At 50.6% G+C, this 142,147-nt stretch overlaps 1 protein-coding gene across 2 annotated transcripts; it reads left to right on the plus strand.

Moving 5' to 3' along the window:
• Positions 1-1,316: 1,316 nt before the first annotated feature.
• On the plus strand, positions 1,317-96,535 carry PHF2 (PHD finger protein 2). Of its 2 annotated transcripts, none has more exons than XM_069476249.1 (22): positions 1,317-1,605; positions 51,953-52,038; positions 58,093-58,207; positions 67,787-67,947; positions 70,779-70,920; positions 71,425-71,611; positions 72,421-72,583; positions 73,847-73,934; positions 74,435-74,541; positions 76,012-76,103; positions 77,432-77,521; positions 78,091-78,459; positions 79,741-79,860; positions 80,333-80,451; positions 82,482-82,660; positions 82,771-82,841; positions 83,763-83,923; positions 89,931-90,208; positions 91,974-92,069; positions 92,620-92,729; positions 93,562-93,940; positions 94,517-96,535. In XM_069476249.1, the coding sequence occupies exons 1-22, from the start codon at positions 1,508-1,510 to the stop codon at positions 94,603-94,605; spliced, it is 3,300 nt and encodes a 1,099-aa protein (XP_069332350.1). In that variant the 5' UTR covers positions 1,317-1,507; the 3' UTR covers positions 94,606-96,535. The 2 variants fall into 2 exon arrangements, with proteins under 2 accessions (XP_069332350.1, XP_069332349.1); XM_069476248.1 differs by having other exon boundaries at positions 1,483-1,605; positions 83,760-83,923; positions 94,517-95,242.
• Positions 96,536-142,147: the final 45,612 nt, after the last annotated feature.

Here is a 142,147-nt window from a genome sequence, read left to right on the forward strand (position 1 = left end):
GCAAATGGCCCCTTGGCAGCTGCTGAAGGGGGTGGGGGTGAGGGGAGGCGGACAGTGAGGGAGGGAGCGCAGGTCACGCCCTGGGGCTTCTAACTACCAATGTGGCCCCTGCCCAGCACCAATGCCCAAAGGATACAGCAGCTGGGGAGGGGGCAGAGGAGGGCCTCCGATAGTGCCCTGAGAAAAGATCCCTTGAGCACACCTTGGGCTTCTCCTCTCTACTGGGGGCTCAGCGCCTGGGATACAGAGGCCAGGTCTCTGGACTGTCCTCCCTACCCCTTAGGTCATGGGCCTGGGGGGCTCTAATTGGGGTCCTTGGGTGGCTCAAATGCCAGGTAGCTCTCTCTTTACAGAGCAGACCCACCCATGCCAGCGCACTCTAGGCCCTGGTTTTTGTCCTCCTCTGAGGGCTGAGCATCGGGGAAGTCCACGGGATCCTGTGAAGGACAGCAGGCGTGCCCAGCCAGGACTGAAAGGAAAGGAGAAGTTGCATCCAAGCCAGAAACTCAGTGGGGGAACACGGGACGGAAGGGAGGCCAGAGCCCGTGAGGCCAAGAAGGAGGAGGAATACCGCAGGACCCTGGCGGGTCAGAAGAAAGTTAGGGAGGGCCAACTAATTGCTTCTCTGCTTTGCGAACTAGGAAGGACAAGCTACGGGCTCTCATCCTGCACCCCGGGGGTCCCCCCAGCCCACCTTCTCCCCCGGGGCTCCGCCCACCTTCCACCTCTGGGCCCCCTAGTCTACCTTCTCCCCCAGCCCACCTTCAACCTCGGGGTTCCTCTGCCCGCCTTCCCCAAGGTCTCCCCAGCCCACCTTCTCTCCTGCGAACCCCTCGGCTCGCCTTCTCTCCTGGCGGGTTCTCCCAGCCGATCTTCTCTACCTTGAGGTTACCCCGACCCACCTTCTCCCCCGACGGGTTCCTCCCGTCCGCCTTCTTCCCCGGGGGGTCCCAGACCTTCTCTCCTGGAGGGTCCCCCAATCCACCTCCCCCGGCTGCGTCCCTGGTCCGCCTTCTCCCCCGGCGGTGTCCCCCAACCCACCTTCTCCCCCGGCAGGGTCCCCCAGCCCGCCTTCCAGGCGGCGGGAGCGGCGGCCCAGGCCGGCGGGCGGAGGCGGCGCCACCCGGGGCGCTGACGTAGAGGCCGCTCGGCGGCCGGGGGTCCCTTCGGTGGGGCCGAGGCTCCCCGCCCGCCGCCCCCGCGTCCATTCCCTTTTGTGTCCCGCGCGCGGCCCGTCCCCCGCGCACACTCGCGCCCTGCGCCCCGCGGGCCGGCGGGCGGCTCCCGGCGCGGCCCCTCCAGCCAGCGCGCCCGGCATTGTGTGGACGCGCCCGGCCGGGAGCGCGCGCGGGGGCTGTCGTGCGCCCCCGTCTCCGTCCCCTCCCGGCCGCGGCGCCGCCTGCGCCCCGCCGCCTCCGCCGCCCCCGCCCCGGCCCGGCCCCCGGCCCGGCCCGGCCCGACCCGGGCAGCGCAGCGGCGGGGCCGAGCGGCGGCGCGGCGCAGCAACATGGCGACGGTGCCGGTGTACTGCGTCTGCCGGCTCCCCTACGACGTTACCCGCTTCATGATCGAGTGCGACGCCTGCAAGGACTGGTTCCACGGCAGGTGAGCGCGCGGTGGCCGCCCGGCCCGGCCCGGCCAGGCCACCGCGCCCGGCCGCGTCCCACGCCCCGGCTGCGCGCCCGCAGGCCCAGCTCAGGGACGGGCCGCCGCCGCATTCCGAGCGCTCGGGTCGGGCTGGGCCAGGCTGCGCGCCCTTTTGTGCCCAGGGCGGGGGCGCCAGGCATGGGGCCCGCGCTGGGCGCCCTTGGCTGCACAAAGCGAGACCCACCGGCCGGGAGGTGGGCTTGGGGCGCGGGGAAGTTGGAGCGCCAGGCCCGGGCCCGGCCGCCTGACAGCGGGGTCGCGGCGGCCGCGGAGGCCGGGCACCCGGAGGGAGGCCCAGGCCCAGAGCCCCCGTCGCCTCCTCCCTGCGAAGTTGCAGGAACTTTCCCCGCGCGGGCTCAGGGCTGGCTGGGCCGGGAGAAGCGGGCGCGCAGCCCGGCGCGGGTCCCCGGAGAGGCGCGAGTGGCGGGCTCTGCCGCTGGCGGGGCTGAGTGGCCGTGGGGGCGCCGGCGAGGTAGTGGCCGGCGCGCCCACCCTCCGCCGTGGCCCGCGAGCTCCCCTGGACCTTGTCTCGGCGGGCAGGATCCCTCCCGGGCCCCGGCGGAGCTACTGGACCCGGCAGGCCTGCGGGGCCCCGGGCGGGAGTGTGGTGACAGAATAGTGGCTGTGTGTGTATGTGTGTGTGTGTGGGGGGGGGGGTGATTGTGTGGTGGGGGTTGGGGGTGCGAGGAGGGGATTGTGGCTTTGCCGCCGCCTCCCTGGCCTTCACCTTTCCCGGTTTCCCTCCTCCGTGTTCCAGGCAGGGACGCTCCGGTTTTGACATGACATGCTCTGTAAGGAAGACGGGGAGGGGGGCAAGGAGATAACACTTGGAGACTCTGAAAGCCCCTGCCCTCTTGCCCCCTCTTGCCCGTGGCCATGATCTGGCTCTGTGCCTAGTTTTCAAAAGCTGAGGTCTCTCACCACCCAGAAGTAAACGGAGGAGGAGGAAGAGGAGGTGATACTCATGCCCAAACTGCTCCAACAGGTTTTCTGGCGTTTGACTTTGCCTGTGGGATGTGTTTGGACCTCAGGAGGACTGGCCAGGGGCTAGCCAGTGCTGTATGCCCTCAGGGCCTCGGATCTCAGACCCCCAGGAGCAGGCTGGGGGGAAGAGAGGGGGTGTGTGGTGGTGAGTGGTCCCTGATGCTCCCTCCAGAGAGGAGACCCCTCTGTGGGTTCTGACTGTGAGTCTTCAGGATTGGCCAGTGGCCCCTTAAAGTGGGCTATGGCCTCTGGTCCTGCCAGTTTACATGTGGGGAGCTGGGTGGCCAGGATGTGATGGGGCCTGCTCATGCCTGTCTGCCCTAGGCCTGAGTCCCACCTCCATGCCTGTAATGGGATACAGGGAGGAGGGCATGGGACTCTGTGGGGTGGGGACACCCAGGCCTCTCAGGCTGCCTTCCTGGGGATGCCCAGGGCTGTAGAGACCCCTCAGAGTAGGGGAGACTGGATGTGAGTGCTGAGCTCTGCCCAGAACAGGGCTGCTATGCATACCCCCAACTGGCAGCCATAAGAAGTTCACAGCCAGACCAAGATGGGAGGGAGCCTCTACAGCGCCTCAGATCCAAAGATGCTGAGAAGCTGGCCCTGAGTAGCGCTGAAAGTGGTAGGACCTGTCCCTTCTCCATCATCCCCACCAGGGCCTGGACTTGGCAAGTAGTCACCCCTGCACACCCCTGGGCCCCTGTACCAGCCCCTGCCACCAAACTGAGGAAGGTGAGAGAGCTTGGGAGGGCCTTTGTCTTGCTGCCCAAGGGGATCCCCTGGGAAAGGAAGGCTAGTTCCGAGATAGACTTCAAGGCCAGGGAAAACCCAGGAATGAGGGGCAGGTGGGGGAGAGGGGGCTGAGAGCTGGCGGAGGGGATGGTGTCATTTGCCATATTGGCACAGGCAGAGACAGAGGAGATGGGACCAGTCCTGACACCTTGAAAGAGGGTTTTTTGGGAATGCCTTATCTTTATATTTCTTATCTGAGGTCTTTGATTGGATCCAATATGGGCAGTTGATCAGCACAGATTTATTTTCACCTATCTGGGGTAGCCCTGGGGTCTGAAAGGGACTGTGCTTCCCCCTGGCCATGGGAGGCATTTTCTTGTGCATCTAATTAAGGGTCAGTTGCCAAAGAGGAAAAAGCCTCCTGGTGTGTCTACTCCCCTGGGTGGCCCAGGCCAGGAGCTGCGATGGGGAGAGCATGGGGTGAGGGCTTAGCATGGCTCTCACAGCCCTGGGCAGACCCCTGGCCGCTCTCAGCATCACTCCTCTGGTCGGTAAATGAAGGTGTGCGGCCAGACCTGTGTTTCCTAATCTCCAGGTTGTCTTGTCTGACCCTTGATGTGTCTTTCCTGATCTTTGTATCACCTGTCCTGTGATTTACTGCCTACTTAACATTTCAGCTCACTTTTTAAAAGTTTGCATATTTTTAAGCTTTTCATTTTGAGGGAATTTTACATTTACAACAGAGTTCCCCAAATAGTATAGTTTCCCTATATCCTTCACTGTGCTTCCCCTAAGGTTAACATCTTACCATAGCCATAGCTGTGGTACCAGTGCTAGAACGCAGAAGTTACACTGGTGCAGTGCTGTTAACTAAACTACAGACTTTATTCAGATTTTTAAACCAGTGTTCTCCTCCTTAATGTCTTTTTTCTTTTCCAGGATTCTGCATTGCATTCAATCCTCATGTCTCCTTACTGTGGAGAATATTTCTTTTAAAAGGAAACTTCGTATCATTCCCTGAAATAGAACATTAGTGTAACTTGCCATACACAGTAACTGTAAAAATAAACACATAACTGTTAAAATTAAAAAGCCTGTCTGTCCCACCTGTGGTCACATCACATTCTTCTAGCCAGCCCCATTTTAGGGAGAATTGGAGAGAGGGTCTCTAAGTCACCTACACTGACAGTGGCTGTATCTTTGCTTTTGCCAGCTTCAGCAGCCAAGAACTTGTTTGGGACAGAGCTTTGGCCCTTTTTGGGGCCAGAGCTTGCTTCTAGGCTGAGTCTGCCTTCTCAGGGACTCTGAGTGCCAGAGTGCCCCTCCCAGCATTCTTGGGGGAGCCAGGGGGAGTCCCTTGTTGGGCTGGGTTGGAAAGAGTGGTCACCAGGGGGTGGGGGAGGCAGAGCACTGTGTTCCATCCTGGGATCGTGCATTCTTCATTCTCTGGAGGGGTAGTGCAGGGTGGGGGGTGCCCTCCTTTCAGGCCCCCCCCTGCCCCCACTGTCCCTGGATGTGTGACATACTTGAGCTGCCTCTTCACCAAGTCTTTGTAGGAGTCCTCCTCCAACCCCATCTTGACCTTGGCCGGTTGCTCCTGGGGCTGGGGCACCTCATTAGCTCAGCAGGTCTTCCCTGGCACTTACCGTGAGTGCAGCCTTGACTTAGAAGGGATAGATTTTGCCGCAGGACCTGGCAGGAGGCAGCTGGAAGCTAGTCATCTTCTGAGAGTGCCTTGTCCGCCCCAATTGGCAGGAATATGTGGCCCTGCACAGGCATTGGGGACCTGTCCTCTTCTCTTAGGGCTCCCACTCTTGTGCAGAGCCCCAGGGGCCATGCAGTGTGGTCCCTGTGCCTTTGTCTTCCATCTGGAGGATGGAAACCACACCCCCTGCCCTCCACCCCTGCCTGCAGCCATGTGGTAGATGACCTGGCCTCTTACCTTGTGACCAACTTGATTTGAAGAATTTCAATCTCGGGGACATAAGAATGATTCTATTAATATTAAAATATTAAACATCCTTAAATGGTAGCTTTCTGGCCCTCTTTCAGTTGTTTGTTCTGTTGGACTTGAAAAGTTTTTGGAGACATTATTAGTAAAATTGACTTGAAAGCTTGAAAGCTGTGCAGGTCATTTCAGTGACAAAAGTTTTATTTATTCCTATGTAAATATTTGTTGGGCATGTATTCTGTGTGGGTTTCAGGCTGGCTCTGAGGGGTCTGGGGGTAGCCAGGCAGATCTCTTGCCTCTTACAGGGTTTCTTCGTCAGGGACCCAGACTTATAGATAGTTTCACGTCAGTCTGGTGGGTCCTGCTGCAGAGAGGTGAGTAAGGCCCTGTGGGAGCAAAGAAACAGGGATGGGATGGGCAGCAAGGAGGCCACGTGGGAAGGACTATAGGTGTGTCAGGGACTCAGCTTCTCTGAGAAAGGCAGAGGAGCCTTTTGGAGGGGCTCTGAGCAGAGGACGGGTGGGAGCAAGCTGAGGCTTTGACAAGTCTCTCTGGCTTCCACAGAGACACTTACGGACAAGGACAGGGCAGGGAGCCAGAGTGAGGTTACTGCCATTGTCGAGATGAGAGACAACAGGGCTCATACTGGGGGTTGGGGTGGTAGGGATTGGGGTGGGGAGAAGGGTCTAATTTCTGGAAGTGCTCAGAAGGTAGAGCAGACAAGACTTGCCTGGCACAGCTCCCTCTGATTCCCACGTGTCCATCTGCACCTCCCCTGCCCTCCTCCCAAGGACCCTGTCTCTGTGTCCCTCTCTCGCAGGACTAAGTTGGCCTCTGTGGGCTCTTGTTCTGTCCACTCAACCTTGAGCTCCTTGGGGCAGAGCCACGTCTGAGGTACCTGGGGACACGCTTTGAGGCTTGTGGCCGTGCTCAGCAGGCCGGCTCTTTTGTTGGCCAGTGGAGTATGTATGCTGAAAGTTAAGGAGGTCCCATGAGGGGTCAGACATCAACAGAGCTTATGGTTAAATCCTAGAACCTCAGATGCCTGAACACTGGGAGAAAGGGCTCTCCCCATGGAGCCAGCATTGTGATGTATTTAGGAATAATGATTAACCATTTTAAAACAAGGAATTCTCCCCATGTGAGTTTTCCAAGTAGATGGGAGGAATGTCCAGCCAACTTCTAGAGTGTAAAGCAGACATGCCTGTCAGTGGATGCTTTCCGAAAGAGGCGTGTCTGGAAGGAAGCAACTTGGTGTGAGCCTCATCTTAATTGACAGAATGTTTGCTTCTATTGAAAATATTCGGCAGAAATGTGCTTGGTATCACCCTCTGGACTGCAGCCCACATTTGTTTTGGGCCACCTGGGTGTGGCTACAGATGGCCTGAGAGCCAGGCAGAAGTTTGGGATGCTCTGTGTGGACCCTGCCACCCCCGTGCACCCTCTTCTCTTTGGCCATGCCCTCATAGTACATCCACACATGCCAGGTCCTTGCTTCCAAAAGAATGAGAGGATTTGCTGTTGGGAGTAAGTATGGGCCAGAAAATACATGTTCCGTGATGGAGTGCACTGGAAGAATCTAACTCCTAAAATTTAGGGCATGGGTAAAACAAAGTCTGTTACTTGATTTTTAAAATTATGTGCTAATCATTTGCTGCAGAAGCTAACATTTGGACAGTATTTAATGCCTTAGGGGCTACTATGCATTCATCATTTTTGGTTCCCATGTTGACCATGGGTGGTAGGTAGGGTGGGTCACGCTGTCATCCCCATTCCCAGTGCTGTCACAGAAGCAGCCAGGGGAGGAGTCGTGGACTCTGTTGCATGCAGGTCTCCTGACTCTAGTAGGTGCACTCTGACCTGCAGCAGGTGGACGCAGTAACCTCCAAGAGGGTGCAGGTGAGGAGGTGGCATCTGGCTTATGTTATTCTGGCTCAAGGGCCTGAACAAATACCGAGTGTTGATAACCGCTCGTGTCCTTGGTTGCAACAATGCAACATGCCTGGAAACGTCACAGAGGAAGGCCACAGGTGATGCTAGGTAGTGGGAGGTGGTTCTCTCTCCAAGTGTTGGCCTGCAGCAGCCCCTCCCGGGTCTCAGTACACCAGGTGTCCCTCAGGGTCCCTCTCACTGTAGCGCCTCCACCTCTGCGTTTCTCCTTCTCTGTCTCTCTCCCTCTTCAGCCTCTTTCTCCTACCTTGATTCTCAGCTTTTTGGCTTCACGGCAGGTGGGTACCCTAGCTGTGGGCTCTGGAATGGGACTTGGCCCCTATTCTTTAGGGTATAGGTCTGTTTTCTTTTTGCTGGACTCCCCCTGCCCCCCACCAAAGTGCTGGGTCATTCATGGAGAAGCATATTAGCATGTTTAGAATTCTAGCCAGTGACAGGCTTAGATCTCAAAGAATAAGAACTGAATGTTTTTGTGGTATCTGTCCATGTCTGTCGATTCTTTCCAAGTGAGGTGTGTCTTAAAGGAAGCAACTTGGTATGAGCCTCATCTTAATCATTCGAGTGTTTGCTTTTATTGAAAATATTTGGCTAAAAATGTGCAAATGGAGAAACTAGCCTTTTATACTTTTTTGAAAATTGAGGTGAAATTCATATAACATGAAATTAATCATTTTCAAGTGTACAGTTTAATGACATTTTAGAGCATTCACAATGTTGTGCAGTCACCTCCTTTATCTAGTCCCCAAACATTTTCACCCCATGTAAACCCCATGTCTGTTCAGTAGTCACTCCCTTTCTTCCTCTCTCTTCATCGGTTGGCAACCACTAATCTGCTTGCTTTCTCTATGGATCAATCTATTCTGGTGATTTCATATTTCATATAAATATACTCATACAATATGTAACCTTTTGTGTCTGGCTTTTTTCACTAAGCACAATGTTTTTTGAGCTTCATTCACATTGTAGCATGTGTCAGTGTTTCATTGATTTTTGTGGCTGAATAATATTCCACTGTATGGACAGACCACAGTTTAGCCATTCAAAGTATGTGGGCATTTGGGTTGTTTCCACCTATGGGTGTTGTAAATAGTGCTGCTATAAACATTTGTGTACAAATATTTGTTTGAACACCTGTTTTCAGTTTTTTCAGATGTATACTTAGGAGTGGAATTGTTGGATCATATGGTAATTCTATGTTTAACTTTTTGAGTAACCAACAAACTGTTTTCTACATGGGCTGCACTATTTTAAATTCTCACCAGCAATGTAAGAGTGTTCCAATTTCTCTGTATTCACACCAACACTTGTTGTTTCCTTATTTTATTTTTTTTATTATAGCCATCCTAGTGCATGTAAAGTGGTATTTCATTGTGGTTTTGACTTGCATTTTCCTGGTGACGAAAGATGTTGAGAACATTTTCACATGCTTTTTGGCCATTTGTGTATCTTCTTTGGAGAAATGTCTATTCAGGCCCTTTGCACATTTTTAAATTGGATTATTTGTTTTTTTGTTGCTGAGCTGTAAGAGTTCTTTATATATCCTAGTTACTATATCCTTGTCATATACATGATTTACATACATTTTTCCATTCTGTGGGATGTGTTTTCACTTTCTGAATAATGTCCATTGGTGCACAAAGGTTTTTAACTTTGATGATGTCCAGTTTATCTATTTTTTTCTCTTGTTGCTTTATGTTTTTGGTGCCGTATCTAAGAATCTGTTGCCAAACCCAAGGTTGTGAAGATTTACTCCTATGATTTCTCCTAAGAGTTTTATAGTTTTAGTTCTTATTTTTGGTTTTTGATTCATTTCCAGTTTATTTTTGTAATGGTGTGAGGTAGGAGTCCAACTTGATTCTTTTGCATGTGGATATCCAGTTGTCCCAGCACCATTTGTTGAATGATCTTTCTCCATTGAATGATCTTGGCATCCTTGTTGAAAATCATTTGACCATATACGCAGGGTTTATTTCTGAACTCTCAGTTCTATTCCTTTAGTCTATATGTCTCTCCTTATGCTAGCACCACACTGTTTTCATTAGTGCAAACTTGTAGTAAGTTTTGAAAGCAGGAAATATGAGTCCTCTGACTTTCTGCTGCTTTTTCAAAATTGTTTTGGCTACTTGGGGCCCTTTGTAATTCCATGTGAATTTGAAGATTGGCTTCTCCATTTCTGCAGAAAAGGCTGTAGGAATTTTGATAGGGATTGCATTGAGTCTGTGGATTGCTTTGGGTAGCATTGTCATCTTAACGGTATTAAGTCTTCTGATCTACAAACATGGGAGTCTCTCTATTTGTGTCTTTAATCTCTTTCAGCAACATCTTGTAGTTTTCAGCGTGTACAAATCTTTCACCTCCTCTGTTAAATCTATTCTTAGGTGTTTTATACTTTTGGAGGCTATTGTAAGTGGAATTGTTTTCTTAATTTCTTTTTAGTGTTAACATGAACTATAAAGAAAAAAATTTGTTTTTCGGATTTTTTATTGCTGTTACTTTTATCTTTTTTTGTAATCATCTTTTAACGTGTGGTGACTGAATTTCCAGAACCACATATGTGCAGGGTACTGCCCACCCCTGGCATGTTCTTGATGTTCATGCACGTGCTGCTGTGTGCACACTCCAGATGCCATGTGGCCAACGCATGCCTGTGGAGGAAGAGGGTGGCTATCTTCCTTTTTAACCATAAGTATTTTTTGAGCCTCTGCCTCAGATGCTGGGCTAGGCATATTTTGAGCATGTGTGGGACCCCTCTCCTATTATGCATGGAGTCCCCTTGTGTGGGTCTTCATCTCCTTTCCCTGGTTGCCATCTTCCCCAGGGGCTGCTTTTCTGGCTGCATGCTTCATTGCTGAGGAAGCTTTGGTGAGGCAAGCCCAGGATTCTGGACGCTTGGGGTGGGGACAGCCAGCATAGTCTTGGAGCAGTCCCAGCCGCTGCATGTGGGCAGTACATGGTTTCGCTGGTCTTCACGCAGCTGAGAGTTTGGTGGGTTATTCCTATCAAGTGGAGAGAGTGTGTAAAGCCCTCACTCATTCTTGTCCCTGACACATCATGCGCTGGGCATGGAGCCCACAGTTTGGACAAGCATGAGGGTCTGATTGGCCTCAGAGAGTGTTCTGGGGAATCTGAGCTAAGGTCCAGTACATCCACCCCTGTGGCAGCTACCCTTACCCTACCGTGGCCAGCAATTCCAGGTCCCTGTAGAACTAGCAGTAGCTCCGTGGACTCTGATGCTGTACAATCTTCTTATGGCTTTGTGACCTTGCCCCATGTTTTACCTTTCCCCTTAGTATACCTCATCAAGGAAGATTCTGTGTGTGAATTTCCAGGAATGCTTGGGCCAGCGGGATGAGCAGTAAGAAAGTGCTTCCCAGGAGCACCAAGGCTGGTCTAAAGGCAGCATCATTGGCAGGGCATGATGCACACCTGTGGTCCCAGCTACTCGGGAGGCTGAGGCAGGAGGATCTCTTGAGCCCAGGAGTTTGAGGCTGCAGTGAGCTATGATTGTGCCACTGTACTCCAGCCTGGGCGACAGAGCAAGACCCTGTCTCTAAAAAAATAAATAAAATAAAAGCAGTGTCAAGTGGGTCACAATGCCCTTCCCTGGCAGGCTCCCACCTCACCACCTTCCTGGGCTGACCTGCCTTTGCTGGACTGATGGTACAGATGAATTTGGAGGTTCAGGCTTATTTTCTTGCAGGAGAGACTAAGGCCTAGAGTCCGGAGACACTTGGCATCCTGGGGCAATTTAGAAACTGCAACCTGAGCCTGTCTGCCTCCTGGATGAACACGTCCTGGGAAGGGGTGAGGTGGGGTTTTGCGAGAGCTCCCCAGACCCTGGGGGAGGGAGGAGGACCCTGTGGCCCTGCATGAAGCAGCATAGGCAGCTGCAGTGGGAAGCAGGAGGGGCTTTCACTAAACTCCTGCTGGAGTCAGCCAGATATGAGGATTAGTTGCCATTGGTGCTTGTGCAATCTCTTTCCTGAAAGTGGGCAGAACTTGGCTGACTTCTGCCCAGCTGCTATGGAGCTGCAGCATGTAACAGAGGTGCTATAGAACCAGACCAGGAGGGGAGGGGCGTTTCCTGCCACTGTTTGCACCCAGCGCTGGGCACTTTTGGTGGGCTCCCCAGTAGGCCTGGGACAGGGTCTGCTCAGGAGAAACCAGCTGGGGGAGGGCCAGCAGCCCACCAGGGGCACCCAACAATAATGGTGCTGTAGCACTTTGCCCCAGCCTGCGGCCCCTACTCCTTCCACTCTAGCCAGCTTGGGCTGGATGGGAACGGTCTGTGAGAATTTGTGCTACTCCTGGCTGTGCTTGGTGACTCTGTGTGTCACACATGAGGAATCCTGTGTCTCAGAAGGGCCCAGGCATCCTGCACAGGCCACTCTGGGAGTCAGGAGGTTTGCCATGGCTGAGCCTGGCTCCTCATTCATCAGCAAAGGAGGCTGCCGGTCAGTCTGTCCCTCCGTCCATCTAGCTGGTGATATTTCCTGAGCACTTTGGGGGCCCAGGCTCTGTTCTAGGCACTGGGACAGCACTGAGGGTCCCTGTACCTGTGGGCAGCATGCACCAGCACCAGGCCCCGTAGGCAGTGCTGGAGGATGTAGCTGGGGCAGGGAGTGGCCCTGGCAGGTGAGCATGGCCCAGAGGTGACACAGAGTGTGCTGTGCAGGAAGGGCAGTGTGTCACCAGCCCCCGAGTGAGAGGAGATGCTGTAGGGAAGGTGCCTCGGTCTGTTGGCCATGGGTGGGAGTTCACATTTTATCCCCAGCGCAGTGGGATTGGGATGGGGTACAACACTCTGCAGTTCATAAAGTTCTCTCAGAGTGCTGTGCGCGGCGCAGATTGTAGGGCAAGATGGAGGGAGACCAGAGATTAGAGGCTGACAGAGCCTTGGGGTGAGAGATGACAGAGCCCTGGCTAAGGGGTGACAGAGCCCTGGGGTCAGGGACGATGGAGCCCTGGGTGAGAGGTGATGGAGCCCTGGCTGAGGGATGATGGAGCCCTGGCTGAGGGATGATGGAGCCCTGGCTGAGGGATGATGGAGCCCTGGCTGAGGGATGATGGAGCTCTGGCTGAGGGATGATGGAGCTCCACAAGGTGGAAGAGCTGGACAGGAGGGTGTCTGACCCTGCCACCCTGCTTGCCAGGCACTGTTCCTACCCTGAGCTCCACCGGTGCCCCTGGGAGGATGGAAACACAACTGCTGCTTGGCCTGGAGGTTCTCACAGTACACTGTCATCATGGGACCCTCTTGACCCCAGGCTGGCAGCCTGGGCCCCTTGCTTGGTAGTTGGCCCCGACCCTGCCTCGGCTGTCTGGGCCCTAGCTGTGCAGAGAAGTGAACAAACAGCACTGAGTGATCTCCCTGGCGGCCTCAGGGAAAGTGGGCTGGGTGCCTGGGCATTGAAGTGTTTGTGAGTCTGGCGGCAGCTCCACATCTCCCTCCCTCTCTGAGCGGCAGCTGGGTGGGGACCAGGGTGGGGAATAGAGCTCTGAGGACTTGTTTACCTGGGTTCCCACCTCAAAGCAAGCACTCTCCGCTGGACCAGAGGGGCAGTCTGGAGTGGAGCCTCGGGCCTGCGCGTGTGGTCCTGGGCAGGCAGGCCACTTGCTCTCCCAGGTGCGCACTGGGATAAGGTCTGTCTTTGCACCCAGTGGTGGTATGGGGACCAGGGGCTATAGGGTGGAGGGGGACAGCTCTGGGTGAGCTCCGGAGTCAGCCAGGGTTGGGGGGAGGGCAGTTCTAGCCTGGCGGCTGTGTGAGAAATGAGTCCCCAGGTCACACTCAGCCCTTCTCAGAGTTAAGCAGGTAATGAGAATAACTCCCTTTGCATGTTGCAGAGCAGAGATCTGAAGGGAGGCCTTGTCTGAGGGGCTGCAGTCTTTCTGATGGCCCCCTCCCCACTCCCGCCATTCCCCTACCCCCTTCATCCCATAAACTCTTCGGAATCCCTGTCTGTGGCCCTGAAGGGAATGCCAGGAGTGAACCAACAGGATTATGTTTGGGGAGGGAGTGAAGGGGAGAGGGACCCTGGAGGCAGCAAGAGGGTGAAACTGCTTTCCCAGGGGCCCCAGGCCCAGGGTCTGTGGGCACTGTGCCTGGTCATGACCTGAGACGTCTCCTTTCTCTCCTGTTCCTTCCATAAAGCAGCCATCCCAGCCCCAGCCCTCGGAAGGAACCAAGCACTAAATGAAAGTTTGGAGAAGGAGGCCTTATAAGCAGGCAGATTTGGGTTCAAATTCAGAAAAAAATTTTTAATAATTGAAACTGGCCCCAAACTGGACGCTGTCTAGGGAGGCAGTGTTTGGGACAGACCAGGTTTCTCACCCTTGGCCCCGTGGGCATTCTGGGCTAGGGATCCTGTGGTGGAGGCTGTCCTGCACGCATGGGATGTTGGATCCTGGTCTCTGCCACCCGATGCCAGGAGCACCCCCACCCTGGTTGTGACACTACCGGTGTCTCCGTACATTGCCAGATGTCCCCTGTGCACCCAGTCGAGGGCAAGAAACAATTAATATTCTGCTGAATGTTTTTCACCTTTATCAGGTAGAAGATTGAACTCAGTGACCCCCTTGTCTTTTCTTATATTGATATTTATTTTCATAAACAATAAAGTCATTTATTCATTTAAATTATTTTGCAAATAGGACACATTAGGATTATTTTGCAAATAGAACACAAGCGCATGGTAAAAAAAAAAAAAAAAAAAGGGAGGGGGGTGGAGGGCAAGAGAGAGTAGGAAAGAATATGCAGTGAAAAGCATGACCGGTCTCCCTGTTCTTCTCTCTGGCACTGAAGAGAGTCCAGCTCCAGAGACGCCTCATGTGTTTACAGCCACCCCCTTTCCCTTTCCTCACGTGAGCGGCCGTGTGAACGTGGGTCTGCACATGACGCTGGTCCCCACACTCACCCTGCCGGGGCTGGTCCCCGCGCTCACGCCTGCCAGGGCTCCAGCAGAGATGCCCCAGGATGGGTTTTACTTGTCTCCTCCCGGCTGGCTTGTGGCTCATTTCTCGTCTCAGACTACTACAGTATTGCACGCTGGCCATCCTGGTGTGTATGTTTTTATGCATGCATGCAAGTGTATCTGCTGGGTAGATTCCAAGAAGTAAAGTTGCTAGGTTGAAGGAAACAGCACTTCAGATTTTAAAATCACCACATAGGTTGTACTTACTTCTCTACACACTAGGCAACACTTTTTCTGAGCTTCTTGATCTTTGTTAATTCATCCTGGAGGGTGAAAACCAGAATCTCACTATGGTTTCAGTTTGCAGTCATCTAATTATTGGGCTCACTCACTTTTAAATCCTGTCCTCCCTAGAGTTGTAGGATTGTGTCAGTGGCCCTGATGCTTTCTAATGAAGACAGAAATAGCAGGTTGGTGCTGAGAAGTCAGATGAGAAGGAGCCTGCTCTGCTGGGTTGGGGACAGGCCCCTCCATTCCCTCCCCCTCCTACCCCAGAGCTGCTCCGAACCCTGGAACCTCCAGGGCTGGCTGCCTCCTGCTGCTCACTCTGTAGAAGTGGCAGCTCACCTGTTTGCTAAGTATCCCCCTCCTTTTGACTCCTGAAGTGAGGTCAAGCCTCATTTGCCTTATTTTCCCTACAAACTTCTAACTTTAGAATTATTTTAGATTTGCGGAAAAGTTGCAAACATGGTACGGCTCTGCATGCCCTGGCCCCGTTTTCCCAAATGTGCACATTGTACACGTCCACAGCAGGAGCCAGTGTCCCTCACCACCAGCAAGGCTGCAGGCTTGCTCGGGCCACGACCCTCACCTCTCCTTGGCCCCTGTGGTCCCTGCAGTGGCTTCGCAGATGCCCCTTGTCCTGTGATCCTGGCACACCTGAGCAGCGTTGGTCAGATCCAAACATCCCTTTATGGTTTGTGTTCCTTGGAGGAGCCACTTCTCCCCAGATGCCCTCTCACACCTCCGGTGGCTCTGCAGCCCCAAGTATGGGCACCCTGACAGCTCAAGGCGCGCACTGTGACCCTGGGAAGGATCTGGTGTCACCCAGCCAATGCGCGCTGGGCGAGGCCCTGCCGCGGTGGCCACAGCAGTGGCGAGACAGGCTCTCTCACCGTCTGCTGGAACACAGGATCCTGAGTGTGCTGTCCACACACTATCTGGCCCTGACAGTGGCTGTGATAACCACTGATGATCACAGATGCTTTTTCCTGGTTGTGGTTTCTTCCAGATCTCAAACGTGTATTATTTTATTGAATTTTAAACTACTCTTTGGAAAGAAAGGACATAATTGAATTGGTCTTTTGAATCTCATCTCTGTTAAAAGCCGACGCCAGGCGAACAGTTTGGGCTTAGCCCGGGCTGCCCTCCAGGCCCTGCGTGCGAGGGCGCTGCCCTCTGTGCGCACCCTCCGATAGGATGCGGGGCTGGGGGAGTCTCAGGGAGCAGGCTCCTCTTTCACAAGTGGGAAACTGAGGCTGCACAGGGCGTTAGGAGGACTTTGGTCTCTGCCTCCTCCCGTGGCCTAGTGTTCTTTCCCTTGTACCATTTTTTCTCTGAAGGAAATCACTGTAACAAAGTTCAGCTTTGATCCTAAGAAGACCCATACCCTGGGCAGGGTCCACGTGGGTGGGGTGCCCCCGGGGGGCCGGGCAGGCCTAAACTAGCCCTCACAGGGCCAGGCTGGAAACGTCTCGGCTCCTTTTCCTGAGGAAGGGGCTTCCCTTGGTCCCAAACAGCACACTTCTGAGTGCAGGGAGCCCCTCTGCCTCTGGCCTCTGTGAGTGATGAGACACAGTGTCACACAGCTTTCTTGATTGGGAAGCCAGAGAGGAGAGGCCTGAGCCAGCGTCCTGCAAGAGCCCAGTGCCCCACAGTGGGACCCTCACTCCCGGGACACTCGGGCATTGCTCAGGGACCTCGCCCCGTGGCCTGCTCCTCCTCACCTGTGGCCTTGAGGTTCTGATTTGGGGATGATTGTGGGATTACACACCCGCCCAAGGGCATCGCTTGAAAAGCCAGTGCCTTCCTCAGCCTGCTCTGGGTCCTCCTCTTCCCACCAGCCCTGGCGTTTGTGCGTTTGACTCTTTACCCAACGGTTGTTGTAATTCTTGGCTTTACCCTGGACAGCGTGGTCCTGCTCTCGGGGGTCCCCAGTCCTGCTACCTCGTGACAGGTGGCAGGGCCAGGGGCTTTAGGTGGGCACTCCCAGGAGCCCTTTCCCACAAGGGCCTGTTTCTGTTCCTGACCCGCTGGGATTCTAGGCTCTCCTCAAACTCCTGGGGGATCCCTGCGAAGACAGTTGGCTCTGCTGGGGTCCTGGTCCCCCACTGTGGGAGCAGGAGGACAGTGCCAGGCAGTCACATGCTCTGTGCAGGCACATCGTTCACGTATTTGGGGAGCACAGTGTCACTGCCCCCCGTCACTAACCTGTTTAAAATTATCTGCATCCCCTGCTTAGTTACTTAAGCAGTAGGTTCTTGGTGAAGTTCCCTTAGCAACACTTGGCAACCTGCAATTTTTACCAATTGCTTGGTGAGAGAATTCTCCATGGTGGTTCCTGAAATATCCTGTCTGCGGGGTGGAACTTAGATGAGACCTAATTCTTATGGCTGCTTGGTGAGAGTCTCTGTCTGCCCAGTGTTCGGAGGCTCCATCCTGAGCAAAACAGGAGTGCTATCCATCCCTTTGTCTGTCCGTCCCTCCACCCTTGGTGGGAGTTTCCCGAGGTGTGGCTGAGGTATCTGAGCTGGTGTCTGCCCCCCACTGCCTGCTCTGTAATCACAGTGGTATCCCCATTTTGCAGATGAGAACACTGATTCTCCCAGTGGCTTAGGAGCCCCAGGCAGAGGCCACTGAGGAGCAAGGTTCACTGTTCACCTGGCCGTTCTAGAGAGGTCCCAGCTGGTGCCATCCCGGGGCAGCTCTGTCCTGCTCCAGGCCCAAGAACCTGCAGTCATGCCCTGGGGCAGTCTGGGACAGCGCTCTTCTGAAGGCCTTTGGAGGGAGGGGCTCAGGCTGCTTTTGCCCATCCAGGTTTCTATACCCTAATTTTTGCTTTCTTGCCCTTTATGACATTTTTTTAAAAAAGGGACAAAGAACAGATACTAGAATGTTCCAGCCCAACGGGACTTTGGAGCTCATCAGATGCAGCAGCAGCATCATCTTCCCTGGAGTTGTTAGGAGGGGACTCCTTGATTTCTACTTTCTATTCCAAGGCTGCCCCCTGAGGGTAGCAGCAAAGAGCAGGTCCTCAGCACCCCCTCAGCCACACCTCCAAGCACCTGCTAGGTCAGTGTCCTCAAGGGCATGGTGGGGGCTGAGGACAGAGGCTCACCTCCCTTGGTCTAGAGTCCTTATTTCTGTTAATACGACCTCAGACTGCATTTGCTCTCTGGTCAAATTTGTCTAATGTCTCTGAGGCTTTTATAGAGATAGAATGCTGTAATTCCTAGCACTTCCCAAAGGAGGCATTTGCTCTACATCTGCATACAATTAGTTTCCTTAGAAACCGCTGGAGTAAGCTCCAAAACCAGCTTCTGGTTTTTAAAGAGACCAGGCCCTTTATCTGGAATATCTGCCGAAATCCACCATAGCAGATTAAAAATGTGTGAAGAGACATTTTGAATATTCATTTAATATATCAAGAATACTACATTGTTGAATCATAGAGCTGAGGAGATATGATTAAGTAAATGAAATTGACCTCACGCAATAGAAAACTATGCAGTCACCAACAGTGACCTTTACGACAACGCTTTAATGACAAGGGGTAGCGTTTATGATAGAACGCTGAATGAAACACTGTATGCATAGTGTGGTAGCTTGTGTCAGTTAAAACAGAGAACAGGCTGGAAGGGAATATGCTAAAATGTTAAAGGTTAAGATTATATTTTTCCTACCACTTTCATACTTTTATACTTTTCTGTACTTTCCAACTTGTCTTCCTGGAGCATAATGTTACTTTTATAATCAGAAATAAAGTGAGCCAGGAAATAAAATTGTCAGAACTTAGTTGTCATAGTTACATTGCCTGGGCTCCCATGTTAGAGAGTTTATGGACTGTGTGTTTTATAGGCACTGGGGTTTGATTGATTAACTCTCCCCGACATCCAGTTGTTGGCCCCAGGCCTCCTGACCCTGAAGGCTGGGGTGGGGTGAGGTGTCTCTGTTCTTCTAGCACACTCTGTCTTCTGATGTGACTGCCCCCCTATTAATGTACGTTAGCTAGCCTGCAGCCTGTCCACCTGCCTTGGCCAGAGTCCCCTGAGTGTCCCTTTGGACAGGCAAGACTTTGACCATGAGGCTACAGGTAGAGTTTTCAGTTGAAAAGGGCCCTGCCCAGTCAGCCCCTCCCCTGCATTGGGACCATCCTGAGGTGGGGGCCTCCTATTTCCAGCCTCCTCAGGCTGATGGGTTCCCAGCTCCTGAGTCAGGCATCCCCCCCCCCCCCGCCCCCCATGAGTGGCAACCACTTCCCAGGGCAGCAAGGCTGTCTTGCAGCTTTCACCAGCTACTCTTCCTCACCCTGACTGTCTGCTCTAAGTGGTGTGAACTAAAATAAAATCTTAAGGCTCACCCCCCGCCAGCTGACTGAATGGACCCCCTCTTGGCCAAAGGAATATCCTAAAACTAAACTGCCTGCCACGAGGAGGGAGGTCGGAGGGAGGTCAGACATGCCTCACCATGCCCCCCTCCCTTCTTGGGGACATCCTTTGTAACCCATTAACAGGCCTAAGCGTATGCAAGACAGACCTGTAGGTCCTCAATTTACACAACAAATATATGTCCAGTGGCTTGTCTCTGATAAACAGACCTCCTTATCTTAAAGCATTCCAAGCCTTTAGACATCTGTCTCACTCTGTTGCCCGGGCTAGAGTGAGTGCCCTGGCGTCAGTCTAGCTCACAGCAACCTCAAACTCCTGGGCTTAAGCGATCCTACTGCCTCAGCCTCCCGAGTAGCTGGGACTACAGGCATGCGCCACCATGCCCGGCTAATTTTTTGTATATATATATTTTAGTTGTCCATATAATTTCTTTCTATTTTTAGTAGAGACGGGGTCTCACTCTTGCTCAGGCTGGTCTCGAACTCCTGACCTCGAGCGATCCACCCGCCTCGGCCTCCCAGAGTGCTAGGATTACAGGCGTGAGCCACCACGCCCGGCCAAAGCTTCATGTCTTTAACAAATTACAGGTCAAAGAATATTTAAACCCACCTATAACCTGTAAGCACCTCCCAACCTTCGAGATGGCCCACCGTTTTGGGCCAAACCAATGTATGCCTCCCACGTATTGATTTATGACTTTACCTGTAACCTCTGTCTCCTTGAAATGTGTAAAATCAAACTGTAACCCAACTTCAGCGAGTCCACTTGCTCAAGGCTTCTTGGGCGTGTCTCTGGGTCATGGTCCTCAAATTTGGCTCAAAATAAATCTCCTTAAAATTATTTTACAGAGTTTGGATTTTTTCTGTTAACAGTGGGGATCTAAGCTTGTAGCCACCTGTGGAGGACCCCATAGGCCCTGTGTGATCTGGGTTCCCTCTGGAATGTTCTGACATTGCCCTCTTGCTGAGTGGCAGCTAAGCTCCCAGTCACTACAGGAAGGGGAAAGCAAGTTGAGACCTTGTGCCACAAAACACATGCAAGGTACTTGGGGGTGTGATTGAAGGGGGGCCCTTGGGGAGAACCCAGGGAACCGCAGCCCTACCAGACAGGCTGAGGGCCTGTTGCTTCCAGTCTGGAATATCATTCCTTCCGAGAGAGTCCTCTTGCACAGGGCTTTAAAGGAGTAGTTACAGCTACTCAGGTACTTACAGATGCTAAATAATTACTAATAGGTACTCGGGCACTTATAGACACTAAAGAAATACTTACAGATACTCAGGTACTTACAGATGCTGAATGATTACTTCTAGATACTTGGGTATTTATAAGCACTAAATGATTACTCACGTATACTCAGGTACTTATGGGTACCTGATTGCTTATGGATACCCCACCTGGAGGCAGAGAGCAGGGAAACATAAAGTCAAAACATGAGAAGCCACTTCCAGTTGGATTTACTTTAGGAATGATAATAAAGAATTTCTGAAAGTATAATGTAAGCCTTGAGAAATTTGGGTTTGGAGTCACAGAAAATATTTTCTGGCCGTCTTCGTTGTGTGTGCATTTGCCTGGACGCAAAGCCCTGTTCTGTAGTGCCCACCAGCACATCTGTGTCGTGCGTGGCAAACCCCGCACAGACCGAGAGTCGCATTTGTGAACAAGGGTAAATGTGGCTGTGCGTATACCCACTGGGCACTTGTCCTCTATAAAGAGTGTGCACACAGCTGGTTTGCAACTAAATATGTGCATATCCAGAGTTGCTTTGCTCTTGGTGGAACTTCCCTAACATGCTAGACCTGGATTTCCTGAGGTGGATTTCATGAAACAAAAAGTCCACATCCTGGTGTTAATCCCTTTCCTTATTTTGCAGAGCAGGCTAATTTATAAGCATCATGTTAATCTTAGTTTTACTCCTGTCTCAAAGGCATGGGTGATACTGTAATCGTTCAGATTTGATAACTGAATTCTTATGTCCATGGCAGCCCACAGGATGGGACATTTCCCGGTTGCCTGACTGTCCCTGGGCATGGAGTGTTGTCCTGGCTCCCACTGCTCCTGGTCTTTCTGTTTAAGCTGGCTCCTCCTGTCCTATGTTCTGGGTCTGCGGGCACTTGAGGCAGGCTGGGTCAAGCAAGGGGGCTGTCTTGGGAGGCTGACTTCAGCCCAGGATGACTCCTTTGCACAGCTCTGGGTCTGGAGGAGGTTTCTGTTTCTCTCAGGATGCCCTGTGCCCACTAGTGGAGGAGAAGTTGCATGTCACCTGGCCTGCAGCTGGAGGAGTGGAGCTGATCGATGAACACCAAGACTGCAGCCTCATTGGGGCCCGTGCATTTTTCATCTAGCTCAGGCCCAGCACCAGGCCTGGCCAGGATCAAGGCTCCATGGGTGCTTGATGCATGAAGGAAGGAGAACTGCACAGATGCATGCTCACTGGCTGGCTAGCATGTACCTTGACATCTTGCTCCTAAAAACCTGCACTTCTTGAATATGGTGGACTTCTCTGGTGGGCCAGATTCATCCAGTGGGAGAGTGGGCCCCCAGAGCCTTCAGGGGGCTGGCAGGCAGGGAGAGGGGCAGCGCTCATGCATCCCCTCTTTTCCTGGCAAGGGCAGAGGCTATGCTGGTGCTGGAGGGCTTTGTCTTATCCTCCTTCCTGGGAAGATGCTGATGCAGGTAGCTGAGCATGTGGCCCTGGGCAATCAGGCAAATTGCGCCTTAGAGCCTCAGTATTTCTGCCAAGTCTTGAAAAAACGAAGAGTTCCTGGCTGTGGGGTCTGGCAGAACCACAGGAAGGACAGGTGTTCTGGGTCTTTGGTCCTAGCTCCTCTTTGCTCCTGGGACCCTGCATCCTTTGGCTCTGGGAAGGGGGCAGCCAAGCCCCAGGGACCATGCCTGTGGGCCGCTGGGCCACTGGGCTTGGAGGGAGGCTCTGGGGAGGAGGCCTGTGGCCTTCCGCACCCCTTCTGTTGGGGAAGGATAGCGGCAGGCTGACCTGGGGTGGGAGCAGGCAGCAGGATGGTGTCCACAGGGCTTCTGTTTCACACTTAGAGGCATGGTTGAGTGTTTAAGGTCTGCCAGGAAGGATCCTAGTACAGTCCCGAGGTGAAGGCGGCTGGTCTCCAGGAGGCTAGAACCCATCCCTTAGGCACCACGTGGCATTGCAATCACCTTGCTGCTAAAAGCCTTTTCATCTGTCCCCCTACACTTGTGGGTTCCTTCAGCCTCCCTTTCTAGAACAGTGTAGAGAAGTATCTCATAGCCAAGATTAAGGGATTTTTAAAGAGCTCTCTTCTCTTCCTCTCCATTCCTCCATAAGTTTCCAAACCCCTTCCCCTCCCCAGGAGAGCACCTTGGCCTGACGTCCTCCTCCTTTGGGCACTCAGATGGTCAGGGGTCTTCAGGGACACCACAGGAAAGCGGGGACACCTCTCCTAGCCCAGCTGGCTGTAGGTGGCTTTACTGGCCTGCCAGCTGCATTTCGTTCTTGCTGAGTGGCCCCTAGTTGGGGCGGTGGCTGGCAGGCTGTCCCTGGGGGGAGGCCTGCCAACTACCTGGTGACACTGACTTGGGGGCTGGGAGGCTCAAGAAGTGCAGATGCCTCCAAGCGAAGGCAGGAAAAGCCTGACCCCCTCCAGGCATGCAGCATATAATGGTTATTTTGACAAGTGAAAATTAGACTTAAGGTTTAATGATAACACTCACTCCTGGCCAGTGCTGCCTTCCTCATGGAGAGGACTTTGGGTCCCATCCCATCAGCAGAGATGATTCATAGGGTCACCAATGTCTGTGGGGGCAGGTAGCGTGCAGGGTCCCCAGCGGGCTGGACGCACACTTCCAGAAGTGGCAGTTATGAGAAAATAAAGCCGTCAACGCCAAACACAAGTGGGTGGTGCCCACACTGGTCCTGGCCTCTGGGCCTGCCGTGTTGCGTCACCTGCTGGGGTGGGCGTGGCACAGGCACCCTGTCACCCTGTCACCCCCACGCACCCAGGAGTTTGTGAGCATCGGGGTGGTGGTTCACCCTGGCAGGTCCTGCGGAGGAGCAAGTATCCGTGGAGCGCTGGGCTGGGCAGAGGCTTCACTGTGATTCTCCTCAGCCTTCCTCCCAAGGCTGCTGGCACAAGGCAGGCAGGGCTGGGCCCACTTCAAGGGCCTCGCTTCTTTTAAAATTTAATTTTAATCATCTCCAAGTTATACAGGAGTGCATTTCCCTAAAAAACCCACTGCCCCATTCTGTATAGCCTGTTCCCGTTGGCCTGTCCTTGTCCCCATACCGTTTGGGGCCTCCCACCAACCTCTTTGTCGTGGGCTGGTGTGTAGGTGTGTGCCCTGGAAACTCAGCGTTGGTCTGTGCTGTGCGTGCTTCTCGTAAACAAGCCCATCGTGCTGTTGTACTGCAGCCTGTGTCTGCATCCAGCACAGGTCTCAGCGAGCCAGCCCTGTGTCCATCTCCATGAGTGTGGCCCTTCCATTCAGTGGTGTCCCTGGGACCCTCTGCAGGAAGCTGGGGCAGTTCCAGGTGGCTGGTCCCATGTACCTGCAGAGGGTCCCCAACGTGGGTTCTGAGAAGGGTTTGCTGGGTCTTGGGCTGCTGTGTTCGTTTTTACCGTCAGCATCTTCATCTTCAAGGGCAATGATGGGCAGGGCTTAGGTGGCACTGGCCTGGCTGGAGAGCAGAAGTGCCCACCAGAAGGGACCCCTGCTGCCACACTGTGGTACTGTCATCCCCTCTCTGACTCCCTGGGGACCAGCCCCTTCTGCTCTGGAAAGGCCAAGAAGTGGGACCCCAGTGGGACCCAGGCAGGGGGTCCAGACAAATTTCAAACGGTGATGGCAGAGGTGGTGCAAGGAGATGGGGTGTGTAGAGGTTGGAAATGGCAATTTTTAAAAATGGAGCAAAAGAGTGTGCCACATTCACTGTCTGAATGTCAGTGTTTCAAAAACAGGAACAAATGCCAGTAAACCTGTTTGTGGGGGACCGGCCTTCTAGCTGGGAGAGTTGGTGGTCGCCCATGAATTTCACCTTCCCTGGATTTAGCTTTGCTAAACCATAAAATGCCACCAGTGGAGCTGATCCAACCCCTCACTTCACACAGAAGCTCTTGCAGCAGTGGGGGACCCAGAGCTGGAAAGGGGCACACATCACACACCACACACCACACACACACAGAGCAGCGCATACCACACACACAGCACACACCACACACACCATATACCTGGCCAAGCACTCTGGTGCTCAGGGCTAGGAGAATCCCCATGGCTGATTCCTGATCAGAGAGTGTGCGTGGGATGTGTGTGTGCATGTCTGTGTGTGTGTGGCAGCGGTAGGGTGATGTTGTGGGACGAGGCCTGCCTGTGTCTTGCCCCTGACAGTCTGCAGGAGGTGGCAGTCCACCCCTAGGAGGTGGCCCCTCACACCTTCTTCTGAAGGAAAGAAGCAGCACCCAGAGAGGCAGGACAGGATTTTCCAGAGCTACACCTTTTGATGCTACCAGTCCAAAGTGTGTCCTTACCTGTGGGAACCCAGGCTACCTTAAACACACTGCTCCCGGCCTCACCGCAGGGGCCCTGTCCTGCAGGGGGATGGCTTTGCAATTCAGACGTGCTTGGCCACCTCAGACATGGCCTGAGTGAGCCCCTCACCTTTCCCAGCATCCATCTGCCCACCTGTAAAGTGCAAATGACAGGGCCACTGTGCAGGTTGTCAAGGGGTTGAGGCCATGGCACAAGGGAGGGGCCAGGCAAATGGCGACTCCCTGTCAAGCTCAGTGCTGTGGCAGGAAGCAGCTGGTCCCGAGGGACTGGGGCTCCACCCACACCCTGCCCCAGCTGGGGACAGCGGGCTCCCCAGAGTGCAAAACTTCTCCCATGCAAGTACTAACCAGGCCTGACCCTGTGTAGCTTCTGTGATCAGATGAGCTCGGGTGCATTCAGGGAGATACGGCCGTGGGTGAGCAGAGTCTTCTGACGCAGGCGTCCGTCCAGTACGTTCCCGGAGCAGTGAGCTTTGTGCTTTGGGGTTTATGGATGTTGAGAGTGACTTCAGAGAGTGACAGAGTCCTGCCATAGCTGAATAGCCTTCTGATTCGCTATTGTGGCAACTGGGTTTTCCTCCCATAGTTTTTGTTAATTAGTGTGAGTAACTTTGTCCCATGAGTACTTACATGCTGTAGGAAAGAAAAAAGGGAAATTATCCTTACTTACCCAAATGCTTTCATTCAGTTTTAACAACTTTGCTTTACTGTCTGCTAAAACCGTGCAGACTGGCCAGAGCCCACCTGGGTTGGGCTGTCCACGCACGTGCAGCTAGGGACCCCAGCCCAGGGCAGGGGCATCTCTGGGGTCCCCAGCAGCAACTGTCTCAGAAGGGGACATTGCAAGTAGCATCACTTCATACAATAGTTAAAGTTGGCCAGGGCTTGGGAGGGAAGGAGTATCGCAGATACCACAGTAACGCTGTTTGCAGATAGGCTCTGCCGGGTGGAAACTCATCTAAGGGGACCCAGTCTTTTTTTTTTATTCTTCAGTATCTTTATTTGATAAAGAAAAAAGGAGGAATTAGCCAATTGTGGACTTAAAAAGCCAATGTTTCAGATTGCCGTTAACTGCGTTTCTTGGCATTTCGGGAGGGGTCACTGTGTGCTAGGCAGGATGGTTGGCACGGAGGTCCCGGCCCACTGCTGCCAGGGTGTCTCTGTGGTCCTAGGGAAGACTAGGTGCTCAGTACGCAGGGAGGGCCTCAGCAAGGTCTCAGGTGTGTGAAAGCCCCCGGGTGTGGAGGGCGAACCTCTGTCCCTGGAGGAATAAAGGAACCATTGTTCCCTAGAGCTGTCTGGGCAGCCGGTGTCACCATCCCGGATGGGGGTGACAAGCAGTGGGAGGAGGCACATGTGCCCCAGGGAAGGGAGGCGGCCATGCTTTTGTCAACCTGACACACTCTTCAGCCACCACCCGGTGGCCTTCCATTCTCGGGGGTCACCTACTGGAGCTCTTTTTACCTGTGTTGGTCCTTCCCATTCTGGTCTTCGCTCCTGATGGGGCTCACACATCTATCTCCCTGCCCCTCTCTTCCATGTCACCGATTCTCTCAACTTGGTGGAAGTATCAAACCAAAGTGTCTAATTTTTTGTTTAAACCGTTCGTCGACTTTTAAATTTTAAAGTCATTTTTCATTTCTAGAAGTTCCTGTTTTTCAAATTTGATCATTTTTTGTAGTGTGAATGTGCATTCCACAGTTTTGAATCTTTTTCCCTATAATTGTTTAAATGAGAGTTTATATCTAACCTTAGATGACTCTAGTGCATTAAATTCTTGGAGTTTAATCCCACAGTTGTAGTATCTGCTGACTTTCCCTTGGGGTCAGTCATCTCCTGGTGTCTGAAACATGGGCTGTCTTGCACGAGGCCTCATCGGCGGAGACTGGAAGCTGCCCAGGTGGAGAGTGTGGGACGTCGTGCACCTGCCCAGGGTTCTGGCCTCACATGGTGTGGGTTTGGGGGGTTCTCGTTAGAGCTCACTCACTGCCTCTTTTCCTGACCTGTGTTCATCTCAAAACCCTGAGCTTAGCTCCGAGACTAGCCATAGCCCGCACTTCCACCCCTACCCCTGCCGGCTGTCTGCTTTTTCCACGCCCTCTTTGGTTCTATCTTGGAGCCTTACAGTCCTTACTGAGATCTCAGCTGGGTATTTAATGGGGTGTTTGCTGCACTCTGTGGTAGAGTCTGCATCAGCCTGGAGGGAGCTGTCCCATGGCTCGGGCACCAGCTGGCAGGCCCCAATGCTTGGGATCCCTCTCCCACCCTGCCCCGGGCCTCACCCGGGCCACCCAGGTGTCCAGCCCTAGTCCCCACCACGGTCTGTGTGAGGCACAGCTAGCGTCTGCCCCACAGACCTCGGTGGCATTGGGGCATCTGGGACGGATGCTACCTGAAGTGGGCCCACCTCCCTGTTCTGCAGCAGCTTCCAGCAAGCTTGTGCCTCCCCCTGAGTCCCAGATGGGTGGACGTCCCTGCCTCAGGCCTCTTGTGGTGGGGCTTGGGGGCATGATAAATGCCAGAAACATCTTTTAATATTCTCTGGAATCATTCTTTGGGGCAGAGTCCTAGGAGCAAGGTTATTTGGTCAAAGGCTCATAGTCTAGTTTTATGGCTCATATGTTGTGATGTTGCTCCTCAGAAGGTTCCTCAGGTGTGGGCTAGCCCTGTGACAGGTGAGGTCTTCATGGGGGATGTGCCTTCTAGTCCTCCAGAGCCTGAGGCTGGGAGCCCCGCCCAGGAGTCTTAGGACCCAGCAGGGTGGGTGTGAGTGATGGGAGCTGAGGGCAGCGTGGAGTTTTGTGGAGTGGGGGTGCAGAGGGGCCTTAGAAGTGGAATGGGTGCCTAGGTCTACCCTCCCTCTCGGGCCCCGTACTGTGGAGGCAGCTGGGCTACATGGTCACATTTGTGCCGTGGATCTTGTGGATTCCATGCTGGTGCCGAGCACTGGGCTCTGCCTCAAAGGGCACCCTAGATGCTTGCTCTTGGTGCTCCCAGTCTGAGAACAGCTGCTCCCTGCTCCTGGGGGGGCCCTGACCAGTGCTTGGCCTCGACCACACATCGACCTGTCTTTCACACCTCAGAGGCGCTTCTTCATCTCTGGGTCCTCTCTGTGCCTCCCTGTGCCCCCCAACCTGCTCCCAGGGTCAGAGTCCAGGTCTCTGCCCAGTTCAGCAGAAATGCCCGCTGTGATAGCCCAGCAGAGGCCAGGGGCGCCACTGCCCACTCCAGGCCCGGCTCAGTGCAGGGCCGGGGGTGCGAGCAGTGGTCGGCACTCCACTGCTGGCGCCGGGGAACCCTGGGGGAGGAGTAGGCTTTGGGGTGGGGGGCAGGAGGCCTTGCTTTTAAATTTGGCGAGATGATGTTAATGCTTCCTTACCCTTGCATAGGATTCTAAGATTAAACAGCAGCATGCTTCATGGGCTCCTTCCCCAGTGAGTCAGCGTTTCTTATAGTCTAGTCTCTGTCCATTTGCTTGATCCTCAGTAATATCTGAGATAGAATCTTTGCATTCTGAGCCTTATTTAGCATTTTCTTCCTGAGATTTTCCCACTTCGGTAGCTTTTTCCTTTCTCTCTCAGCCTTCCCACCGCTGACCGCTGACGACTCCACGTTTCTCGAGGGCCTTTCCTTTAGGAAGCGTGTGGACACACACACATAACTTTTTATTTGTGATTTCTTTTTAATAGATTTTATTTTTTAGAACAATTTTAGAGTTACAGAAAGATTGAGTGAAAAGTGTAGAGTTCCCACGTAACTCCTCCCCGGTTCCCCCATTGTTAACCTCTGGTATAGTGTATTTGTTACAGTTGATGAGCTGATACAGATCCATTTCCATTAAGTCTGTATTGCACCTTAGGATTTACTTTGAGTGTTGCACTTGTTGCCTGTGATGCTGTGTCTCCACCGTCACAGTATCATACAGCAGTTTCTCCTGAAGTCCTCTGTGCTCCTCCCCTCAGCCCCAGGCCCTGGCAACCACTGATCTTTTTGCCATCTCCATGGTTTTGCTTTTTCCATAATGTCATAACACAAAGTATGTAGCCTTTTCAGACTGGCTTCCTTCACTTAGTAATATGCACTTAAGTTTCCTCCGTGTCTTTTCATAGCTTGATAGCTAATTTCTTTTTAGCACTGACTAATATTCCACTGTTTAGATGTGCCGCAGTTTACCTATTCACCCACTAAAGGACATCTTGGTTGCTAACAAGTTTTGGCATTTATGAATAAAACTGCTATAAACAAACCTCCATGTGAAGATTTTTCTGTGTAGACATGTTTTCAACTCTTTTGAGTAGAGGCCAAGAGTGTGATTGCTGGATCATTTGTTAAGAGTATGTTTAGTTTTACAAGAAATCACCACTGTCTTCCATCATGGCTAAACCATTTTGCATCCCTACCAACAACGAATTAGAGTGCCAGCATTTGGCGGTGGAAGTGTTCTGGATTTTGGCCTCATGAGAGGTGTGTAATGGGAGCTCATTGTTTTAATTTGCATTTCCCCGATGACGTATGATGTGGAGTATCTTTTATATGCTTATTTGCCATCTGTGTATCTTCTTTGGTGAGGTGTCTGTTGAGGTCTTTGGCCCAAGTTTTAATTGCGTTGTTTGTGTTCTTATTGTTGAGTTTTGTAAGTTTTTGCATATTTTAGATAATAATCCTTTAATAGGTATATGTTTTATAAATATTTTCTCCCTGTCTGTGGCTTGTCTTTTTATTCTCTTAATAGTGTCTTTTGCAGAGCAGAAGCTTTTAATTTAAATGAAGTTCAACTTATTAACTTTTTCTTTCACAGTTTATGTATTTGGTGTTACATCTAAAAACTCATTGTCAAACACAAGGCCATCTAGATTTTCTCCTGTTATCTTATAGGAGTTTTGTCGTTTTACATTTTACATTTAGGTCTATGATCTAAAGTTAATTTTTCTGAAATGTATAAGATCTGTGTCTAGATTCTTTTTTTTTGTTTGTTTTGCATTTGGATGTCTAGTTGATCAGCATCACTTGTTGAAAAGACTGTCTTTTCTCTATTGTATTGCATTTGCTGCTTTTCCTAAGATTGGTTGACTATATTTGTGTGGGTCTGTTTCTGGTTCTCTATTCTGTCCAATAATCTATTTGTCTGTCTTTCATCAATAACACACTGTCTTGATTACTGTAACTTTATAGGAAGCCTTGAACTCAGGTAGTGTCAGTCCTCTGAGTTTGTTCTTCTTCAATACTCTGTTGGCTATTCTGGGTCTTTGGCCTTTCCTTTAAACTTTACAATCAATTTGTCAATCTCCATAAAATAACTTGCTGGGATTTCGATTGGGATTGCTTTGAATCTATAGATCCAGTTGGGAAGAACTGACATCTTGGCAATATTGAGTCTTCCTATCCATGAACATGGAATATTTCTCCATGTATTAATATTTAGTTCTTTGATTTCTTCCATCAGTTTTATAGTGTTCCTCATATAGATCTTCTACATATATTGTATTTATTAGGTCATTAAATATGAAATGTCAGATTTTGAATCAAAAGTTTAGTTTATTATATCTCAAGAAGCAGTACAATTAATCAAAGTAGGTGCCTAAATTATCAATACAGCTTTGCCATCTTAACGGTAGCTTGCTTATGCCAGCAGTGAAGAAGGTTAGAGAGTGAGTGGCGATGAAATTGTGAAAGGCATTTTCCACAGCTTGTTGAGAATTGAGTGTTTTTCCTTGCAAGAAGTGGAACAAGCCTGGAAGAAGTGCTAGTCAGTTGGTGGAAGTTCTGGTGAATACGGTGGATGACAGAGAATTTCCACGTCCAGCTTCTGTAGTTTGAGCAGTGTGGTTTTTTGTGACATGTGGTCTTGCAAGAGGATTGGCTGGACTCTACTAACCAGTCTCGGCTGCTTAATTGCAGGCATCATCATCATTTCATCCAGTTGGTTACAGTAGACATCTGCTGTAATCAACTGACCAGGTTTCATGAAGCTGTAGTGGATAATACCAGCACTGGACCAAGCAGACACCATTAGGTTTTTTTTGACGAATATTCTGTTTTGGACTGTGTTTCATCACTTCATTTTTATCCAGCCATTGTGCCAAATGCTTGCGATTGTCAAAAAGAATCCATTTTTCATCACATGTAACAATATGGTGTAGAAATGGTTCACCTTTATGTCATGACAGCAAAGGGAGGCAAGCTTCGAGATGATTTCCCTTCATGTGGTACCCATCTATCCAGCTTCTTTACCTTGCCCATTTGTTTCAAATGGTCCAATATTGTTGGAATGGTAACGTCACAACTTGCTGCTAATTCATGCATTAAGTTGAGATGGATTCCCTTCCACTACAACTTTCAGCTTTTCATTATCCACCTTGGTCTCAGGTCACCCACATGGCTCATTTTCAAGATTAAAATCACCAAAATAGAACTTCTCAAACCATTGATGTGCTGTGCGTTCATTAGCCACATCCTTCCAAAACACTTCATTGGTATTTCAAGCTGTCTACACTACATTGGTTCCACGACGGAACTCATACTAAAAAATAACATGAATTTTTTGACTTATCCAGGGTTTCACAAAAATTGCTCTAAAAAATTTTTGAAAGATAATCACAAGCCAAACTATGCATTTGAAAGATGAGAGTGTACCTTCACAATAAAAAAACAAACAAATGAAAGAAATAAAAAAAACCCAAGAAGTATCAAAGTGAAATGTCAGTGATACCAACTGTCAAACTTAGTACTTAAGGAAATTGGACATTCCATACTTAATAATCCAGTATATAAAATTATTTTATTTTTGGGGATGCTAATGTAAATGATACTGCATTTTTAATTTCAAATTCCAAGTGTTCATTGGTGGTAAATAAGAAAGCAGTTGACTTCTATATATCAACCTTGTATCCTGCATCGTTGCTATATAATTCCTTATTAGTTTCAGGAGTTATTTTGTTGATTCCATGTGAATCTCTACATAGACAATCATGTCGGCTGCAAACAAAAGCAATTTTATGTCTTCCTTCCCAATGTGTATGTCTTTCGTTTCCTTTTCTTATCTTACTTCATTAGTTAGGATTTCCTAGTACAATATTGAAAAGCAGTGGCAAGAGGGGATATCCTTGCCTTGTTCCTGGTCTTAGAAGAAAAGAGTTTCTTGTCATCAAGTATAATGTTAGTTGTAGGTATTTTGTAGATATTCTTTATGAAGCTGAGGAACTTCTCCTCTATTCCTAATTTGCTGAGAGTTTTTTTTTTTTGTAATTATGAATGAGTGTTGGATTTCATCAAGTGCTTTTTGTGCATCTATTGATGTGGTCATGTGATTTTTTTTCTTTAGTATGTTGATGTGATGGATTATATTAATTGATTTTCAAATGCTGAACCAGTGTTCATATCTGGGATTAATCCTACTTGGTGATGGTATATAATTCTTTTTATACATTGTTGGATTTGATTTGTTAATATTCTGTTGAGAATTTTTGCTTGAAAAATATTGGTCTGTAGTTTTCTTTTCTTGCCTTTGTCTGGTTTTGGTATCAGAGTAATGCTGGCTTCATAGAATGAGTTAGGAAATATTCCCTCTGCTTCTATCTTCTAAAAAAGACTGTAGAAAATTGTTGTAATTTATTTCTTAATTCTAGAATTCACCAGTGGGCTCCATCTGGGCGTGGTACTTTCTGGTTTGGAAGCTTATTAATTATTGATTCAATTTATTTAGTAGATACAGGCCTATTCAAATTTCCATTTCTTCTTGTGTGAGTTTTGGTGGAATGTGTCTTTCAAGAAATTGGTCTGTTTAATCTAGGTTATTGAATTTGTGGGCTTACAGTTGTTCCATCCCTTTACTTTTAATCTATCTGTGTCTTTATATTTAAAGTGGGTTTCTAGTAGACAACATAGAGTTGGGTCTTGTTTTTCTATCCACTATGACAGTGTCTGCTTTTTAATTGGTGTATTTAGACCATTGATATTTAAAGTGGTTATTGATATAGTTCAATTAGTATATACCGGTATATACTATACTTGTATATATTTGTTACTGTTTTCTATTTATTGCCCTTGTTATTTGTTTTTTGTCTTCTATTTTTTATGCCTTCTCTGGTTTTAATTGAATCTTTTATATGATTTCATTTTTTTCCTCTCAGCATATCAACAATACTTTTTTAAAGAACTATTTTAGTGGTTATTTTTGGGTATTCAGTACACATTTATGACTAATCCAGTCCTCTTTCAAATAATACTGTACCACTTCACAGGTAGAGCAAGAAATAGAGCGTCCCTAATTTTTCCCTCCCATACCTTACAACATTGCTATTATTCATATGATTTATCCATAAACTATAATCATGAAGTACACTGTTGCTATTATTACTTTGAACAAACTGTTGTCTGTTAGATCAACTGAGAATAAGAAAAATACAAGTTTTTATTTTGCCCTCACTTGTTACTTCCCTAATGTTCTTCCTTCATATACATTTGAGTTTCTGACCTTTATCATTTTCCTTTTCTCTGAAGAAGTTCTTTTAACATTTCTTACAAGCAGATCCACTGGTGACAAATTCCCTCAATTGTTGTTTATCTGATAAAGACTTTATTTTTCCTTCACTTTTGAAGTATGATTTTGCTGGATACAGAATTCTAGTTGGTGGTTTTTTTTTTTTTCAACACTGTAGACATTTTGCCCCACACTCTTCTTGCTTGTGTGGCTTCCTAGAAGTAGAACATAATTCTGTCCTTGCTCCTCTGTAGGAAAGGTGTTCCCCCCCTCACCACCACCACCCCTGGCTTTCAAGATACTTTCTGTGTGTTTCATTTTCTGCAGTTTGTATGTGATGTGGCTAGGTGTAGATTTTTTTGGCTTTTATGCTGCTTGGTGTCCTTTGAGCTTCCTGGATCAGTTCAAGTACGGTTCAGTACGGATCATTAATTTTAGAAAATTCCCAACCATTATTACTTCAAATATATCCTCTGTTCTTTTCTCTCTCTTTTCTCCTTCTGGTATTCCCATTATATGTTGTTACACCTTTCATAATTATCCCCTAGTTCTTGGATATTCTGTTTGTCATTGTTATTCCTTTTTCACTTTGCATTTCAGTTTTGGCAGTTTCTATTGATCTGTCTTTAAGCTCACTGATTCTTTCCCTGGCCCTGTCCAGTTTATTCATGAGCCCATCAAAGGCATTCTTCACTTATCTTACGGTGTTTTTGATTTCTAGCATTTCCTTTTGATTCTTTCTTAAGAGTCCCCATCTCTTGGCTTAGATTGGCCATCTATTCTTTTAGGTTGTCTGCTTTTTTCCATCAGGAGACCGTAGCATGTTAACAATAGCTGTTTTACATTCCTGTTGTGATCACTGCAACATCCCTGCCATCTCCAGGTCTGGTTCTCATGCTTGCTTTGTCTCTTCAGACTTTTGTTTTTACTTTTAATATGCTTTGTAATTTTTGTTGCAGTAAACAGTTTTAGAAACAAGAAGTCTGTCCCCTCATATGCCGCTGTCTGGAAAGGGTCGCCTGGCATATCTGTACACCCTTGTCTCCCTCTGTCTGTCGTTCTGTGGATGCCAATATGACTTGGTGGTGATGTTTCTCATTTAGAGAACTGTGACCCCCAGGGCCTTGTCATTTTAGTCTCTGTGTTTCCTCCGAGAGGGCTTCTCCCTGCACAGTAGCACCAAGCAGTGATTATTGAAGGAGTGAAAGTGCCATGGGCAAGCTGTCTCCCTGCCTGGTTTTTGTGTCCTTGTCTCATAAACCAGAAGGTCGAGCAGGATGAGTTTCTGCCCAGAGTCATTCCTTTCTGATGCTGTGAGAGCCTAACGTTCTTGCCTGCTTCTGACCACTTTCTCTGGAAGTTCTGAACACATCAGCCCTTGCTTTTGGCTTGCATCCTATACAGACGTATTTTTGAGAGTAAGAAGAATATTGTTTTAAAGTCAATTTGAATGAACTTTTAAATTCAAATAGCTCTGATTTGAATCAAAGCAGTTTGTTGGGATTAAAAATATTCTTTAAAAATTTTTGATCAGTGGATAGTAATATATACACATAGGGAAAAATTCAACAGTCAAAAATTTGTCTTCCGTGAACAGTCTGTCCCCACTCCTTGCCAGCCATGGCCACCAGAGTGTGGCCTCTCTAGAGATGGCCACTGGGGTCAGGGACCTGTGTGTCTTTCGAGAGCATTCTGATCACACAGCAGGATGTTTATGGATTTCCTTCAATTTCTCACACAAAGACAAACAAAGAGTGTGGCTTTACACTCTATGCTCTTTGCTGAGTATATACCCTGGAGATTGTTCCAGATCAGCAAGTGTAGAGTTTGTACTTCTTCTTGGCACTCCAAAATATTTCCCTCAGTCTCCCATGGGTAGACATTTAGGTTGGTTGTGATCTTTTGCTGTTGCAATGAATACTTTGTGCACACATGTTCCATGTGTCTGTAGGCAGAATTATAGAAAAGGACATAAAACTAGTGTCTGTGTTTAAAATATCAACAGGTTCGGTGTGGGGGCTCACGCCTGTGATCCTAGTGCTTTGAGAGGCTGAGGAGGGATGAGCAGTTGAGGCTAGGAGTTCATGACCAGCCCAGGAAACATAGCAAGACTCTCACCTCTACCAAAAAAAAAAATTGCCTGCATGGTGGCATGTGCCTGTAGTCCCAGCTACTCAGGAGGCTGAGGCGGAAGGATCACTTGAGCCCAGGAGTTTGAGGTTGCAGGGAGCTATGACTGCACCACTGCACTCCAGCCTGGGTGACAGAGCAAAATCTTATCTCTAAAAATTAAAATAAATAAAATAAACTATCAGCAGCTCCTACCAAAGAGGTCATACTCACATGTGTGTTTGCCAAGAATATAGGAGAATGCTTGTTAGGCTGCAGCATCAGCAACACAAAGGACATCCCAGACTTTTAGACCTTTGCCAGCCCAATAGGTGAGAAATTTTATTGCAGTTTCAGTTTCCATTTCTTACTACAAGTGTCGTTGCACATCTCACATGTTCAAAAGCAGTTTGTGTGTCGTTTTCTGTAAACTGTTTACTTAAAGTCACAATTTAAACCACTAGTCAGGCAGACATCATTTCATTATGTGTTCTGGAAAAAGAGTCTCCATATTGTTTACTACATCCTTTACATGGGTTTCAGAAGTAGGTGGAGGTTTCCTTAGATACCTGTAACTAACTCATTTGCACGAAAGCATTATTTTGTTCCTTGATAGTTTTCAGAGTAATGGACAGCTGTTCTATTGTCCTGAATCATTTTGATTTTTGCATAAAAAAGGCGGCTGCAGTGGACCTGCACAGGGCCCTGGGAGGGTATCACCACCTCCCCTGTGTCTCCTTGAGGGTGCAAGAAGGGCCCACGCCACAGCCACCCTTGACTGCGCTTGTCTGCTCACAGGTGGGGGACTTCTCTGTTGTACCCTTCACGTGGAGTGATCGTGCAGATGGGAACTCGAGGGCTTCCCTACTTCCTCTGGGGGTGGGGACAGCTGGTGCCAGGCCCTTAGGCTTCTTGGTCACAGAGCTTTAGGGGTCAGGGACTGTTGAGCTGTGCCTGGCAAAGCGCGTCACTGTGGAGCTGAGTCACCAAGGCTCATGGAAGGTGAGTGACTTACCTCTGGCGTTTAGATGGCTGCTCCATATGTGATTCCCACCATATGTGATTCTCCTGGGTTTTCTTTACGCAGATATGTTGTAGAAATGTAGTTAAGAAGTGAATTTCCAGGTGAGCGAGTCCAAGCCAGCACTTGGCACAGACTCCATGGCCAAGTGCGGTGATGCTGACAGGAAAGCAACAGAAGTTAAATCCCTGATGGGTCACGGCAAACCCTGGGTGAGGGGTGACAGAGCCACTTCAGCATAGCTCCCCCAACTCACCAAGGGCCCTAAAACAGGCCCTGCTGTGACAGCTCCTGGCCTGGCTGTCTTTATGTTCTGACCGAGTAGGTCCCATGGGGCTTGGCTCCAAATTTTCAAAATCTTCCCAGAAGTCTCTGTGATCCCATGTGGAGGGACTGCTGGGACATTTTGCCAAGTGGAAGACCCCCAAGGCAATAGTGGATCCAGCAGGATCACCCCCGGGTGCTGAGGCCAGGGGTCAGAGGTCACTGGGGCAGCAGGGGCCCCTCGCAGGCCCCTTGTCCACACCCTGACAGGGGAGGGATCTGGGGGACTCTCCTCAGCCAAGAGACCCTAATCCGCGTGGCCCTCAGGGGCAGCCCGGCCCACATCAGTGATTGGCACACACAGCACCACCCAGCCCCGTGCAAGAAACGCACACCCAGGCACAGTTGTGCAGAAACACCAGACAGATCCAGATGGGGTCTCTGTATGAGACCACTGGCCCAGAGCCCTCCAGAAACCAACGCCAGGCAAGCCAGAGAGCCCAGCCCAGCGTAAGGAGCCCAGAGACCTGGCGGCCAAGGGCCGCCTATGATCCAAACAGCTGTAAAGAACATTGTTGGGACAACTGGGAACGTTGGAATATGTCTATGTAGACACACAGTTGGCCTCGAACAACCCCCATCGCAGCCAAAAATCCACATATAACTTTTGACTCCCCCAAAACCTAACTAATAGCCTACTGTTGACTATTAATAGGAGCCTTATTGATAACATAAGCAGTCAATTAACACATACTTTGTATGTTATATGTATTATATACTATATTCTTACAATAAAGCAAGCTGGAGAAAAGATAATATTATTAATAAAACCATAAGGAAGAGAAAATATATTTACTGTCCATTAAGTGGAAGTGGATTATCATAAAGGTCTTCACCCTCATTGTCTTCATGTCAAGTAGGATGAGGAGGAAGAGGAGGAGGAGGAAGAGGAGGGGTGGGTCTTGCTGTTTCATGGGTGGCAGAGGCAGAAGAAAATCACATATAAGTGGACCCTTGCACTTCAGACCCATGTTGTTCAGGGTCAAATGTACGTAGAGGGGTCTCGTTTGACGTTGTTGTGGTTGTGATGGAGAACATCCTTGTTCCTGGGAGGCTGCACGCTGACGTATTAGGGGCTGGGACACGATGTTGGGAACTTACTGGTAAATGTTTCAAGAAGCAATTACCTGGAGAGAAAGCAAATAAGGGGAAATGTCAGCATCTGAGGGAACGGAGTACAGGTACATTAGTCCCCACTTATCTAAAGTTTTGCTTTCTGCGGTTTCAGTTACCCAAGGTCAACTTGGTCTGAAAATATTCAATGGAAAATTCCAGAAATAAACAATTCATAAGTTTTAAATTGCAAGCCATTCTGAGTAGCATGATGAAATCTCACAGCATCTCCCTACGTCCCGCCTGGGATGTGAATCATCCCTCCATCCAGCATGTCCATGCCATGGGCTCCATCTGCCTGTTGGTCACTCAGTAGTCTTGGTTATCAAATCGACCGTCATGGTATCGCAGTGCTTGGGTTCAAGGAACGCTTACTTACTTATTTCAGGCATCCACTAAGGGTCTTGGAACGTATCCCTCCTGGATGAGGGGACTAGTGTATTCATTATACTCATCTTTCAAAATTTCCATAGGTTTTAAAATTTCAAAATAAGAAGTGGGTAGGGAGAGCCCTCCCAGGTGCTGGTGACACTGAGAACTGTCACCTGCCCGCCTCTGGCCTCCTCCTCCTCCCCACCACACCTCATCTGTGCTAGGTCAGGGCCTGAGTCCTGCCTGTCCCCATGTGGCTCCTGCTCGCACACCCCCCAGGAAGGTCGTGTGGGAGTTTGGGGTCCTGTCCAGGTTCTGCTGCAGTCCCTATGCTCCCCACCTCCTTTCTGAGGGAGAAACCATCTGCCCCAGGCTGTCGAGAGGGTTTGGGAAGTGGCACGGTGTATAGCTCCTTGCCTGGCATCTGACCATGGAAAGCCAGGTGCTCTCCCTTTTCTGGTAGGTCCATCCCAAGGCCTCAGGCCCAGTCAGATGCTGTCCAGTGGGCCTGGAGAGGCTGAGGATGGTGACCAGCAAGCTGGGATCCTGGAGTGCTGGTGTGGGTCATAGGCCTCTGGTGGCCTTTTGTGGGACCCCAAGCCTGGGCTGGCCCCTATACTCGTGGCTGCCAGGCAGGCCTGGTGGTGCTGCCTCTACTACTGGCTGCTCTGCCAAGTGGCTCCACAGCCCTTTCTCGCTGTGTAATCCTCAAAAGCACCTTTGGAGTAGGTGGTGCTGTTGTTCCCTTCCCAGATGAGGGAACTGGGTTCCCTGCCACGAGGCCACCGGCAGGAGAGGCACATATGTCAGGACTTGCCCTCTACCTCAGACCATGGTCAGCTGCCGCTAGAATGAGTGACTTCAGTTTACCAGGTCATCATCCACATCTTTTTGTGGATTGTGACAAATTGAGAAGTTACAGCTCTCCAGGCCTTACTTCCTCACCCTCCAGTGGGGCATCTTCCAGATCCCCTGAGCAATATCCTCAAGGAAGACCTGGAGGAGGGTAGAGGCGATGATGGTAGTGATAGTGATGGTGACGGTGATGATGGTGGTGATAGTGATGGGAATGATGATGGGGATGATGGTGGTGATGGTGATGGTGATAATGGTGATGGTGATGATGGTGATGCTGGTGGTGATAGTGATGGTGATGGTGATTATGATGATGGTGGTGATGGTGATGGTGATGGTGATTATGATGATGGTGGTGATGGTGATAATAGTGATGGTGATGATGGTGGTGATGGTGATAATGGTGATGGTGATGATGGTAGTTTTGGTGATGGTGATAATGATGATGGTGGTGATGGCGATAATAGTGATGGTGATGATGGTGGTGATGGTGATAATGGTGATGGTGATGACGATAGGGATGATGGTGATGATGGTGGTAGAGATGATAGTAATGGTGGTGATGGTGATGATGATTATAACAAGCAGTGAACTGTCTTCACAGGCACTTGCTATGGGCCAGGCACTGTGGTAGGAATGGTACATACCACCCCTCCAGTAATGCTGTCATCAGCCTTCTGCTAGATATGATGAGCCACTCTTTGCAGAGGAGGAATCTGAGACTCAGTGAGGCTGGGTACCTCCTGTGATTACACAGTTGTTGGTGACAGTCACAGCCCAGGGTTTCTACGTGCACTAAGTGTCACAGGCCCTGGGAGATACCCCTCATGCTGTGCTTGTAGCCCCCTTCTTGCCATCCTGTTAACCCCTTGACTCTTGTTCTCTTCCCCCTTGCCACCAGGCCCCTTGTGAGATGCCCAGAGCACAAAAAACGGCAGGAACCCATCTGCCACAGTGGTCCTGAGACAGGGGTCTGCCCTGAGGCAGTCTGTCCTGAGATGGGGGTCCTCAGCCTCCCTCCAGGATGGACGGCTCAGGAGGCCTTCTCTGTAGGACACCAGGACACAGGAAAGCCAGGAGGAGATGAGCTGGGAAGGGACCAGGTGGGGGACCATTCTGGCCTTAAAAATAAAGTAGGACTTTTGTTGCTTGTTACCCAAGAAATATATGCTCATTTTCAGTGATTTAGGAAAGTACAGAAAAATATAAAGAAAAAAAGAACATGGCCATTACCCAGCACCAGGGGGAAGGCCTGTAGTTTTTGTTTCTGCATAGATTTTTAAACTTCTAAACTCAAAAACTTAAAAAACCCGTAGTTTTAATGGCTGTGTAATATTCCATCATATGCGCACATCATGGCCTGGTTACCTGACTCTTGCTGGCTGGAGATGTATGTTGTTCCTAATGTTTTGCTATTTTAAGTAACCACGGGAGGGACCACATTAACATGAATCTTTGTGTGCGTATCTACTTTTTGCCTTAAAATAGATTTGTAGATGTGGAATTACTGGCCTGAAGGATAATCTTTTTAAAGCTCTTGGTACGTACAGCTGGGGCTCAGGAGGCTCTTTCCCGAGTTAGCTCCTGAACTGGAAGGATAAGAGTGCCTGCACCAGCATTGTGGGTTAGTGTTATTAAAAGGTAAAGTTTGCCAGAGGGACATGTCTGGTAACAATTGCTGCCCTCAAGCGCGTGCCTGCCTCTGACAGAGCCCCTACGGTGTCCTGCAGTGTGCCTTGAACTCCCTGGATGCTGCAGAGGGCTCTGCCTGTCTGTCTCCTTTCAGGGACTGAAAGAGGCCACTTCCTTTTTTTTGAGGTTTCTCCTATAATTAAAAAAAAAAGTCAAAACAAGGTTATAAAAATTGTGGTTTCCATTAAATCAATGTTCTTAACAACAATAGAGGAAACCATGAATACAATCCAGTTGTGCCTTTTACAAGGTAATTCCAGACTCCAGGAGTGCCTTGCAGTGAGGGGATGCCGAGATGGGGGTCAGGCTTTGGTCATTGTCGCTGGGGTTCTGTGCTAGACCCTTAAGCTCTCCTGAAGGCAGCCTGGGCCCACTGGGGCCTGTGGCCTGCAGCCAGGCCACAGCTCCACAAGCAGGGCTATCGCTGCCTAGTGTCCTAGCCTGGCACACTTGGGGCTGGGATTCCATGGCACCCAGGAGAAAGCCGCTGCGCCCTGTCTGCAGAGCAGGGATTCCTGTGGGGAGACCTCAGAAAGTCACTTCCTCTCTGGAGCCTCCCTTGCCTGAGCATGTCAGGCAAATAGAGCAGCGCCTGAAACTGCCCAAGTAACAGATTCAGGTTTTTACACAAAGAGGAGCCTGTAGGCTTCATAGGGAAAAGTCGCCTTTCTGGAGGGCAGACAGGCTTCTGCAGAGATTCTGAGGGTGCTTTGGGGGCCTCTGGAAGTGCTGCCCTCCCCTGACCTCTTTCAGTTTCCTTTTTTTTTGGCCATTTTTTTTGGTGTCTCCTCTGCTGACCCTTGCCCATCTCTGTGTTTGAACATTCTCTTTCTAGTTATTGGGCTTTGGGCACTAAAGTAGCTTTAAGCTTCCTTGGAGTTGACTCAATTAGGGGGTTCTGGGGTCACAGTTGGCCCAGGTGAATCTCGTTAGCCTTCAGCTTGGCCTCACCTGGTTGTGCAATTAAGTGAGATGATGCACTTGTTGCACCTGTGCCATCTGAACACGCACCCCTCCCTCCTGCCACACCGTCCTCACCACTGGGGCCTCCTCAGGGGCAAGGTGAGTGTGGTGCACTGAATCACACACACACAGACATGCAAACACACACACGCACAACATGCCCATGGGCATGCGCACGGGCACGTGCACAGGCACAGACATACACAGATGTAAGCACCCATGTGTATGCACACACAAAGCAATGTACATCTGCCTGCATACATGTGCACACACTCATGCACACACACAGACACACAAGCACACATGTATGCATGCATGCATGCATATGCACCTGTACACACATGCACACACATACATGCATACATATGCATAGATACAGACATACAAATAATACACATACATGATACACACATTTTGTTTTGGGTTTTCCACCAAAAGAAATTGTGCCACACACATTTTCTTATAACATGCTTTTTTTCACTTAATATATTATTGACGTGTTTCCATATGAGTACGTAAAGAGCTACCTCATTTTTTAAATTATAAAATTAGTTTAGCAGCATCCTGGTCACACAGCTCTCTGCACTTGCATGCCTGTGTGTGTGGCTGTGTGTATGCACGTGTTGTGTATGCCTGTGTGTGTCTGCGTGTGTTTGTGTCTGAGTTTGTGTGTGTGTTAAGCCAGGTGCCAGATTTCACTCCCCCACCCCCCTCCCCCCCTACCCCCCCCACCCCCCGTGCTTGTTCACCTCCCTGCGAGTCTTAGCGACCTTTATGGCTGCACGTTGGGAGCTACCTCCCTGTCCTCACTGGGAGTCTGCTGACCTTGCGTGCCGGGGTGGGCTGCATCCCCATGAATGTGGGCAGGTGGTCTCTGCTTCTCCTTCACAGCTTTGGGCCTGGGTCTGTCCTTGGTCCCTGGCCACCCTCCCAGGAGGCCCACAAAGCCTCAGAGTGTGGGCCTGTGGGTAGGTGGAAACATCGCCCTTGTTTGAGCCTGTCTCCTAGGGACCCAGTGACTTGGATTCTTGCTGGCCAGAGAGGAAAGACTCGCTCAGAAGGTCCGAGCCAGTGCCCTGCACACCAGGACACAGGGCTGAACATTCCAGCATCCACAGGGAGGGACAGGACTGCAGGGTGAGCTCCCTCAGGCTATGCTTTGACATGTGCTCCAGACCTGCTGCTGCTCCCAGGCCTGTTGAGGCCTGAAGTTTGCTCCTGGGCTAGGGTGTTCCTGTTCCTGCAGGAAGGACTGCGGCCCCGGGGGTCTCCGTAGCTGCCATTCTCACCCAGGGTTAAACACCTGCAGTTGTCTGGCCAACTTTGCCTGTTTGTTGAGGTTTCTGTTTAGAACTAATGTTCTGGGGTGACATTTGTGCCTCTCGCAGCCTCTGAGGTCTGTGCGCAGCTGCTCTCTTGTGGCAGGAACCACTGTTGGGTTTTCTCCCCTGAGTTATTGGAGAAGCAGAGGTCCTACTAAGCACAGCATCCAGGAGGCATCCCTGGGCTTCAGCTCAGCCCAATGCCCACAGCCCTGGACCAGCCCCATGGCCTCACCGCTGCTGCCCCTCCCCAGAGAGGTCTCGTTAACTAGCTAGCTCGCTCCCTTTCCTTCTCTCCTTCCTCCCCCCTCCCTCCTCTCTCCCCGCTCATTCCCTCTCTCTCCTTTTTCCCTCCCTTTCTCCCTTCCTCTCCCCACCCTCCCCTTCCCTATCTTCCTCTTTTTCTTCCCCCCCTCCACTCCCCCTCCTTCCCTCTCTCTCCTTTTTTCCCTCTGACCCTCCTTCTCTCCCTCCCCTCTCCCTATCTCTACCCTCCCTCCCTTTCCCTCCCTATCTTCCTTTCTTTCTTTCTCCTCCCCCTCTCCTTCTCTCCCCCCCTTTCTCCCCCGTCTCCTCCTCCTTCCTCCTCCCTCCCTTTCTCCCTCCCTCTCTCTTTCCCTCTCCCCTGTCTCTCCCTCTCTCCCTCTCTCTCTCTCTCCCCTCCCCCATTCCCCCAACACCCCACTTCCCTTCCTGGGCTCCAGGCCCCTGCTCTCCTTCAGATCCTGCAGCCCAGCTCGCCTGACTTCCTCCAGCCCCTGACTTGCTCCTGCTACAGGTGTTGGGGGGCTCCAGGGGACAGACTAGCAAGGCTCAGCCTGGTGGTGTGCAAGGCCAGGTGACCAGCAGCCTGTGGAGGGCTCCAGTGCCTACTTCCCAGGAGGGAGAGGCCATCTCCTGTCTCTGAGAAGCACCAGTCTGGGGGTCTGGCTCTGTGAGGACATCCTTGCCCTCTTCCCTGCACACCCAAGTCCTCATAGAGCCTCTGTCTGCGTCCCGGGACCCGCACCCACATTGCGGGGAGCAGGCAGGGGAGACCTGAGGGCTGTTCTGCAGGACACAGGTGGACAAGTGGGCCTGGCTGGGTGTGCGAAGCCGCTGATGTCCTGGGAGGTCTCCGAGAGCTCAGCACTTTTGAGCCGGTGGCATCTCCCTGGGCAGCAACCTTAGAAATAAGCAAAATCTGGCTGCCTGGATCTCAGGTGGCCATGATGTTCTTCCTGCAGAGGGCAGAGTGGACACAGCTCCTGCATGTTTGGGATTTTCACACTGATACTCTTTTTCCAGTTGCCCACTTTGTATTAGTGAGGGTAGCGAGTGGGGTTGGATTTATGTTATGAGAAAAATGTGCTCCTTTTTTGTCTTTAAAATAATGGATCCATCCCACTAGTGGCCAGGTAATGTGAACCACTTCAGTGTTACCAAGTTTCCTTCAGAATGTTGGCGTCTTTTGCTCCTGGCCTCAGTGTAAGGATGATGTTTCCCATTTTTCTGTAGCAGTATTCTCTTGGTTCGTTTGTTTGTTTGTTTGTTGTTTTGGTAATTTCCCAAATAATTTCTTAGAGGGAACTTAGAAAGCCTTAACTTTGGGACGATAACTGCCCAGTGTAGGCAAACAGCCTGTCCCATGAGGGTGGCGGTGACGGCAGTGCCTGAGCTCTCCGTGCCGGCACCCGCAGAACAGTCAGGTCCTGGGTCCTCCCAGCAGCCAGCCGAGAGTCAGGTGCTGTCCCTGCAGCACACAGCCACGGCCAGCAGCAGAGCCGAGCTGGGAGCCCCTTGCTGGTTTCCACCCAGCAGGTGTCTGCTGTCGGCCTTGGCGCAGAGGCAGTAGGGTCCCAAGCAGAGACTGCCAGCAGGGGGTCTGTCCTGGGTCCCCTGGAAAGCTCTGCTTCCTTCAGCCTTGGTGGGGGAGGAGGGGCAGCCTGGTGGTTACCGCCTGGTGGGCAAGCCCTGGACCAGGCCCTGAGTGGCTGTCCCCAGATGAGGGGGTGCTCAGGCCTCTAGTTCTCTGAGCTTGTTCTAGGCAGCACAGGGACCCACTCGCCATGGCCACCTCTCTTTCCCTCAGTCCCCTTGGGGCCTCCTGCACAAAGCTGCAAATGACTGACCAAGGCGGCAGTCCTGCCCAAGAGGAGCCTGCTCCCTGTCACCTGCCCCTGCAGTTCAATACAGTTCATCCTTCCTGTGTGGTGGATGGGAGGGGCTGGTGGCAGATGGGAGAGGCTGGTGGCGCTGGGAGGAGGAAGCCCTCAAGGGGTGTCCTTGTGAAATTGGCTGGCTCTGGCCCAGAGCCTGTGTGGATGGGAGGGGCTGGTGGCGCTGGGAGGAGGAAGCCCTCAGGGGGTGTCCTTGTGAAAGTGGCTGGCTCTGGCCCAGAGCTGTGTAGGTGCTGCATGTAGAGTGGTGTCAGGCATGGGGACCAGACTCCGGGAGCCACATCCCCACCACCCTTTGCGCCCCTGAGTCCTGGTGCCAGTCATGCGTACACGAGCTGTGCCTCAGCTTCCCCACCTGTAAAGTGGGCTCATGCTGTCTGTCCTCTAGAGTCATGAGTAGGCTTCAGGGACCTGCTGATGGGGGATGTAGATTCTGGGTCTGATTTAGGCTGAGGAAACACCATCTCTCACGCCCAGCCTGTGGTTCCTGGTGGATATGGGGGTCCGGGTAGAGGTCAGGAGGGATGGGGACTGTCCTGCACGTCTGACCTCTGTCCTAGGGTTGGTGAGGCTCGGTGGCCTCTCCAAGGTGTCCACTGTGAGACTGTACCCAAAGGGGCAGTTCTCTGGGCCCCACCCACCGGGACACTGGCCTGGCAGCTGCCCTGCAGGGTGATGTGGCGTGTGTCCCTGTGAACAATGGTAATGATGACATTGAAGGAGCTGTCCTGAACTCCCACCTCATTGGGTCTCACAAAAAGCCTCTGGATGTGGCTAAAACTCGGTGTCTCTGGTGAGAAGCAGGCGTAGTGTGCTGTGGGCATTTCACAAGGCATCTGTGCCATGGTCCGTCCGGCCCTCCTGACTGTGCTCTTCCTGCCTGCACGCTATGTCGGGCTGTGCACACGGAGCAGGCCTGGACCTTTGTTCTGGGCCTGCCTTTGGCCCTTTTCTCCTCTTGGGCGGACACCCTTAGTGTAAAGTTCATGGAGTGAGAATATTAACACTTCACCATGTTTGTTGTAAATATTTTTCACTGTGTGTATTCTAAGTTTGTTCTGATGATTTGATGCATCAGCGTTCCGAGTTTCTTTTCCAAGTTCTGTTTGCTTCTAAAGTCACTTTGCACACTCAGGGCAGACAGATGTTCCCTCACAGTTTGCTTTTCATGGCTTGTTTTTTACACTCGACTCTCTAGACTACTCAGACTTTACTTCAGTTTGTGTTCTGAGATAGAATGAACTTTATATCTTAAAAAAATTTTGTCAAGGTCTTTTTTTTTTTCTGGGCTTCAGGCTCTGTTCCCAGGACTGAGGAATTCGGCATGTGTGGCATATAAAGCAGAGAGCACCTGTCCAGGACGCAAGACCCTGGTGGCCTGGGAGGGTTAATCTGATAAGTTGGGCATAGCGGTGACCACTCAGCCTGTTAGCGCTCACTCTGTGCCAGGCCCACCCATCTTTTTGCCTGGATTCATTTACATATGCAGATGCCCCAAGGGCAAGGGCAGAACTATCCCCAGTGAAGGAGTAAGGAGACCGGTCTGTGTCTGGGCAGACATTTAACTTTCATACTTAATTCTTGTAAAGAGAGCTAATAATAATCATCCACGTTATTGCAGAGTTGTTGTAAAATAATGCATTCAGAATGCTTGGCATGCTGCCTGCCTCAAAGCAAGCGCTCAGTCAGGGTTAGCATCAACAGGGTTTGGGGGGGGGATTGGGGGAGTGGAAGTGATGGTGGTGGTGGTGGTGGTGATAATGACTGTGATGGTAGTGATGGGGATGTGATGATGATGGATGAGATAATGGTGGTGATGGGTGGTGGTGGTGGCGATGGTGGTGGTAATGTTACTCTCACAGGGCCAGGTTCTTTTTTTCTCTTATTATTGAGATCAAATTTACATAACATAAAATTAACCATTTTAAAGTGAACAGTTTGGTGGCAGTTAGTACATTCACAGTGCTATGCAACCGTTGCCTCTGTCTAGTTTTAATTCCCAAAGGAAACTACATACCTCCTGAGCACTGACTCCCCATTCCCCTTTCCCACCCTCTGGCACCACTAGTTGGCCTTCTGTCTCTATGGATATGCCTATTATGGACATTTCATCTAAATGGAATCATACAGTGTTCCTCCTGTTGTGTTGGATTTTTTCATTTAGTATAATATCTTTGAGATTCATCCACATTGTAGGATGTATCAGAACTTCGTTCATTTTTAAAGTTGAATGAATAACATTTCATTGTATTATAGACTACACTTTGTTTAGCCATTCATCTATTGATGGACATGTGGGTTGTTTCCACCTTTTGGTTATTGAGAAGAACACTGTTAGGAACAATTGTTGTACAAGGATTTGTTTGAGTACCTGTTTTTAATTCTTTTGGCTATGTATTAATACCTACAAGTGGAATTGCTGGGTCACGTTGTAATTCTGTTTAATTTTCTGAGGAGACATCAAACTTTTTTCCACAGTGCCTATACCATTTTACATTCCCACCATTGATGTAAGAGGGTTATGATTTCTGCACATCCTCATCAACATTTATTTTCCTTTTGAAAAAAATTATAGCTATCCTAGTGGGTGTGAAGTGGTATCTCATTGTGTTTTTGCTTTGTATTTCTCTAATGACTAAGAATGTTGAGCATCTTTTCATGTGCTTATTGGCCGTTAGCATATCTTCTTGTTTTCAAGTCCTTCACCCATTTATTAATTGGATTGTTTGTCTTTTTATTATTGAGCTGTAAGAGTTCTTTATATATTCTGGATGCTAGACCTTTTCATATATATGATTTACAAATATTTTCTCCCATTCTGTTAGTTGCCTTTTTACTCTGTCGATAGTGCCTTTTGATGCAAAAAAAGTTTTTAATTTTGATTAAGTCCAAATTATTGATTTTATCTTTTGTTGCTCAGGCTTTTGGTGTCATATTTAGGAATCCATTGTCAAACCCAAGGTCATGAAGATTTACTCCTGTGTTTTCTTCCACAAGTTTTATAATTTTAGCTCTTATATTTAGCCTGTTAATACATTTTTAGTTAATTTTTGATTAGGGTGGGGGTAGGAATCCAACTTAATTCTTTTGTATGTGGCTATCCACTTATCTCAGCACCATTTGTTGAAGAGATTATTCTTTCTCCATTGAATGGTCTTAGATCCTTGCCAAAAATCAATTGGCCATTGATGTATGAGTTTATATCTGGAGTCTTAAATCTGTTCTATTCATCTGCTTGTCTATCTCTATCCTTACGCCATTGCCACACTGTTTTGATTATCATAGCTTTGTAGTAAATTTTGAATCAAGAAATATAAGTCCTCTAAGCTTTACCATTTCTGTGAATAGAGGTGTTGGGATTTTGATGGGGATTGGATTAAATCTGTAGATTCCTTTAGTTGGTACTGCTATCTTAACACTATTAAGTCTCTCAATTCATGAACACAGGAAATGTTTCCATTTATTTGTGCCTTTTAAAATTTCTTTCAGCAGTATACAAGTCGTGCATCTCCTAGGTTAAATTTATTCCTAAGTATTTTATTCTTTTTGATGCTATTGTAATCATAATTGCTTTCTTGATTTCATTTTCAGATTACTCATTGCTAATGTATAGAAATACAACTGGTTTTTGTGTGTTGATCTTGCATCCTACAACTTCTGAATTTATTTACTAGCTCTAGAAGTAAATAAATTTTTTTGGTGTATGGATTCTTTCAGATTTTCTATATATGGAGTATGTCATATGCAAATAAAGATAATTTTAATTCTTCCTTTCTAATTTGGAATCCTTACATTTCATTTTCTTGCCTAAATACTCTGGCAAAAACTTCCAATACCATGTTGAATAGGGATGGCAACAGTAAGTGCCCTGTCTTATTTCGAATCTTATGGGAAAAGCTTTCAGTTTTTCACCATTGTGTATAACACTAGCTGTGTGTGGGTTTTTTCCTTTATTGTGTTGGAGAAGTTACCTTCTATTCCTAGTTTGTAGAGTGGTTTTATCATGAAAGGGTATTAGATTTTATAAAATGCTTTTTCTGTATCAATTGAGATGATCATGTAGGATTTTTCTTCATTGTATTAATGTGGTATGGTGTGCCTGGGAAGGAAGGGGATTTGGGGGAGGACTGGGAGAGACGGGAACAGAAGAGTAAGTCAAGGTGTGTGCCAGCCTTGGAAGAAGGGCTGTGCTTCTCCTTGTCTCTTACTCACTTGATGAATTCTGTCCTCATGGGTGGGGGAAAGAAAAGCACAGGCTCTACTGTCCCAGCCTCCAAGTCAGCACCCCAGGGTCACATCCTTTTCTTATAGTCAGATGTGATCATTCAGGTGTTGGAGCATTTATTTATTTATTTTTATTTCAGCATATTACAGGGGTACAAATGTTTAGGTTATGTATATTTTCCTTGCCCCACCTGAGTCAGAGCTTCAAGAGTGTCCATCCCCCAGGTGGTGCACACTGTACCCATTAGGTGTGTATATATACCCATCCCCTCCTCCCCCCTCCATCTGCCTGACACTCGATGAATGTCACTGCCATATATGCACTTAAATGTTGATCAGTTAATGCCAATTTGATGATGAGTACATGTGGTGTTTATTTTTCCATTCTTGGGATACTTCACTTAGTAGAATGGGCTCCAACTCTATCCAGGTTAATACGGGAGGTGACGACCACCATTGTTTTTTGAGGCTGAGTAGAATGGAGCATTGATTTATATTCAGCTATTGAACCATCCTTGTATTCTTGCGATAAATCCCACTTGGTCATGGTGGATAGTCTCCTTAATATGTTCCTGGATTTTATTTGCTAGTATTTTTTTGAGGATTTTTTTTTTATGCCAAGAACTTTATTTTACCATAAATCAGAAGGAAAAAATACTCAGCAGAACAGTGTCCACACAAAATGTGCCATCCTTGAATGCAAACATGTTGCCAGCTTTCTCCAGGTAAGCAGGACTGAGAGGCAGTGACCACACCATGGCCAGCAGCAAGTACTGTCAGTAAATGTTTATTGATCATTTGTTCTGAGCCGAGGCTGAGGCTGCCAACACACACCAACCAGTTCTCAAAGAGCTAACAATGTAGAAGGAAGAGAACAAGCATGCAGGGTCCTCTCTCCCACCTGTAAGTCCTCCTGGGGCTCCAAGTGTAGATGAGCCATCTTTTACTTTGTGTGACCATTTCCCATCTTCTGGAACTCTACACAGTACCCCAAGAGCAGCAAACTGCCTTGAGACACAGTCCCAAGTAGGTGTCGAGCCCCTTCTGCCTGACCCAGACCTAGACCCTGAGAGCTGCTGTTCACCAGCAGCAGGAGTCCTACTGGGCTGGCAGGGCTGGAGGGTGGCATCTTCATGGCCCGACAGCGAGAGCCTGACAGCTCCATGCTACTCACAGAGAGCTGCCGAAACCTTACCTCCATCAGAGACCTTCATTCACTGCCCCTGGAGAGAGGTCCCATCCATACCTGGGGCAGGAGAGACACTGGTCTAGTCTCTCCAGCCAGCCTTGCAAGCCTGTTCCTTCTCATGACCCTCCAAACTGGAAACTCACTCACCCACCAACACCCCACTTGAATGTCACCTCCCCCTAGAAGGCTTCCCAACACCCCTCCATGCAGACTGTGTAAGGGGGTCTTCTTGTCTCATAAACCTTCAGCACAGTCTGCTTTGTTGAGGATTTTTACATCACTATTAACAAGAGATACTGGTCTGCACTTTCCTTCTCTTACTGTGTCTTTGTTTAGCTCTGGACTTAGGGTGATGCTGGCCTCAGAGAATGAGTTAGGAAATGTTCCCTCCTCTTCTGTTTTCTGGAAGAGTTTGAAAGGACTGGTGTTACTCTTCTTTAAATGTTTGATTGAATTCATTAGCAGTAGTTCTGGAGTTTTTTTTAATGGGGGGAGTTTTTGATTTAATCTCGTTACAAATCTGTTCAAATTTTCTGTTTGTTTTGTGTGTGTGTGTGTGTGTGTGTTTTGAATCAGTTTTGGTCATTTGTGTGCATCCAGAAATTTGTCTTTCCAATGCAGGTTATCTAATTTGTTGGCCTATAATTGTTGATAGTGTTCTCTTGTAATCCTTTTTCATTTCCTTAAGGTCAGTAGTAATGTCTTTACTTTCATTTCTGATTTGAATAATTTGAGTCTTCTCTTTTTTTCCTGGTCAGTCTAGCTAAAGGCTTATCAAAGAACCAGCTTTTGGTTTGGTTGATTCTCTGGTGGAACAAGTTTTCCAGTTTGTTCGCTGTGCTTTCCCTGTGGGAGTTGCCTGCACCAGTGTCCTGCCCTTTATCCACCGGGTTCTCATTTCCTCTGGGTACCTCTTTACATGTGGCCGCCCTTATGTCCCTGGGTACCTCTTTACATGTGGCCATGATGGCCACCCTTATGTCACTTTCCGCCAAAAAAAGTAGAAGGCATCAAAAAGGAACAGAACATTTCCATTTTTCTGGGTTTGTTTCTGTAGAGTTTGCTGATATCTTAGGTCCTGTCCTTTGACACCCTCTGGGGTCATTTCTTAAATGGCTTGAAGCCTGTGTCCAGGCTAGTGTCTGCAAAGTGGGCGGCTCTCTCCGGAGCTAAGTTTCTGAGCAGATTTGCAGGGGCCTGGAGGAACTCCAGGGTGGGAGGGAGGAGGGGGTCATAGTCCCTGGAGTCCTAACATGTCCCCAGGCCAGGCTTCTAGGCGGCAGCCCAGGCCTGTCTCTGGCCCCCTGAAGATGAGCTGGGCAGGTGGCTATGGCATAGTCTGCATGAGGGGGCTGCCCTGGTGCTGTCTGCCCCCTAGGCTGCTCTTGCTAAAGCAATGGGACATCTGGCTCCAAGACCCCCCTCGTCCTCCCTGTGTCCCCAGGGAACATGATGGTGGTGGCCTTCACTCAGGCAGACCTGCCAGCAGCCCATTCAGTGGATCCTCTTGGTGGAGCATGTTCAGATGCTGTATCTGGGTCCCATGCTGTAGATGCCCTTCCAGGAGGACGTTTCTGCATTCCCTTCCCTCCAGCCTCCCTCCCCATGGACCAATGTCCCTACAGGGGGATCTGCTCTGTTGGCCCAGGTCCCTAGCTGGTGAGCAGGGACCCTCCCTAGAGCTTGGCAGATGGAAATCACTGGAGGGGCTGTTGAGCGCGTGGATAATGGTCTGTTTCGTCCCATTTCAGCTGTGTTGGGGTGGAAGAGGAGGAGGCGCCAGACATTGACATATACCACTGCCCGAACTGCGAGAAAACCCACGGGAAGTCCACCTGTAAGTACCCCCTCACCTATCAGAGCTGGGTCCACCCTGCCTGGGCTGCATGCAGCGCAGGGTCTCTGCTGGGCCTGGGTGTAGGCCTCAGGTTGCTGAGGATGAAATGCCCTGGGGTAGCACCAGAGCCTGGGGACCCCCGCTGCTGGGGCCCTGCCACTGTCCCTTGTAGTTTCGCTGGGCCTGCTACAGCCCCTCCACATTGGCTCCTGACCACAGAGGCAGCTGTGCAAAGACCCCACGGGCCTTCTGAGGCCTAGGCAGAGGGCACACACTCAGTAACTGCGGTGGCCAGGCTGGCTGAGTTGGGGGACACAGACTTGGGTAAATGGTGATGCAGGTGCCATCCAGGGGCCAACAGCCCAGCCCTGCCCAGGGGCCACTACCACATAGGGCTGGGCCCAGACCGCCTGTTTTCTGGGCAGATGCATTTGTTGGTGGGCTCTGTCCTCCCCTCTCTAGCCCCCCCTTGTCCTACCCACCTCCTGCTCTCCAGAGAATCTTAGGGGGCCTTTGCCTTTTCCACACTGCCTGCTGTTTGTATCCCAAGGGCTAAAGGCTGTATTTCCCCTCCCTTTTCCTGTGGTCCCTCTCAGGCATGGCGGGTCCTTAGAGGACTCCCAAGGTGCAGGCGTGGCTCACGCTGTGCAGGTTCATCCAGGTGGGCTGGAGGTGATGTGAACCTTGAGCTCCAAGGCTGAGCCCAGGTTACAAGGGGGGAGCTGTGCTGTGGTCTACAAGGACCTCGGGAGGGTTGTGGCCTCGGGACAGGACAGATGGCATGGATGCAGGTATGTGAGTGTTAACGTGGCCTCTGGTTGCTGCCTGAGTTGAGGGTCTTGGGTGCTCATAGAAGCTTCAGGCTGGACTTGGGCCCTGGCTCTGTCAGCCAATCATAGCCCTGCTGTCCTGATCCCTGGACTAGCTGAGCCCAGGGCAAAGTGGGGTGGGGGCTGCATCTGGCTCCAAGCCACGGCCACTCCAAGTCACTCCCCTTCTAAGTGAGCCCCCCTCCAAGTCCCCAGTCACAAGCTGAGGGTCCAGACCCCCACAACCCACGTGGGATGAGTCCTATGATTCCAAGGGAGGTAAAGGGAGGACACAGGCAATGGGTGGAAGCCACCTCAGCACCCCTGTTCTGTGGGCCGAGTGTTAAGGGAGCTTTGGGGGCTTGGCCTGGTGCCTCGTGACGCTGGGCACTGGGGTGGTGTCGGCGGGGGGGGGGGGGGTCTCACCACTTCAGGGACCTTGTAGCTCTTTTTTGGCCTCTCTGAGCACTTTGTGCCTGGCCTGTGCCCATCCATCACCGGGTGACGGTGGGAACTCCATTGTTTCAGCTCTCAACCTTGTTCCCCAGTCTAGCCTCAGTACCTGGCAAAACACCACCAGGTACATGCGTGGGTGAAGACTAGTAGGCTGGCGGCTCTTCCTGAACTTTCCAGGCTGATGGTCTGTCTGGGGGAGGTTCCGGGATTCCTAAATTGCCTTCACGGCCCCCAGGGGCTGCATTTATGCTCAGAGTGTGCCTGCCTTGTGGCAGGTGAATTAACTCATCATCTGGTCACTGCTTCAAAACAGATAAAGGATAAGAAGGATCATCCCTCTCAGGTTAACCAGGTGTTTCCAGCACCTCACTGAGCCCATCTTGGAAAGCTCAGGGCCTGGTTGTCTTCATGACAGGAATGAGACAAGCTTCTGGCAGGACCTGGGGCTGCACCATGGGGCCTGGGGGGCAAGTGCCAGGGCAGAGCAGGGTTGGAGCCAGGATACCCCAGGAGGTGCTCCCCTGGGTGGAGGACTGGCTGAGGGGCCCTGGTAGGGTGCTCAGGAGCATGCTGGGGGTGGCGCTGCTCTTGTGTGTTTTGTGCGGCAGGTGCGTGTGTGCGTCACTTGAGACGGTGGTTCCAGATTCTTAGGGAGAAGTTGGAAACCCCAGGCCAGGAGCCTCTCACCCTGGCAGTCAGCACATGTTCTGAAGGGTCCTCACCTGAGAGCTCTCTCTTGCGCTGGGACTGGGGTAGGGCAATGGTGGGGTGCAAGGGCTGGGCAGGTTGTGCATGTTGTGCACACTGGTGAGTGCAGTTTTGATTTCTCCAGCATCCCCCGTATCCCCAGAAGCAGCTTCTGCCCAACAATGGCAGCCTGCCCGCTGTAGGAGGCGTGTGTGCCTGCCTCACCCAGAGCCTGCCCCGGTGCTTAGGGGGGAGTTTGGGCAGAGGCCTGGTGGTCCCCACCTGTTCTTTTTAGCAGCTAAGAGCCAAGTGCAGGATCCCCTTTCTGTGGCCTAAGGCCTACTTCCCAGAGAGTGATGTTCTAGACCAGCAGACAGTGCTGGGAGTGCAGCTGGTGGGACCCCAGCCCTTCCCTAGCTGTGCACGCGTGTGCATGTGTGCATATATGTGTGTGTACATGTCTATGCATGTCTGTGTGTGTCTTAGTCCATTTGGGCTGCTATAACAAAATACTACAGACTGGGGAACTTCAGTAATAGAAAATTTATTTCTCATAGTTCTGAGGTTGGAAGTCCAAGATCAGGGTACCAACAGGTTCAGTGTCTGTTGGGGACACCTTCATCGCTAACGGCACCTCCTGACGTGGTGGAAGGGGCGAGGAAGCTCTCTGAAGCCTCCTTCATAAGGACTAATCCCATTCATAGGCTCCCCCCCATGACCTCATCGCCTCCCAACAGCCCCACCTCCTGGTACCATCACCCTGGGGTTTGGATTTCAATGCGAATTTTGGTGAGACACGAACTTCAGTCCACAGCAGTGAGCATGTGCCTGTGTGTGCCGAACATGCTGCGTAAATTCTGTGAGTCGGTACTGAGGGATGTGTGCTCCAACAGGGACTGAGCATGCGGCTCTCGCACCTTCGCCAGTGCGCATGCTCAGACTTGGAATGAGTCTGTGCTGTGGCCAGAGCCTGCCCGTGACACCCCCACTCCAGTCGCACTTTCCACCCTGAGGCGCCTTGGTGACAGAGGGCTCCTCCACATCCCGGAGAGGCTCCCAGCCCTGGAACCCAGAGCCCTCTGGAGGCCCCGAGCCTGCCTCTACCTTTCCTGCTCCTGCCGCCTGGCCTGGGGATGGGGTTCACAGCAGTATGGGGATGGGGACAGGGACATTGCCCGGTTCCCAGAGTGAGCTGTGCCTGCCACCCAGTCCTCACGCTTTGCCTTCTCTTTATGAAAGCCTTGACGATGCAGATTGTTGAGTCCCTCCCTGTGGTGTCTTATTGCGTCCCTTGAACTGGCCTTGGCCATGGGCCCCACGGGTTTACCTGACTGACACAGATTTGGTACAGGGCCCAGGGTTCCCGCCCAGGAACTTGGCACGGCGTCCCCGTCTGACAAAAAGGCACAGGAGGGAGCAGCAGAGCGGTTAGCAGCAGCTCTGAATCACAGCTCTGTGGCTGATAGGAGGTCACTTATCTTTCTGGACATACTCTCCTCATCCCTGAGATAGGCTGTGACCATCCTATCCTGCAGGGTTAGGGGACACCACTTAGCCGTGTCTGTGGTGCACCATCACAGGGACAGAGTTATCACAGTTTCCCCATGTGGCCTCCCGGGACAAGGCACTATGTTACCTTCTGCTGGAGACCCTGGCACAGCTCCACATCTCTGGGCTCAGACTCTGCATCAGTCAAGTGGGGACCCCGCCCCATGAGAGAGGAGAGGAGGGGGAGCAGCCCAGGGAACCTGGCCACATGTAGTGTCCTCAGACAGGAGCTGGGGTTGATGAAATAGTGACCGCATGTACCTGCACCATTTCTGTGGTGCTGCCTCCTCTTCCTCAGTCTCCCCAGACAGCCCCGAGGCCTCGTCTAGCTGCAGCGTCACCGCTGCCTTGTGACCAGCAGGGCTACTGCCAGCTCTCACCTGCCCCACTGCCATCCTGGGCCTCCACTGCAGCCCCTCCTCCCATCCCTGCTCACTCTTCCTGCTCCTCACAGCTGGTGACCCCAAGGTAACCAGAGAGGCCTCGCTTGGTGCAGAAAGCCCAGATCTGGAAGTTTCCTCTCTGGGCCCTCTTGGCTCCTCGTGGAGTGCACATAACTGCCTCTGTTTCCTCGGGGCCGAAACCCCATGCCCCTGGCTGAGCATCTGAGCATGCACACCCTCAGGGCCTGCCTAAGCCCCCTGCTCGTCTGAGCTCTTTAAGAAGCAGGGGCTCCCAGCCATCTGTCACTTGGATGACACCCACCCCCATGTCCCCAGCCTTGCGCAGAGCTGAGCCACTCAGTGAGTGCTCATAAACTGTGCCAGGAGAGCAGGTCAGAGTTACCTGTGGCCTCAGCATCGCCTGGCACAAGTTGGCGCCAAGAGGCCAGGTGCATGGGTTGGACCAAGCCTGTTCCCACTGACAGTCTCAAAGGCAGCTGCATCCACCTCCCCTTCTAAGGTGCCCTGAAGCTGAGCGGCCAGTGTGGTGATGAGGGGGGCCCCGTCTGCTCACTGACACTTCCCCTGTGCCCACTGTGTGCTGGGCCTGGCCCTGGCCTCGGGGGGCATGCAGGGATGAGCCCAAGGGTCTGGTACAAGCACCAGGCCCAGGAACAAGCATCTGCTGCACTAGGTAGCTCTGCCGTGAGAAGTGGGGCCCGGCAGAGCCCTGGAGCAGGCGCTGGGAGTGTGCTGACTGACACGCCTCGGCCACCCCACAAGCTGGTATGAACATCTCTCTGTTAGAGGTGAGGTGCAGAGATATCAAGAAACTTGCCCGAGGTCACACAGCTAGATGGTTGGGCAGGAAAGACTTGAACCCTTTTGATTGCTCATCTGTGCCCAATGCTGCAATCAGAAGTCCTGGCTTCCAGCCCTGACTCTGCAGGCTCTTCCCAGTTTTCCATGATGTGCACCTGAATCCTGGACAGGGTGATCAAGCGCAGTGGGAAGGTTCTTTGCAAACCAAAGGCCCCGGCCCCACCTGCCCCTGCCCTTTCCTGGGCTGTGCTGGTAGCAGTTCCTGCTCAGGGACAGTCATTATCAGTGGGCAGTCATCAGCTTCCTTTGTCCCCACAACCACCAGGCCTCAGGAGGATGGGGACACATGTCCTTCTGGGGCCACAACCCCCTCCCCTGCAGCCCTCATGCATCCTCATTGTGAAGGATGGGCACCCTGCGGGTTCTACCCAGCTCTGCTCTTGAATCCAGTCTCCTGACTGCACAGGGGTCTGTCTGCATCAGACTCAGCCAAGCAGCCCCCAGGGAGGGCATCTGTGTGCCTTGGTGGCCAGCCTTACCTGAGTTACTCTGGGTGTGCTCTGGATGAGTAGGAGGCTAGGAGTCAGGGACATGGGAGGGTGGAGAGGAAATTGCTTCCCTCCCTTCAGTAGGGATGGGTGGGTGTGCGTGGGGCTTGGAGGTCTGTAGGGGTGTGTGTGTGTGTGTGTGTGCACGTGCGCATGCACATGTGCGAGTGTGCCTGTATATGTGTGCTTGTGCACACATTGTTGCGTGGGTGTGCAGTCCAGTTGGGACGGGTACACACACACACATGTAAAAAGTCCAAGCTGTGTGTGCCTGGTGCCCTGGAGGAGTTGTGCCCTAGGGCAACCTGAGGAAGTGGACGGGGCAGGGAGGCTGTGAGAAGCATGTGGGGGGCAGCCCAGAGGAGAGGGGGTGTGCACTGACTGGGGAGGTGGGAGGAGGGGAACAAGACCGTGAGGTCCAGGCTGCCCTTACCTTTGGCTGGGACTGTCAGGGCAGTGATGGTCCCAGCAGGGAGGTGACAGAGTCTGACTCTGGAGACCAGGCAGGCAGTGGCATCCAGCCACGGGATGGTGAGGCTCAACCTTAGCTAGGGACCTTATCAGGCAGTGCCTCTGCAGTGGTCTTGGCAGATTTGGGGCCTGAATGAGGAGGGGTCCTTGGAGACCCCAGCTTCTGTGTCGGGGAGCAGTGGACGGCAGTGTCACGAGTTGGGGGGTGTGGGTGGGTGTGGACCTGAGGCTGGGGAGAGGGTGGACTCCTCACTGTGTGCATGGAGGGGAGCTGGGTGGGCTGGGGTTCTCAGGGGAGGCATAGGCCCCACCTCCTCTCTCCCTCCACAGTGAAGAAGAAGCGGACCTGGCACAAACACGGCCCAGGGCAGGCACCTGACGTCAAGCCTGTGCAGAATGGCAGCCAGCTCTTCATCAAGGAGCTGCGGAGTCGGACTTTTCCCAGGTGGGGCCTGAGGGTGTGGGGAGCCCCAGGGGCCGCCCTTCCCCTCCTCAGGCACTGCCCCCCTCCTGCCATGCTCCACCAACTGCAGCCAGGGGACACGCACTCTATACGTCTGTCCTGCCTGTCCTGTCCATCGTCAGGGGCTCCCAATGCTGGGAAAGTGGGGAACAGCAAACCTGTCCCCTGGAGGCAATGTTGCCCCCAGTGCAACCCCAGTGCTCCTGGCAGATGGGCCGAACTCCTTCCCTTTGTCAGAACCTCCCTGCGGGTGAGGGGAGAAGCAGTGCTAACTGTTGTCCTCTGGGCAGAAGGAACCTCTGTCCCCACCTGGGTGTGCCAGACACTTGCCAGATGCTGTCCTAAGTCTGTGGCTCTTGAGCCTCCCTCTGCTCCACAAGCTCCCTCTCAGAGACCCCCGCTGCCCCCACCCTTACTCTGCATGAGGCCAGGGGACAGAAGTCAGGCCTCAGGGAGGACGCAGCGGGGCTCTGCTCCTGGTAAGGAAGGAGCCGTGTGGGGGAAGCTGCTCCCCTTGCCCCATGGTGCGTCACGGGCTGGAGATGGCTTCTGTTTGTCTGACGAAGTCTTTATTTCTCCTTCACTTTTGAAGGACAGTTTCACTGGGCAAAGAATTCTAAGTTGGTGGGTTTTTTCTTTCGATGCTTTGAATATTTCACCTCATTCCCTTCTTGCTGGCGTGATTTCTGATGCGAAATCCAGAGGAACTCTTATCCGGGCTCATCTATGGGTAAGGCGCTTTCCCCTCTGGCTGTTCTTTTCTAACCCCCTTACTGATGCACCATTTATAGACCCAGTTCACCCGTTTAAAGGGTACAGTTCAGTGGGTGTTACTGTGTTCACAGATACGTGCGCCATCACCAGTCAATTTTGGAACATTTATATCACCCCAAAAAGAATCCTGTAACCTTTCTCCATCACCCCTGTCTTCCCATCACCACCCCCCACCCACAGTCCTAAGCTACTATTGGTATGCTTTCTTGTCTTTATGGATTTACTGACTTTAAACATAATGCAAACGGAATTGTACAATATGTGACTGGCTTGTTTCATTTAGCAGAACGTTTTCAAGGTTCATCCATGTTGTAGCCTGTGTCAGTACCTCATTCCCTTTCTATGGCCGAATAACACTCCGTGGTATAGATATTCCACGTGGATATTCTATCTACCCATTCATCAGATGATGGGCATTTGTGTTATTTCCACTTTTGGGCTCCTATGAATAGTTCTGCTGTAAACATTTGTGTACAAGTTTTTGTCTGAATATATGTCTTTATTTTTTTAAGGAGTGAAATTACTGGGTTGTATGGTAACTCCATGTTTGTTTGATTGAGGAACTGCCAGGCTGTTTTCCAAAGCAGCTGCACCATTTGGCATTCCTGCCAGCAGCATGTGAGAGTTCCAGTTTCTTCACATCCTCACCAGCACTTGTTATTATCTGACTCCTTTATTCTGGCCATCCTAGTGGGTGGGAAGTGATTATCTCATTGTATCTTGATCTACGTTTCTCTAATAATTGAAGATGTTGAGCATCTTTTCATGTGCGTATAGATCTTTGTATATTTTCCTTGGAGAAATAACTATTCAGATCCTTTGCTTGTTTTTAATTTTTTTGTCTTTTTATTATGAAATTTCAAAGTTCTTTATGTAGTATATTCCAGATACAAGTCTGTTATCCAATATATGATTACAAATACTTTCACTTTCTTGACAGTGTGCTTTGAAGCAGAAAGTTTTTAATTTTAAGTCCAATTTATCTATTTCTTTTTGTTGCTTGTGCTTTTGTTGTTGTATCTAAGAGTCCATTGTCAAATCCAAAGTCATAAAGATTTATCTCTTTGTTTTTTTCTAAGAGTTGTGTAGTTTTAGCATGTACGGTTTGTTCTTATATATTTTTAGCTAATTTTTACATGTGGTGTGAGGTAAGGACCTAACTTCATTTTTTTACATGCAGCTATCCATTTGTCTCAGTACCATTTGTTTAAAAGACTGTTCTTTTGCTATTAAATGGTCATGGCACCCTTGTCAAAATCAATTGGCCATAGATATACCTGTTTACTTCTGGATATTCAATTCTATTCCTCTGATCTATATCTATCCTTATGTCAGTACCACACTATCTTAATTACTATAGCTCTGTAATAAGTTTTGAAATCAGAAAGTGTGAGTCCTCCAACTTTTTCTTTTTCAAGTTTGTTTTGGTCAGTCTGGGTCCCTTGCATGTCCACATGAATTTTAAGATCAGCCCATCAATTTCTAGAAAGATGTCAGCTGGGATTCTGAAAGGGATTGTGTTCAATCTGTAGATCACTTTGGGAATATTGCCATCTTAAAAATGTTTAATCTTCTGACCTATGAACATGGATGCTTTTCCATTTATTTACATTTTTCAAATTCCTTTCAACAATGCTTTATAGTTTTCAGAGTATAAGTTTTACACTTCCTTTGTTAAATTTATTTCTAAGCATTTTATTCTTTTTGGTGCTCTCGTAAATAGAATTGTTTTATTAATTTTATTTTCAGAATGTTCATTGCTAGTACATAGAAATACAATTGATTTTATATGTTGATCTTGTATCCTGCAACCGTGCTGAACTAGTTTATTAATTCTAATAGTTTTTTAATGGGTTCCTTGGGACTTTCTATACATAAGAGCATGTCATTTGCAGATAGAGATAGTTTTACTTTTTCCTTTCCAATTTGGGTGACTTGTATTTCTTTTTCTTGCCTAATTGCTATGGCAAGAACCTCCAGTATAACCCTGAATAGAAGTGGCAGGGCAAGGGTGGTCAGAGCCCCACCCAGTTCTCTCAGTTCCATGAGTTGGGGCTGAGTGCAAGAAGGCAGCCCCTGCCTCTTGACAGTACTTGCCTAGGACTTAGCCTCGGCAACAGATAGCTGGGGCAGAATGAGAAACAGAGGTCCTGCTTCCCCCAGGAAAAAAGCCCTGCAGCTGGGAGCTGGTGGGGAGAAAGCCCGTGTTCTTGGCTGCAGCATTTGGGAATAAGTGGAATCTCCACCTCACTGAGCCACGAAGGTGAAGGGAGGGAGCAGGATTGGTTCAAATATCAGAGACTCTTGCCTTTCATACTGAGTTCTTAGAGAACTTCTTGAACAGATGTTTCTTCTTTGCTTTAGGACCATTTCCAGAGGCTTTGAATAGTTGTTTTATAAATTTCACCAGTTTTGTTGTCATGCTGGAAGTTGACCTCTCTCATCTGACTTCTTTTAAGATACTTGTTTGTCTTTGGTTTTCTGCAGTTTGAATATGATATGCCTAGGTGTAGATTTTTTGGTATTTATCCTGCTTGGTGTTGTCTGAGCTTTCTGGATCTGTGGTTTCATGTCTGTCATTACATTTGGAAAATTCTCAGCCATCATTACTTCAAATATTTGTTGTGCTCCTTTCTCCGTTTTTTGTTTTTTTTTTTTCTTTCTGATATTCCCATTATACACATGTTATACCTTTTGCAATTCTTGTACATTTTGTGGATATTCTGTCCCACCCCTTCTCTTTTTTTCTTTGTTCTCTTTGCATTTCAGGTTGGGAACTTTCTATTTTAACATAACTTCAAGCTCACTGATTCTTTTCTCAGCCATGTCCAGTCTACTGATGAGCCTATCAAAGTCTGTCTTCGTTTTTGTTACAGTTTTTTTAAATATATATTTGTAGTATTTCCTTTTGGTTCTTTCTTAGTTTCCATCTCTCTGCTTACATTATCCCTCTGTTCTCACATGTTGCATGTTGTCCACTTGTTCCATTAGTGCTTCTAGCATGTTAATCCTAGTTATTTTAAATTTCCTGTCTGATAATTCCAAAATCTGTACAGTGTCTTAGTCTTGTTCTGATGCTTGCTTTGTCTTTTCAGACTATGGTTTTCCTTGCCTTTTAGCATGCTTGTAGTTTTTTATTGCAAGCTGGACATGATATATTAGGTAATAGGAACTGAGATAATTAGAGTTTAGTGTGAAGTTTTATGTTAAATTTGCTATACCTCTAGGTGCCAGAGACTTCTGTTTCTTATAGTTTCCTTGTTTGTTTTTCTCCCATTTTCTTTGGATTTTCCGAAGAATTCCTTATTAAATAGAGTCTCTGTCCTGCAACTTTCTCAGTTATGATCAGGTGTTATTATACTGATGTATAGTGGTAAGGTTTTGGGGAGGGGAAGTATTCTCTAAATTCATGATTAAATCTCAGTTTTGTAGTGTCTAGGCTTTGAGTGTCTGGCCTGTGACTTTCAGAAGCATTTCTCATCCCTTTTTTTTTTTTCTCACCTGTGACAAGAGAGCTAGGAGGACTGGAGCTGGCCAATTGCCTTTCCCCCTGTCAAATAAGGGTCTGACAAAGTGGTCCCTGGTGGGCAGACTTTTGTTATAGAGAACACTCTGGGTATATATAAAAATAGTTCCTTTTTCCCTTCCTCTGCCTGAATCAGGAAGGGATGTTGACCATGAGAATCTGGCAGAGTTCCTGGAGATGAAACCGGTGACAACGTGGGTCTCCTCTAAGACCGGGCCCCGGGAGTTTTTAACTCTCAACCTGCTCCACACTCAACTGCCAGCAGTTTGTTAAAAGTTACCACTTAGGTGTTCCTACCAATTACTGCCTCCAGCAGCTTCTGCTTCAGAATTTTTCTGTATTTTCCTTTTTCCCCAGATTTTGGGGTGGTTGTTTGTCCTAGGACCCCAATTCTCTGACGAATCTCAGAATATATGTTGCTGTTCAGTTTGTTCAGCTTTTGTCTTGTTGTGAGGATGCAAGTGGCGACTTTTAAGCTCTTTACATGCTGAAGTTAAAACCAGAACTCCAGTTCTGCATTATTTTAGCCACTTCATGTTAATTGGGTTCCTTTTATTGTTGAGTTATGTTGACCAAAAAAGTCATAAAACCTATAAATTTAGAAAGGAGGCCTTATTCCTAGAACAGGGTACCACAGCCTGCAGGTGGGAAATGGAGCCTTTGGCCAAAACCTAAAAGCTAGTGCTTTGAGAGAGAGAGAGAGAAGAGGTAAAGATACAGAAATTTATGTTGAATGGGGTGGCTGAATATGCATATTTAACAAGCTATAGGCGGAGTCATGAATATTTGTGAAAGGAGAAACATATACACGCGCACTTGAGCTTCATGCTACACCATGGGTACCGTGTTCAGAAAATGGAGGCCTTAGCATGATCCCAGGATGGTGTTGTCGGCCCTCTGATGCCAAAAGGTGAAGCAGAGGACACGAAATCCCTCTCTGTAGACTGATCAGAACCACTCCATGGTCAGTGGTCTCTTATCAGGAAGGAATGCTAGTCGTTGTGCCAAAACTGCAAAAAGGGAGTTAGATGGTGGATGGAAATCAACAGCAGAGCAAGTCTTTCCAAAGTGCTTGTTCTATTTAACACCTAGGGAAGGTGGTGGTTAATGAGGGAGGGGGTATGACAAGGTGTGTCTGACCTCCCTCTCTGTCATGGCCAAGAACTCAGTTTTAAGGTTTTTCTGGGGTCTTCTTGGCCAAGAGGGATCTGTCCAGTCAGTTGGGGGACTTAGAATTTTATTATTTCTCAGTTGTAAGAATTGTTTACATATATAGATACTTGTCATTTAACTGATATTTTCTGCCATTCTGTGGGGTGTCTTTTACTTTCTTGATAGTATCAATTTGAAACACAAAAACTTTAGTTTTGATAAAGTCCAGTTTATCTGTTTTTTTTCTTTTGTTGCTTGTGCTTTTGGTGTCACAGCTAGGATATCATTGCCTAATTCAAGATCATGAAGATTTTTTTATTTTCTTCTAAGAGTTTTATAGTTTTAGCCTTTATATTTAGGTCTTTGACTCATTTTGAGTTAATAGTATTTGTATGTTGTGTGAGGCAGGGGTCCAGCTGTATTCTTTTGTGTGTGGATATTCAGTTTTTCTAGCTCCATTTATTGAAAAGACTGTCCTTTGCCCCATTGAACTGCCTTGGCACTTTTGTTGAAAAGCAGTTGACTGTAGTTGTGAGGATTTATCTCTGGGCACTCAGTTGTAGTCCATTGCTCTGTCTGTCTCTTCGTATGCCAGTACCACACTGTTGTAGCTTTGTAGTGAATTTTGAAGTTGGGAAGTGTCCTCCAACTTTATTCTTCTTTCTAAAGACCATTTTGGTCATCTGGGATGCCTTGAATTTCCAATCAGCATTCCAAGTTCAGTTTGTCAGTTTCTTCAAAGAAGTCAGCTAGGATTTTGATAGGGATTGTGTGGAATCTGTAGATAAGTTTCCTGTTGTTTCTAGAATCCCACTTTTTCCTTCTAGATTTGATTTTCTTCTTATTGAATTATATCCTTTAGTAGTTCTTTCAGCAAAGGCCTATGAAAAATACACTCTCTTGTCTGACAGTGTTTTCGTTTCATCCTTACTCTTGAATGATTCTAATATTCTGAAATGGATCTAATGTTCTAGAGTGAAAGTTATTTTTAGCTCTTTGAAGATTGTTTTTGGTCATTTTTTGACATCTTTTGTTGCTGATAAGATGTCCATTGTCAGTCTAGTTGCTGTTTTTTTGGTTTTGTTTTGTTTCTGTTAAATAATCTTTTCTTTTTTCTCTGAAAATATTTAAGATTGTGTCTCTTTCATGTACCATGAGTGTACCATAATGCCTCTAGGTGCACATTTATCTTTGTTTATCCTGTCAGAACTCAGTAAGCCCCTTTGTTTCAAGGAGTCATATCTCAATTCTGAAAAATATTCTATTTTCTCTTTTAATAGCATTTCTTCCACATTCTCTGTATCATTTTTCAAATCTTTCTTCCAATTTACTATTTTTTCAGCCAACTACCATTTAATGCATCCACTGAGTTTTAAAAATTTCATTTATCATATTTTTCATTTCTAAAATTTCTATAAAGTTCCTTTTCAATGTTGCCTGGTCTTTTTTTATGCTTCCCTATTTTTGCTTAATCTTCTTGATATCCTTTTGAATGTGTTCAATATATTTATATCTTAAAATCTCTTTTTCAGTTGCTCTGCTATCCTCAGTTCCTGTGACCTGCTGTTTTGTTTGGTGTCTGTCCCGCTAGTTCCCTCCTTCTGTGAGGCAAGAGCCCTAGGAGAGTCATTTTCTGTGGTGGCCAGGGTGTCCTTGGCTGCTGGGGTGTCCCTACAATATGGTTTTGTGTTTGCCTTTTCCTGGGGTCATGTGGGTTGCACAAGATTAGTTCCAGATCCAATTTGGGTTTAGTGTGAATTTGAAACTCTCACGAGTGAGACAAGAGCTTAGAATTTGGATTTATCAAGGGTGACTCTCTACCTGTGGCCCTGGCAGGTGGGAGGCTCCCCTTTGCTTCCAAAGCTTCCTTTGCACGATCTCGACACCCGTGAGCCTTTCACAAGTTGTCTACACATGTTCCTTCTTCTCCCTTGCCCCAGCCCTCCTGGTTTATCCTCAGTGCTGTTTCCTCATGATCAAAGCCAGTGGATACTCTTTAGTTCTGGTCTTAATGCTTTAGTTCTGAGCTCTTGGCAAATTTGGGCACTGCAGCCCTCTCTGTCTTGGAAGTCCTGTCCTTCTTGGGGATGAGTTTCCTCAGCTTCTTCTCCTCTGACTGCCCTCCCTGAAGGCTCAGCCCCCAGCCAGCGGCTCCCCAGCCTCTTTCCACTGCCTCCAGCTCTTCTGAGCTCCCAACCTGTCTCTCAGCTGGCACATCTATTGGAGAATCCGGCACATATCTCAGACCAAGTATGTCCCCAGCTCCGCCCGATCTCCTGCCCTGCTCCTGCCCGCTTCCCCAGGGCCCTCTTGGCTCAGACCAGTGCCTGGCCATCTGCCTTTGCCTGCTCCTGTCCCTCGATCCCTCAGAGCCGTTGTCATACCTATTGGTCTCCTGAAACCCCTGTGCCCCTCACTATGCCTGATCCAGGCCCCCACGCCCTGAGTCCCCTCCTGATGCTCACCCCATCCTGGTGCAGGTCACTGTCTACATAGCATCGGCAGAACCACAGACCGTGTCAGCACCCTACTCAGACTGTCCCCCAGTGCCCCACCTCCCTGCTGTTCCTCACACTGGTCACTTCTCTCCCCTCGAAGGCACACTCCTTCTCCCTCCTCCCCCGCCTGCAGATCTGGGCTTGAGTTCTTGCTTCTGTTCCCCACCATCTTCCCCAGTGCTGCTCATGCTGTGCCCGTCCCACGGAAGCCTGTCGTAGCGTCACCAGGCAGGGGCTATTCCAGCACAGCCCTATGGGGCCCTGGTGCCAAGGCAGCGCCCTGCACACAGTGGGGTAGGGTGGGGGCTCGGTGGACCACAGCTGCCCAGGGTCCCCTCAAGGAGCAGGAGGCAGCCTGGGCCCAAGAGGTCCAGGTCCAGCTGTGTGGCCCTGAACAGACCAGGCTTTTCCTGGGCCCCCACCTCCTTCGCCTGGAAGATTGCTGGGACTGTCAATTCTCTGTGAAGGTCATTTGTCCCCTTTGCCTGGGGGCCCCTCTCATCTGCCTCTGACCCTGCAGTGGCAGCAGTGTCCAGTAGGGGGCAGGCCAGGACCGGACTCTCTTATTCCAGATCCTTGGCTGGCACAGCGCATGAGGGTCACCCTTGCCAGCTGGGGGACATCCAGCCCTGCCCCCTGCCGCTTCCTCTGGGGCAGGACTGTGGGGACAAGCAGGACTGGGCAGGGCAGGGGGTGAAAGGGGACCTGGTTTCTACCCCTGCCCTCTCCACACAGCTTTGTCCAAGGCCTTCCCCCTTTTGGGGGGTTAGGGTCCACAGTCTTGGTGGCTCCTCCTCATCAGCTGTGACTCTGGTGGCCTCCGTACCCCTGCAGGGGGAGTCACTGGGCCCCAGGAGAGGTGAGTGAGGGGCCTGCCCAGGTCTGGGTGTTGGTGTGGCCACATTGTACAGCTCCCAGGGCTCCTGGTGAGGGGTCTTGGCCCAGGGCCTGGAAGACAACATCCCCTCTGAGGGTTCCTTCCTTCTATAACACGGAGACATGAATTCCTGAGGGTGTATTGGGATCTGGCGTCTAGTGGCCGTGGTCGGACAAGGGAACTGGCCCGCCCCACAGACGCCCTTGGGTGCGCCTGCATCCTAGGCTCACCTTGCCCTACCCAGTGGTGGCTGTCCTTGGGCAGTGCTCCTTGCACTTGGCTCAGCCTGACAGGGACTGTCCCTTTTGCTGCACTCTCGCATCCCAAGCTCTCCCTCCAGGTGCAGTGGGAGGAGCCACCATCCCCTGTCGGGTCAGGGCTGAGAGGGCAGTGAGGGATGGCCTTGCTCAGGCCACAGTGCTCCTGCCTCTCTGTGCCTGGCAGGAAGGCCCTTGTCACCACTTACGTTTCTGCCTTGAAGTCTGTGGGACCAGGTGTCCCTGCCCCCAGGCGATGGGGCTCCCTCGGTCAGCACCACATCTGCTCCCTGGCTGCCCCATGGCCCCTGGGTGTGCTGCCTCTGGCCAGACCTCCTCCTGTGGCTGTGGGAGGCAGGTGGCCAGGTGGGCTCAGCCTCTCCAGCCCTGAGGCCCCACCCAGGCCTATCCTGGGGCGGGAGGTTGATATATGTGGCCCTTAGCCCGACGTGGCCTCTGACCTGTGCTTCCCCACAGCGCTGAAGACGTGGTGGCCCGTGTGCCGGGCAGTCAGCTCACACTGGGCTACATGGAGGAGCATGGCTTCACGGAGCCCATCCTCGTCCCCAAGAAAGATGGGCTGGGCCTGGCTGTCCCAGCCCCCACGTTTTATGTCAGTGACGTTGAGAACTACGTGGGTAAGTGCTGTTGCCTTCACATGACTGTGGGGCCGGAGCTGGGAAGCACCTGTGCCTGCTTTCCCCCATGCCCCGGCTGCAGCCCAGGGGTGGTGTGGGCAAGTGAGACTCAGGGCTCGCCACAGTCCATTCCTGGTGTTCTTAGATCAGCCCCCACATCCCACCGAGACAACATGTGACCTGGCAGGCCCCTTCCCTCTCAGTTACTCTGGCTGCAAAGTGGGGGCTGGTCTGGTGGACCCCTTGGTTCTGACAGCTGTGACTCCCATTACCTTTGAGTGCTGCGTGACAGTGCCATGCCCGGGAGGCCCAGTGGTGTGGGGCCTCTGCCGGCCTGGGCCTGGCACTCCGTGACTGTACCACGACCCACCCCCGTGGCACCAGGGCTGCCTCCCGTTCTGGATTCCTTCTGGGTTCCAGCCAGTGCAGTGGGCAGCTCCCACCTCAGGTCCCCGTGCAGCTCCCAGTGCCATGACATGCTCCGTCGGGCGTGTGTGGGTGGAGGACGTGCCTGTGGGGGGCACCGTCCAGCAGGCAGCTGGCACTGGGGCTTCCTGGGGCTCAGGGTGCTTGTGGGGGATGCCTGGGTGGCTGGTGGGGGAGGAAGAGAAACCCTGAAAAGGTGGACGCCCACGTCACGAGAGGTGCCGGCCGGGGCCCTGAGACAAGCGCTCCAGCGCTCTGAGCCTGCTGCTCTTCACCTGTGCGGCCATGTGGGCTGGGTGCTGGCTGTTAAATGAGATCGTCTGTACCAGCTGCTGGGCACGGGGTGACACCCATGCAGGAGGCCACCGAGTTCCATTTCAGTAGGGCCAGGGCCCAGAGCCCTTCCCTGGAGCCACACATCCAGCCTGGGGCCACCCAGCTTGGGCTCCCAGACTCATGTGGAAGAGGAAGGGCCAGCGCTATGGGATCTGGCAGGAGTCTGAGGAACAGGGGCTGGACAGGGCTCATTTGGTGTTGGGATGTCAGGGGTCCACAGGAGGGGGCTGATGCTGTGGGATTCTTGGTGAGGGGGAGGGCAGGCTGGGCATGCCTGGAGCCAGGGTGCCGCCTCTGTCACAAGTGTGCTCCAGGTCCAGCTGTGTTGAGACAGGGTCATCTGGTGGTCTGCGTCTGTGTTGCTCCACGGTGCTGGTCAGCCGGCCCCGTGCGCTGCCGTTCTGCGAGCCTGAGCACACTCACCAGGCGAGCGGGGTGTCCCACACTGAGACGCACTTTACCAGCTTGGTCACGGACCCCCTTCCCGGGCCATCTCTGCCGGGCGCGGAGCACCAGCGCTGACAGCAGACATCTAATGAGGGCCTGCCCGGGCCAGCGTTTCTCCAGGCTCTTCCCGGGAGGAGCCAGTCCATCCCCCGCTCTGCGAGGTGGGGCCACTCGCCAGCAAGGCCTGGGCTCGCCCAGCGCGAGGCTGGGGCCTGGTTTGTCCGTCCGCAGCTGCCCCTGCGGGAGCAGGGAGGAACGGCTTTTAGATGGTTTTATTGCTTTTATGTCTTTCTTTTTCCTTTTTTTTTTTTTTTTTTTTTTTATTATGGAGCTTGGTCAAACACACACAAAAATGAGAGAAGCAAGCAGTGAGCCCCACACACCAGCACGTCCGCAAAAACCACCAGGTTTCTGCTGATTTACTGCCTACCTCAATTTTTTTCTCCTGGAATATTTTAAAGGAAATCTCTTTACATACATTGTTTTACCCATTAAAAACTCCAGTATGCGCTTTAATGGATGGTTTTGTAAAAATATAGTCACAACTTCATTGCATTCTGTGATATTAGTGATAATTCCTTGATCATATGGAAGACCTGGTTTAACTCTTCCCAGTTGCCTTAAAAATGCCTTTTTGCATTTGGCGGTTCAAGTCAGAGTCCAAACAAGAGCCACATGTTGCATTTGGGTTGTGTGTCCCTGCAGTCTCTTTCCCCTGTGACAGCCACTCCTCTCATCCCATAGGCTTTTTGGAAAAGGGGGTTGTTGATCCTGCGGAGTTTCTGACACCCAGAATTTGGTTGTCAGCGTCTGTCACCAGTGTTCCCTGAAAACCCGTGGTTAGAGGCTTGCTTAGACTTGTGTTCGGGTTTCTGGCAGGGCTCCCTCTGGGGTGGTGTGTTTTTGTCCCCGAGGAGGCCTGCAGTGCCTGCCTCACACGTCAGTGATGCAGACACAGTCTGTGGGCCCAGGCCTCCAGCCTCATCTGTCCACAGAAATCCCACGGCCTCTCACCTTGTGGTGTGAGCCCGTTCAGGAGCATTGCGAAGGGCAAGTTTGACAATTCCATCCTTCTTCCTCCCCACTATCCGGCATGCCTTCTGTAAGAACTTTGCCCCTTGGTTGAGTTTCCTCATCAACTACAGAAAAGGCTTTTTTCTTTCTGTATCAGTTTATCAAGTTTTAGAATATTGAATTGGTACACTAGAAATGTAGGGTTTTTGATTGTTTAATTTTTAAAATGTAGGTATGTTCCATGCATTATCTGGGACATATTTATACTTATTTGTTGCTCATCTGAAATTCAGGTTGGCCCGATGTCCTGTGTTTTTATTTGCTAATCTGGCCACCCTTACTAAGGCCTGTTTTGGGGCCACTTCCCAGCATCACTGGGTCCTCATGATAGTCGGAGGGAGGGAACGGCCAGGGAACTTTGTTAAGCCAGGGGACAGCAGGGTGGAGCTGGACATTGGCGCCCAGAGCCTCAGTGTCCAGCCTCCTGGCGGCTGGTGCCCTACACAAGGGCAGCTGACGCATGTGAGTGGCCACCCTGCACCTGCTGGCTGCGTGGGAGGCCGCAGCACCTTCCCCGGGGGCTCACACTCCTCCTGCTGCCTCCCCAGGGCCAGAGCGGAGCGTGGACGTGACGGACGTCACCAAGCAGAAGGACTGCAAGATGAAGCTGAAGGAGTTTGTGGACTATTACTACAGCACCAACCGCAAGCGGGTCCTCAACGTCACCAACCTTGAGTTCTCTGACACCAGGTGAGCGGGGCCACCCCAGGGGTGTGGGGGCCAGGGTTGGGGCTGGGGGCTGGACCCAGGACCCCTCCCGCTCTGGGCCTGCAGCCGTCCTTGGCAGTCACCTCAGAAACAGAGGTTCAAGGTCTCAGGAGTGAGAAATACTGTACATGCTGACTTTTCCTGTTTCATTGTCTTCTTAAAATTTTATTTTTCTTCCTTTTTCTTTTTTTTGTTGAAGCTTGCCATTATCCTGTGGTGCTACAAGTGGTGTGGGTGTCCAGGGGGTAAATAAGTCTGTAACCAGCTGTCAAAATTTGAGTTCCAGGTAGTGGCCATCATCCAAAGCTTAGAGTTTTCTTTGTTGTTTCTGTTATTATTTATGTCTATTTTTCCTCTGCCTTCTTTTCTTTCTTTTGCTCCTGGTGGTGAGCCTCCTGGCGGGGGTACCTTTCCTGTCTTGGGGGCATAAAAAAGGAATGTATCCAGTCCCCTCACCTCTGACCACTGTTCCTCTCTCACCCCCAGGATGTCCAGCTTCGTGGAGCCACCTGACATCGTGAAGAAACTGTCTTGGGTAGAAAACTACTGGCCAGATGATGCGTTGCTGGCCAAGCCCAAAGTGACCAAGTACTGTCTGATCTGTGTGAAGGACAGCTACACCGACTTCCACATCGACTCTGGGGGTGCCTCCGCCTGGTACCACGTGCTTAAGGTGAGCCACGCCCCTCAGGGGCGCCTCACCCTGGACCCAGCCACGGTCCGTCTGCCCGATTGTCTGGAGTCCCCACGAGCCCCAACTGTGGCCAGTATGCTGCTCCCTGGGAGGGACACCGGGTTGTCCAGCCCTGGGACAGGAGGCCATGAGACGTCTCTGGGCCGAGGGGCAAGGCTGTGTGTGGGGCCCGAGAACCGCACGCGTGTCCCTTCCCGGTGGGACTTAGGGCTTATTCACAGCAGGGCAAGGCTGCCGGGCGGCCAAGCACTCAGAGCAGGCGGGAGGTGTTAGAAAGGCGGGCCAGCAGGAGCCGGAGCCCCACAGAAGCCAGTGGCAGAGTGGTGGGGCATCTGAGCGGGCAGAGAGGGCCAGGAGGCTCACCACCAGGGGCAAAGGAAAGAAAAGAAGGCAGAGGAAAAATAGACATAAATAATAACAGAAACAACAAAGAAAACCCAAAGCTTTGGGTGATGGCCACTACCTGGAACTCTTTTGACAGCTGGTTACAGCCTTATTTTCCCCCTGGGCACCCACACCACTTGTAGCGCCACAGAATAATGGCGAGTGGGATGACGGGATGTTGCCCCCTACCATGCTGGAGGCTGCTGTACGCAGAATCTCCCTGACATGCAGACTTCTGAATTGCAAAGCCTGTGTCCCGCTGCAGTGTTGCAGGCAGGAATGGTGGGCGGGGGTGCTTTTCAAGTCAGTGCCTGTCACCCCCCAGGAGCCCCAGGACATGGTGGGCTCCCCTGCCCCACCCTGCAGCCAGCGTGGGCGGCTCTGCCAACGAGCTCTCTTGGCAGGGAGAGAAGACCTTCTATCTCATCAGGCCTGCCTCGGCCAACATCTCCCTGTATGAGCGCTGGCGGTCTGCCTCTAACCACAGCGAGATGTTCTTTGCTGACCAGGTGGACAAATGCTACAAGTGCATCGTCAAGCAGGGCCAGACCCTCTTCATCCCTTCAGGTGAGCGCAGGCAGCCCTGGGGACACAGGTCCTGGGGCACGCTGGCCCTCATCCAGGGTACTGCTCTGACCTTGTGCCATGTCCCCACCGTGGTGTCTCCCAGTGTCACTGGCATGCCTGCTCCCTTGCCCTGGCCTGCCCGCTCGCCCCAGCCCAGTCCCTGCAGAGGGGCCAGCAGTCGGGCTCCGTGGCGGCAGGAGGCCTGGGAACCGGGCTGCTCTCTGGCCAGCAAGGGCGCTCCTCACCATGGGCCACCTCACAGCCTGGCTGCGCTCGTGGTGGCCAAGCCCTACGTGGGAGAACCAGTTCAGAGAGCCCGTGTCATGAGGGCGGCTACAGCATCAAAGACAGCAAGGCCGACCTCAGGAGGAGGCGGTGTCTGCTGATTTGTAATTTTTTATCAAGGGACATTTGGAATCAGTGCTGAAGGAGAAAGCATGTTAGAGTAGAGCCAAGACATCCTGTTGTTTCCCTCATAAATATCCCACTATTTCTGAAAGACTTCCTTTCCTTTCACAGTGACATAATTACAGTACTCTCATCACACCTTAAATAATGAACAATTAACAGCAATTCCTTAGTATCATCAGGTAGCCAGCTGATGTTCACATTTTCTAATGGTTTTATGGTATTCCTTTTCCATTCTAAATCTGTATCCAAATGAGGCCCTCACACTCCATTGATTTATAAGCCCCTGAATCTTTTGTAGTCCCTGGGTCCCCTCCTTCCCTCCTCCAGGGAGAGCTGTGGATTGCCTGGAGTCTGGCCCAGACTCCATCTCTGAGGATAACCTGGGGACCAACCCCAGCTCTGGGGGAGATTTGGCCACCCTGCCTTGTCCCTGGCCCTGCAAGTGGGGTGCCAGGAGGCCTCACCCAGGGTGGGGCTCCCTTTCTTGGTCCGAGTGCTACCCTCACGTGGCCCAAGCAAGTCCCCTCAGCTCTGGGCCTCAGTTTCCCCATCTGTACAGTGCGGGCCTGGATTGAACAGGCTGTGCCACCTCAGACTTGTTTTCTCCCCAACCCCATCACATGGAGGGTGGGATGGAGCCAGGGCCAGACAGCTTCTTCCAGGGATGCCCTGGGCCACTGGGGAAGCTGCAGAGGCAGACGGGACACCGAGGGTAGGGGGGCGGGGGTCCGGGGGAGGCCAGCGCGGGTCTCTGCTGCTGGTGGTCTGGAGCCAGGACAGCCCCTGAGGGCCCACAGGAGCCCCATGCTCGGAGCAAGGTGGAGGGCCAGACCCATCCTGTCTCTCTCTCAGGCTGGATCTATGCCACGCTCACCCCGGTGGACTGCCTGGCCTTCGCGGGACACTTCCTCCACAGCCTGAGCGTGGAGATGCAGATGAGGTAGTGGTTGCCGCTGTCTGCACTCTGGCTCTGCCGGGCAGGGTCCTCCTCTGGCCGGGTTGGTGACAGGCCCCTTGGCCTGAGTCCTGGCTCAGCCTGCCTGTGGGTGGCCTGGGCATGACCGTCAGCCTCGCTGGGCCTCCTTGTTCTGTGGGAGGAAGCGGGGTGGGCTCTAGGGGGGCCCTGAAGGGCCTGGGTGCTGGACAGCCCCAGGCAGCCCTTGGTGGGTTTGGGGTCACTTGAAAGGCTGCTGCCTTCTCTTCCTGGGCACTGACCAAGCTCTCTAGTAGCCACAGCCACAATTCTCTCATGGGTCCCTGAGGCGCAGGCCCACCCAGGGTGGTTGTCCCCTAGTCCACCTCAGCCACGCAGGGCCCAGTGGGGAGGCCTGAGCTGCGTGGCCGAGGTGTGGCCTTGGTGTGGCCGGGGCCTGGATTTACCCTCCAGCATTGACTGCTTGGTACTCAGTGCTTTGAACGGTTCTTTGCTGTGGCTTCCAGAGCGTACGAAGTGGAAAGGAGGTTGAAACTGGGCAGCCTGACTCAGTTTCCCAACTTTGAAACTGCTTGCTGGTACATGGGGAAGCATCTGCTCGAGGCATTCAAAGGTACCGGTCACTCCAGGGTGGGCGTCTGAGTCTGTGGCTGTTGGCTGTGGGGCGGCCAGACCTGGGACTGGGCTCGCTCTCTGGGTCTAAAAGCTGCCTTCCTGGGGCCTGAGCAAGTCCCCCTGGGCCTCAGCCCCCTGGGCCTCAGTTTGCCTGTCTGTGCAAAGTAGGGCTGGATTGAACAGGCTGGGCCAGCTCGGACACAGCCTCTCCTACCACACTTTAGAAAGAGCTCTGGGCTCTAGGTTAAGAGGGACCAGTGTGCCTATGGCCTCTGTGTGGTGCAGTTAATAATGTCCCCTCCGCTCTCCACACATGCCTCCATAGGGGAGGCAGGGGGGCCCTTGCTCTGTAACGAGCTGAGGGGTGAGCGTGAGGGGCTCCAGGTCCCCTTGGGGTCCTCAGGAGCACAGCGGTTGGACCGTGAGGCAGGCTCAGTCCCAGCCCTCAGTGGACACGTGGGCTTCTTGTGGCCACCACCCCTACTCAGCTCTCCAGACTGTGTGACAGTGTGAAGGGAACTGGAGGAGGCTTTGTGTTTGTGTAGGATTTCCTTTTTCAGGGGTGCCCCTCCCTGGAATGTGCTCTTTTTTGGTTCTGATAACAGCCACGAGCTGAGACTTTTATCCAGAATGCTTTGCACTTCGGCTGTAGTTTGAGAAGCTGAAAATGGCCCTTAGTCTTAGCTTGCCAGGTTTCAGTGATGTTTTCCCATTGCTCCCCAAATCTGAAGCACTGAGCTTGACTCTGCCAGAAGGGAGTTCCCAGGAGAGGAGCCCAGTCCTGTCTTCAGAGGGCTCATGCCTGGGGCAGGGGCAGGGGCAGCCTGACCACTGGCCAGCTAGGCCACCATGCCCAAGTCCTCCAGACCCTCTGGGCTTGGGCCTCCTCTGGGCGGGAACGGCAGTTCAGCAGTCTGCAGGGCCAAGGGGACCCGGGGAGCTGCCGTGGGGCCTGGCACACTCTCCAGTGGGCAGCGGGGAGGTCGTACCTTTTCTGTGGAGCTGGCCTCAGCCCCCAAGGGTGTGTTAGAGGCGCTGCTCCTGCAGGAACCCAGCACCTGGCTGAGCCGCGCTTGGTCCCTCAGCTGTGCCAAGGGGTATATGAGGTGGGAATAAGAAGGTGTCTGGGGATGCTGGTGCAGGGCTGTGGGGACAGCCGTGGCCCATCTATCTCCTGGAGTGACTGTGGCCCCTTGATAAGGCAGGGCTGGGGAATTGGGCAGAATAGGGACAGCCAGGCCACCTATTTGGGAGGGTCAGTCCTTCCCCTCACAGGGCAGGCCTCAGGGAGGACCGGCTCCCCAGGTTCCAAGAGGAACCGTTGGCAGTTGGGCAGGTGGCCATGGGTGGAGGCCTCTGGAAGGCTGGACCCTGTGCATCCCCTGGGCTGGCTGAGTGGCCGGGAGTGAAGTTGCCCGCAGGCGGCAGGCTGGGTGCCCTCCCAAGCTCACCACTCTCTCCTCCGCAGGCTCTCACAAATCTGGGAAGCAGCTGCCTCCTCATCTAGTCCAAGGAGCTAAAATTCTCAATGGTGCTTTTAGATCATGGACAAAGAAGCAGGTTGGAACCATGACACAAGGGCCCTAGGGTGGGGGAGCAGGTAGCAAGTGGGAGGACCTGGCTAGAGACCCAGGAGCAAGGGCTCAGCCTGCCTTGGTGAGACTTGGCCTGCGAAGGGCAGGTGGCTCCTCCTTCCCAGCTTGGCCCAGGACATGCCTCTGCCCCAGTCAGACACCTGCTAGCCACCGACTGGGCCACCTGAGGGCCGGGGGTGGGCAGATGTAGATTAAGGGCCCCTCCATCAGGGACACCAGGCAGCATGGTTGCAAGAGCCAGTGGGACATGGGGAGCAGGTGCCGGCCTGCCCTGGGAGGAAGGTGGGTCTGAGGGTAGGGAACAGATGGCCCATGATGGGGACGGCACTGCCTGAGCACAGAAAGGCCTGGAACCTGGCAGGGGCAGGGAGGGGCCAGGGGAATAGCTGGCCGGGTGACCAGGCATCCAGTTCTGGACAGAGGGCACTGGGGATGCCCTCTCTGCTCCTCCTAGCCGGCCTCGACTCTAGCTCAGAAGCCAGGCTGCCAGTGCAGGCCTAGCCCCCCAGCCGACTTTCTTTGTGACCTGAACAGCCCCTCCCTGTGTCCTCTCCCCGAAGACCCTACTGCACTAGCCCCCTTGGGTGTGCTTAGGCTGCTTCTCCACTGAAGGCTCTGGAGAAGCTGGCTTCTGATTGCCCTTCACGTCTTGCTGGGGTTGTGACTACAGACGGGAGGGGAAGGTCCAGCTCAGCCTCGGGCACCCTCAGGGATAGTGTTTCCTGTGGGGGACTCTCCTGTGCAGAGCCACCATGCCCACCCCCAGCCTGAGGGAGGGGGGCTCCCTCCCAGGCCAGAGCCACAGGGTCTGCAGGGGGCCTTCACGAGGAGGAGACTGGGCAGGAAACACCGTGTGCTGCTGCTTCTCCGGTGGGCCAGGCGGGCCAGGCGGGCCAGGTGGCCAGGGCCATCCTGCGGCTCCATCTTCCCCAGGGCATCCCTCCCACCTCAGCTCAGGCACGTGGCCAGGTGGAGTGGACTCATGCCCAGGAAAAAGGGATGGGGCCCATGTCCCCTCCACAGCCTGCTCAGGCAACCTTGTCCCCTCTGGTGCTTGGTTTGTCCATCAGTAGAGTGAGAGCCACAGCAGAGCCTTCTCATCAGGGCAAGGTCTGGCCGGAGACGTGGGTCCAGTTGTTCTATGACCTTGTACAGCCAGGCCTCGCCCTATGCCCGTCTGGGTGGCTGGTGGTCCCGCCTCGGCAGCAGGGAACGGCCTATTAAGGTGCAGGGGGGCAGTCAGGAGCCACAGAGGCCTGAGGGCGCCTGACCGTGTGCCTGGCTGTCCTGCAGGCTTTGGCAGAGCATGAGGACGAGCTCCCAGAGCACTTCAAACCTTCGCAGCTCATCAAAGACCTGGCCAAAGAGATCCGGCTCAGTGAGGTAGGGCCATGCCCAGGGCACTGGACTAGACCTCTGGGGACGAGGGAAGGCCTGCCTGTCTTTCTCTGAGCCTAGGGGCTAGCCTGGTCCAGAGGTGCCAGCCCAGGGAAGGCTAGCATCCCAGATGGCCTTCCCTGTGCTGTCCTGGCTGGGCTCCCCTGCATGAGGGCTCCAGGTCCCAGGGCTCAGGCTAGGCAGCGGTGTCCTGGTGTGAGCACGTAGGGAGTGAGAGATGGCTCTGGGCCACTCTGCAGCTCCCACGGGGTGGCAGGGCTCCGGGGGGCTCTAGGGGAGGAGCCTGTGGCCCAGCCCCTCCAGTCCCAGCTCAAGTGAGCCTGGACGAGCCCCTTGTGCTCGGGGTAGGACAGAAGAGCCCTAGGGTTATGGGGACCAAGTGGCCAATGATGTGGGGCGGTGTGAGCATGTCACACGGTTTGAGACAGATGAGCCTTTCTGGGCTGACAGTGCCTGCCAGTGTGGCAGTGAGTCTCCAGAGCCCTGGCATGTGGACCCTCCTGGGCCACGGTTTGGAAGAAGCAGCTTGTGACCCTCTCCCTTCCGTACCCCAGAATGCCTCCAAAGCCGCCCGACCGGAAGTGAATGCTGTTGCCTCCTCGGATGAGGTCTGTGATGGGGACCGGGAGAAGGAGGACCCCCCGTCTCCCATTGAAGCCACCCCACCTCGATCCCTCCTGGAGAAAGTGTCCAAAAAAAAGCCTCCCAAAACTGTGAAGATGCCCAAGCCATCCAAAATCCCCAAACCCCCCAAGCCTCCCAAGCCCCCAAAGCCCCCCAAAACGCTGAAGCTCAAGGACGGAGGCAAGAAAAAAGGGAAGAAGTCCCGGGAGTCGGCCTCGCCCACCATCCCCAACCTGGACCTGCTCGAAGCCCACACCAAGGAGGCGCTGACCAAGATGGAGCCGCCCAAGAAGGGCAAGGTGGGGCTTCCTCACCCCAACTCCCTGCTTCATTGCCAGCTACACTGTGGCACCTCCTGGGGTCCAGGCCCACGGGGACAGCTGGGGCCACTTGTCCTTGTTCTCCAGGTGCTCCTGGCTAGGCAAGGGGGGGGAACCAGGGTGCAGCTCTCTGCAGCACCTCTGTGGAATACTCCGGGAGGGTGCAGGGTCTGGGCTCTTGCCCAGTGGATGCACTTCCCTGCCTGCTCCTGACCCAGGACTGCCACAGCTAGTCTCAGACCCGGGCAAGCAGGCTCTGCCCCAGTGAGCTCGCAGAGCGGTGGGCCTCGGGAAGAGGCCCTCACAGAGAAGGGCACAGTGTATGTGTGCTGTGTAAGGGGCGGCACCCAGGAGGGCCACTCGGTGGAGGGGGCAGGGCAATCTTGCAGGAGGGAGTGACCCAGCATAGTCTTCTCAGCCACGTAGGAAGTCTCCAGGGGACAAAGAAGCCCCTGGGACAAGGCACTGGGGCTAAGACCTGAAAGTGGACAAGATGTGTGTGCAGAAACAGCAGGGAGAAGACCAGTGGAGGGGGAGGGCCTGGGGGGTGAGGCAGGGACAGGGTTGCCCTGGTGGCCTGAGTGCCTGTGGACAATAAGAGAGATGGGCCCAGCCCTGAGGACACACTCCGACTAGAGCATCTTAGGTCTGGGCTTCAGGGACCATGAGCCCCTGCGATCAGGCAGCACTGAGTGTGAGCTCCTGCCAGAAAGAGGCTGTTACCCACTTCCTGGGGGCCAGGAACTGGCAGGGCCAACATCATAGGGCTGCAGTGAGACACATTTGTGTTCTCCTTCCCAGGGCTAGTATGAATGAATGAGCGAACACGTGGCTGGCTGAATGACTGGATGGGTGGTGAGTGAATGAATGAATGAATGGATGGATGGATAAACGAATGGATGAATGGATGGGTGAATGAATGAATGGAAGAATAGGTGGGTGAATAGGTAGATGAACGAATGTATGGATAAATTAATGGATGAACAGATTAATTAATGAATGAATGGATGGGTGATGGATGGATGGAGGAACGGATGGACAGGTGCATGAATGGATGGAGGAGTGAAAGCATGGATGAATGAATGAATGGAAGAACAGATGTGTGAATGGGTGGATGAACAGGTGGGTGGATGGGTGGATTGCAGTACGTGGCCAGCAGGAGGCAGGGGATCTGTGTGGCCACGTCTTTGTGCTGGAGCTCGAGGGAGTCCTGCCCACCCTCTGTGTCTGCCTCTGGGTCATGGCTGCTGCATTTTCTAGGCCACAAAGAGCGTCCTGAGTGTGCCCAATAAGGACATGGTCCACACACAGAACGATGTGGAGAGGCTGGAAATCCGAGAGCAAACTAAGAGCAAGTCGGAGGCCAAGTGGAAGTACAAGGTGAGATGTGCACTTGTGTGTGATGTGTGTCTGGGCTCCGTGAGTGCGAGCCTCGAGGCCCTGTGTGTGTGAGGGCATGTGCAGGCAGTACTGTGAGGTGCTGCGGTGTGTGTCTGGAGCACGTGTGGCCTCCCATGGCCACCTTCCACCGGGTTGGCACGGGTATAAGAGTTGAGCACGTCACCCCCCGCGTTGATGGTGTTTCCCTTCACCATCCACACTCTGGCTTGTGCCTCTGCTCTCTGGGGGCCAGCGGCAGGTAGGGCAGGTCCTGCAGGCCCAGGGGCTGCAGTGGGTGCTACGTGGGGTGCAGCTGCCCAAGTGCCCCACGGTGGCCCAGGCAGCTATCAGAGCCATGGGAGACTGTCCCTCAGTGTGTTCCTGGCAGCTGCCTCTATCCACTGATGCTAGTTGGGGTCCTGACTCCCTACTCCCACGGGGGCTCAGAGACGGCCCTGGTCTTGCTTTTCAGAACAGCAAACCAGACTCCTTACTGAAGATGGAAGAGGAACAGAAGCTGGAAAAGTCGCCCCTGACCGGAAACAAGGACAACAAGTTCTCTTTTTCTTTCTCCAACAAGAAACTCCTCGGGTATGTGAGTGCTCAGAAGGGAGGGGTGACCACACACCCACCCCGTATCATGCACACCACACACACACATACCACACAGGCACACACACACCATACACATCATATCACACACCTCATGGTCACCCTATACACTTATTACACATAACACATACCATGTGTGCACCCTGCATCACACACAAATCACACACACCACGTTATACCACACACCCACAAACCTCACACACCACATGAACACACACACCACACACGCAAACCATACACACCACATACCCACCATGTTAGATACAGACCACACACACACTCCACACACTGTGCACGCACACAGCCTTTGGCTGACACTCTTGGGCGGCTCCCCAGGCCAGGCCCCCTCCCCCTGGGCTGCTGACTCCACCACCTGCAGCCCTGTGCTCCGCTCACCTTTGTCGGGGCCAGACGTCGGGAGAGGCGCATCCTTGCCTCCCACAGTGCTCGTTCTGCAGGGCTGGTGTGGGCATCAGAACTGCCCAGCGGGTGTGGGCGAGGATGCAGCTGCGGGCTGCCTGCAGTTGGGAAAGCACCCCACCCCACCCCCAGTCAGGGAGGAAGAGTGCAGGGCTCCATGGATTTTAGACGTCCTGCTGGCACTGGGGCCCTGGCTCTTGGAGCACTTTGGTCAGTGGGGAGGGGCCAGTGTGACACCAACATGGGGCCCTGGGCGCTGAGGTCCTGGCCCATCTGGGAATCAGAAGGACTTCCTGGAGGAGATGTGGAGAGACAGAGGGTCTGTCTAGGAGGTCTATGTGTGCTGGGCCGGCCTCAGCGGGCAGGCCAGAGATGCTGAGGGCTGTGAGCCAGGCGTGGCCAAGAGCACCTCGAGGTTCCAGCTGTGACAGTTGAGCCTGTGTTCTTACCAGTGCACAGGGCATGTTGCCTACCGAGGCCCCCGGCCGGGTTGGGAGTCAGACACGTCCCAGTGGGAGCAGTGGCCACTTTTTTATAGTGGATACTGATCGACTTAGCCAGGTCTGAATTTCCTTGTTGAAAAGATGGGAGGAGGAGGCCTCCTTCCAGGTGGTGGAGAAACAGAGTAGGGCCCGAATGGAGCCTGGAGAGGGCGGGGAGCTCAGTGAGGGAAGCAGGTCTGTGGGGCCCACGCTGCCCCAGCTTCGTGGCCCTGAGCATGTCCATTGCTTTACCCGAAGCTTCCACCTTAGGTCCTGGCCTAGCTCTATGATGGTGCTCTAGAGAGTTTAGAATGGAGACGAGAAAGATGGACACGGTTCTATGGCCATGTGTACACATGTGTGTCTGTGGCTCAGCCTGCAGAGGGTTCTTGGCTGCCCCTTTACTTAGAGTGTTGGAAGCAGCCTCATCCCTGGCACTCTGTCCGGATGTCTGCGTTTGCATTTTCCCAGGTTTGGAGTTGTGTCGTTTTCAAGTTCCAGACATTTCTGCCTCATCCTGTTGTCCCCACTATTGGGAGAGAAACCTGTCCTCAAGCCCCTGTCGGGGCCGAGGCCGTTGCTGCTCATATACTGAGAGCGTGAGGCTCCTCTCATCTGAAGTAGGCCTGCCTTGCCCCAGCAGGGAGACAGGTCACACGATGTCACTGAGACCCTTGTGTCTGTGCTATGGCCCTGCCCCTGAATGGATTTTTCCAAAATAGCTATTCAGGAAGCCAGGAAGATTGGACCCTGTTCCCGTCAGACACTGTCTTAGCGTGCACCGGGCTTCCCGGCCGCCTGGGAGAGGGGGGAGGGCTCGCTCTGCCCCTTGTGAGCTGCGTACTGGGACCAAACACGGCGGGGACACGGCCCTGAGGAGGAGGCCTTGGGGTTGGGTAGTGTCCCCTCTTGTGGAGAGGTAACGTCTCACAATGGGACTGAGGGTCCACAGCCCTGGCCTGGCCCCCTACCACCGGCTGCTCCTGCCTGGGTGAGGCCTCCCTGCCAAGGGCCTGGGGGACGCTCGGGCAGGGGTCTTGTGGGAGAGCCCGCCTGCCTGCGCCGTGGGCCATGTGGACGCCGCTGACTCGCTCACTTCTGCCCTAGCCCCAAGGCTCTCAGGCCCCCGACGAGCCCTGGTGTGTTCGGGGCCTTGCAGAACTTCAAGGAGGACAAGCCCAAGCCTGTGCGGGACGAGTACGAGTATGTGTCTGATGACGGGGAGCTCAAGATTGACGAGTTTCCCATCAGGAGGAAGAAAAACGCCCCAAAAAGGGACCTATCCTGTGAGTTGGGAGGGGATGTTGGGAGAGGGGCGTGGGGTGGGACCCAGCCTGCCGGCAAGGGGTCAGCCAGGCCCCCAGGTGGCTGTGGGACCTCACGGCTGTGCTTTCAGTCCTGCTGGAGAAGAAGGAGGTGCTCCCCACGCCCACCACGAGGCCAAAGCTGGACTCAGCAGCGTACAAGGTGAGCCACCTCCTGAGGCCCTGCTCTGTCCTCCGTGGCCATCTCTGGGCAGTCCCCAAGGCTGCAGCCAGCTAGCTCTGCAGCCTTGCTCTTGACAGGGTGGTCTCTGAGGGTGTTTCTGCGTGAGGTGCTGGAGGAGTGTTCTCACCCTCACCCCACCCTTTCTTGGGTGAGTTCTCATGGGCAGGCCATGGCTGGGCTCAGGCGTGGGGTTGGCACAGGAAGCACAAGCGTGTGCCTGAGCCTGCGGCCATCAAGGCCAAAAGCAAGCACGTGTCAGGTAGGGTCTGCAGAGGCCTCTGCCTGTGGTGGGGGCCTTAGGACCTGCCCTGCAGAGAGATAATGCAAGACCTGCCCCCAGGGCGGGAGCCGGGTGGGATTTATCATTGGGGGATCTTGCACTGAGATGGCCTCTGAGGCCACGTCTGACTCCACACATAGTAGCTGTCTCTCCGTGGGCATGGGAGGGGAGTGTCCCTGCTGAGCCACCTGCCAGGCAAGTTATCTGAATCTGTTACCAGTTTCCTAGAGCCTGAGGTTCCTCGGGGACTGCAGGCACAGCCCAACCTCTCTTCTCCCAACCACGGTAGCTTTATCTGTGTTAGATATTGGGACTCTCGCTCACGTGAGGGTTTCTTTGAACCGGAGTACCTCTGTGAAAGCAGTGCATGGTGCGAAGACACCTTGGTCCTCTGTGGTCCTGGGGTCTGGCAGCCACGTCTGCCCCACATGTGTCTGGCCGGCCAGCCGCACCGGCTCCAGGGCCTCGGTCAGACCCCAGCAGTGTTTGTTAGGGCTCTTTAAAAACTTTTAAAAACCTATTTCAGTCCCCAAAGGGAAAATGGAACCTCCCTCCCTCCTCCTGAGCCCTTCCGTGGCCTGTCCCTCCTCTCACTGGCTACTCTGTCCCTCACCCAGCAGAGCGATGACTCCTCGGACGAAGGCTCACTGCACATCGACACAGACACCAAGCCCGGCCGCAACACCAAAGTGAAGAAGGAGGGCGGGAGCTCGGCGGCCGGCATCTTGGACCTGCTGCAGGCCAGTGAGGAGGTCGGCGCCCTGGAGTACAACCCTGGCAGGTGGGCCCCTGCACCCACAGCACCCACAGGGCGGTGGGGAGGCCGGCTACGGCCGGGCCTGGGCCGCAGTGCAGGGGCCGGTGACAGGCTGACCCCGGGCGTGGGCAGAAGGGCGCACCGAAGGCCCAGGACTGGCCCGGCCTCTGGTCCCAGAGAAGGAGTTGGTGCCTCTGGGGCTTTGCATTCCACCAAGGGCTGGGATTCATTTCTCTTCCATGGTCCCTGTTAAATTCTCTCTGAATCACAGGTTCTTAATTTTGTTTGTGAACACTGAGACTTGTTTTTTCATGTGGAAATGTTATAGGAATTTCTACATGTACCACAGACAGGTAACTGAGGGGGTGGGGCCTCCAGCCCCCTCCGAGGCACACCGGGCCCATGCAGGGGACCCAGCTGCGGTGGCGGTGGTGCTCACACAGCTGTCCTGGTCCTTCTGACAGCTGCAGACTCCCTCTGCACAGATGGGGAAGCTGAGACTCAGCTTAGACAACTTGTCCTCAGCCACAACAGTGGGGAGCGGCAGAGGCAGGCCAGACTCCGCGTCCACCTGACTCCAGAGCCCAAGCCTGGGGTTTACAGAGGGTTGACCAGTGCTGGCTCATGCTGTCTGGGCATGAGCGGCTGGAGTGACTTGGCCCGAGGAAGGCAGGGCCCATGTGGCCTGTCGGTCCCAGGTCTGCCCAGTTCCCCCAGATCTGTCTCTGAGACTCTGGTTTCCAGAATGGACGACCCAGGGCTGCACTGTTGACCTACTCAGCACAGCACCGAGGGCTATTCCGTGGGCAGGTGGAGGCCGCAGGTCAGGCCCACTCTTAGACAGACGGGGTCTTGGGCAAGACAGATTAAGGGCTTGATTGAAAGGAGCTTTCGCTGAATCAGTTGGCTCTATTTTATTTCATAAATGACTATTTTGCATGCAATATTATGCTCTTGCAGTATTGAACACAAAAAGCCAGCCAAAAGATGCTTTCTTTTAATGGGAGGGAAGGCTTCCACAGTGCTTGGGGTGGTTTCTGTCCACGGTCAGGCCTGCGCCCCTTGCTGTGGAGGTGTGCCAGCGGCCGGGAGGTGAAGCCTGGCTGTGAGCCGCTCCCTGTCAGCACCTGCAGCGCCACACAGAGCTCCCTGCAGCCCTCTGGGGGGTGCCTGTCTTCTGGGAACAGGTGTGCACTAGCTGACACCTTGGTGACTGGCCTCAGCCTGCGGAGGCCCCCTAGACACCCTGGGCCCCCCGAGGTCTGTGGAGAGACCTGGGCGCAGAGTATGCCTGAGACCACCCAAGATGAGGGAAGACAGGGCTGAGAGCCTCAGCTTGGGGCCACCAGGTGATTTGTCATGGGCACCTGGGGACTTGCGAGGGGCCTGGAGATGGGGACACAGGCCTGGGAGGGCTTCATGTCCACTTCTGTGAGGAGGTGCTGTGTCCTGGGCTCCTGGCTGTGACTGTGAGCCCAGGAGGGGTGGCCCACGTGTGGACATGCTGCTGACCAGGAGCACGGAGGCTTCCCGGCCCGTACCCGGCGCGGGGGAGCAGGCTCTGCAGCTGCCGCGTGTGTCCTCACACATGGGCGCACGTGCACACGTGCCTGCCGGGGGCCTGCGAGGCCACCACCCCCTCAGCCCACCGCAGGCAGTTCCTCTTCCAGAGTATCCCATTTGGAGCATAGGTCAGTTTTTGATGGTCCATTTGCTCTGTTTTAAGTACTGGCTGTTTGGAAAAAACAGCTGAAGAAAATGGAGGAAAATATGTTAATTTCTTGTGGATGGTTTGCTTAGTGTTTACTGCTGGGGGGAAAAGAAGAAGATTTTGGTATGCTAATTGGAGGATTAAAGTATTATTTTCCATGCCGACTGGTTAAACTTCGCTCATGATTCACCCAAGACCCTGTGGACAGACAAGGCCGGCCAGGCGTGCGGTCCCCAGCTCGTGGCAGATGAGCCCAGATGGCAGGGGGGGCTGCTCGCTTCCATGCTGGGTCTGGCGGGGGCCCACCATGTGTCAGGACCCTCACGGTGGGTGTCCTGGCGCCCACGGCTGGGGTATAGGCCACTCACCCTCCGGTCTGTCTGGGCCGCGCTGGCAGGTGAGGGGCCGGGGTGGGCCTGTCTGGAGGGTGCAGGGCAGGTCGCTTGTTCTTGTTGGCTCCTGAGCTGGGGCTGGGAAGGACCTGCTCCTGCTGAGGCCAGTGAGGGTGACACAGCAGTGGTGACGCCAGGGCAGGCCCTGGCCTACAGCACCGAGGCTCGTGTGGCCTGAGCAGTGCAGGGCACCACCACGCTGGGGGGCAGCCCCAGCGGCGTCTTCTGAGGCACTCTCAAGGGCAGTGTGACCACATCTCACTTCCCATTGCTGCGGCTCCAGAACCTCAGTCCTGCTCAGTTCCGGGGAAACCCCAAGACGCATCTCTGTCCAGTGTGTCTCACTCAGGGCTTGGGAGGTGGCATTTGTTGAGGGCTGCAGTGAGGGACGCCTCCCCAGGCTCTGGGCAAAGTCCCTCTGAGTTGGCTGGACCCTCAGAGAGCTGGGGCCTGGGCCCCTGCACTGTCCCTCGCAGACCAAGCCTGCCTCACCAGCCCCAGGGCCACAGGGCCACCTCTGGGCCAGCGTTCACTGGGGCAGCTCCCTACCCCTGCCCACTCTGGCAGAGCTCAGTCTTGGGAGCCCTCACTTCTGAGTAGCGGCTTGTCTGGGTCCCTGGTGAGGCCGCTGACCTGGGCACTTCAGCCCGTGCCTGGTGACGCTGGGTGAGCACAGAGCCACCAAGCTGGGGTGGCTTGTCTGCCTGTGACTGCCTTGGCCTCTTCTTCCTTGTCTTACCGGTGTGCTGTGTCCTCAAGCCCCACCCAACACAGCACCAGGGCACACACGCCACCACTCCTGGCTCCTCACAGGCCCGTCTCTTAACCTGGCCGCCTGCTCCTCACGAAGGCTCGTGATCCCTTCTCATCTGTAGGGTCTTCCTGAAATACTTGCAGTACTTCTTGGAAGTAGTGGGGTGGGGCAAGGGGACAGGGGATGGAGACTTGAGAGAGGTGGATGCTGATGCAGGCATCCTGGGAGGGGGTGGCAGGTACCCGCGTGCCCTGAGTCTGGGCCTAGGAGCACCCGGATGCAGTGACAGGTGTGGCTGCGCCTGGCCAGTGGCAGGGCCTCCCCCGCAGGCTGGGGTGGGCTGCCCTGTCCTGGGTTGGGCCAGGTTTGCGCTGCAGGGCAGTGAGCAAGGGTGAGGGCTAGAAAGGGACACTGCAGGGGGACACCTGCTGGGCTAGCCCACACAAGATGTGGGGCAATTGTGGGCACCCCCGTCCTGGCTGCACACGGCATCTGGAGCCCAGGGCAGACCCCTGACTCAGAATCTCAGGAAAGGGCTGGGCATTGGCACTTTTAAGCTGCCCAGGCAGTCATGGTGCACGGATGGATGGGGGTCCTGGCTGCAGGGGGTGTGGGCTGGGGTGAGGTAGGCCACATGAGGAGGCCAGGGCTGGGCCCCGGGAAGGTCTGGTAGGGATGGGAAGAGGTCCCCTGAGAAGCCCAGGACTTGGCCTTGAGGCTCTTCACTGTCCAGCAGCATCTGGACCCTGGCTCTGGGTGGGGACAGTGGTTACCTTGTCCTACCCCTCTCTGAGCCCAGGCAGGCCAATCACACACTCGGCATTTCAGGAGCTCCTTCAGGAAGGAGGGGAGCAAGTGCAGCCAGGAGGAGGTGCAGGCACAGACATGGGGCCGGGAGAGCACAGGCCGGGTGCTGTCCTGCCTGGACCTGAGGGCAGTGGGATGGGGTGTGAAGAGAAAGCCTCAGGGTCTGTGTGGAGGCTGCCAGAGAGGGCTGAGCTTGGGCAAGCTGAGGTGCAGGTGTGGGTCTAGCTGTGCCTGTCCAGGTGCAGGTGTGGGTACAGGTGCAGGTGTGGGTGCAGCTGTGCCTGTCCAGGTGCAGGTGCAGGTGTGGGTACAGGTACAGGTGTGGGTGCAGCTGTGCCTGTCCAGGTGCAGGTGTGGGTACAGGTGCAGGTGTGGGTGCAGCTGTGCCTGTCCAGGTACAGGTGTAGGTGTGGGTACAGGTGCAGGTGTGGGTGCAGCTGTGCCTGTCCAGGTGCAGGTGCAGGTGTGGGTACAGGTGCAGGTGTGGGTGCAACTGTGCCTGTCCAGGTGCGGGTGTGGGTACAGGTGCAGGTGTGGGTACAGCTGTGCCTGTCCAGGTGCAGCTGTGGGTACAGGTGCAGGTGTGGGTGCAGCTGTGCCTGTCCAGGTGCAGGTGCAGGTGTGGGTACAGGTGCAGGTGTGGGTGCAGCTGTGCCTGTCCAGGTGCAGGTGTGGGTACAGGTGCAGGTGTGGGTCTAGCTGTGCCTGTCCAGGTGCAGGTGCAGGTGTGGGTACAGGTACAGGTGTGGGTGCAGCTGTGCCTGTCCAGGTGCAGGTGTGGGTACAGGTGCAGGTGTGGGTGCAGCTGTGCCTGTCCAGGTACAGGTGTAGGTGTGGGTACAGGTGCAGGTGTGGGTGCAGCTGTGCCTGTCCAGGTGCAGGTGCAGGTGTGGGTACAGGTGCAGGTATGGGTGCAACTGTGCCTGTCCAGGTGCAGGTGTGGGTGTGGGTGCAGCTGTGCCTGTCCAGGTGCAGGTGCAGGTGTGGGTACAGGTGCAGGTGTGGGTGCAGCTGTGCCTGTCCAGGTGCAGGTGCAGGTGTGGGTACAGGTGCAGGTGTGGGTGCCACTGTGCCTGTCCAGGTGCAGGTGTGGGTGCAGCTGTGCCTGTCCTGGTGCAGGTGTGGGTACAGGTACAGGTGTGGGTGCAGCTGTGCCTGTCCAGATGCAGGTGCAGGTGTGGGTACAGGTGCAGGTGTGGGTGCAACTGTGCCTGTCCAGGTGCGGGTGTGGGTACAGGTGCAGGTGTGGGTGCAGCTGTGCCTGTCCAGGTGCAGGTGTGGGTACAGGTGCAGGTGTGAGTGCAGCTGTGCCTGTCCAGGTGCAGGTGCAGGTGTGGGTACAGGTACAGGTGTGGGTGCAGCTGTGCCTGTCCAGATGCAGGTGCAGGTGTGGGTACAGGTGCAGGTGTGGTTGCAACTGTGCCTGTCCAGGTGCAGATGTGGGTACAGGTGCAGGTGTGGGTGCAGCTGTGCCTGTCCAGGTGCAGGTGCAGGTGTGGGTACAAGTGCAGGTGTGGTTGCAACTGTGCCTGTCCAGGTGCAGATGTGGGTACAGGTGCAGGTGTGGGTGCAGCTGTGCCTGTCCAGGTGCAGGTGCAGGTGTGGGTACAGGTACAGGTGTGGGTGCAGCTGTGCCTGTCCAGGTGCAGATGTGGGTACAGGTGCAGGTGTGAGTGCAGCTGTGCCTGTCCAGGTGCAGGTGCAGGTGTGGGTACAGGTACAGGTGTGGGTGCAGCTGTGCCTGTCCAGGTGCAGGTGCAGGTGTGGGTACAAGTGCAGGTGTGGGTGCAGCTGTGCCTTTCCAGGTGCAGGTGTGGGTGTGGGTGCAGCTGTGCCTGTCCAGGTGCAGGCGTGGGTGCAGGTGTGGTACAGGTGCAGGTGTGGAGGTGGTAAGAAGGTGCAGGTCACTGGGGATAGCGTGTGTCGTGGGAGAGAGAGGGCTATGCTGCCCCATCTCAGGGTGGCTTATGGGAAGGTGGGGGAAAGGGATGCCCAGGACTGGGGTTGAGGATGGAGTCTGCGGTGGTGAGAGAGCCACAGGGTGGCCCGAGGGGTGCACAGAGTGGCTAGGTGTGCAGAAGGAAGGCAACTGAGTCAGCTTGCCAGCTCTAAGGAGACAGAGCCCAGAGCGTGACCATGCGTGGGCCTGGACCTTCCCTTCTGCTGCTGTCGTCCTGTGTGTCTCCTCTGCATGCCCATCCCCGTCCCCAGGCCTCCAGCCTTCCGCATGGAGTGTGGGTGGGTGAGCAGGGAATCATCAGCTCACCCTCTCCACTCCATGCCCCCTGCTGGCCACCCGGGCCAGGACTGTGTGCAGGCCGTGGGCCGCGGGCTGCGGGCTGAGTGCCTGTCTCCCTGTGCCCCCAGCCAGCCCCCGGCCTCCCCCAGCACACAGGAAGCCATTCAGGGAATGCTGTCCATGGCCAACCTGCAGGCCTCCGACTCCTGCCTGCAGACCACCTGGGGCGCCGGCCAGGCCAAGGGGAGCTCGCTGGCGGCCCACAGTGCCCGGAAGAACGGGGGCAGCGGGGGCAAGAGCGTGGGCAAGCGGCTGCTGAAGAGGACCGCCAAGAACAGCGTGGACCTGGACGACTACGAGGAGGAGCAGGACCACCTGGACGCCTGCTTCAAGGACTCGGATTACGGTGAGTGCGCTGTGTGGGGCAGGGCTGGCACTCCCTTGCGAGGCCTCTCTGAGGACCGGGGCTGTGGCCGCTGGGAGGTCAACCTGGGGGCCTGGGGAGCTGGGCCCTTTTTCGTTTAGAGATAGAATTCACAGACTGTAAAATCCACCCTTCAAAAGCGTGCAGTTCAGTGATCTTGAGTGTACTCAGAGGCACGTGCAACTGTGGCCGCAGTCCATTGTAGAACATTCGTCACCCCAAGAGGAAGCCCCGTCCCCATTAGCAGCCCCCGGCAGCCACAAATCCACATTCTGTTTCTGCAGTTTGCCTCTTCTGGACTTTTGGGTACTCACACAGTGTGTGTCCTTTTGTGACTGGCTTATTTCACTTAACATAGAGTCTGCAAGTTTCATCCATGCTGTTGAAATGTCAGAGTTCCCGTACTTTGAGGGGCTCAGTGCTACTCACGGTGCGGGCAGACCACGTGTTTGCCATTCATCCCGAGATGAATGCTGGGGCTGCTCCCGCCTTTTGGTGTCCGTGACTGGCCGTGGGCCTGTGCTGTCATCCCCCTTGGCTGTATTCTTCGGAGGGCAATTTCTGGGTCGTAGATCACTGTGTATTAATATTTGAGCTTCTGAGGACCTGCCCAACTGGTTTCCACGCAGCTGCACCATTTTGCACTCACAGGGCTTTGAGATCCTCACATCACTCTGTCTCTGTGTCAGATGGAGAGGCCAAGGCCCAGTGTGGCCCTGTGGCTGGCACCTGAGGCCAGGCAGTGAGGTAGCACCCAGCCGTGGCTCTGGCCTCCGCGCAAGGCATGGCCCTCACCTCCCCCAGAGCTGGACAGTCTGGCTTGGGGCCAGGCCCTGGAGGAGCTACTCTGGCCACATCGAAGGGGACTGGAGATAGAGGACCTGCCTCCATGCTGCTGCCCACCCCCGGGAGCATCCCGTGCCCCATGGGTGTCCTGTTCCCTGTTCGCACAGGGCGCCTGTTCCCAGGGCCAGCACACGCTGCCTCACTCAGTCGGAACCCTCCCCTCACGCCATGCTCATGGCCAGAGCCGGGCTTTGGCCACATGGAGGCGGGAGGCTGCGGTGACGGGGAGAGCTGCGTGTCTGTGCTGCCGTCTGTGGCAGACCCTCCTGTGAGTGAGGCTGGCTCTGCCCCACATCTGGTGGACAGACTTGGGCTGCTCAGCGGGGCCTGCCCTGGTTTGACAGACCGATAGCAAAGTGAACTGCTGTTTTCCGGGCTCTTCCTGGGTGTGGAGTGCTGGGCCTCTGCTTGCCTCCTCCAGAATCTCGGGTCCTGGGGGCTCTTGGACAGGTTGAAAGACCACAACCTATAGTGCAGGGTGGCCCTCAGCTTGGGGAGGGTCACTGGCAAGTCGCCATGTTGGGGCCGCTCCCCACCGGCCACCGGTCCTGCCGTGCCAGGGCCCTCCACCAAACCTCGCTGGGCAGGTCTGGGGGCCTTCAAGCCCACCCAGGCCCGTGGATGTTAAATGTTTCCTCTGATAACACCGGGCGGGCTGGGGCGGACAAGGCTGGGCGGGCCGATGCAGGCGTCCTCTTGTCTGGACAGTCCCGACCTCAGGATGCTTTCCAGGTGCTTGTGCTCATATGTGGGGTGTCCGCACCGCAGGCAGCTCCATTGCACTTGACGGTGGCCTGAGGATGGGCCCTGGGGTGGCCAGTGGGGAAGGTCTGCCGTGCTAGTGGCCCCTGGGCCCTGCCCAGCAGCTCAGCGGGCCTGGCCTTCCCCTTTTTTCCCTCAGTTTACCCCTCCCTGGAGTCAGATGAAGACAACCCTGTCTTCAAGTCCCGGTCGAAGAAGAGGAAAGGCTCAGACGATGCTCCCTACAGCCCAACAGGTAGTGCTGGGGGGTCCCCTGACGCCTGCACGGGCAGCTGTGACCTCACTGCTCCTCCTCCTCAGCCCCTGAGAATGTGGGCTCAGCCCTGTGCCGGGCCTGTCCCAGTGGCTGGGCTGCTCGTCCTGCTGGGGACGGTCTGCCGCCTGCAGAAGCGTGACTGGGCTCTGCTGTGCTTCTTGGGACCTCAGAGCCTCGACGTGCTTCTCCACAGCCCCTGCTCAGAAGCCTTCACCCCCTCGGGCCAGCCCCTCTACTCCAGTTTCTTCCTCGCTGAGCAGCTCCGTGACAGTCACCTTTGTATGTGGTGGCACCACCTGCTCTTGCCACCTGCCTGCCCCCTCCTGTCTTGCAGGGCCTCTGATGTGGCACTTTCCCCTTTGGGTGGGGCAGCGGCCCTGGTCTGATGTGGCTTCACATCCAGGGAGCCTGGTGCTCGGGCCCAGCTGGCCACGGGGCCAGGTGGGGGTGGGGATGGGAGAGCCCCCAAAAGGAGGGGTGGAGAGGCTGCGGCTGGCAGCTTGAGGGGACCCGCCCTTCTCTTCCACAGCGAGGGTTGGCCCATCAGTGCCAAGACAGGACAGGCCGGTGCGTGAGGGTACCCGAGTGGCCTCCATTGAGACCGGGCTGGCAGCCGCTGCAGCCAAGCTGTCCCAGCAGGTGAGGAGGGGCTAAGGGAGGAGGACGCCGCATACAGGCCCCCATTACCCCCACCTGGGCTCAGGCTCTCCCAGAAACCATGCACAGACCACCTGGGCTCCGGGGGCTGTCACAGGCATGGGGACATTTGATTATAGAGAGCACCAATTCCTCCACCTCCCAAATTCCCTGTGGGTGGGGACAGGGGAGCTGGGAACTGACAGCCTGGGCCCCTGACACCGGACAGTACCCTTCTTGCCGAGGCTGGGCTGCTCTCTGGGGAGGGGAGGCCCCTGAGGCCTCTATGCACCCCTCGGGAGACAGCAGCTTGGGGGCTCTCCCCTTTCCCTGGCGATTCCAGCGTTCTGGAGTTTTCCTCGCTGCTGGGAGGTGGGTGTCCCTCTGCACATTCTTCTTTCTTCCAATCTCGTTTGCCACCTTTGGCTCCTCCCAGCTCAGAAAAGGGGGTTCCTGGAGCCTCAGGCATCCCCTGGACCAGGCCTGACACCATTTGGGTGCCCAAGGGAGTTAATAGGATCGACGTGAACATTATTCCAGGACCAAGAGACCCGCAGCAGCTCAGGGCAGGGTGACAGGTGGCAGTGCCAGTTCCACAGGCCCAACTGCTGGGTGAACTCGCACTGGGTGGGGAGGTCGGGCCAGCTGCCCCCAGCACTGGTGCCATGTCCCCACGAATCCCTGTGTCTGCGGCCCAGGTTCAGGTCTCAGGCCCCCACTGCCGGCAGTGTTGTGCTTGGGGGTCCACAGCAAAGCTGTGCGGGCTGCTCCGACAAATGGGGTGGGCGGGTGTCGAGGCTGCCCTGCGGTTAACGTGCCTGTGCTTTGTCCACAGGAGGAGCAGAAAAGTAGGAAAAAAAAGAGCAGCAAAAGGAAGCTGACTCCGAACACCGCCTCCCTTTCTGCCTCCGCCTCTGCCGGCACCACCTCGGCCTCCACCACGCCTGCCTCCACCACCCCAGCCTCTACCACCCCGGCCTCCACCACCCCGGCCTCCACCAGCACGGCCAGCAGCCAAGCTTCACAGGAGGGCAGCTCACCCGAGCCGCCCCCCGAGTCCCACAGCAGCAGCCTGGCCGACCACGAGTACACAGCAGCCGGCACCTTCACCGGGGCGCCAGCTGGCCGCGCCTCCCAGCCCATGGCCCCCGGCGTCTTTCTCACACAGCGGCGGCCCTCCGCGTCCTCCCCCAACAGCAACAGCGCTGCCAAAGGTACCTGCCGGCCCCCTGCCCTGCCCGCCTCCACCTCGCCCCGCCCCACGCGGGCAGCCCTAGCCTGGCAGACTCGGCCCCAGGCAGAGGACAGCGCGTCTTGTGGGAGGTGCTGGGCCCCAGGATGGCAGGTGGCTTTGGTCCGGGTTAGCTGCTTCTCAGCACTAGCGTGTCCCACAGCACAGGCACGAGCGCTTTCGCCCCACCCTGCTGTGCCTGCACCCTGGTCACAGGGCGTGGAGGGTCATGGCCTGGTTGCGGAAGGTGGCTCCCAAGTGGCCTCACTGCCAGGGATGGGGCCCCGGCATGCTCACATCCTTCTCAGGATACCGTCCCGGAGCCCGTGTCTGCCCCACCCACCATGGCCCTGTGGGGATATAGCCTCTGAGCTGGACGCCTTGTTGGCCACACGGGACTTCTGAGGGGTGCTGAGCCCCGAGCTTGGGCCTCACAGGCCATTGTACAGACAGGGTCTGCAGGCTGCCTGCCTGGGGTCAGCGGGACCCACCCCGGCAGGCTGCCCCCCTCGCCATCTCACTCACCTTTGCTCTCTGTGTCTCCTCCCCATCCCCTTAGGAAAACGTACAAAAAAGGGCATGGCTACCGCCAAGCAGAGGCTTGGGAAAATTTTGAAAATTCATCGGAACGGGAAACTGCTCCTTTAAAGTTTGGAAAGCCAGGAAGCTTCTGCTCCGCTCAGGACCCCCTGGAGCCCCTCGAAAATCTGCCCCCCAAGGAGGGAGGCTGAGCTGCCTCACCCAGGGAGGGCCTCGCCTCCGCCCAGCCACCACTCCCCCCAAACGAGCGTCTGTCCCTTGAGCAGGCGGAGTGAGCCAAGCGTGGCCGTCCCTGGTTTTGAATATGGACATCCTTTCTCAAGTTGCTAAGAGTGACCAGTCCCTGAAAAGTGGCCCTGCCAGTTGGAGTACTATTCATTCCACTTTCAGGACAGCCCCCTGCACCCCTGAGCGTGGGTGTGATTGCAGGGCCTCTGCAGCTCTGCCGAGAGCACAAGTCCTTCGAGGAAGGCGGAGTGAGCCAATGCTCACCAGCCCCAGAGTCTGAGCTGGCCGCAGGCTGGTAACCTCCAGAGGCTTAAAAAAAGGCAAAGAACACAGAAGGAGGAGGAGCAAGCAGGATGTTTATGTACCCCCTTCTCGTCCCGAGTGATTCTCAGACAAGTCCAGAGAGCACTCGGCCGGCAAGGAAGCATCTGCCCTGAGCTCCCTGGTTGGCAGGTGGCAGCAGGATGGTGGGTGTCTCGCCCTGAATGCCCACGGGCGTTTCTCGGCGGGGGGGGGGGGGGGGGGGGGGAGCCAGGACTGGCAGCCAGGTCGGTGTGTTAGCAGGCAGGGGAGCCATTGTGGGGTCCCCAGGAAAGGGCAAGGGCTCAGCCACATCTTGGGGCCAGGGGCCCAGGCTAAGCCATGTGGAGGAGACCAGTCTAGCCCTGTCGGCTATACTGCAGAGAAGCACTTCTCAGCCAAGGCACCCCTGCCCTAGGACTGGCGGGGCGGGGACAGTGGCCAGGTGGCCTGAGGACGCGTGGACAGCACTTCTCTATTCTCCCATGTCAGCGTGTGGTGTCGCGTGCATGGGTCGTACCTGGACGGAGTGTCCACCCATCGACACAGAGGGGCTGGATTTGTTTCTCAGGCAATCCTGTATTTTAATTTTAGATGTATTTCCTGAAGCATATTTTTCATAGAATGTAGCGTGTAAATAGCTTTTTAAATAACTTCTTTTTTATAAGAGTAAAAGTATCTTTAGGAATTTCTTTCTATAGAGTTCTTCATTAACATTTATACGAGTTTTTTGCTGAGTCTGATGGACAGTTGGGTTCTGATGCTTTTTCCTTTTCCTTCTTTCCTTTTGTTATTATTTTTTTCTTTTAGGAACTAAGGTATTGCCTGAAAAACAAGTGATGTCTGTGCAGCCTTATACTCTGTCTTTACAGAAGCAAATAGTACACAAAAGATCTATTTCAGACACATTTTGAAGATGAATCTTCAACTTTAATACCAGCTCTTTGTTTTCCTTCTTGTATGATGAGGGGATTGGGGGATACAGTTATTTTACTAGCACCTTGTGAAGTGTTTCTGTGTTTTGTGATGCTGTAATTTATTAATGTTTGTAGCTTTTTATATTTGTACATTTCTTATGAGCTTTGTTTATATACCCATTACCTGGATGTTTTGTCCATGAGGAGAGGCAGCTTGGTGGAGGCCTTATCCACTCCCGCTTGTCCTGGTAGGAGGGACGCGGTCCCGAGGGCCTGAGGCTGGGAGCAGGGAAGTCTCACGGGGTCACGGGCTCACTCAGAACCAGTGTTTTTAAAGTTCCCTTTATCCTGTCCTTGTTGAACATTTATATAATCTAACCCGAACATCAAGCTGTCCTCGCTCTCTCTCTTTCTCTCTCTCTCTTTTTAATTTTATTATTATTTGGCAACATGTACATTTCTAACAAAGTTTATCGTGGCTATTAAAGTGTTTTATTTCCCAGTTCATATTACTCTTGTATTGAGTCCATGAGGTCTAAGGCAACTTAGATCAAAGTTTTAAAAAAGTAAAATATTTCAGGTTTTGTACAGAACCATGTCTGTGTCATTTCTGCCCAGTTGCGGTCGTCTGCCCCATCAAGGACGGCGGCAGGAAGGGCCAGGCCAGGACCCCTGCCCAGGCCCAGGCTGCCAGTGTTTCTCGTGGAAAGCCTCAGATTGCACCCCAAAGTTGCAGCGCCCTAGACCGGCCGGCAGGAGTGGTCAGAAGAGCCCCTTGGGCCATGGGGGCAGCAGCCTTCGAGACTCTGGCTCGACCAGTCCCAGCCGTGAGGGTGTCCTTGTGAGGCCTCTAGAACATCCTCAGGGACTCAGGTGTGCGGTCTGGCTCCTGGCTCCTCAGCCCAGTGAATGCACACATGTGCCCCGACATGGGCTGGACACCCAGATGCACTTAAGCGTGTGCACGATTCCAGGCTAAATTGCACATTATTCACAATAAGCAAAGAAAAATAGCCCTCGCCCCCAACAGATACATTCAAATGATAGGAGGACAGGGAAGGGTGCCAAGTGCGGGGCAAGGTGACCATTCGTGGTGCACGGCAGGCAGGGCTGCCAGGACACAGGTGAGGCCCGGTTCTTGGTGGGGTGTGCACACGTGGGGAACAGTGGATGAGACAGTCACAAGAATAACCTCAGGCCGTTCAGGTGGTGCAGGTGAGTGTGAGAACTGAGGATTAACATGAAGCCTGGACAGGCCTCCGCAGTGAGGAGTGGCCCTGCTCTGCCATGCTGTCTTGCCCCGGGATGGGAGCTGGGCGTGGGAAGGGCTCCAATCTCCGGATAAGCTGGAGAAGGGGCAGTTTGGCCCAGGTCACCCAAGTTCCCCCAGCTTGCAGGTAGCTGAGCCAGCATCAGACCTGCCTGTCTCTCCCGGAGCAAGCCTGGAAGCAGGTCCCTCCAAGGGAGGCCCTGAGCAGAGAGCCCTGAGCTGCTGGACTTCTAACCATGCAGCTGTGAGGTAGCAGTGGGTGCTGGTTTCAGCCCCTATGTTTGTGGAAATTCACCGGGTGCCATTCATCATGCAGCACAGAAAACCAACAGAGGGTGTGACCTCGAGCCAGTCCTTTCTCCCTGAGCTGTAGTTTTCCCAAGTCTCTGCTGGGTGCTCAGGGGAAATGCCCCTCACCACATACGGCCGAGGGGTCCCTTCCAGGACCTCTGGGCTGCAGGGTGGGTGTCCCAGTGCTGCCACCAGGCGGTGCCCTGAGCTGTCCAGGCTGCTAGGCCTCTCGCAGGGGCTGGGCCCTGGGCACGCCCACTCCAAGCCTCTCCACTGGGCCCCAGCAAGAGCTGAGTGACCTCTGCACACCCTGAGGCTTCCTGGGCAGCTGGCCTGTCCCTGCTCAGATCCCCCAGGAGTCCCCACATCCTCTACCTCGCAGCCACTGAGAAAATGCACAGCCCTTCCAGGCCTAGGCTTGGAAGCCCCCACCATACTCAGGCTGGCCAGGCCCTGAGCCCAGCATCTTGATCTTGATGGAAGAGCTGTCTGGGTGCTGGTTGGGTCCACCCCGACCCCAGTGTCTCCGTCAGGGCTGGGAGGAGCTTCCAGAGGCTGCCCAGCATCTCCCAGGGCCCGGGCTCCATCTTGCGCTGGACTCCTGCCAGCCTGGTGTCTGGAGGCCCAGCCCTCACGTGCACTGGGCGGCCTGTGTTCCAGGCTGCGGTGCGAGGGTTCTGCCCGTGTGAGGCGCCGCACAGGCCTGGATGTGAGTCTCTGAGCACGCACCTGTGGCTGGCGAGGCAGGAAGCCCACCGTGGCCCTGGCCGTGGCCTTCCTGGCTTTAATGCTCCTCCTCCACCTGGGTGTCAGTGCTGACAGCCCTGTGACAGTGAACTTGGGAGGGTGAGGTCCAGGACACAGGTGGATCAACAGAGGCCCAGGCTCCGCCCTGACTGCCACGCCCCCTCCTCCATGGGGCAGGTGTCTGTGGGGGTCCCCATGGGAGAATGCCATCCATTCTTGCAGACAGCCAGCCTGGCTGGGACCCTCCCTTCATCTGCCTCCAGGCGCCCCAACACACGACACCATACTGCTTCTGACCACTGTGGTGAGAGGGGAAGCATCCGGGCACTGCGGCACCACCGTCCTGATTCAGCAACTGGGTCCTCGCGTTCACGCTGGGAAGAGCCACTGCCTAGCAGCAGACAGTTGATGTGAAGCCTCCGCACTCTGGAGGTATCTGCCTGGTGCAGGGAACACGCATGAACAAACCGCCCAGCTCAGCTGTCCACAGCTTTCCCCGAGTGCCCACCAAGACCCTTCCCGGCTTCACTGAGGCCAGCCACAGCCCAAGAGGGACATGTGTCATCATTGGCCCATCTTGGCCAGATGTCCCCCAAAGCTCAGGGGAGGCCCAGCTGCTCACAAGTGGAGCTGGACCCCAGATGTCACTGTTGCCGGTAGGACCAGAGGGCAGCGTGTCGGGGAGACAAACCCCTTGGGGGAAGGGCAGGTCTGGGGGGGCTCCCTGGCACTGACCTGACCCCTAAGAGATGAAGACGTTTCCAGCAACCTGTGCAGAGGCCTGTGGCAGGCTGGCAGGGCCCTGGGTGGGCTGAATGAAGAGGACGGGCTGAAGGGGTCAGAACAGAGCCCCGGGGCCACCCACGCAGCGGGGATGCGGCAGGCCCGGGGTCCCTGTGCTTTGTGAGCAGACAGAACGGGCTCTCAGGCATGGCAGGCTGCTGCAGGTGGGCCATGAACAAAGGGCTCTCCTTGCCCCTGCCACGGGCCCACACTCCACACCTGCGGGGAGCTCAGTAGTGCTGGCCGCTCAGTCTGCCCCGCAGGGGCCTGTCTAGGTGCTCGTATCCTTCAGCCCTGGCTGGCCCCAGGCCCCCTCCTGAACCCACAGCTGGCAAAAACAGGTCCCACTGTCAAGCCTGTGGGGCAATGCCCAGAACAACCACCAGGGGACAGGGCAGGGCTGGGGAAAAAAGTGGACAGTTGCTAGAGGTTATTTAGCACCCAGGGCTGGGGTGGGTGCTGGGACGCAGGCTAAGGGCAAAAGGAAATACAATGACAAGCGTGCTGTGAGTGCCAGGAGTAGACCGTCAAGTTAGACGGCTCAGTCATTAGCTGTCGCCGCACCGGGACCTGTAGTGAGCACCTGGGCCCGTGTTGTCGGGTCTGTGCTTCACAATCGCCCTCGGAGGGAGATCCTACGAGCATCGAGCATCTCTAGTCTACTGACGAGGAAACCGAGTCAGAGTCTCACAGCTGGGAGAGCAGGGATGTCAGTGCGAGCGGGTCGGCTTAGGAGAGGGACCTGCAAGGGGGACCCTTCTGTAGTCAGTGGCCAGGAGGGCAGCTCCCAAGGCCCACAGGAAGAGCGCTGCACTGGGCAGGGCAAGCGGTGACTCAGGTACAAAGGTCCTGCGGTAGGGACAGCGTGCCATCTCTGAGGACAGCTAGACTGAGAGCAGGAGCACCGAGGAGGGTGGTGAGTTGGGCAGGGTGGCGCTCGGAACTTATCTAAGGGGCACCTGCACTGTGCCCGTGCCAGCTCTCCCCTCCATCATGAGGCTCTCACCCTTTCCCCAGGCCTCATAGAGCCCTGGGTCCCTTTCCCCTGGGCCCCTGTCCCCTGCCTGTCCCCAGCCTGTCCTGGGCTCTGTGCCCCTCCAGACTCCACACAACCCTGAGCAAGGAGCCCAGTGTGCAGACAGGGACAACGAGGCAGGGCTTGTCCAGGACACAAGGCTGCCAAGGATCTCTGCCCTCCTTGGCCAGGGTATCAAGAGGCTGGACGGGGTGTGGGAGGGAGTGTTGAGAGGGCCCACTGTGTAGGGTTAAAAAATAAGATATTGCCGATTTTGCTGATTTAAAAATCCATAGTGTGTTCCCAGCCCTTATTGAAAGCAGTGTCCTTAGAAATTCCCAGCGATGACAGTGACGTGGCATTCAGATCGAAGGCATCAGACGCCAGTATCTGATGAGTCTTGTACAGTGACTATACAGCCTGGGTGGTCACAGTTCCTGAGTGCCTGCTGTGTGCTGAGCAGGGCACTATGAGCTTTCACTCAGGCTGGCCCCTTACCATGGTCCCTAAGCCTCAGCCCCCAGAGGCGACAGGGCTTGGTGGTGGGCTGGGAACACTTCAGCCAGTCTGGTCTGGGAGGCCTCTCTGAGGAGGTGGCCTTTGGGAATAGTCCGTGCAAAGGCCCTGAGGCCAGAGTACGCTTGCTGAGGAATAGCCAGGAGGCAGTGAGGTCGGGAGAGGGGCTTGAGAGCTCGTCCCTTTGAGCCCTCAGTGGGCCCTTACCCAGCCTGGCTGTGTGTAGCCTTGGGGGTGGCCTTGGCCTTCTCATCTTCAGAGTAGGGCAGTGGCCCTGAGCCCACATAGAGGTGCTCCAGGGCCAACTCTGCCCTGAGCTTCCAGCCCCCTGAGGGGCACTTTCCTAGTCCTCTGCAGGCCTGCCCAGAGGGCCTGGTTCGCTGTGTGACCTTGAGCAGGTCACTTTCCCTCTCTGGGCCTCTTTTTCCATCTGCCTTCCTGATGGTGAGGATGCCTCCGCCTGGAGAGGCAGGGGAAGTCACCTCTGAAGCTGAGGCAGGTGAGGGGTATCTCCTCCCTAACTTTTGTCCTCTGGGCCCTGACCTTTGTCCTCCCAGCCTTAGAAAGGGCCACACATCTGCAATGGCCTGCAGGGCTGCCTCAGGCGACCAGGCCCAGCCTGACAGGCTCTGCGGCAGAGGTGGCTGTGCCCAGCCGGCTGGAACCCAGGCGCTGGGCTCCTTCTTCCTGTGTTGGGCGGGATCGATGCTTAAGCATTTGCTCATTTTCAGTTTGGGGCTTCCTTCTGTATTTTGGAGTAAACCCTTTTTTTCCCACAACTTACAGTTTTCGTCTCCAGAGCCCTGGGGACAAGGGACGGGTCCTGTTGGGTGGAGTGCCTGGCGGGTGACCACAGGAAGGAGAGCCAAGGCCGGCGGTTGTCGGCGCCTGACAAACGGCCTCCAGGAAAGGCCTGGCCCCACGGTCTGCGGTCAGTGCTACCGACCCGGGGCCTTTCCCAGGCCGTCTCGTCCAAACAACCGCAGGGATGCCACCTCGGCAGAAAAATGATGCTGTTCCATTAACATCTGACACGGATTTGCAGGCCCCAAACAGATGAGCCAGCGTGTAAACACCCGGCCCTCGCGGCCTCCAGGCAGGATCTTTGTAATTAATTGTCCCCTGCAGCCCGTCCCTCGAGGGGCAGCCAGAGTTATTCCAAACCCGCCTCCCTCCCGTCCTTGCAAACAGCGGATGTGCGGATGTGCGTGCCCAGGACAGACCAGCCGGAAAGCCTGCAGAGCCCGTGGGTCCTCCCAGGGCTGTGCAGAGGCCCGAGGCCGCAGTGCGCGGCCACTTGCCAGACGGAGCGGGCCACGCCCCGCCGCGCCTCTGGGACAAGCTCCAGGGCCGCTGGCTCCGGTGAGCAGCAGCACCTGCACTGCTTTTCGTCGTTCATTTTGGCTGATTTAGTAAGTGCGTAAGGCCGCCTGGATGTCGTGACATGCATCTTTTTGCCCTAAGGAGGGAGGATTTTTCCCGTGTTGCCCAGAATCAGGAATACCGTGTGTGTACACCAATAATGCATTTTGTCTGCTTGTCACAGAGAAATCTTACATAAATGTGCAATAATTCACATATTTAGTAGGGTAAACTTTGGTCTGCTAAATTCCCAAGAACACGTTTGGACTTCCTTCCTTCCCTTTGGGGTTGGTTCCTTTCTTTTAGAGTTTAGAACTGCATGCCTTTGCCTCCAGGGGGCCATCTAGGGTCTCAGGGGCTCTGCTTCCTGGGCTGGTGGCCCTGGTTAGCTGTGACATGGGGACAGTCATCTAACCCCTCAGGTACCACCAGGATTACAGAGATAAACCACCTTAGCTCAGTGCCAGGCTGACAGTGTTTGCTGGGGTCACTATTGCTCAAAATGCCGTTCATTCCACCTTTAATCTGGGAATGCAGCCCTGTGTCCTTACTGTTTACTTTGACACCACTTACCTGCTCCACGGGTTGTCTTGTAATTCTTGGTGTGCTGGGAGCCCCTGAGTAAATGACCCCTGGCATCCAGGTGTTTGTGGCACACAAACACCACACAGAAATGTGTTTCCCTGTGGGCGGGTCATTGATGGTGTGGGAGTTTCATCAGTGTCTACACTGCCCCTCCAGGGCGTCCAGGGGCAGCACTGGGTGGCTGGGCCCCTGTGAGGACGTGGCCTGTGAGTTTCAAGACTTCTGCCTTATGATGTTTCCAGTCTATGAAATCCTTGGTGTCCTCCCTGGACTGACGTGCTATGAACCCATGAAGCAAATCTGGAGGCCATAGATGAGCCTCAGGCAGCAGCCACACTCCCGGCTCAGGGAAGAGGGACACTCCGTCCCATTCAGGACCTCCCTCCTCCCCCCACTAAATTCAGATGTTCTCTGGGCTTAGCTCTGCCCCCACCACAGAGGGGGGTCACACAGCCTCCCAGTACCCCCTACACCAGCCCTGCCCTATGTCACTCTGATTCCCTTCTTCATCAACCCCAAATTCTATTTTGAAACACCATCTCCTCTGGTCACTCTCCAGCTCAACCACCTTCTGTGGCTCCCCGCTAACTGTGTATAGGACCCTAACATTCTGGACCCCCATTCTCTCATGCCTCAACTCCCACAGCCTCAGCAGGGCATCCTTTTGGTGTTCAAACAATCCTCCCCTAGCCCATGTCACCCCTGAAGACAGTTTCCATACTCGACCCTACACTGGCTGGTGTTGGGGCCATGGGGGTTGAGCCAGCTGTGGCCCTGCCCTTCGTGCCCCCAGCTCAGGGGCAGATAAGGGCATCAGTAGCTGGTGGGCGGTGGGATGCCAAGATGGACTGAATGGCCCAGGACCCTGAAGGAGAGAGGATTGAAAGGCAAGGTGAGGAGGGGGAGCAGGGACTTTTAGAAGAGGAGTGGCCCAAGTGGAGTCTCATGGGAAGAGACAGTGACCCCAACAGGGGAAGAGGGTGTTAGAGGAAGGAGGCTCCAGGCAGAGGGGCCTGTGTGGCACAGGCTGGGAGGCAGGAGTGGAATGAGAAGGACAGGGGGCAGCTGGTGAGTGGGGGCCCCTGGGCAAGGGAGGGGGAAGCTGGATTGGGCCTGGCCCTGCAGGGGTGGATTAGGATGTCCAAAGCATCTGGTGGCCCTTCTGGGGTCTGGGTTGTCCCTGCTTCCCCATGTGAGGCCGCTGGTCATGTGTGGCTTGAGAGTGCACAGGGAGGTGGTCAGGGGGCATGCCCAGGTGACAGGGAGGTGGGACTGGACCCTTCTACCACGGTGGGCTGGGCTGCCCTGTCCAGCCAGGCCTGGGGCCCTTGGAAGCCCAGACAGCAGAGGGCAAGACCTGGAATCCCCAAGCCCACACCAGGCAAGTGGCCTCAATCCCGCAGTCCCCTGAGGGGTGCTCATGCCCTCCCAGATGCCCAGCCTCACCCCAAACTTGGCTAGACTCAATGAGCTGGAACCAGCTGGCCCTGGGGACAGGGCCTGGAGAGGAGGTTTCCCTTCTGGCCTCAGGTCTCAGCTCTGGGACTCAGGCCATAAACCAGGCCAAAGGGAAGCAGGAATGCAGCTCTGGAGCTCTCGTCCTGGCTCCACCCACTGGCAGTACCATGAACTACGGAGGCCAAATGACCTGGGTGTTCTCATCTAAAAGCAATCATGCCTCGGGCTCATGGGATAGACAGGTCCTTCCCCTGCTGGGAGGCCCCATGGGAGTCTAGGTAAGGAGCATTGAGATTGGAGCAGGGTCCTGAGGGTTAGGTTGCTGAGTTAGAAGCTCCTTCTAGAAGCAGAAGTGGGAACAGACAGTAGGGGTTGAGGGACCAGAAAGAAGGGAGACAGTGGTAAGTCCTGAGCTGGGGTCAAGGCAGGGTCATGGATTTGAAAGCCACTTGTCCTCCTATGAACACTGGGAAGCTTAGAGAAAATGCCTAGCTAAGAAAAATGGGACCAATTGAGGAATAGCCGTCCCCAGAGCAGGGCCACCCAATGGAACTCTGCAACAATGGAAATGTTCACGTATGCAGTTGAGCACTTGAAATATGGCTATGTGACTGAGTTCTGAATTTTAAATTTTAATTTTAATTACTTAATTTTAAATTTAAATAGCCACATGAAAAAAATCAATGAAATAGAAAATAGAAAAACAGAGAAAATCAGTGAAACAAAAAATTGGTTCTTTGAAAAGATCAATAACATTGATAGACATCTAGCTAGACAGACTAAAAAAAATGGAGAAGACACAAATTACTAATATCACAAATAAAAGAGTGGTCATTACCACAGATCCTGAAGGTATTAAAAGAATAACTTTATGCAAATAAGTTTGACAACTTAGATCACTCAGACATATTCCTTGAAAGACAAAAATAATCAAAACTGATACAAGAGTAAATAGAAAATCTGATTATCCCTTTGTTGTAAAAATTTTTGAATTCATAATTTAGAAGACTTCCCACAAAAAAGTTGGCTCATACCTGTAATCCTAGCACTTTGGGAGACCAAGGCAGGAAGATTGCTTGAGCTCAGGAGTTTGAGAACAGCCTAGGCTTTTTTGTAGAGACATTGTCTCTACAAAATTGAGAGACTAAAAAAGATAACCATATGATCAAAAATCACTTGATAAAATTGAGCATCCATTCATGATAAAAGTTTTCAGGAATGTAGAAATATTAATATAAGGGAATGTCTTGCATACTTTATAGTGAAGAGACTGAATGCTTTCCCCTAAGAACAGAATTGAAGTAAGGATGTCCACTCTTAGCACTTCCTTAAACAATGTACTTAGCCACTGCAATAAGGCAAGAAAAATAAAAAATAAATAGAGGATTACAGGACATTCACAGATGGAATTATTGTGTACATAGAAATTCCTAAGAAATCTACTGAAGAGCTACTGGAACTGTTTTGAGCAAAGACCTGGAGCATAAATCAGTTTTGTGTGTGATGGCCCAAGGAGGTGATAAAGAGAAAAAGTGATAAGACTGGGGAGATTGGCACAGGCCAGTTTATCAAGGTTATAGAATATAAGATCGATACTAAAAAATCAATTGTATTTCTAAATGCTAGCAATGAACAACTAGAAAATGGAATTATAAAGCAATGCTTTTTACAATAGAATAGAAAACATGAAATACTTAGGGATAAATTTAACAGAAATATTTACAAGACCAATACACTAAAAACTACCAAAACTGATAAGAAAAATTAAAGAAGACTTAAATAAATGGAAAGATTAATTTGTGTTTATCAGTTGAAAGAGTCGATATTTTAAGATTTTGATTTTCCCCAAACTGATCTACACATTTATTGCAGTTCCAATCTTAGCAATATTTTTGTTAGAAACTGACATGGAAATGCAAAGGACCTAGAACATCCAAAACAATTTTTAGAAAGAAGAACAAAATTAGAACATTACACTGCTTGATTTTAAATGTTGATATAATGTTACAAAGACTTATTACTAGCTTAATAAACAAAACAATGTAGTAAATAAAAATGAACTGAATGGAATATTCAGAAATTAATCTGCATGTATATGGTCAATTGATTTTCAATGAAGGTAGTAAGGCATTTCAATATGTAAAAGGAAAGCCTTTTCAATAAATGGTGCTGGAAAAACTAGATATCTGCCTGGAGGAAAAATGAATTTTGACTCTTAACTCATACCATACACAAAAATTAAAGCCCAGGAGTCAGAGACCTAAACTTAAATGCTGAAACAATACATTTTCTAGAAGAAAATACAGGAGAAAATGTTCATAAACTTGTGTAAGCAAAGATTTCTTAGACTGAACACAAAAAGAACAAATCATAAAATAAAAAATTGACAAACTGGAATTCACCAAAATAAAAACATTTTTTCTTTGTAAGTTTCTAATAAGAAAATTAAAAGGCAAGCCACATGAAAGGTGTAAACCTGCAGATTGAAGAAGCTAAGTGAATCCCAAATAGCATAAACTCAAAGAAATCCATGCTAATCAAGACACTTCATCTACGGGATGGACACGCTTGAAGCTCTGATTCGGGGGTGGGGGGCAAGGGCAATATACCTAACCTAAAGTTTTGTACCCCCATAATATGCTGAAATTAAAAAAAAAATAAAAACAAAATAAAAGAAGTATTCTCTAAAGGCAAAAAAAAAAAAAAAAAAAAAAGACACGTCAGAGTTAAACTTATGAAAATGACAAAGAAAATATCTTTTTAAAAAGTCAGGCCGGGCGCGGTGGCTCACGCCTGTAATCCTAGCACTCTGGGAGGCCGAGGCGGGTGGATTGCTCAAGGTCAGGAGTTCGAGACCAGCCTGAGCGAGACCCCGTCTCTACTAAAAATAGAAAGACATTATATGGACACCTAAAAATCTATATAGAAAAAATTAGCCGGGCATAGTGGCGCATGCCTGTAGTCCCAGCTACTCGGGAGGCTGAGGCAGTAGGATCGCTTAAGCCCAGGAGTTTGAGGTTGCTGTGAGCTAAGCTGACGCCACGGCACTCACTCTAGCCTGGGCAACAAAGTGAGACTCTGTCTCAACAAAAAAAAAAAAATAAAAAAATAAAAAGTCAGAGAGAAATGGCACATAAAGGAGCACCAATTCAAATGACAGCAGATTCCTCATCTGAAACCATGAGGTTTAGAAGGAAGTGGTGCAAAAATTTTCAAGTGCTGAAAGAAAACAACTGTTAACACCTCAAATCCTATATTTGGTGAAACTATCCTTCATGAGTGAAGAGGAAATAAAGTCACTCTCAGAGTATTGAACATTAAGAGAATTTGTTGCTAGCATGCCTACTCTTTAAGAAATGTCTAAGTAAAGAAATAATAACATAAGAAGACTGGGACTTTAAGACAGGGAAGAAGAACAAAAGAATAGATAAAAACAAAACACATAATGGCAAACAATAAAAGTTAATGGAATAGGTAAAAATAGAGGTAAAATAGAAGTAAACTCTTCACCACAGGAGTTTCTGTAATCATATTTTGTGGTTAAAGCAAAAGTAATAGCATCCTCAGATGTGGTGCTCAATATTTGCAGAGAAAATAATTAGGTGCATTGTATTTTGAAAATTGGGATCATAAAGGAAGTCTAAGTGGAAATAAGATTTCTAGACATCACTCAGATTGGTAAAACATCTACACTATTAGGCTAAGATACATAATGTATGTATACCATGACGCCTAGAACAGCCACCAAGCAAATTATATGGAGCTACATACTCAAAATAAATCAAAATGAAACTCTCAAAAATTTTAAAGTAACCTACCAGAAGGCAAGAAAAAGAAAATGAGGGATAAAAACCAAAAGGGACAAATACAAAATAACAAAATGATAGACTTAAGCTGTAGTGTGTCAATAATTGATTTAAATGTAAATGGTCTAAATACATTAATTAAAAGACAGAGATTGGCAGTGTGGATAAAACATGTCCCAACCATAGGTTGCCATTAAAAATTCACTTCATGGAGCCAGGCTTGATGGCAAATGCACCTGTAGTTCTAGCTACTCAGGAGACTCAGGTGGGAGGATCCCTTGAGCCCAGGAGTTAGAGGCTATAGTGTCCTATGATCATGCCTGTGAATAGCCACTGCACTCCAGTCTGGGCAACATAGAGAGACCCCATCTTTAAAAAAAAAAAAAAAAAAGGACAGAAGAAAGAAAGAAAGAGAGAAAGAAAGAGACAGGCAGACGGAGGGAGGGAGGGGGAAGAAACTCACTTCATACATAATGACATAGGTGAAAGTAAAAAGATGGAAAAAGATTATTGCCTTGCAAGCATTCATTTTATAAAAAGGATAAGTAGCTACATTAATATCACATAAAGTAGAAGTTAGAGCAAAGAAAATTACTGGGGCCAAACGGAGCCATAATGATAGAAGCATCAATCCATTAGGAAGATATAGGAATCCTAAATGCTTATGCACTAAACAACAGAGCTTCAAAGTACATGAAGCAAAAACTGACAAAGCCGAAAGGAGAAAGAGAAAAATCCACAATTTTGGTTGGGACTTCAACACCTGACTCTTAGCAACTGATAGAACATAGAATACCCAACTGAACAGCAGAAGAATACACATTTTTTTTTCAAATGGCTGTGGGACATTTACTAAGATAGACTATATTCTGGGTCATAAAACAAACCTTAAAAAATTTAAAAGAATTGAAATCATACAACAAATGTTTTCTGACCATATTGATCGAACTTAGAAATCAATAAGGTAAAGACAAAAGAAACATCTCCAAACACTTGAAAAGTAAACAGCACATTTCCAAATAACCCATGGACAAAAAGGAGTATCAAAGAAAATTCAATAATAAATAGAACTGAGTAAAACATAAAAAGCATATTAAAATTTGTGGGATGCAGCAAAAACCATGCCAAGAGGAAAATTTATAGCACTAAATGCTTACATTATTTTTTTAATTTTTATTTTTTTAAATTCAGGATATTATGGAGGTACAAACATTTTGGTTATATGAAATGCATTTGCCTCGCTCAAGCCAGGGCCACAAGCATGTCCTTCCTGCATATAGTGTGCCCTGTCTCCATTAGCTGTGGGTTTACCCACCCCACCTGCTCTACTCCTCACCCCCCCTACCTGACCAGTGAGTATTACTACCATGTGAGCACCTTAGTGTTGATCAATTAGTACCAGTTTGATGGCAAGTACATGTGGTGCATGTTTTTCCATCCTTGTGATACTTACTTCGAAGGATGGGCTCAATCTCCATCCAGGATAATACAAGAGGTGCTAGATCACCATTGTTTTTTGTAGTTGAGTAGTATTCCATGGTATACATATACCACATTTTATTAATACACTCATTTATTGATGGGCATTTGGGTTGTTTCCACATCTTTGCAATTATAAATTGTGCTGCTATAAACATTTGAGTGCAGATGTCTTTATTATAGAATGTCTTTTTTTTCCTTTGGAGAGATGCCTAGTAGTGGGATTGCTGGATCAAATGGTATTTCTATTTTCAACTCTTTGAGGTATCTCCATATTGCTTTCCACAGGGGTTGTACTAATTTGTAGTCCCACCAGCATTGTAAGAGTGTTCCAATTTCTCCACATCCATGCCAGCATTTGTTATTTGGGGACTTTTTGATAGAAGCTGTTCTCACTGGAGATAGGTGATATCTCATTGTAGTTTTGATATGCATTTCCCTAATGATTAGAGATGTTGTGCACTTTTTATATGTTTGCTGGCCATTATTCTGTCTTCTTTTGAAAAGTTTCTGTTCATGTCCTTTGCCCATTTATTGATGGGGTTGTTTGATTTTTTTCTTGCTGATTTTCTTAAGTTCTGTATAGATTCTTGTTATCTGCCCTTTATCGGATGTGTAGAAAGCAAATATTTTCTCTCATTCTGTAGGTCATCTGTTCGCTCTAAGGACAGTTTCCTTGGCTGTGCAGAAGCTTTTTAATTTGATCAGGTCTCATTTGTTTATTTTTGTTGCTGTTGTGATTGCTTTGAGGATCTTCTTTATAAATTCTTTACCTAGGCCGATGTCTAAAAGAGTCTTCCCCACATTTTCTTCCAGAGTTCTTAGGGTTTCATGCCTTAGGTTTAAGTCTGTTATCCAACATGAGCTGATTTTTGTGAGAGGTGAGAGGTGGGGATCTAGTTTCAATCTTCTGCATGTGGATATCCAGTTTTTGAACCACTTATTGAACAGAGACTCTTTTCCCCAACGTATACTTTTGTCTGCTTTGTTGAAGATTAGAAGACAATATGAGGATGGTTTTATATCTGGGATCTCCGTCCTTTTCCAAAGGTCTATATCTCTGTTCTTGTGCCAGTATCATGCTGTTTTAGTTACTATAGCCTTATAGTAAAAATTGAACTCCGGCAGATTGATGCCTCCCAAGTTTTTCTTTTTGCTTAAGATTGCTTTGGCTATACGAAGTCTTCTCTGGTTCCAGATGAAGCACAGAATTATTTTTTCTAAATCTGTAAAGAATGATGGTGGAATTTTGATAGGGATTGCATTAATTATTATTTTGAGAACTTTTCCCATTTTAATGTAAGCATTTAATAAAGTGATCTACAGAACTAAATGCTTACATTAAAATGGGGAAAGTTCTCAAAATAATAATCTACATTTGTTATGGACTGAATGTTTGTGTTCCCCCCACAAACTTGTATGTTGAAATCCTAACCCCCAATGTGATGATATTACAGCATAAGAACTTTGGGAAGTGATTAGGTCATGAGGGTGGAGCCCTCATGAAAGGGACTAGTGCCCTTATAAAAGAAAACACAGAGAGTTCTCTCACCTCTTTCCATTATGTGAGGATACAATGAGAAGCTGGCATTCTGTAAATCAGGATGTGGGCTCTTCCTAGACAACAAATCCACCTTGATCTTAGACTTTCCAGCCTTTGGAACTGTGAAAAATAAATGTTTGTTGTTTCAGCTACTCTATGCATAGTATTTTCATTATAGCAGCCTAAACAGACTGAGACAACGTTCGTGCCTCAAGAAATCAGAAAAACAAGAGCAGACTATCTCCAACACAATTTGAAGGAAGGAAATAATAAAGATTAGAGAAGAAATTGATGCAATTGGGAGGAAAAAAATGCATAAAATCAATTTAAAAAATTATTAGAGTAGGCGATCTTCTAGAGAAACTAAGATAAACAGAAAGAAGACTCAAATCATCAATACCAAGAATAACATAGGGAATATCACAAGAGACTCTGTAGCCATTTAAAACATAATAACAGGAAACTGTAAACAACTTTATGCTTATAAATTTGACAACTTAGAGGAAGAAATGCACAAATTCCTCAAATACCACAAGTGACCAAAATTTAACCAAAATGAATGAGACAAATTGAATAGTCTTATAACCATTAAATAAATGAATTGGTAACCTAAAATCTCCTAAAAAACAAATCCTCTGGCCAAAATGGTTTCACTGGAAAATTATAGCAAACCTTTAATGAAGAATTAGCACCATTTCTACCCAGTTTCTTTCAGAAAATAAAAGAGAACAGAACATTTCTCAATTCATTTTACGAGTCCAACATTACCCTGATATCAATACTAGACAAAGGGAGTACAAAAAAAGGTAACTACAGACCAATATCTCTCATGAACTTAGATTGAAAAATCCTCAACAAAACATAAGCAGATCAAATTAAGCAATGTAAACAAGCTACACTATGGCCAAGTGGGATTTACTCCAGGAATGTAAGGCTGGTTCAATATTTCATAGTCAATCAATACACTCCACCATACCAACAGGATATAAAAGAAAAATCATATGGTCATATCAATCGATTAGGAGAAAGCTTTTGAGAAAATCCAACAATAATTCATGGAAAACAAGAAAACTACAACAAACTAGGAATGGAAGGAAATTCCCTCAATTTGTTCTCTACATCTGCAAAAAACCTACATCAACACTTAACGATGAAAGACTGACTGTTTTCCATCAGTTTGGGAACAAGGAAAAGCTGTTTGCATCATCACTGTTATTTTACATAGTACTGGATGTTCTAGCCACTGGTGAGGGGGAAAAAAGGCATACAGATTGTAAAGGAAGAAAAGAAACTGTCCCTGTTTGCAGATGACATGATTGTCTATGTAGAAAATCCAAAGGAACCTGCAACAAAACAAAACAAAATGAAACAAAAACTAATAGAAGTAGTGAGTTCAGCAAGGTTGAAAGATAAAAGATCAACATACAAAAGTCAATTGTGTTTCTGTATACTAACAATGAACATTTGAAAATTGAAACTAAAACCGCAATACCATTCACACTCACTCCAAAGAAAATGAAATATATAGGTATAAGTGTAAGAAAATATGTACAGGATTTTAAATTCTGACAATTACAAAATGTTGATGAAAGAAATCAAAGAAGACCTAAACAAGTGGAGAGGCATACCATGTTTATGAACTGGAATGCTCAACATGATAAAGAATTTCATTCTCCCCAAATTGATCTATAGGTTTAATGCAATTAAAATCCCAAGGTTTTTGGTAGACATAGAGAAGCTCATTATAAAATGTATATGGAAGAGCGCAGGCCTTAAAGTGCAGTTATGCATTGAATTGTGTTCTCCCAAATTCATATGTTGACATCTTAATCTCCAGTACTTCAGCATGTGACCTTATTAGGAGACAGGGTCTTTACAGAGGCAATCAAGTTAAAGTAAGGTCATTAGAGGCTGGGCATGGTGGCTCACTCCTGTAATCCTAGCACTCTGGGAGGCCGAGGTGGGAGGATCATTTGAGCTCAGGAGTTCGAGACCAGCCTGAGCAAGAGCAAGACCCCGTCTCTATTAAAAATAGAAAGAAATTAGCTGGACAACTGAAAATATATAGAAAATATTAGCGGGGCATGGTGGTGCATGCCGGTAGTCCCAGCTACTCGAGAGGCTGAGACAGAAGGATCGCTTGAGCCCAGGAGTTTAAGGTTGCTGTGAGCTAGGCTGACACCACAGCACTGTAGCCCGGGCAACAGAGTGAGACTCTGTCTCAAAAATAATTAATTAACTCATTAATTAAGGTCATTAGGATGGGCCCTAATCCAATATGTCTGGTGTCTTTATAAAAAGGGGAAACTTGGAGACAGGCACACACACAGGGAGAACGCCATTGGAAGATGAAGACCCCCATCTAGCAGCCAAGGAGACAGGCCTGGAACAGATTCTCCCTCACAACCCTCAGAAGGAACCCACCCTGCCAACACCTTGATCTTAGACTTGTGGCCTCTGGAACTGTGAGACAATACATTTATGTTGTTTAAGGCGCCAAGTTTGCAATACTTTCTTATGACAGTCCTGGAGAACTAATACAATTAGCTAGCTCAGTTTTGACAACGGGAACAAAGTGGGAGGAGTCACTGCACCAACAGGAAGGCTCAGTCTCCAGCTGCAGTGATGAAGGGAGCGTGGTGCTGATGGAGGGATGGACACACGGACCAATGGAACAGAACCGAAAGCACAGAAAGAGGCCCACAAAAGCATGCTCACCTGGTGTAGGACGAAGGCACAAAAGCAATTCAATGGAGGAAGAATAGCGTATTCAACAAACGATGTTGGAGCAATTACACATCCATAGACAAAACAACAAACCTTGACCTAAACCTCACACTTTATATAAAATTTTACTCAAAATGGATCATAGATTTGAATGTAAAATGTAAAAATAAATGACTTTTAGACAAAAAGATAGAAGAAAATCTTCAGGATCTAGACTAATCAAAGGGTTCCTAGACTTGATACTAAAAGAACAATCCACAAAAGGAAAATTGATAAAAAACAAATGCTTTTTTTCTTCCACGGAAGAGCCTGTTAAGAGGATGAAAACATAAGCAACAGCCTAGGGAAAGTACAAGCCATGTATCTGACAAAGGACTAGTATCTAGAATGTATAAAGATCTCCCAAAACCTAATAGTAAAAAATAAACAACATCATTAGAAAATTGGCAAAATTCATGAACAGACATTTTGCCAAAAATGATATGCAGATGGCAAATAAGCATGTAAAAAGAAGCTCAACATCGCTGGCCATCAGGGAAAGTGAATTAAATCCACAGTGGGATCTAATTGCACACCTCCCAGAGCAGGCGAGACACGACAACACCACATGCCGTGAGGATGCAGATAAGCTGGACCACTCACCCATCCCTACTGGGAATGTACGATGGTACACCCACTCTGGAAAATACTTTGGCAGCTACTTTTAAACCTAGAAATGGAATTACTAGAAGACCCAGCAATTGCACCCTTGGGCATTTATCCCAGAGAAATGAAAACTTATTTTCATGTCAAAATTTGTACAGGAATTTTCATATCAGCTTTCTTTGTAATAGCCAAAATCTGGAAACAGCCCAGGTGGCCTCCAGCAAGTGAATGTTGAAATGCACCGGTATGTCCACACCACGTATGCTACTTGGCAATAAAAAGGAACAAGTGTTGATGCCCCAGAAATGTGGATGAATCCAGGGAACTGTGCTGAGCAAAAAAAGCCAGGTTCAAAAGGACACATACTGCATGATTCCTTTCATATAAAAGTCATTAAATAACATAATTGTAGATATGGAGAACAAATTAGAGGTTGCCCAGGGTTAGAGATGGGGCTAGGAGTAGCTATGAAGGAATAGCATGAGTGAATATTTTGAGATGGCACAGTTAAGTATCTTGATTCTGGTGATAGTTACATTAAGCTACACATGATAAAACTACATAGAGCTATACACACACACACACACACACACACACACACGAGTGCATGCATAAGTGGAGAAATCAGAATAGGTTCTCTGGATTATACCAATGTCAATTTCCTCATCTTGATAGCATACTATACATAGTTATACAATATGTTTTCACTGGGGGAGTGAGGCTGGGTGAAGGATGTATATGACCTCCCTATACTTTATTTTTGAAAATTGCTTTGAATCTACAATTATTTAAAAAAATATAAATTAAAAAAAGAAAGGCAAGCCACAGTTTGGATGAAAAAATCTAAATAGGATGTATATATCCAAAATATATAAAGAACTCTTGCAACTCAAAAAGACACACAACACAATAAAAATGGGCAAAAAAATTGAAAGACCTTTCAAGCCAGGTGTGGTGGCACGCGCCTGTAGTCCCAGCCACTCAGGAGGCTGAGACAGGAGGATCCTTTGAGCCCAGGAGTTCAAGGCTGCAGTGAGCTATGATTGTGCCATTGCACCCCAGCCTGGGCAACACAGTGAGACCCCGTCTCTAAAAAAACAAAAAAAGAAAAAGAAAACAGATCCTTTAAAAGGAAGATATTCATTTCAAATGGTCAATAAGTACATGATAAGGTGCTTAGCATTTTTCTCAGAAAAAAGCAAATTAAAACCATAAAAAGTAGGTACCACTTGCTACCTATCAGCTAGAATGGCTAAAATTAAAACAATCGACTACGTGTTGAAGAAAATGTGGAGCAACAGGACCTCTTCTACACTGCAGGTAGCAGTGTAAAATGGACCCCACTGGGTGAAACATTTTGGTCGTTCCTTATTAAGTTAAATACATATTTACCGTAAGCACCACCAAAGGTGCTTAGCACTTTTCCAGGAGAAATGCAGGCCTGTGGCAGCACGAGACCTGGCCATTACAGCTGTATTTACAAGTTATTTTAACTGGAAACAGCATACATATCTAGCAACAGGTGAACGGATACACAGATTCCGGCACAGCCATGCAGTGGAAAGGAATGAATCCCGGATACACACGGCCACAGCGATGAACCTCACATCACTGTGCCGCATCAAAGAAGCCCAACACAAAATAGGAAGTGTGGTGTGATTCATGTATATAAAATTCCTGAACAAGTGAAACTAGCCTAAGAGTATCAAAAGCAATCATTTGCCAGTAGGACCAAGGCCAGGGCCAGGCCGGAGAGGGCGAGGTTAACCACCAAGGCCGAGAGCGAACTCGTATGGTCAGGGTGGAAATGCTCTATATCCTCACTGTGGTAGGCCAAAAGCATCAAACTGACCACTTAAAAGGGGTGGATTTCATGGTATGTAAATCATACCTCAATAAAGTTGATTTTAAAACACCCTCCTAGCCTGAGCAAGATCAAGACCCCTGTCTCTACAAAAATATCAAAAAATTACCTGGGCACAGTGGCGCGCCTGCAGTCCCAGCTACACGGAAGGCTGAGGCAGGAGGATCACTAGAGCCTGGAGTTTGAGGTTACAGTGAGTTGTGATGATGGCACTGTACTTCAGCCTGGGTGACAGAGCAAGACCCAGTCTCAAAAACCTAAACAAACAAACAAAAAAAAACAACAAAAAATCCCCCACTTCCTGTGTGTCCCCTGTTCTAAGGTTAATGTTCACCCCCAACAGCCGTGCTTGGGTGCTTGGCACACCCACGGCACGCTATTCTCTTCCAGAACAAAATCTTACACATGAAACCATTTGTCTTCTGGTCTCCTTTGGGCAGGATGCACGAATCCAATGACGGTCACACCCTGCCTTTGTTGTCCACTTAGAAGGCCCTTCCCTTCCCTCTGGGTCTGAGTCCTACCTTTTCTTCCAGTCTCTGTTTCAGTTTCAGGCATTTCCTCCTCCAGGAAGCTTTCCTGGGTTCCCCAGGCTGAGTCCTGTGGCCTCCTGTGGATATTTCGTGTCCCCGTGGTGCCACAGTGCTGACCTGCTATTTTGTCTTTCCAGAAAGCCTGGCTCCCCGCTCCCCTGGGATTCCCTGTGGGGCAGGGACCTCCATCCCTGGCTGGCACAGACCCCCTGAGGCCCGGCCCACAGGGCCCCCCTCCGCCCACCCTCCCCCCCCCCCTCGCTCGGGTCGGGCTTCTGCTCCGTGCGGGAAAGGAAACCTGCATCCAATCTCCTGAGCAGGCTGCCATACCTGTGTTTGGAAATACAAGCCTGACAGGTGGGGTGGGCCTTGCTTTCAGGGGCTCAGAGCTGATTCGTTAAAAGGTTTTATGAAAGCATGCTAAATAGACCGTGCAATTGTGAGAGTGAATTCTTCTCTGGTGGAAATTACTCAGCCATTTGGTTTTTATTTTTGCAAACGCTGCTCGGCCCGTTTGAACACTCACTTGATACGCCTTCACTGCCAAAGCAACAGGAAGATATGCTTTGAATTCCCTGTAAAACCCCCATGTAAACACCAGGCTTACGGGTAAATTGCAACAGAACGCCGCCTCGACCGGGGAGCCTCGCAAGGCATGCCCTCCCAACTACTGCGCCCAGCACACCTTGGCCTTGGGGGCCCCACGGCACCCACCCCCAAGGCCTCAAGGTCTAAACTGTGCTAGTGGGGCACGCCCACCCCAGATAGACAGAGGCTGGGGCTCCTGGAAGGGGCTTTGTCCATGAGGAAACGAGGTGCACAGTTTCCTTCAGCCTTAGGCCTTTGGTGTCCTGTGTCCCCTGAATAAAGGGAGTCCTTATTCATCCTTCAGCTCTGGTGTCCACGGTCAAGTCCTCAGGGACAGGGATGAGGAGGCTTCTACCGGCTCCCACGGGCGCCCCATGGTCTCTGGGCTGCTCCCTCCTGCCCACCTCACCCGGCCTGCTCCTTCGCCTGCCTCCCCCTCTGGCCTCAGCTCCAAGGACACTCTGCTCCCAGGATGCCCGCCATGCCCGGGCTCACTCTGTCCCCTCTCCTGGCCCTTGGGAATCGACATAAGTGTTCCACTTTGCCGCTTAGGCTCCTGCCACAACCCAGTCTCCCACAGGCATGACTTTCTTGTTTCGTGACTTTCCTGAATCTTCTCAGGGTGCTGTGTGGGTGCGTGTGCGTGTGCAGGCTCGGCCCTTGGCCCTGGCCCAGCCGGACCGTCTCCGAGGGGCAGGGCTGGAGCCTGGCACAGAGCGCATTCCTGGGAAGCAACATCCCAAGCCGTAGGGCGCTGAAGTGGGCCGCTGAGAGAGGAGGCCACACCGAGGAGCCCAGAGGAGTCTGGCCCAGGGGGGCAGGTCCTGCGTCGCTGAGGCTCCCCCAGGGCCAAGTGGGGCCAGTGGTGAGACAGACAGTAATGTCTCCAGCTGGGGCAGCACAGGAAGACCTGGCTGTGGCAGCGGTTGGGGTGGTGGGGCTGCCTGCAGCAGGGGAGGGGACGCTCAGCCGGCCCCACCTCCCTGTGACACACAGCCCCATGGAAACTGGAGCGGAAGGGCTTACAGGGCCCTGGTCCAGGCTCTGTGTAAGCCTGGAAGCCTCTGTTCTTCTGCCTGGGGCTGCCTCCCTCGCTACCCCTCAGCCAGGGGCCCTCACTCCTTCCAGGTGTCTGCTCCACCCCAGCTGAGCTCTTGCCAGGGGATGTTCTGTGCACAGAGCTGCCAGGAGCCTGCATTGGACAGACCAGATGGGGTGTGGGGTGGGAGTGGCCGCAGAGATGGCTCCTCGGGGGGCAGAACACCAGCCACCAGCACTGGGGGTGTCAGGCCTTTTGACTGGACCTTGCGGCCCTGGGTCCTGTCAAGGTGTAGGGGAAACGGAGCAGCCCACTGGGAGAAGGCGGCCCCTGCGGGGACGTCAGGGCCCCCTCCTGCGTGGTGGGGAGAGGCCTGGCTCAGCGTCAGGTCAGGCATGAAGGGTTAACACTGACATCACTCGACCTCTTTGTTCCCCAGTGTTCTCATCTGTGAAAAGAGGGAAGCTGTTCTCTACCTCACAAGGTGGCGGTGGGCGTTAGGCATGGTGACATGTGAAACTCTTAGCTCCGGTGTGGTAGGAGATAGATGTGAGTTACTGCCAGATCCATTGGCTCCAGAAATGCCCTCTGAGCTCACAGCCCCACCCAGCCCGGCCCTGCGTCTAGGTCAGCGCTGGGTGAGGGGCCTTCATTCCCCCAGAGAGGCCCTGGGAGAGGCGGCCAGAGGGAGGTCACTGGGGAGCACGTTTGGGCCCAGAAGTGCCAGTCTGAGCAGGTGCCCAGCTCTGAACTCAGCATGGGCACTGGGGAGCCCCTGGCCAGCCTCTGCCCTAATGGCTCCTTTGCCCTGGGAACTCTCATGTTCTAGAATTTTCTGGCAGCCTGGAGAGGGGCAGGCATTGCAGAGGGCAGCCTTGACCCCACCATGGGGAAACCCCTGTGATCTTGTCCTTTTATAAATGCTGCTGAGGGCTAAACGCGAGCAGACTGGATGGCTTGCTGTGGCACGAGCTGATGTCCTGGCCCACGGAGAACGTGTGGGTGTGACAGTCCCTGGGCTCCCCCGGGGCCAAGTGGGCCTGGCATTTATGTCATCTGAGCATCCTGAGGCCCTAGAGGCAGCAGGCTGGAGTGCTGTCCCTTGGGTCAAATGAGGACATGGGGTCCTGGTGAGGTGGGACCCCTGGAAGCTGACCCTGAGACAAGACCAAGTGCAGTGGTTTGACGGGGAGGAGAGCCCAGGAAATACTAGATATGGAGGAGGAAGGGAGCCAGTGTGGAGTTTAAACCTTAGCTTCCCCACTGGAGGCCCAGGGGGCTCAGGCACCACCCATCACTCTGTCAGCCACTGGTCAGGGGCTGCTCCAAGGGGCATGAGGGTCCTGCACCTCCCACCCACCCAGCACTGGCAGCAGGCTCTGAGGACCAGACAAAGTCCTCCAGCCAGGAGTCTCAGGTGCTGGACGTGACACAGAGCTGGATGAAGCGGTGACTGCTGAGGGGCACCCAGACAACTGCAGAGCCTACATGAGGACGGACACTAGGAATCTTGTTCCTCATCACATCTCCACACCCAGGACTTGGCTTGGCCCAGAGAGGGTGTCCAAACATTCCAGGTGGAGCCTGACTGGAAGACGTGAACAGCTGTGGACTCCTGGAAACATCTGGAAGCTTCTTTGCTCATGCGTCTGGGGGGCTGGGATGACTGTATGTGGCTTGGTGGCCTACAGATGGTGGGGCTTCTACAAGGAGGTGCATGGCTCTGTGGGTGCATGGTTTGGTGCACCTAGTGGAAGCTGGGTGGCCTTTTGTGGCCCAGAGGAGGGAGCAGGTCACAGAGCCACTTCCCCTTACTCTGCTGGTTACAGTGGTCACAAGCGCAGGCACATTCCAGGGGAGGAATCAAGCCCACTTCTTGATGAGAGGGATGTCAGAGAAATTGCAGCCAAGTTTCACATCAGCACAAACATCAGTGATGATAATGACCGTTCACTGAGCTGGGCGCTGGGCGGGGGCTGTGCCCATGCCCTCTGCCCACTCACGACACCCGTGAGCTGGGTGCTGCTACCCTAGGGCAGCCCATGAGGATGTAGGGGGGTAGTGTGACAGGATTGGGCCCCGAGGTTTTCCCCCAGGCTCCAGAGCCCTCTTCCTTTTTGTAAACAACTGCGCACCATTGCTGCATGAGAAACTTCTTCATTCTCTCCACAAATATTTACTGAGTGCCAGCCATGGCAGCCACGCTGGAGGAGGCCCGGTCTCTTGGAGCTCACAGATGCAGGGCAGGAGAGGCAAGAGATGCACAAGGACACGCCAGTCCCTAGAGCGATGAGGTGCGGGTGCAGCGTGAACGAGTCCTGAGCAAGAACTTGCTCTCTGAGACCAAGGTGGAGGGAAGGCCTGGGGCATGCGCAGACCTGGTGAAGGGCCCTCCAGGCATTGGGAACAGCACTTGCAAAGGCCCTGGGGTGCAAGTGAGCTGGGAGAGTCTGAGGGCTGAAAGCAGTGACTCAGGAGGTCGGGGTCGGGGGCGGTGTGTATGAGTGGAGCGGTCACCTGGGCCATCATGAGGGCCCTGCGGGAGAAGGGGAGGAATGGGAGGGCTGAGTAAACGAAGGCTGAGCAAGGCCACCCCAAACCCAGTTCTGCCCCCCCCCCCACCCAAGGCCACATACTGGGGTCTGCAAGGAAAGCCTGGTCCCTGGTCCCTCGAAGACCCAGCTGTCAGTGTCAAGGCCAGCCCCATGGCCGCCCCCACCTCAGTCACCCTCAGGGAGCAGCGGGGCGGGGCGGCAGATCAAACAGCCCCCCGGGCCAGCCTTGCCCATCAGGGAAACATCACGCTGTTCTGGAATGAGGTGATTTCGAGCAGCCGATGCAAGGAAATGGGTATTTATGTAACGGTGGGCATGGTTTTTATTTTCCCTAATTTTCAGATTACTTTCGATTAGGCCTCTTCGGAGTAGAAAAGGCTTGAAGTGAAATCGATCCTGCCTAAATCATTATGGCCCGCCCGGCCCCAGGCTGCCTCTGCAGACAATTACCCCAGACCCCAGGGTTAGGGGGCAAACTGCAGGCGGGGGACACTTCCTCAGCGCTCACCCAGCCCTCAGTGGCCCAGGGCTCGGCCGGATGGGGCCTTTTGTGCTCGTGTGGCACACAGCGGCCATTGACTCCCTCCCCCTGGCCAGAGGGGTGGGGGAGGGAGAAGGGAGAACAATTCCCACCAACATCTGGACTCTATCTCTTCTTCCCACCCCCAAGTCAGGACAGGGAGGGGGTGGAGAGAGGGAAAAGGGAAAAAATGCCCAGGCCAAATTCAAATGCTTTCATAAATTTTGCACTAGAAATGTTTTGACATGAATATTTTTGTCAGTCCAGCATTTGCCAAAAGAAACTCAACTCCATGGGACAGCTTGAATATAGTCTCTGGGTGACCCTGGAGCCGCTGTGAGGCAGGCAGCCGGGGCCCCAGCACCTGCAGGCTCGCCTGGGATGGGCGGGGACGCTGGGGGCGCCAGCGTGGCACCCTGCAGCCGGGGGTGCCCTTCCAAGGTTCACCTGGGCAGGCTGGCAGAGCCTGGGGCGCTGGGAACCCCACCCGGCCGGGCGCAGGGAAGCATGCGGGCACCTCGGAGGGACCCCACACACGTTAACTGTGGTTTTCTTCTGGGAAGTTGGAAAAACAATCATTTTGGTTTTCTTCTTTTTTTCTTGACTATATTTTTTCCACTCTTCTACAGTGAGTATGAATTACTAAAAAGGTCATTTAAAAAATGTATCTTTCTTCCTCAAAAAATGAAGCATAGATTTACCATATGATCCCACAATTCCACTTCTGTGTATGTAACCAAAAGAACTGAAAGTAGGGACTCTAACAGATATTTGTCATTGTTTGTCCTACTGACAAGGTGGGCAGAGGTGACATGTCCCTTCTGGGACACAAAGTTTGACTGCAAGGCCCTCTGGAACTCTCCCTCTGTAGTAAGGACGCATTTGGGATGGGGGCTGCTCTTCCAGCCAGTACTGAACGAGGCCAGCCCCCATGAATCGCTCCCTTCCATGAATCATACAGGACATAAATGACAGTTCATGCCTACAGTGATCAGAGGTCCCTGCAGACTACATGGGACACAAAAAAAATCTCTGTTGTTTTAAGCCACTGAGATTTGGGGGTTGTTTTTTACTGCAGTAGCACCAAGACAATCCTGGCAGATATTCACATAAGTGTCTGGATCTCTGAATTTTCTAGAAAAATATAAATCAAGCCACATGGGGCCCATGCTCCCACATAGCGAAAAGTGGCTGAGCTGAGTGGTGGCTTTATTTGGGAGCGAGATGTCTCCACTGTGCCTCAGTCTCCACTCAGCCCATTTGCTCTCTCGTGCTCACTTGAGCCCACGTCAGCATCAGTGTTTGCCACCCTCTCCTGGCTTCCCCTCAAGAGCCTTCTAGGACCCCATCACTCTCCAAGTCTCGCCACCACTGAGGATTCTTGCTCCCAGGAGAGGCTCCGAAACTCAGTCATCCCGATGTACAGGGGACTCATGGTACCTGAAGACTGTTACCACCCTAGAGATGTCTGAGTCCAGTCCTTAGCAATTGGGCTTTGGGGGTATTGGGTGTTTACAACGCATCTGTGGACTAACAAACCCTCAAGCTAGAGAAATGACACTCCACTAGTGGGGCTCCCAGCCAGAATCAGGCGTGGGAGCTGTCTCCACATGGCAGTCTGACACACCACCTACTCACTTCTATTCGCCAGACCAGGAAGACTTTATACTAAGAAGGTTGGCGCCTGGAGGAAGAGGACAGTGAGGCTCAGAGAGGGAAGAGGACTTGACCAAGGTCACACAGCTAGTGAGGGGAGCATTTGAAGGGCCAGAAGCCGATGCTTCTGCATCGGCTGCACCATTTTACATTCCCAATAGCAATGCCCAAGGGTTCCCATTTCTACACATCCTAGCCAACACTTGTTATCTTCTATTTTTAGAATAATGCCCATTCTAATGGGTATAAAGTGGTATCTCATTATGGTTGTGATTTGTATTTCCCTAATGACTAATGGTACTGAGCATAATTTCATATGTGATTTTTTTGCCATTTATATAGTCTTTGGACAAAATATCTGTTCAATCCTTTGCCCATTTTTGACTTGGGTTGTTTGATTTTTATTGTTGAATGATATGATTTCTTTATATATTTTGCATATTAATCCCTTATTAGGTAAATGATTTATAAATATTTTCTTCCATTACGTGGGTTGTCATTTCATTCTCTTAATAGTTGTACTGTTTGATGCACAAACATTTTTAGTTTTTATGTAGTCTAATCTGTTTTATTTTGTTGCCTGTGCTTTGGTATCATATTGAAAAAATCATTATCAAATCCAACATCATGATTATCTCCTATGTTTCCTTGTAAGAGTTTTACAGTTTTAGCTCTTAAGTTTAGATGTTCTATCCATTTTGAGTTAATTTTTGTGTATGATATAAGGGTCCAACTTTATTCCTTTGCATGAACATACCTAGTTTCCCAACACCATTTGTTGAAAAGAATGTCCTTTTACCATTGAATGGTCTTGGCACCCCTGTGAAAAATCATTTAACCATGTATACAAGGGTTTATTTCTGGGCTGTCTGTTATATTTCATTGGGCTATATGTCTGTCTTTATGCCAGACTACACTGTTTTGATTACTGTAGCTTTGTAGTAAGTTTTGAAATTAGGAAGTGTTAGTCCTCCAATTTTGTTCTTTTTCAAGATTATTTTGCTTATTTGGGTTCCCTTCAGATTCCATATGAATTTTAGGATGGGTTTTTCTATTTCTACAAAAAATGCCAGTAGGGATTGCGTAGAATCAGTAGATCATGTTTGGTAATACCGACATCTTGACAATATTAAGCCTTCAAATCTATGAACATGGGATGTCTTTGCATTTATGTCATCTTTAATTTCTTTCAGAACTGTTTTATAGTTATCAGAGTCTGTCATGACTGTCATCAAATTTATTCTTAAGTATTTTATTCTTTCTGATGCTATTGTAAATGAAATTGTTTTCTTAATTTCCTTTTCATTGTTAGTATGTAGAAATGCAACTAATTCTGGCATGTTGATTTTGTACCATAGAACTTTGTTGAATTTGTTTATTGGCTTTGACAGTTTTTTGGTTTTTTATTTTATTTTATTTTATTTTATTTTTGGTGTGCAATCTTGAGCATTTCTATATATAAGATCATGTTGTCTTTGAACAAAGATAATTTTACTTCTTCCTTTCCAATTTGGATGTCTTTTATTTCTTTTTCTTGCCTAATTGCTCTGACTAGGACTTCCAATACTATGATGAATAGAAGTGGTGAAAGTGAGCATCTTTGTCTTGTTTCTGATGTTAGGGAAGAAGTTTTCAGTCTTTCATTATTGAGTATAATGTTAGCTGTCAGGTTTTCATATATGGCTTTTATCATATTGAGGAAGTTCCATTCTATTCTTACCTCACCGAGTTTTTTTTTTTTTAATCATAAAAGAGTATTGGATTTTTCTGCAACTGAGATGATTATATATTTTTTCCCTTCATTCTATTAATGTGGTATATTTCCTTGTTTGATTTTCATATGTCTAACCACCCTTGGATTCCTGGGATAAATCCCACTTGGTCACGGAAATAATTCTTTTAATGTGCTAATGGATTTGGTTTGCTAGTATTTTATTGAGGGTTTTTACATCGATATTTATAAAGGATATTGGTCTTTAGTTTTCTTTCCTTGTACTGTCTTTGTCTGGCATTGATATCAGGATAATACTGGCTTCATAGAATGAGTAGGAAGTATTCCCTTCTCTTCAACTTTTGGGAGAGTTTGAGAAGAATTGATGTTAATTTTTCTTTAAATGTTTGGTAGAATTTAACAGGTAAGCCACCTGGTCCTGGGTTTTTATTTATTGTCAGGTTGTGAATTATTGATTTAATATCCTTATTAGTTAAGTTAGAGATCTATTCATATTTTCTATTTCTTCATGATTCTATTTGGGTACATTGTGTGTTTCTATAAACTTGTCCATTTCTTCAAGGTTACCCACTGTGTTAGTGTACAATTATTCATAGTATTCTCTTATAATATTTTTTATTTCTGTAAAATCAGTAGTATTGTCCTCACTTCCAGTTTTGATTTTAGTAATTTACACCTTAACTCTTATTTTCTTTGTCAGTCTAGCTAAATGTTTGTCAATTTTGTTCATCTTTTCAGAGAACATTTGGTTTATGATTTTCAATAGTTTTTGTATTCTCTATTTTATTTGTTTCTGCCTAAATTTTTATTATTTTTTCCATCTGCTAGCTTTAGGTTTAATTTGTCCTTCTTTTTCTAGTTTCTTAAAGTGTAGATTATTGATTTGAAATAATTTTTCAGAAATGTATGTGCTTACTACATTTGATGTTTTCCTCTTAGCATTGCTTTTTCTACGTTACCTAAGTTTCGGTATGCTATGTTTTCATTTTCATTAATCTCAAAGCATTTTCTCATTTTCCTTACTTCTTCTTTGATGCATTGGTTTGTTTTGAAATGTGTTAATTTTCATGTTTTTGTGAATTTTCCAGTTTTCCTTTTGTTAATGATATATAGTTTAATTCCTTATGATCAGAAAAGATGCTTGGTATGACTTTAATTTTTCAAAAAGGCATAAGATTTGTTTTGTGGCCTAACATATGCTTTATTCTGGAGAATGTTTCATGTGTACTTGAGAAGAACACGTATTCTTCTGTTGTTAGGTAGACTGTTCTGTATATATCTTTTAGGTCTAATTGGTTTTTAGTGTTGTTTAAGTCCTCTGTTTTCTTACTGATCTTCTGCCTGGTTGTCCTAGCCATTATGGAAAGTTAGGCATTGAAGCCTCCAACTATTATTGTAGAGCTGTTTATTTCTCCCTTTAATTCTGTCAATGTTTGCTTCATATATTTTGGGGCTTGATCATTTGGTGCTTAAGTGGTTATAATTGTTATATATTCTTGATGAATTGATCCTTTTATCCATATATAATGTCCCTCTCAGTCTCGTCTAACAGTTTGTGACTTACAGTCTCTTGGTGTGATATTAGTATAGCTATCTCAACTTTCTTTTGGTTACTATTTGCATGGAATATTTTTTCATTCTACCAGTTTTGATCTATTTTATTTATTCGATCTAGAGTGAGATTTTATATAATTGGATCATTTTTTATTTAATCTGTCAATCTGCCTTTTGATTGGAGAGTTCAATTTATTTACATTTAAGTACTTACCAATGAGGAAGGGCTTACTGCTGGCATTTTGCTAGTTATTTTCTGTATATCTTACAGCTTTTTGTCTCTCATGCCCTCATTATTGCCTTCTTTATGTTTAGTTGAATTTTTTATAGTAAAATATTTTTATTCTGTTTTAATTTCCTTTTGTGTGTAGATATTTTCTTTGCGATTACTCTGGGGCTTGCATTTAACATTCTAAAGTTACAACAAACTACTTCAAATTGATGCCAACTTAACTTCCATATTATACAAATCTGTGCTTCCATACAGCTTTGCCCTTTTAGGTTATTGATGTTACAGATTACATCTTTACACATTGTGTGCTCAATAATATAGATTTATATCTTTTTATTCATTTGCCCTTCAAATCATGTAGAAGATAAAGAGTAGAGTTACAAACCAAAATGCAGACAAAACTGGCTTTTATATTTTCTGATGTATTTACCTTTATCAGAGATCTTTCTTTATGCTTCAAATTATATTTGGCATCTTTTAATTTTAGCCTAAGGATTACCTTTAGCATTTCTTACAGGGTATGTCTAATGGAAACAAACTTCTTCAACTTTTATTTACCTGAAAATGTCTTAATTTCTCCCACATTTGTAAGAATCATTTTTGTTGATTGTAGAATTCTTTGTTGACAGTTTTTTTTCCCACTCAGCACTTTAAATATATCATCGCACTACCTTCTGGCTTCCAAGGTTTGTGATGAGAAATCAGCTGATAATTTTATTATGGATTCCTTATAACGTGCCATATTGCTCTTCCCTTGCTGCTTTGAAGATTCTCTTTTTGTCTTTGGTTTTCAATTGTTTAATTATGTGTCTTGGTGTGGATGTCTTTGAGTTTTCCTATTTGGAATCCCCACAATGCATATGTTAATCTACTTGATAGTGTCTCACAGGTCCTTTAGCTTCCATTCAATTTTTCATTGTTTTTTTCTTTCTGTTCTTCAGACTCAATGATTTCAATTGCTCTATCTTCAAGTTCACTGATTTTTTTTTTTTTTTTTTTTTTTGCTGTGCCTGATCAAATCTACTGTTTAATCTTCCAACAAATTTTTCAAATTTCAGTTATTGTACTTTCCACGATTTCTGTTTGGCTCCTTTTTATAATTTCTCTTTATTGATATTCTCATTTTGTTTATATATCTGTTTCCTGATTTCCTTTAGTCCTTTGTATCTGTTTTCCCTTTAGCCCTTTCAGCATTTTTAAGACAGTCATTTTTAAATCTTTGTCTAATAAATCCAATTCCATGGATGGTTTCTGTTGACTTATTTTGTTCCTTCACATGGGCTGTATTTTCCTGTTTCTTTGTACGCTTCGTGATTTTTTTTTTTGGGGGGGGTTAAAAAATGGACTCTGACTACTATAATGTGCTGACTTTGGAAAGCAGATTCTTTCTCTTCTCCAGGGTTTCCCATTTATTTTTCTTAAATTGATGACCATAATAGTTTGTGGTTTTGATACTTTTACAAACTGTTTTGCCAACGACTATTCCTTGTCATGTGTGATCATTGAAGTCTCTGATTCTTTAGGTCATGTTCATTTAATGTTTTGACAGAGATTTCCTATATTGTTAGGAACTAAAAACACAAACACACACACACACAAGAAATAAAACAACAGCAAGAAAACCTCACTGCTCCCACTCTTTGCAGTTTGGCTCCGTGCTAGAGCACTCCAACACTTAAAGAGGCTTGCACTAAGCCTAGGGCCAGCCCGGTGTCAAAGCTTCAGGTCTTCTCAAGTCTTTTCTGGACATATGTCTTTTTCTGGGCATGTGCATGGCCTTCTAAGTTCCCTCATATAAATGACCATTTTAGAATGCCACGATTTCCTGAAGAAGCTTACCCCAGATTATCCTCTGTGCCTTAGGCAGTCTGTTTTATATCTTAACCCATAATCTCTCACCCCAGGCATCTGTAGGTCTTTGGTCTGCCTTGCAGTTTTTACAAGCAATGCCTGCTGCTTTCCCCACCTGAGTTTTGAGTCAGGTGAGTCAGACCAGCTCCTTGTGGTGTCCTTCAGGCATCCTCCGGACAGTTAGAACACAAACACATAATGATTTGTGAATAAAACCTGCTCTGTTTCCTCTAGTTCGACTATCCCAAGTTGGGTCCTCAAGCTGCTACCACCTCAAGTCCAAGACCACTGCAGCACCTGGGAGGGTGTAGAAAAGAAATGAGAAAACTACTCCAACACTTTCTTACTTTTTTGAAGATGGGTTTTTCTTATTGGGAAGCTTGATTGCTATAAACCTTTGACTGCTTTTGAGAGTTCTGACAAAGTTGTTTCTGACAGTTGCTGCTTGTTTTTGGTTGTTGTTGTTTTGGTTTTTGGTGTCTCTGTGGGGGCACAGGAGCTTGGAGCTTCACAGTTCAGCATTTTGCTGATGACACTCCTGAGCAGCCTTTCTTGATGCTCTCCTGACTGCGAGAGATAACATGGGGCCCAGAAAGTCAGACAGGCCTTGCGTGTATCACGTGCACTTTGTCACCATAGGAACGCTAGGGGATGGGTATTGTAGCCCCTCATTGAGGGCAAGTCCAAGTGATGCCTGTGCTTGTTAGGAGAGCTCCCTTGAGGGCACAGGGGTGAATGTGGGAAGCAATACTGTGCTTTATTAGTAATGTCTTCTCAGGAGTTGGGTGGGAAGGGGACACATGTACATTTGTCATACATGTTCTATGACCAATTTGGATCATTTTATATGTGGAGAAATTGAAACTCAGAGATAGTGACACAACTGGTCCCTGACAGAAACAGGCCTTGAACCCAGAATCCAGTGCTCAATAATCCTGTACAAGCACATCTCATTTTATTGTATTTTGCTTTGTTGCACCTCACTGGTATTGAGTTTTTCACAAATTGAAGGTTTGTGGTAACCCTGCTTTAAGCAAGTCTATTGGCATCATTTTTCCAACAGCATGTGTTCCTTTCATGTCTCTGTCAGAATTTTTTAGCAATAAAATATTTTTAAATTAAGATATATTCTTTTTTTAGACATAATGTTATTGCACACTTAACTGACTACAGTATAGTGTAAGCATAACTTGTATGTGCACTGGGAAACCAAAAAACTTGTGTGACTCAATTTATTGTGGTGGTCTAGAACCCAACCTGCAATATCTCCAAAGTACACTTATATTTGGAATATCTATTTCTGTACAGCAAACCACCTCAAAACTTTTTGGCTCAAAATAACATGAGTATTATTATTGTCACAGATTCTGTGGGTCAGAAATTGGAACAGGGCACAGTGGGAACAGCTTGTCTCTGTTCTATAGTATCTGGTTCTTCTGCTGGGAAGATCAAAGTGTTTTGTGTGATTCCAGCAGCCGGGGGCTAGGATCACTGGGCAGGAGGTTGGGTGGCATTTTTCCTCTGTCATTGGGGCTGGGATGGGTGAGGCACAGGCTAGCTGGGACTGTCAACTGGAGTGCCTACACATGGCTCTCTGTGTGGCTTGGGCTTCCTCACAACATGGCAGCCCCAGAGCAGTGGGACTTCTTAAATAGCAGGCCAGTGCTCCGAGGGTTTGGTGTTCCAGTGAGCAAGGTGAGAGCTTCACAGCCTTTTGTGACCTGGCCTTGGAAGTCACACAATGTCTTCCTTGTACCTTCTCCTTGGTCAAAGTAGCCACAGGCCACTCAAAGAGGGCACACAGATCCACATCTTGATGCGGATTGTTAAATAGTTGACAGTCACAATTAAAAACTGCTACATTTCTCTTTGAAGTTGTGTTCTTTGCACTGGTACCAGTTTCCTGATGGGTTTGCCCAGCTGCCAGAGAGGAAAGCTTGCAGCAGCTCCCATTTCCAAGCTTCAGGGGACACCAGGAGGATGGGGACAGTGGCAGGGATTGCTCTGCCAAATTTGGGCAACACTGCCCTTAAAAGACATCACAGAATTTGTGGCCTTGAGCTGGTGGTTGGGAAGCACTTCTGAGCAAACCATGACTGCAGGGAGAATAAAGAGATGAAAACTCTTGATTATTAAGTGCGTATTATGTGCCAAACACCTATATCCAGCCCTGGAGGGAAGTGTAGCAGTGTAATGGGGACAGAACAGAGTCTGGGGTACAGGAAACGCTTATTACTGGTATTATTATCATTATTACTTCGTGTTTCTCAGAGAGGGCTTTGTGGATCACTGCCCCCCAGATGAGTTCTGAAGAGAGAAGACAGAGGGTGTGGTCCAGTCAGTACAGGGAGTGCTGTGTTCCTGACACCCCACTTTGAGTTAAGGTCACATCCCATGTCCCATGGGCAGCTGCTTCAATAAACCACTCCAGTTTTTTCTGACTTCCCTCTGGGCCTCAGTTTCCCTGGCTGGCTCTCAGACGGCCCTGTGGCTCTGGCTGCCTATGACCGGAGTTGGGGCTTCAGACCAGCAGGGCTGCTGGGAGGGGAGCCGGCCCCGCCCTCCCTGCTGGGGAACCTGGGCATGCCGCTTCACCTTTTTGGGGCTTGCTTTCCTTTTCTAAGCGTTGAGGGGATTTGGGGTTTCCGTGTGCTTTCCAGTCAGGAACCAGATACTGCTACCTCCCCCCACAGGCCCCACCAACCTCTGGGAACAGCACTGGGTGGCATTTTGGAGGTTCTCTGTCTCTGTCTCTCTGGACAAGGCTTGCTGGGAAGTCTTAGAATCCAGCCAGGCTGCAGTTGCCGCAGGTCCGAAACGCGATGCAATCACAGAGGAAAAACCACCTGCCTACCCCCGACGGACAGAACACGGCAAGGCCAGAACACGGGCTGTGCTCACAGTCCTCACGCCTGCCCGGCTGCCCTCAGCCTAGGCCGCCTGCATCTGACTGAAATCGGGGCATCTAGGGTGGGCTTCAGCCAGGACAGGACAGGAGTGTCTGCACCTCCTGTGGCCTCTGGGACAGTGCAGGAGGCTGCCGGGGGTGGCAGAAACCCTGCCCTGGGCTGGGGAGCCAGCTCAGCCACGGGCTTGCTGCATGAGCTTGGCAACTCGCTGCCCCGCTCTGGTTTCAGTCGGTGGAACCACTCCTCAAAGGGCCCTGTCTATATCCTGCTTCACATTCAGTAGCAGGGGACCCTGGGCCCCCTTCCTTGTGGTGCCTCGGGTTCTATCATCTGTCATGTATCAATCAAAATTTATCTATCATCTATCAAAATATTTATCTATCATCTGTCATCTGTCATCTGTCATCTGTCAATATCTGCCCTCTATCTACACATCTATCCATCATTTGTGTACCTCTCTCTCTCTCTCTCTCTCTCTGATAGTGACCGGGACTCATCCCAACACTCTAATTCACCAGGTCTGGGGTGGGGCCTGGCATCTGCTTTGTTTGTTTGTTCCCTAAAATTCCCAGGTGACTTGCCATCCAGGCCAGGTGGAGAAGACCAATGCAATTCTTCATGGCTCCCAGGTGGCTGCTGCCTCTGGCTAAGATGAGACTTCTTTCTGTTTAAAGACAGAGGCGCAGACCTCATTTCACGGAAAGGCTCCTGTCCAAGGGTGCGGTTTAGAGATACCTAGCAGCTGGCCCGGTTGAGCCTGGATTCCTCTTGCGGTTGTCTCTGCTTTCTTGTTTTCTGGTTACACAGCTCTGCCTGGAGGGGCAGGATATGGGACAGCTCAGGCCTGGGCCACCTACAGTTGGCTGTGGGCGCTGCCTGAGCATCCCCTTTGACATCACTGTGCCTTCACCCTGCTGTCCCTCCTGCCAGGTGGGATGCTTTCCCAGGGCCACTTTACCCATCACTGCCTCATCTGTGAAGCTGCTCCTGGTCCCCAGTGTGCAGGGGGTGGGGAAAAGGCTCACAGTCTGGGTTCGTGGATGAGCTGATGCCATGGGCAACAGTTTGTACGCATGCATGCACAGCTGTGTGTGTGGGGTATGTGTGTGTGCGTGCTCACAAATGTGCATTGTTCTGGGTCATGGGTCAGAACTCCATCATATTCTCACAGGGGTCTGGGATCCCCCAAGAGTCCAGGTCCCATCCCTGCCAGGGCTCAGGTCCCCCCTCCCCGGGGCTCACACCACAGCCAGCTTTGACCCTGACCTCTAGCTGTCACAATATCTGTTCCCAATTTGTTTTCTTTAATGGGTCGGGGATGTTAGAGACTCAGGACGAGTGATTGGTTCTTGCCCGTCACTGTCTCCATGGTGACCCCGAGTGACAGAGCCTCACGGGGGGTGGAGCCCCAGCCTTGCCCCATGGACCCAGGAGGGACAGGGAGAAGGAGGGCTTCCCAAAGCCAATAAGGGAAGCGGGTGCAAGAGGCCAGAGTAGATGTGGGGAGGCCAGGACCAAATGTTGACAACCACAACCAACAACCACCAAAAACCAGGAAGGACACAAGGGATGCGTTGAGCTCCAGGCTTGGTATCCAGTTGTGATTGTTAATTTTATGTGTCAACTTGTCTGAACCACAGGGTGACCAGATGTCTGGTTAAGCATCATTTCGGGTGTGTGTTTCTGGATGAGATCAGCTTTGAATTGTGGAGTGATCGAACCTGCTTCCCTGGGTCTCTGGCTGGCAGATGTCAGGTTGCGGGACTTCTGTCTCTGTCAGTGATGTGTGTATCTCCTCTTGGTTCTGTTTCTCGGAGAGCCCTAACACCCCAGCGCCCCTCACACATTGCCTCCGTCACCTGAGCCTGCAGGAAAGCAGGGGCCTTACCGCCTCTCCCCACAGACGGTGACTTTGGCACGCATGGAGGACTGGCACCCCCTGCTCTCTGACTCGACAGTAAGGGGCTCTTCCTGCCCCAGAGCCCAAGCCACGCTTGTTGAATGAATAATGGAAATGGGTCATGATGTCAATGAGGTCACTTTCTGGCAGTTTCCAGGAAGAGGTCTTCCCCCGACACTTTCCTTGGTGGCAACTTCCAGCTCCTCTGGGCTATTCCATTCTCAGGGCCACGGTCCAGAACGCCGGCCCCTCAGCCGTCTGTGTTCCGAGGGACCCAGGCTTTGCAGAATAATCCCGGCGGGTGATTGGGTCAAACCTCTGTTCGAAGCCGCCGGGAAGCCGGTAGCCCAGGAGCTGGCCCCGGGGCGTCCTCCTCCGCCCTGGACGCGCTCCCGGCGACTTCCTCCTCAGCGCGAGGCCAACGCGCAGGCCCAGGCGGAGCGGGGCGTCCTGAACCGGCTGAGGGGCCTCTCCACGAGGAACGAGGAGCGTCGCCTTGGCGGGTGAAGCCTCCTCTCCAGCCCAGATCCCCTCGAAGTCCGTTTGTCCCGGGTTTGTGGGCGCTGCGCGGTCAAAGGCACAGCAGAGGCCTTTGCAGGGGAGGCTCCGCCGCGATCCTGGGCTGACTGGCCAAGGGCAGTTTCTGAAATAACGTCTCACAGTTTCCAGTTGGGGCCCATCCGGTGTGGGGTCAGGAACTGGTGCTGTGGAGGGGATCCCCAGGTGCCCGGGACAAAGCGAAGCGTTTCCAGAGTTGGGTGCGGTCTCTGCTGCCAGGGGGTGGGATGGCCTGAGTGATGAGTGGGAAGCATCATATTGTTACATTGTTGAAAATTGTAAATTAGATTTTTTATTTTGAGATAATTGTAAATTCACATGCATTTGTGAGAAAAGATACGGAGAGATCCGTGTACCCTTTTACCTCATTTCCCCCAGCGGTAATGTCTTGAAAAACTGTAGTACAATGTCGCAGCCCGGATATTCATAGTGATAGGGTCCAGCTGCACAGCAGTCCCATAACCCAAGGACTCCTCTGTTAAACTTTATTGTCGCATCAGTTCCTTCCTTCTCACCCCATCCCTGATCCTGGCGACAACAAATCTGCTCTCCATTGCAACAATTTTGTCATTTCAAGAATGTTAGAGAAATGGAATCGTACAGTATGTAACTTTTTGTGATTGGCATAATGCCCTGGAGGTTCATTCGGGATTTTGTGTACATCAGAAGTTCATTCCATTTTAGGGCTGAATAGTGCTCCGTGGTGTGGAGGTACCATAGGTTAGCCACTCACCCAGTGAAGAATATCTGGGTTATTTCCAATTTTTAGCTATTACAAATAAAGCTGATGTGAACATGCATGTACAGGTTTTTGTGTGATGTTAAGTCTTCATTTTTCTGGAATAAATGGGCAAGAGTGCAATTGCTGGATCTAAAAACTGCGATTTTAGGTTTCAAATGAACTGCCAAAGTACTTTCCAAGGTGGCTGTACCATTGTACATTCCCACTAGGAATGTATGAGAGCTCCTGTTCCTCCATATCCTTGACAGTGCTTGGTGTTGTCACTATTTTTTATTTTACCTGTTCTGATAGGTATGTAGATATAGCCTGCTGTGCTTTTAATTTGCCTTTCCCTGATGGCTAATGGTATGAACATCTTTTCATGTGCTTATTTGCCAAGTGGTATCATCCTCAGTGAAATGGAATGTATTTTTCCCATTTTCTAATTACTTTGTTGGTATTTTTTCTGTTGAGTTTTGGGAATTTTTTATATATTTGAGATACTGGTCCTTCATCATTAGCTTGTTTTTTCATCCACTTAGTAGCATCTTTAACAGAGCAAAAGATGTTAATTTGATGGGGTCTGGTTTACCAATTTGGCACTTAGGGATCATTTTTGGTGTCAAGTATGAGTACTCTTTGCCTCATCTTAGATTCTAAAAATTTTCTCCTATTTTTTAAAGAAGATTTTTACTTTTGTGTTTTACATTTAAATCAGTGATCTATTGGAGCCAATTTTTGTATAAAGTGTGAAGTTTTATCTATGGATGTATAATTGCCCCAACACCATTTGGTGAAAAAGCTATTCTTCCTGCATTCAATTGCTTTTACACCTTTGTCAAAAACCAGTTGCCCGTGCTTGTATGGATCTCCTTCTGGGATCTTCGTTCTGTTACATCGATCCATGTGTCCATCCCTCCGCCAGCACCACACTCACATCACTGTAGCTGTGGAGTGAGCCTTAATATTGAGTATAATGATTCCCACTCCCCCCCCGGACCCCCAGCCACAAACACTATTCCTCTTTGTCCACAGTGCTTTAGCTACCCTAGGGCCTATGCTTTTTCATATACGTTTTAGAATAAGTTTGTCTATGTCTACTAAAAAGCTTCTTGGGATTTTGGTAAGAATTGCATCAATCTATGGATCAATTTTGGAGGACAACATCTTTACCATGTTGAGTCTTCCAATGTGTGAACATAGCATGGTTCTCCATTTATTTAGGTCTTTGATTTTTTTAATCAACATATTGTAACTGTCAGCATTTCAGATCCTCTACATGTTACATTTATACCTAAATATCCATTTTCTTTGGAGTGAGTGTAAATGGGATCATTTTTAATTTTGGTTTTCATATGTTCATTGTTAGGAATGTGATTGATTTCTATATGTTGCTCTTGTGTCCTGCAACCTTGATGAACTCATTTATTAGTTCTAGGAATTTTTTTGTAGATTCCTTTAGATTTTCTACACAATCATGTCATCTGTACATAAGGACAGTTTCATTTCTTCCTCTACAATCCATGTGCTTCCCCCTCCCCCCTGGCCTTATTGCAATGGCTATAACTTCCAGTCATATGTGGACTAGGAGTGGTAGGAGTGGACATTGTTTCCTTGTTCCCAACCTCAGAAGGAAAAATTCAGTCTTTCACATTTAAGTAAGATGTTAGGTGTAGGGTTCTTGCACACACTCTCTATGAAGTTATGGGAGTTCCCCTTTATTCCTAGTTTGTTGAAGTTTTTATCACGAATGGGTGTTGAATTTTGTCAAATGCTTTTTCTGCATCAATTGACATAATTATTAATATATGATTGACATGGTGTTACATTGATTGATTTTAAAATATTGAACTAGCCTTGCATTCCTGGAATAAACCCCACATGGTTATGTTGTATAATTTTTTGTTTTACGTTGCTGGTTTTGATTTGCTCATATCTTATTGAGGATTTTTGCCTCTGAGTTTATGAGAGATATTGGTCTGTAGTGATCTTTTTTTGGTAATCATCTTTGTTGTCTAGTCTTAGTATTAGGGTAATAGTGGCCTCAGTATTGGTCTTTTCAGACAATTCCACATCTAACTCATCTCAGTGTCTATGAATGTTGATTGTTTTTCTCATTCATGTTGTGATTTTCCTGGTTCTTGGAACGACAAGTTAGTTTTTATTGTATTGTGGACATTTTGGATATTTTATTATGAGACTCTGGATTCTATTTAATCTTCTTCTTTGAATCTGGCAGTCTCCTGTTCATATGTAAGACTAGGGCCAGGTATGTGTACATGTTTAGCTTCCCCTTTGGCCCTGCTGATACCTTCTTGGCTGAAGTGTGGCACCAACTCAAACCACCTCGTTGTCTCTGAGTGGAGATGTAAGATCAGCTCCTTGCTGGGCCCGGCTGGTACCAGGGAGGGGAGGTGGAGGGCTGGCTCACACTGCTTTGTTGCTGTAGGGAGGAGTGCAAACTCAGTTCCCCACCAGGCCTCACTGACACTGGGAGCCCTGATTCGTTTCACTTTGTTCAGTCTTGTTGATGCTAGAGGTGATGGAGGCTCAGTTTTCCACTGGACCACACTAACACTACTGGCTGGAGAATCAGAGTACACCTGCTTCTGCTGGGCAGGGGATGGAACATAAGCAGCCCACTCAATACCATCCAAACCAGTCTGGCAGGGGAAACTGGGCACTGTTGCCTGCTTCTACTAAGCAGAGAATCCAAGATTGACTTCCTGCTTAGCCCTACTGAGACCACAGAGGTGGCGTGGGTATGGGTTTCCCTTTATCTTTAGCTGGAGTAGGGTGGGTATTGCCCAAAATGTTTTCTGTTGTTAGGCTACCTTTTTAATTTTTGGTCTAAGGAGAACAGACTTTTAAAATTGTAACATTTTTTATTGTGGTAAAGTACATATTACTTAAAATTTACCTTTAGTGACATTTAATATATTGACAAGGTTGTACAGCCATCACCAAAACAAAGTTTTAGAACATTTTCATCACCCAGAAAGGAAACCCTGTCCTCTTTAAGCAGTCACTCCCAACTCTCCCCTCCCCCATCCCTGGCAACCACTAGCTGGCCTTCTGTCTGTGGTTTTACCTATTCTGGACATAAATGGAACCTTACAGTATATGTCGTTTCACTTGGCATGGTATTTTTGACGGTCATCAGTGTTGTGGTATGTATCAATACTGTATTCATTTTTTATGCCTCAATAATACTCTTTGTCTGCATATACTGCATTTCCTTTACCATTCATCAGTTGATGGACATTTCTCTTGGGAAATATTCCACATCATGTGAATGATGCCGCTGTGAACATTCAAGTTTTGTTTAAACATTCCTTTTCAATTCTTTTGGGGATATACCCAGGGTCACGTGGTAATTCTATATTTCACTTTTTGAGGACCTGCCATACTGTTTTCCACAGCAGTGGTACCATTTTACATTCCCACCAGCAACAGGCAAGAGTTCTGGTTTCTCCACAGTGTCACCAACACTTAGTATTTTCTGTTTATTTTTCTTACTCCTAGCCATACTAGCAGGTATGAAGTGATATTTCTTCATGGTTTTGATTTGCATTTCCCTGTGACTAATGGTGTTAATCATCTTTTCATGTCCTTGCTGGCCATTTGAATATCTTCTTCAGAGACATGTTTATACAAGTGTTTTGCCCATTTTTAATTGGGTTGTTTATTTTTTTGTTGTTGAGTGGTAAGAGTTCTTAATTTATCATGGATACTAAACGCTTATCTGATATTGATTTGCAAATATTTTCTCCTATTCTGGAGGTTGTCTTTTTATTTTCTTGATAGAATCACTTGGTGCACAAAAGTATTTAATTTTGACGAAGTCCATTTATCTACTTTTTCCTTTGTTGCTTGTGTGGAACAGGCTTTTTTGGTGCCTCTTGGTGGCCATTTGAGATTGATAACATGAGCATTCTCAATGCTGGGCGTGGTGGCTCACGCCTTTAATCCAAGTCCTTTGGGAGGCAGAGGCAGGAGGATTGCTTGAGGCCAGGAGGTCGAGACATAGCCTGAGCAACATAGCGAGACCTCCTCTCTAAAAAAAATAGAAAAATTATCCAGGAGTGATGGTGCGCACCTGTAGTCCCAGCTACTCGAAAGGCTGAGGCAGAAGGATCACTTGAGCCCAGGAGTTTGAGGTTGCAGTGAGCTATGATGAAGCCACTGCACTCTAGCCCAGGCAACAGAGGGAGACCCTGTCAAAAAAAAAAAAAAAAAAAAAAAGTGAGTATTCTCACTTACACAGAGCACAACTGAAGCCCAGGGAGTCTGAGTGATTTGCTCAAGGCCATTCTGCTTGTAGGTGGTAGAGCTAGGGTTAGAAGCCAGGCAGCTTGGCTATAGAGCTTTGCTGTCTTTCAGACAGGTAAGTACTGAAGACCAAACTGCTGGTCTCTAGAGCCAGGAAATAACGGTATTTAGCACAGTGGCATTCTTTGTGTAAAAAACAGCTATCTCATTTTCAAGAAACCAGTTAGTACTATCAGAAAACCCAGTTAATTCATAACCATGCAATAAACTATCATGCCATATAAAAGTCTAAGCCTAGAATTTCACAGAGGTTAACTGCCCACTAAAAGTTAAGACACCAAGAGGTAAGTGATGCAGGAAGATTTTTTTCAGAACTAGATTTACAGTATGGCTAATCCACCTCGTTTGATCTGAATCAAACTCCAAATAGGTTTAACTCTCTCAGGAAGAAGCAAACCCCAGGGTGTTCATCAAAGCCAGCTTAAAACAAAACAAAACAAAACAAGACATGGAAACCTTTTAAAGTTTCAAGTATAATTTATTTTTATTTTTAAAAACAGGTATCTCTTTTCCATGATTCAAAATTCAGTAGGTACAACAGGGCGCATAGGAAAATTCCTCCCTCCCTGTCTAGTCCCTGCCACCCCATCTTACCCATGTCCTGCATGTCCTTCCAGGATTTCTTTATGCACAGACAAGCATTTTATCTATATATTATTTCACATTTAACAAATACTGTACAAATGTTGTGCTTTTGGGTTCTGTCCCCCACTTACTAATGTATATTGAGGTCAGTCCTCAGAAGCACAAAGCAGAGAGCATCCTTGTTTTTCATGACTTGCCCTCATCCTCTCACTGCCTTCCCTTCCCATTGAGAGGCAGGGATAAGGCATAGGCCCCAGAAGCCCTGTCACTTCCCAAGTCCTGTGGCCAAACCTTTCTAGCCCCAAGAACACAGTTCTCTTGCCAACTGCCCCTCAGCAACCTCTGAGGAAGCCCCGAAACCTCCTAAGATGCTGGGAGCCCTCCTGTGCCTTCTAGGATGAAGCTGCACCCAGAAGGGAAAGAGGGAAGAAGGAGGCAGAGGGGACGGTGTCCAGCCAGACCCAGCACAGGAAAGACAGCTTCCTTCTGGTGCATGAGGAAATTTAATTTGACCAAGTCCAATTTATCTATTTTTCTTTTTCTTGCTCATAAATTCAACAATTTAGAAGAAACGGACTAATTCCTAGAACACTACACATACACAAAAAAGCTCAACAAATGTTACATAGATAATATCAACAGTTTTAATGCCATTAAAGAAGTTGAACCTGTAATTTAAAAGCTCACAAACTAGAAATCTGCAGGTCCAGGTGATTTCACTGGAGAATTCTACCGAACCTGTAAAGAAGAATTAACACCAGTTCCACACAATTTCTTCTAGAAAATAGAAGAAGGGAGAACACTTTCCAATGCATTTTAAGAGGCCTTCAACAAGTAAATGACTGAATAAACTGCAGTATACCATGGAATACTACTTAGCAATAAAAGGGAATAAACTACTGATACACCCAACAACTTGGATGAATTGTCAGGGAATTATGCTGAGCAACAAAAAGGTCAATCCCAAAAGGTTACATACTATATAATTACATTTATAAATCATTCCTGAAATAGAACAATTATAGAGATGGAAAACAGATTAGTAGTTACCACTACTAATAACTACCAAGAAACAGGTTAAGGAACAGTTGTGGATGGGCTGTGAGTGCAGTTATAAAAGGGCCACACGAAGGATCCTTGCAGTGACAGACCTGTTCTGTATCTTAACTGTGTTGGTGGATCCATGAACACACACGTGTGATAAAATTGTACTGAACTAAGTACACGCACACAAATGAGTAAAAGTAAAACTAGGGAAATCTGAGTAAGATTGGAAGATTGTTTCAATACCAATATCCTGGTTGTGATGTTTTACTAGAGCTTGGCAAGATGTTACCATGGGGGAAACTGAGCAAAGAGTACAAGGGCTCTGTCTGTACTCGTTCTTACAACTGCATGTGCGTCTACATGATTTCAATAATATCATCAATTGAAAAACAGTAACAGTGCATCTGGAGAATTTTGACAAAGAGATCAAAGCTACAAATGATACTTTATCCAAGTAGGTAAAAGCAGTGAACATTCAGACCTGTAGAAAAAGAAATAAAAATTCCTATAATAATAGTTGTTTACAAATAACAATATATTAATTGTCTTTATTCTCCAAAAGCACACTTCTTGATGGAGAATGACGCCAATGTAGCTTTCTGTGCCCTAGAATCTTTTCTGGCAGAAATCTAGTTCCAAGCTGAGGCCATAATTATTCAGCAGTATGTTTTTATTTCACTCCGCCCTGTCTGTGTGTTTGTCTTTTCACCATTTGCTTTGATGAAACAATTTCCAATATGGTTCATTCCAACATTATATCAAAATTTAGAGCTTTATAATCATTCATTGGAAACACACTTAACTGTGCCATATGTGTACTACTGGACTGCTGTGCTTGAACCCTGACTGATACAGATGTTAGTGCTGAAAGTGGTTCTAGAGAAACAGAATCTTACAGATGAGTTCTCTGAATTGGTTCTGGGTTTTCTGGATTTGGTTATCTAATCTTACTGTATTTAAAGGCACTAATGACCCTATTTTCAGTGATAAAGCAGATAATGCCAGTCCATGTCAAGATGGGAAAAAAAGAGTTATTCAGATCATTGCTGCTGGATGTTTGTAATAAAATACTTACAGACTCAGAGCCTCTGGGTAATCAAATATTTGCTACCTTAGAACATTTTAGTCAACATACGCAGTATAATGGTATTGGGTGATCGTTCCTAACTGTGCTAAAGAAAGTGGGGAAAGAAATCATGACCTCAGTTTTCAAATTCCCAATTCAAGCTCTGCATTAATGACCTGAAAGCTCCTATTAATATATCTGCCCCCAAACCCTTATCTCCTATAGGCAGGGCTGAGATTTCTGAAAACCAAGCCCAGAATCTCATCCTGTGAGTGGCCAAATTACAAAGCAAATTGAATTCCCGACCCTGCGTGGTGTTTAACATTAAAGTGAGGGCATTGGTTGTGAAGGAATGGGATCCTGAAAATGATGAATATTATAGAATAGGGACATATGGGAACGCTCCCAGTGGAGCTGAAGCTATCCAATCTCTAAACTTGGCTGAGTTTTTTTTGTGCCAGTAGAAGCAACCCTTCTACTCCCACATAAGAAGGTTAGCCCTCTTTTGCCTGAAAAACTGTAATGCCCTCTCCCTGAGGCCAAGTGGCTGTCTTGCAAGACACTGCTAATTCCGCTCAGGGCCCACCCCCACCATCCACCTTTGGTTCTATTAATATATCTATAACTAGACTGAAATCCCAGCAGCAAAAGGTAAGGTACAAAGTGTGATCCACGAGGCAATGTGCTATACTCCAAAGACAGTATGAATTGCCTATACCTACACAATAGTAAACCC

The sequence above is a fragment of the Eulemur rufifrons genome, chromosome 7 (assembly GCF_041146395.1).
Source record: "Eulemur rufifrons isolate Redbay chromosome 7, OSU_ERuf_1, whole genome shotgun sequence".
NCBI classification, from domain to species: domain Eukaryota; kingdom Metazoa; phylum Chordata; class Mammalia; order Primates; family Lemuridae; genus Eulemur; species Eulemur rufifrons.

Excerpts from the sequence above, each read along its gene's own strand:
- PHF2 (XM_069476248.1), top strand. The coding sequence starts at position 1,508 with ATGGCGACGGTGCCGGTGTACTGCGTCTGCCGGCTCCCCTACGACGTT. Across the intron at positions 71,612-72,420 it reads CCTGGTACCACGTGCTTAAG|GGAGAGAAGACCTTCTATCT; the intron begins GTGAGCCACGCC and ends CTCTCTTGGCAG. Across the intron at positions 77,522-78,090 it reads AAGAGATCCGGCTCAGTGAG|AATGCCTCCAAAGCCGCCCG; the intron begins GTAGGGCCATGC and ends TCCGTACCCCAG.